Source organism: Centruroides sculpturatus, unplaced genomic scaffold (genome assembly GCF_000671375.1).
Source record: "Centruroides sculpturatus isolate CEXI.00-Female unplaced genomic scaffold, Cexi_2.0 scaffold1860, whole genome shotgun sequence".
In the NCBI taxonomy this organism is placed as follows: domain Eukaryota; kingdom Metazoa; phylum Arthropoda; class Arachnida; order Scorpiones; family Buthidae; genus Centruroides; species Centruroides sculpturatus.
This window is the reverse complement of record NW_019385954.1, coordinates 1-112,121: the sequence shown is the minus strand read 5'-3', so window position 1 is coordinate 112,121 and position 112,121 is coordinate 1. Positions and strand designations below refer to the sequence as shown.

General features: G+C 30.6%; 4 protein-coding genes across 5 annotated transcripts; 2 read left to right on the top strand and 2 right to left on the bottom strand.

The window, feature by feature from the left end:
- The first annotated feature begins 598 nt into the window (after positions 1 to 598).
- Positions 599 to 23,522, top strand: LOC111612789 (acetyl-CoA acetyltransferase, mitochondrial-like). Its single transcript, XM_023354047.1, has 13 exons — positions 599 to 733; positions 1,083 to 1,119; positions 1,223 to 1,340; positions 6,662 to 6,757; positions 6,924 to 7,024; positions 10,639 to 10,731; positions 13,864 to 13,914; positions 14,691 to 14,792; positions 19,052 to 19,199; positions 21,564 to 21,677; positions 22,797 to 22,861; positions 22,945 to 23,102; positions 23,183 to 23,522. The coding sequence occupies exons 2-13, from the start codon at positions 1,108 to 1,110 to the stop codon at positions 23,301 to 23,303; spliced, it is 1,179 nt and encodes a 392-aa protein (XP_023209815.1). The 5' UTR covers positions 599 to 733; positions 1,083 to 1,107; the 3' UTR covers positions 23,304 to 23,522.
- Positions 23,523 to 29,625: 6,103 nt separating this feature from the next.
- Positions 29,626 to 38,847, top strand: LOC111612790 (acetyl-CoA acetyltransferase, mitochondrial-like). The gene is made up of 6 exons (XM_023354048.1): positions 29,626 to 29,881; positions 31,162 to 31,226; positions 31,310 to 31,467; positions 31,548 to 31,664; positions 37,056 to 37,304; positions 38,715 to 38,847. The coding sequence occupies exons 1-5, from the start codon at positions 29,827 to 29,829 to the stop codon at positions 37,297 to 37,299; spliced, it is 639 nt and encodes a 212-aa protein (XP_023209816.1). The 5' UTR covers positions 29,626 to 29,826; the 3' UTR covers positions 37,300 to 37,304; positions 38,715 to 38,847.
- LOC111612788 (ankyrin repeat domain-containing protein 6-like) lies at positions 37,360 to 91,003 on the bottom strand. 2 transcript variants are annotated; one of them, XM_023354046.1, is made up of 12 exons: positions 90,323 to 91,003; positions 83,703 to 83,792; positions 52,305 to 52,478; positions 50,748 to 50,846; positions 41,131 to 41,232; positions 39,905 to 40,003; positions 39,554 to 39,652; positions 39,383 to 39,481; positions 39,213 to 39,311; positions 38,928 to 39,134; positions 38,662 to 38,859; positions 37,360 to 38,592 (listed from the first exon to the last, which is right to left on the bottom strand). In XM_023354046.1, the coding sequence occupies exons 3-12, from the start codon at positions 52,413 to 52,415 to the stop codon at positions 37,441 to 37,443; spliced, it is 2,265 nt and encodes a 754-aa protein (XP_023209814.1). In that variant the 5' UTR covers positions 52,416 to 52,478; positions 83,703 to 83,792; positions 90,323 to 91,003; the 3' UTR covers positions 37,360 to 37,440. The 2 variants fall into 2 exon arrangements, with proteins under 2 accessions (XP_023209814.1, XP_023209812.1); XM_023354044.1 differs by lacking the exons at positions 83,703 to 83,792; positions 90,323 to 91,003 and adding an exon at positions 82,923 to 83,324.
- Positions 91,004 to 91,293: 290 nt separating this feature from the next.
- LOC111612787 (histone-binding protein RBBP7) lies at positions 91,294 to 111,014 on the bottom strand (the record flags this gene model as incomplete). The annotated part of the gene is made up of 8 exons (XM_023354043.1): positions 91,294 to 92,272; positions 101,590 to 101,700; positions 103,486 to 103,698; positions 103,776 to 103,902; positions 104,368 to 104,435; positions 104,762 to 104,854; positions 107,120 to 107,180; positions 110,950 to 111,014. Coding segments are annotated over 8 exons (804 nt in total), but the record flags the coding sequence as incomplete, so codon positions are not given.
- Positions 111,015 to 112,121: the final 1,107 nt, after the last annotated feature.

Genomic DNA, 112,121 nt, shown 5'->3' with positions numbered 1-112,121 from the left:
ATGCGTGTTAGAGTCCGTTTCAGACTAGTATTCTGACGTCATGTTACAATATGACTGTCTTTGGCGGGATTTTTCGCGCAACTGTCATGGCGTTGATGTACAATAGTTGTTTGAAACGAACTCTACCATTTTTGTACTAGGTGGCAAAGGGCCACACAAGAACCTCGCGGAGGCCGCAGGTTCCCCACCTAGACTCTAGACAGTTTTTGGAATAGAGTACAGTACTTCAACCTAATCTAGTAATCGCGACTATGAGGCCGGTTAACCGAATGGTCTAGTTGACAGCTTTCCACTCTGATATGAAAAATTCATAATTTTTTCACATCATTTGTCAATAAACAGAAGAATTTCAACGAAAAATAACGAGTAATTATATATTTTTTCACCACCAGATGGTGGGAATATAGAATCATTCAGTTGTTGCCAATTCATAATTATTTAGAAACATGAACTAACTTAAAATTTATCAAACAGAAGAACTATTATTACTTAAAATTTAATATCAATTATTTTCATATATGTAAGTTTTAATTAATTAAAATTTTAAAAAGCTCTTGTTGTCATTTTTGAATTTTATTTTTCATACATTACACACGTGGTACGAGTCTTTTAATGTCACGTGGTTGCCGCCAGTGATGATACTTTTTTTTAGATGTAACTTGTAACTTGTTCCTCTTCCGGATGACCTTTACGAATCACGCCACGATTGACACTTCAGTTTTTCCTTAAAGGAGTAAGTACATTCAATTCAATGTCTAGGTATTTTCCTTTTCTTGACTGACATTAAAGTTCCATTTGTTTGTAGAAGCTGTTTTGTAGTATTGTTTATTGACTGTGATTAATAGGTCATTAAAAATAATAAATGAAAAAATCTTATGACCTTAACCGCAGATATTTTCAAGTTCAAGTACCTTGCATAATTTTAAAATAATTTAAGAATTTTGCAAGCAAAATATTTTTATGTATTTATATATATAATGAATATATAAAGGAATTAATTTTAATTGCTAATTAAATTATTTTTTACACTTTAAAATTGTGTATTCAACAGAATTAATTATAATAATTAATTTTTTTTTCAGCTGAGTATTTTTATCAGACATAAAAATGGTTATAAATGTAGGTCATTTTTAATTTATTCTCTTATAAACTGTAAAAATAATTATAATGCTTAATCTTGCATTTTCTGTAAACTTTATATTTAATTTATGAAATTCTATAGGAAGTTGTGTTAGTTTCTGCTGCTAGAACACCTATTGGTGGTTATAGAGGTTGTATCTCATCAATTCCAGCAGTGAAATTGGGATCTATTGCTATTCAAGCAGCAGTTGAAAGGGCAGGTAAGCAAATTAAATGGATATTTTTGTATACTATGTACTATTTATATTTTTAATGTGTTGTTAATAATAATTTTTTCAATTTTATGTTAATAAACCATTATTCTTACAGTTCATAAACTTAATGACTTGGATAAATGCTAAATGCTGACAAATGTTATTGAGTTAATTTTCTATATTTTTAGCTGTTAGTAACATTTAACGGTAAATGTTCAATAAAATTTGATGTATACTTCCCTCGTGAAGTAGAGGATTTTCAGGGAAAATGTTTAATTCTAAAAATAGATTCAAAAAGAAAAAACAGATCTGTCAGATGACGTTGGCACTTTTTGCTAGAATTATAAACCGTAAGAAGATAAACTAGAAGAAATCATTAGTCTGGAACGATCCTTTGTGATGCTCCATTCTAATATTTACTATGAAATCAATTTTTAAATCAATTTGATCAAAATATGCCATACGTATTTAAAAAGTGATCCTATTTCAAAGGTTGTTTTTGACTGCCAGCTAGGAAAAATTTTATAATCTGCATTTTCTATTTAGTAAGCAGTTTACTACTATTCTACAGAATACAATGCTGCATCACTCATATAACTTATATATCAATGAATAACATCATATAGATTATAAACATTGCTACACAAGTAATTTATATGCCTCTATGTCCTTATTTTCTATTTGTTTATTTCTGATAGTATTACTACCTCAACTACAAATCATTATATTCCAACAATTTTTATTTTTAAAATTGCTTGAAAGACAGTATCTGTTCCAACAATTTTCCATGAAATATAATAAAGCACAGTGCATATGACATATGTGAATAACAGAATGCATTACTTCACAGTTTAAATTTCTACTTTAAAGAAATGATCATCTCATTTGTTAATAATTATGATTAATAGCACCAGTTTATCTCGTGATGAATACTTTAAACATTAAAAATTACGTTTTTTGAGTTCAATAGTAGACTAAAGATAATTCAAGAAAGCAGTTTTGTTTTTACAAATAATAAGAAAATGGCAACATGTTTTGTTTGAATATTGTTGCATAAGCAAAAATATACTAGAATTAATAATTAAGTAAAATTAAACTGATATTGTTAGCCAACTTTTTTCCACATTCATTTGTAAAACAATAGTTCTATGAAGATTGCTTGACAAGCATTCATTAATGCATTTTTCCTGGTGAGTGGCCTTTTAGAAGTAAGTTTTCCTGCAAAATTTTTTCTATTTTTTCTGAGAAGTACCTTTCCCATTCATATTCTAAATATCTATGAATAAAGATACATACATAGTACTTGATTGCTCGCTGTTCTCTCAATTAGTTATGTCCTTCAGAAGTTAGCATAAAGTTGTTGTTGAGAACAAATCACAAGGGAGCACTCCTTTTGATGGAAAAAGTAATTTATTTTCAATAATTTAGAACAGCTATGCATTTTGGGCTCTATGCCCCGCTTCAGGTCTTATTTTATTATGTATATCAGTAAAAACTATGAAAGAAATTACAGAATGTATCAAAATTATATTTAACATGCACGTACAAAAGTTCTTTAAATGTAATTACCTTAAAATAATTATAGTAACAGCTGGAATAAGTAATTATTAAACCTTTGGGATAAAATAAGTAAAACTGAAATAAATTAAAAAGTAAGTAAATAAATAAATAGAATAAAATGATGATAAAAAATAATAACAGGATATCACTGTAGAAATAAAACTATTTTGGTTAAAATTTATAAAAAATTAGGTAAAATTATTAAAATCTTTATTATAAAACTAATAAAGGTAAAAAAATCTTTAAAACTAGTAAAAACTAGTTGAAAATAAGGTGTAAAAGCTTTCACTGTATGTTTATCAAGAAGTCTGATACTTTGTTTGATACAGTGGGTTAAAAGGGGAGGGGAAGAAAGGAAGAACATCTTAAAATGCACTCTTCTCATTTTGATACTAATGGTTGCCAGATCTCACTGTTGACAATGCCAGTGTTTAAATTTATTTTATGAATTTTGTTTATTTTAATAATTTCAATATGTTCAAAACATTTTCTTTCAATAATAATTTTTTTTTTTTTTTTTAAAGAAATTTGATGCTGTCAAGTGAGATCTCGCAACCAGCATGACTGCAGTTCGCGGTGACTGCTGAGTTCGTGTAATCATACTTCACAGCCCTTATATGCTCTCTTATTCTAATTTTTAACATTCTACCCAACTCACCTATATAATATTATTTTGGTTGACAAGTACAAGTGAAGCTGTAAACTAAATTATTATTTAATAATACAGTTATTTTACTATTAATTGATTTTTTGATTTTTAAGAAATTTCTCATTTTGTTGTTTTATTATGTGTGAGGGGTAAGAATAACATTACTGTATATGGTGTTAACATTTTTTGGATGTTTTCAAAAATTATCAGGATATAATATAGTTTTCTATAAATTATTTGTGTTTTAAGCATCAGTTGTTTTATAGTGTGATTATATAGCCATCTATACTAATATTATAAAGAGGTAATGTTTGTATGTATGTGTGTAAGTTTCTTTGCAGCAGGTAATCTCCGAAACTACTCATCCGATTTCAAAAATTCTTTCACCAATATTTAGAATGGAACCTCAGGGTGGATATAGGCTGTATATTATTCCGATAAACATTCATATAAATTAAAAAATATAATCTAGGTTAAGGCTTTTATGCCCAATAGATGGCACTACAAGTACGACGCCCTAAGTTTGCTTTTCTGTGAGGCATTATGCTTTTCTGTGAAAATGAATTAAAGCAGATCATCTTCTATCTATCTATATAAATAAAGATGTAATGTTCGTTTGTTCCTACCAACTCCTTTGAAATTTTCACACAATGCTGCATTCTAATACGCACGTCTTTTTATATATTATACGTGTCGAAATTTCCTCCACTGAAGTGAGATGGTTAGGATTAAGGCTTACCATAAAGAACTCTGCTTCTATTTATACTATTTTAGATGCATTTTTTTTTTTGCGTTTTTCATTGCGTTTTAATAGGGTATGTCAACAGAATGTACACTAAGAAGGGATTTTTCGATATTCCCCCGCAGGGGAGAGGGACAGAATTAAGGCTTACTGTGAAAAACTTGGCTTCTATTATATTATTTTAGATGTGGGTTTTTGCGTTTTTGATTGTGTTTTAATAGGGTACGTCAAGAGAATGTACACGAAGAAGAAATTTTTCGAAAAATTTCCTCCCCAGGGGGAAGTGTTATACATTCATAATAGATACATTTTGAGCCACAACGCGTGGCGGGGTCTGCTAGTTTGTTAATAATTTTGTTGGGATAGTTATTTAATTAAAAAATGCGATATATATTTTTATTCCTGTGGTTTGGTCTGCAATATCACTTGTAAGTAATTTAATTTTGTTTATATACATATTGAATATGTCCTTTTTATATATATATATACATAGGTGTGCTGGAATAGAAACTGATGACTTTTCTNTATCACTTGTAAGTAATTTAATTTTGTTTATATACATATTGAATATGTCCTTTTTATATATATATATATACATAGGTGTGCTGGAATAGAAACTGATGACTTTTCTGACCTTACATGATTTAATGTATTTTTTTAAAAGTAATAAAATTATGATATCTTGAAACTATGATATCTAAAAAGTTTAACCTACTATTGTTTTCATTTCTATTTCAAAGTATATATTTTGGATATTATTGGTGTATTGAAGCATAATTTGTGAGTCGTTAATTTCATGTTATAAACAGCAAAGCAGTCATCAAAATAATGATTGTGAAAATTATGCCATGAAGGTTTTTGATAATGTCATCAACTTTTATCATGCAAAGTTCAGCAAGTTTTGGACTAGTGGCCCTTAAAGAAGGTCCATAAAGATGCCTTCTAATTGTCTAAAAGAATTACCATTACAAATAAAATAATTATTAACTAAAACAAATTTGATAACTTGAGTTATCCAGTTTCACATTTTTATTTCTACAGGTATACCATCTTATTTTTAACATTTTATTACATTTATTTATTTTTTAATTTATTTCAGTTTTACTTATTTATCCCATGGTTTTAATGATTAGTTATTCCAGCTGTCACTATGATTATTTTTAGGAAATTATATTTTTAAAATTTTTGTATGCATGTGTTAAATTTAATTTAATACATTCTGTAATTTCAATAAAATAAGGACTGAAAAGACTGAAGAGGGGCATAGAGCCCAAAGTGCATATCCATTCTAAATTATAGAAAATAAATCTACTTTTTCCATCAAAGAAAGTGTTCCCGTGTGATATGCTCTCAATAGCAACTTTATGCTAAGTTCCAAAGATACATACAATTATAATTACATTAACATGGTAAATTAACATAACAATGCTAAGTAACATTTGAAAATTTTATATATTTACAATGATTACATATGTATAATTTAATTCAAGTGGCTGTAAGCCCACCTGATTTATTTGGCAGTGCTCATGTACAATATATTTATGCTTTCATTTTCATCACATAAACTGATGCTACTGCTATGTTTTCACACTGACTGTAGCTAATAGGCATACTGCTTTTTGAAAAAAGAATATCATTCAGAATTTCTTCAGCTTATCTCTGTAGCCCACTTTGATTTATTTATACCTTGTTGTGGAAATTGTTTAATATCAGTCTGCTTCAAATATTTTGATTGTGTTATAAATTTTAAGTTTCCATTATCAAAAACCAAGAAAAATGATGTCATTACTTAGTAAAATAATTTTAATGTGTTAAAATTTGTGTTAATCTGTACTGTGATTTCTATTGTATTTTATTGTTAGAGCAATTGATAGGAATTAACAATGTAATTTACAGTTGCTAACTTAGAAATTACACAGATGAACTAGCTACTGTGGTCATTCAGTTAAATTAACCAATGCATCTTTAAAAATGGGTGAAGTTTAAAGAATAACGTTTATAATATGATAGTGTGCCATCTTCACACATGGACAGTTGAAAATGGAATTATTCTACATTCAACTGTTAACTGGATTGAAAATATTAGCATTCTACTTTATTCATTGTTAAAGGTACATTGATAAATTCAGCAGGAACTATGTCATAATGTGTAAACTGATAAATTCATATAGATTTTAATTTGTGTAAAAGATTTTATATGTATTAGTATTAGCAAAAAGAATAGCAGCAAAGAAAAAATATACAATTTAAATACAGGATAAAAATGTTTTTATAATTCTATTCTTAGACAATGTTCATTCATAATTTGTATACTGATTAGGTAAAGTTTATATACTTTATTTACTAAGAAATAAAAACACTTTTGTATTATTATAGGAATTTCTAAAGATCTGATTCAAGAAGTGTTTATGGGAAATGTTTTACAGGCTTCTTGTGGTCAAGCACCTGCTCGTCAAGCTGCTTTGGGTGCAGGTATTATGAATTTCTATATTTTATTTACACAAGATTAAAAATTTTGATTTGATAATTGAAATGTTTGTTATTATTTAAAACTTCACTTGAAATATTTGTATATATTAATATTAGTTAACTCTACTTTTTTTATGATTAAAATTTTATACTATTCTCTCTAAAATAGGCCTTTCTCATTCAACATGCTGCACCACTGTGAACAAAGTATGTGCCTCTGGATTGAAAGCAATAAGTATTGGGTGTCAAACTTTAATGTTGAATCAACAGGTATTTCTGGTCTTAATTTTTTTAATATTACAATTAAATTTTTGAGTTATCTAGGTGACAATATAATTTTTTTTAATAGATAAAAATTAAGAAACTTTGTGCATTCACTTCTCTTTGTGATTATGTTTTAGTGATTAATCATGTATTTGTAATAAATACAATCAACCTAAAAATTACTTCAAATCAAGCCATTTGACAATCACATAATGCAGAATACAAAATTACACCATAGTTTTAAAATGGAGAACATTTAAGTTTTAAAATTCACAAAAATTTCAAAAAAAAGACAATATACAGTATTTAAAAACTGTCTTTACAATTTGTCCTTTCTTTACATGGAGGTACTCACCTGTCTGAATATGTAAAATGTTAAAAATCTTTCCTCTACAAAGGCAGTTAAAAAATATATACTTATCATTTTGACAATTTTTCAATTAAAAATTTATTCTTCATCATACAGAGAAGAAAAGAATTCATTCATCTTGTAACATTGTTTACAAAATCATTTATTAACTTGATTATTTCATATTAGTTTTATGAAATGATAAAAATTTGTTGTTAAATATTTTTTTGTTTGTATCATTTGGAAGAAAAGCCTAGCTTTTGTAATTCTGTACTTATCGTTGCATGTTTTACAATATTGATTTTCACAGAAAGATGATCATAAAAGAAACAATTTTAAAAAAGTTTACTACATAAAACATTATTTTTAAAATTAGTACCACTTTCCTAATATCAGAAAATTATATTTTAAATTGAACATATGATTGTTGAAAAGTAGATTGGTTTCTGACTGATTTACTTTGCTTATAATCATCTTCCCAACACTAGATTTAACTTGAACCCTTTCTATACTGATATATATTAAGAACAAACTACAAATAGGATGAAATAAAAACTCTAATAAGAATTAATAATGTTTTTTCTATTAAGCATAAATTCTAAATTCTAAATTGTGTGTTTTGCTGTACTGAAATTAAAGATACATCAGTTATTATTATTTATATCTTTAAATACAGTAGAACCTCTATTATCCGGACTAATTCGGGATGAAGGTAGTCCGGATAAGGAAAAATTTGGATAATTGAAACAAATACTTTAATTTGTCTTTTAATGATAATATGGCACATTTTCTTTTAGATGACATATCGGCAATATTAAAAATAAATACTGTATTTAAATTGTGATCAAATTTTCAAGAAACAAATGTTTGTATTGAGTTTTGACTACTACTGACCAGCGCTAACTACCTATTGTTTAAAAGGCCCTCTGGTGGTGCAAGAAGACGGATTTTATAAAATAAAAAGCAGTTGAAACTGCATTTTTATGAATAAAAATTTGATAAAACTATTTATCGTTTTATGATGAGTAAAATTTTTTCGTCGCATTTGCGGCTTTTAAGTAATGCATAAACCTTCGAGGTGAGAGGCCCTTCGGATTGCGAGGCATAGGTGGTGACCCATGTCGCCCATGCCTTACGCCGACCTTGGTCATAGAAATGATGTAATTTGAATATAAATTATTTATAAATAAGTATGTCAAGTTATATTTTACATCCACTGTGCTGGGTGAGACGTTGTTGAAACAAAAAAAGTTATGCATTCTATCACGTATATAAACAGTGTCGTAATTCGCAAAGTGCAAATCAGCAAATTCATAAAATTTTTGTTTATTTTGAACAATCCAGATAATCGAAAATCCAGATAATAGAGGTCCAGATAATAGAGGTTCTACTGTATAATAAAAATAAGTTTATTTACCAACCATGAAATTACCCAAAGTAATTTATCAACTCTTACATGAATCCAGTGGCCCATCCTGTGTTACTAGTGACTAGTGTGGGAACCCTTGATTTATCTGAAGAATTACTTAAATTGATTGTCAATCATGTTAAAAAACTGATATTTACCTTTTCTTTTGCATAAATAAGTCAAAATTGTTAAAATGTGATTTTTCTGAAATTTAAATTTACATGGTGGCATAACTTTCTAATTTCAAACTATTTTCCATGCTATAATAAATTTACAAAGAATGTTAAGATTATGACCTCACAATATTACAAATAATCTTAGTGTTGCATATATTTTGAAACAACAGTAATTGGCCTAATAGGACAATGCTCAAACAGTTCTTGAGGTTAAATGACAGAGGCTTCCATAAGCCATTCAAAATCAAAATTGTGACATTGCAGAAAAGGCATATAGTGTGCTGTGGCTGTCTCAGATGAAATCAATGATTACTGTACAGAGATTGATCAGTGATTACTGTACTGATTAGATATGTGCGAGAATACAGAAAGAATCCTATACACATTAACTCTATTAAGAGGTGGATGCAAAATTATAAGATGAAATCAGTTTGCCAACTAGCTTCACAGTAGGTGACCATCTTTGTCATCTAATACTGTACAGCAAATGCATGAAACCTACCAGTGAATCTCTGAAAAATCAAGTCAAAGTGCATTATTAGAATTGCATATTACAAACACAACTGCATTGAAAATTCTACAAAAACAACTGAAATATGCTTACAGATACAAATTGACCAAGCCATTGAACTGAATGAAAAATCCCAATGAAGTAAATTTACATTGTTCATGCTTTCATATAATCAATCAATACTTAACTAAAGTGTTTCTCTGATTAAGGAACCGTTTTTAAGTGGCAAAGTCAACTGACACTGCATTCACATATGGGGATCTGAAAATTTTCATGGTATGTGAATACATTTGTGATAGTGCATGGGGTAAGTTGTTTCATAACAAAATCATGCATCCCTTTTTTGTTGCAGAAAACAGTTACAAATAAGCATATTTAATATTTATTGGGCTTATTTGTCTTTTTCAACTTCAGGAGTTGCATCCTCATTTAATATTCCAGCATGAATAATTCATTGAGTCAAAACCTTTTCATTAAGGTTTGGACATTCATGCCAAGTTTAATGAAGCTTTCCTAGAGAGATGAATAGGCAGAGAATGATGTATCCCATGGCCTCCCTGATCACTGGACATTACACTTCTGGAGTTTTTTCTTGTGGGCTACATTAAAAATCACATCAAACTCAAGACATTACTAAGTTAGTTTAGATTAGTTCTTCAGAAAAAGTCATTACAGACATGGTGAAAATTGAATATCAGTCAGCTATGTTGCAACCTACTAATGGTGCTCATGTAGAAGTGTAATGGAGTTTGAAAGTCTTAGAAACTGTTTGAGTTATTCTTCAATTACTGCAAACTGACCATATACTACTTTTTATTTCAATATAGCATTATTTGATATAAATCAAAGAAATCTGAATATAATTAGGCTTAAACAACTCTGAAATAGTTATATAATATATAATATATTTAAATCATTTTTTCTGTTTAAATTGTTTATACAGAATAAATCATGAAATTCTTTATTCAGTTTAATACATTCAAGAAATTTTCATATATTCTTCTGCACTTACTGGATAAACACTTTGATTCAAAATCTGATTTAGTTAATTTTTATAGTGAGAAGTGAACCAAAGAGAATACTTGTTAAAAACTATTTTTTATAAATTTGTTTGTAAATTTAAGAAATAACATGAAATAAAAATTTTTCATTTACATTTTGATCTTTTAACTATAGGAAATAGTTGTAGCAGGAGGTATGGAAAGTATGTCAAATGCACCATATTATCTGCCTCGTGGAGATACTCCATTTGGTAGTATAATGTTGAAGGTATGATACTATTTATTTGAAATATTTACCAGTTTTTAATTATACTACTGAAGCAACACACTCCAGAAAATATATTAATAACAACTATATATTTATAAGACTTATTATATTGGTGTAGTTTCTAATTAGCAAAGAGAAAAAATCTTAGTCAAAAGTCAAAACAAAATATCTTTATTTTTATCTGTACACTCTGTGTGTTTCAGACCTTAAGACTCCTCTTCAGCACGTTTACAACATTCTATAACAATTGCATAAAAACTTTTTAAAACAATGATATTACACTCAACAATAATAATTAAAATAAGATAAAATTACATTTTCTTTATTGTCTAATATTAATACAATGCTAATACCAATATAAAGTATCCAAAAAACAGTATGTAACATACCTATCTTAACATTTAATTCTCAGCTATTGCTGAATTTATATAATTTCCTTTCATTGCTCTGATATGTTCCTTTATATGTATTTTAAATTTTCTTTTCGTTTCACCTATGTACATTTTTTTCTTGTCCATAACTATATTGAAAAGAATATACTACTACTTTTTCTTCTATTATTTCAGGTTTTTTATTATTTCTATAATATAAATGTATTTTAAGTAATTTTTTTTTCAGGTATTAAATTTATTTTATTATATATAATAGTTTTTTTACTCTCAAATAATTTAAGAATAATTTAATTTAATTTCACACATTTTTCATCATCATTAAAATGTATATTTCTGTTTTCTAAATAGAAAATCAGGAAAAAGAAATACAACAAATAGTAAAAATATTTGTTTAATGATTACCCTAAAACAGTGTTCCGCAACCTTTTTCTACTCGCAGCATGCCTATGACTCGACATGACTCAGCACGGCACACCAAAATGTTATTCCCCTCAAAAAGTATGATATGATACTATTAATAGAATTTCGTAATGCCATACTTTTATTATTATTATGTTGAGTTTTGTGAGTTACACTCAGTTGACACCGATGGCTGTGTACTATGCCGGACCAGATTCAAGGCATAGTAACTTCAAAACAAGACAAAAATTAAATAAGTGTACAGTCTGTGTCTGTATTCAGGAATTTCTTAACAATGTGGCATGTATTCAATATAGTGGCCTTTTGTAGTGTGATGTATGTGTTTCTATTCAATTTTAATGTTCCAAGTTTTGTGTATCATGTGTGGTATGACACCTGTAGAGAAGGGAACAACAGGTACAATAAGCGCCCTATCCATCCTTCACAGATGCCTTATTTCCTGGACGAGTTCTGTGTACTTGCTGATTTTTTCACTGCATGTATTTTGTACATTGTGAGTGTTTGGGATGGATATGTCTATAATGTATGTGATTTTATTGTGTTTGTCAATAAGTGTGATGTCTGGTCTGTTGTGGTAAATTGTTTTATCTGTGATTATGGCTGTTGTAATACATTTTGTGTGTTTTTGTTTTTCAATACTGTCTGTTGAATGTATTTGTAGTATGGTTCATGGATGTCTAATAATTTGTGTTTATTTGCAAGCTCTTGATGTATTTGCTACTTGATTATGTCTATGTAAATTATTTGTTTGTGCCAAGAGGTTGCAATCAGAAGTGATGTGTTGTATGGTTTCTGGAATGATGTGATATTTTCTGCATGTGTCATTTGTGATTATTGTATCTTTGAGTATGTGTTTTCTGTAGTTTTTAGTATTTATGACCTGTATGGCAATCATGAATTCTTCCATCTCCCAAAAGAGGCATCCCCAAGCTAACCAGCTGTTTGATGCAGTTTTGTCAACAAAATCCTGAGCCAGGTCATAGGGATGTCTGCCATGGAGTGCCTTTTGCACTCACGATTGCTTAATGGTGTCTATTCTATTTATATGTTGTCATGTCCGTATGTTGTGAATGTAAATTTAATTAATGGTGTATTATTTGAGTCTGCTAGAGTTAATGCTTTATGTAACTGTGATGTTTCTTGTTTTTTGTAGAAAAACTCTTGCAATGTCTGTATTTGTTTGTAGTGGAGTTAACTGTGTCGATCAGGTGAAGTCCACCATCTTTATGTTGAAGGGTTAATCTTTCTATAGCAGATTTAGGATGATGATGATTATGCGTAGTAAGTGTTCTTGTTTTTAATTGGAGTTGCTCAAGATCTGTGTGAGTCCAATGTATAACTCCAAAAGAATAAGTGAGTACTGGGACGACATATGTGTTTATTGCTTTAACATCATCTTATTTCATCAGTGAATGAAATACAAGCATAAGAAACACAACAACTGTGATAAAAATATATAAATAAAACTTGAAATTAATAAGAATATGTAAAAGTTCATGTCACCCCTTTCACCTTGTGACAGCACACAAGTTGCAGAACACTGCCCTAAAAAATTATAAGATGAAATGGATAAATAAAGTAATGAAAAACGAAAATAGAAATTAAATTAAACTAAGTATGCACATGGGTTCAAAAAGTTTAACCATACCTGTCCTATGTTATATTATGAAACCTACAAGTAATAAGCTGTACTGACTGTCTACACTTAGGCTCATTTTCCAGATTTCTTCCTCAATCCCCAGTTTTCCTGGGAGCTTTTGTGTATTTTGCTAAGAGCCCAAGAAGCAGAGAAACACAAATACAATAAATCTGAGGATTTAAGGAATACACATCTATTAATATTGGATGCCTGGATTCAATGGATTTTAACCATTATTAGAGGGTGAGAGGCAAGCACACTACCTCTATACTACTGAAGCTAAGACCTCTCCTTTAGACAAAGCTCACTTTATATATGATGTTTCTGAGAGAGTGAAAACCATGTATTATGTTATCCACAGTAACTAAGTTTGTAAGCAAATTTGTATCTCATGATCAATCAGAGGTTAGTTTTTCCATCATAACACACCTTGGTTATGTTGCGTGACATATGCTGTAACCCAGTAGATTTAAAAAACAGATTCTATCCAGTGTTTTTGTAATATTTCTAAGAATTATTCTTTAGAAGTTAGGATTTAGAAATAAATTCAAAGTGAATAATATACTGTAATTCCTGATTTTACAGCTTTTTAAAATAGTTTCTATATTTTTATTTTTATCATAGAAAAAAACTTTTATTTTTGTAATTGTTTTTAAAAGAATTTTCATTACATTATTCTAGGATGGAATGGAAAGTGATGGTTTGACTGATGCTTATGGTGCTGGCTCAATGGTATGTTTTTAATATTTTAAATAAATAAAAGACAAAAGGAATAACAGCTAAGTTAATTAAATTTACAGTGAAGAATAAAAATTATTTTCATCCCCTAATGATTTAACTTTTCTCTCATTTAAAATTTGTAAGTTATTTAGTACAGAATAATAGTGATCTATAGTAAAGATCAAACTTAGAATTAAAATATATTTTCATCAAGAACATTGTTATTTTCAACATGTTCATACATATGAAACTATATTAGAGATGCTTACTGACACTGATATATCAGCATATCAGAATGTTCCTGATATTAAAATCAATTCATTTTACAAATTTGTGTTTCAATCTTTCATTTTTTGATAGTGACTGCAAAAAAAAAAAAAAATATTGTGTTGGTTTGTCAATGTTACCAATATACCATGAACATTCCAATATGCTGATATAGCATATGGTCTTGATCTTTAGAATATCGAAAAAAGGAAAAGAAAGATCGGACATCAGTTTGTAAAACAAACAGACTTCAATACAGATAATTCTGATATACTGTTACCAATATTAAATAGGTATCAGTTCAATGTTGGTTACATCTCCAACATTGACATATATTAAATTAAAGATGAATAAATATTGTTTTGCAGTTTAATTATAATCATAAAATAATTCAGAGATTTAATAATAATAAATAATTATCTAATGATGAAAGTTTTGTATTGTAAATATTAAATATTTTTAATAATATGATGTTAAATTCCTCATAACATATTTCTTAATAGAATAAAATGTATTTTTAGGGAAACTGTGCAGAAGCCATTGCAAAGAAATATAACATATCTCGACAAGAGCAAGATGAATATACTATATCCAGTTACAAAAGAAGTGCTCAAGCAATTGAAGTAAGAACAGTTTAATAGTTTTAAAATTTATTTACTTTTCAGTAATAAAAATTAAATATAAATACTTAATATTTAAAATATAATATGATCTCATTATGCCATTCAAATTAAATATTGTTATGAGGTCATATTAAATTTTAATTTTATATTGTACCTACAATGTTGTAATAAACCTCATTACAATTTTCCTTCTAAATTGTGAATTACATAATCATTGAATTCATTTAGTTGAATGAATTCAATGATTATGATTCAGTTGAATGAATTCATGCAATTCATGATACATTTATCCTTCTGTTAATAAAAGTATGCTTAGATTAAAATATATGCATAAGAGTTTCTGCTATTTTTTCTATTTTGTTTTAGTTGAAGCATAGAAGCTATTGAGTTTTGAAAAATAATTTCACATTCAGTACGAACTTATTTTTCAAGGAGAATTTTTAAAAAATTACTACTAGTAAATAGTGAATTTTTGTATGGGCTGAAAATAATTTTTGGATTCAATTAAAAATCATAGTTTATATCAATTATTCATAGTCTTTAAACAGGCAGCAATTATTCTTAACCATTTTAACCATATCTATCAGAACAGTGTTCAGCCATAAGTGTGCTGAAGCTTGTAACTTGAACTGAACTCCTATCATTTATATATAAAAATTGACACTGACATACAAGAAAACATCTTTATGTAGATACTCCAGTAATATTTGATAGAAATTATAAATGACCTTTTTGGAACATTTCTCCATAGAATGACTTTACCTGAGGAAGCTCTCTCAATGCAGCTGAAAACATTCATAATTTCTATAAAATGTTGCTGGAGTAAATACATAAGGTGTTTTTTGTTTGTCAGTGTCAACTGTGAACTGTTCCAGTGTATTAGTTAATTATTAATAAATAAATCTAAATATATAAAATTGCTTGTCCTGACTGACTGAATGACTCACTCACTCACTGATTCATCATCACCCAGAGCAGACCGCTTAACCTAAAGAGGTGAAATTTGGTAGACAGTTAGGGTACATCATGGAAACACACACTAAGAAGGGATTTTTCGAAATTCCTCCGTGGGAGAGGGAGAGGATTAAGGCTTAACCGGAAGAACGGCTTCTACTATACTATTTTAGATGCGATTTTTTGTTTTTATCTGCGTTTTAGTAGGGTATGCCATGAGAATGCACACTAAGAAGGGATTTTTCGAAATTTCCTCGCGGGCAAGAGAGGGAGATGATTTAGTCTTCATCGAGTACTTAGGTGTATTAAATTAATAACATTTCAGACATTGTTATAAATATTTTTTATCTATTTCAATTTTAAAAATGTTTGAACCATTTTAAATTCGAATTTGTTATTGCATATTGGTTCGATTATAGAACGATTGTAAACGTTCCAGAAAATTGATCACATTGAAAATAGTTTGTTTGATTCTCGGCAATTCTCATCATATTCAGCGGTAGGTGTTATATAACAATTACTATGGTTGTTGAAATACTGAATATAAGTGGGGTTTGCTTGCAAAATCCACGCGGGCAAAGCCAGGGGTAACAGCTAGTAAATATATATAATAATAATAATAATATCTCAAGTAACTTATAACATTTAATGTAAACTTCTATTCTAATATAAACAAAAATAAACTTATATTCCAAAATAACTGTAAAAAACGATGGAGTCAGACTATTTTTCCTATTCATCTTCCATAAATGTAAATTACACAAAAAAATTATATTTTTCTTTTACTTCTGACTTATGGATATTATATAACTTCAAAAGGTTTTCAAAACATTAAACCAACAATAATTAAAAAAGATTAAAGCTAAAAAGGTATAAAAAGAAATCAGTTTGCAGAGAAAAATACTTTTTATTTACATTACTAACAAGCTTCCCAAATGCATTTCGCCTATGAAAGTGGGGCTAATCATACACAGTTCATGCTCCGACAATCAACTTATTAAAAAAGAACCACTTATATAGTTTACAAAAACTTCCCAGCATTCCACTGTTAACATTCCTGTATTTAAATTTACATTATTGTTCTGCATACTTATAGCAATGTGTTCTTTTACCTTCCGTTTTACATTGGTTTTTTTTCTCTAAAAATAATGTTTAATTTATTAGTATTAATCTGTCAATTATTACTATTACAGTGTTGGAAGACAGGAGAATTACTAATTTTTAACCTTACAGAAGCCAGATGTTCTGACAGTCTAATCTTCAATCTTCTCTTCGTTTCACCAATGTAAAAACTAGGGTTATTTATTATATGTGCATTCTATTTGATAAACAACACCTTCTTCCTCTAATAAATCCTTTTTGGCTTCTTATAATCATCATATTTGATAACCTGTTGTTTAAAGATGGAGCCAATCTAATTAATTTTTGATTAAAAAACTTATATTTTTCATAAATACCTTGTATATACAGAAATGGTACATACTGTATTATTTCTTGACGATGTTTAACTTTAAATCTATTTCTTAAAAATCTGTGGTACCAATCATTTAATAATCTTTTTGGGTATCCATTTAGAATATATTTCTTATGTGTATCTCCAATTTCTTTCTCTCTTTTATCTATATTTCTTTTTCTAGAACAAAAAATATAGATAAAAGAGAGAAAAAAATTGGAAACCTGGTGGTGTTCTTGATAACATAATGTTCTTCTTAAAAGCTACTTCTTTTTGTTTGGCACTATCCTGACTTACATAATCTTTTGATTTAACAAACTTATCCATAATAAAGACCAATTTCCAAAACTTGGCCACAACAAGCGCAACTCTGCAACAAAACACACCAACAGCCACAGTGATAGCTGCGCGCCCACATATATATATTTGTATGTAATTAATTCAATTAACTTAGTGCTTAATATATTAAAAATAAATCATTGAAGTTAGTTTATTATATTTAAAACTTATCCAATGATACATATAATTGGCAAGTTTATGTGAAAATTTTCACCATTTAAAAAGTCATAAGACAGGAAATATTGAAAAGGCCTTGAAGTTTATTTATTCCATTCCAATAAAGGATTATATTAATGTCTACAGTAGTAAAAATGTCTGATTTTGTCATCAGTTATAAGATTTTATTAAAAAGTAATTTTTATATTATTAATTATTATAAAAAGACAAAAGGTGCATTTTTTGGGCAAGACTGTTTTAATGAAATTGCATATGTTAATAACAAGTAAACTTTTCATTATCTGACTAAATTCAAGATATGACACATGACCCACTTCTCTCCCTACTTTCTTAACTCTCTAAGTACTAAAATTTACTAGAATCAGTGCCCCATATATAGAAATAACTCTGCCAAGTTTCAAAATTAATGGCATCCAGTAAGATAAAATAAAAATAGTTGCCTGTTGACACACACAAAATTTTGTAGGTGGTTTCTTTAAAATTTTTGGGCTCTGTGAGTATCAAGTCTTCAAAATGCAAAAAATAAGGGATGCAAAAAACATTCTATAATAGCTGAGAAATTAAAATTCATGTAACAGAAAGAAAACAAATAAATATTTTTTTGTATGAATCTATATAGATTCTAACTGGCTGAGTGGTATCAGTCTACCACTATGGGAGACCTGCATTTGAATCCAGACAAATAACTCCAGAAATTTCCTATGGCTGGTCTGTCCCAGATGTTTTGGCCATCATCCCTCACCATCCAGTGACTTATAGGTTATTTAAATATATTAATTATTAAAATCGAATATTTTTTATCTTAATTTTCTTAATGATTTTTGAATGGAGTTTTGATTTTATTACTTGAGACAGGACAGAACTGCTTTCTACAGTATTTTTATGACCTATCATAAGCTTATACACATTTCTAATGATTCTGTTGCAAAGGATTTTCTGTAGTTTACTTTGCATTCTTATTAATACTATTATTTTCTTTTTATTATTAGAGAAAAACGGGTATCAGGCTCAAATCAACCATATTGGTATGACGTGCAAGGAGCTGCCATACCAATACGGCAGTTCCTCACACAATGTGATTATGGGCTGTTGTGTTTTTACAGTAGCCTATCCACCTATGTGTCTTTGAAAACCATTAACCAGGCAGGTGACTTACACTCTGAAATTTCTGACTACATCCCTGCATAACAAGAGTTTGATACTTGCCTGGATGCAGAGATATTAAAATATAAAAGAGATATTTAAGTAAAAAATATATGTTTAACTGTCATGCTCCAAAATAATAATATTTTTCTTAGGTTTCTTAATGTAAATATTTTATTTTATCTTAAAACAGTCAGGTGAAATGAAACAAGAAATTGTATCAGTTACAGTTCCTGGAAAGAAAGGGAAACCTGACGTGATCATAAGTGAGGACGAAGAGTACAAACGTGTGGATTATGAAAAATTAAAAAGGCTACCTCCTGTTTTTGATAAAAATAATGGTAATTATGATGATAAAATATTTTTTGTTTAAAATTTTTTAAAAGCTTCAAAAATAAAATTAAAATAAATACAAGGTGTGTCACAAAAGTAAGTGTACCAAAATTATTGTTTGGCTATACAGTGTAGCACATTGTTTTTGCACATCCCTATGTAGATGTTATTATCTAACTGGAAATACATGTCCTAGTGTGATCAGTTGAGTTACTGCAGAGTTATATATTTTTGCATCACATTTTCAATAGAGGAAAGTATTAAATTTTGTTAAACTCAATAAATCTCCAAGTATTTAAAAATTTGATGGTTGCTTATGGAGATGCAAAGTGGAACAAGCTTTCAAAAAGAGAGACAACACTGTTGAAGACAAATGTCATTCTGGAAGGCCAACCATTTTAAAGAATGACAAAAACATAGACACTAAGTGAAATGTGATTTTAAAAGACCATCAAATGCACATGAGGATGATTGTAGAACAGATGCACTTAGATAAAAATTCAGAATTTTAACATGTGTTTTGCAAATGCAAAAGAAAAATTTGTATGAAATCATCCCAAGGAAATACTGTATATCTGAGGAACAAAAATAATGTAGACAATTAGCCAGAATTTCCTGGAAAGGCTTGAAATAAAGCCATATTTCTTAGTCATAGTAGGAGTATGATCTTCAGTCAAGGTAAAAATGGCCTATCTCACAGTTTCTTTGAAGTAAGCAAGAACCAAATCAAAGATGCTTTTCTGTTTTGAAATCTTTGGAATTATCCATTAAGAAGTTTTTCTTCTGGGCAGACAGTGAATCAAACTTTTTATCAGAATGTCTTGCAACACCTTCAAGTCTAGCAAGTTCAAAATGACATTGAGTTGTGGATGAGTAGGTGGCACACCCTGATAATGCATATGCTCATGCTGCATTGTTGGTTTGAGAGTTTTTAGCCAAAAAAAATTCCAGCACGCACAATCTCCTCTAAAGCCCAGTCTTGACTCTGTGTTACTTTTATCACTTCCCCAAGGTGAAAGGTCATCATTATGGAACTACAGACATCATTTAAAAACATTGTGCCAAGATGATTTCTAGCACCACTATGATTAGTGGAAAAAAGTAATGGCAGTACTGTGTAACTTCCTGAGGGTCATATATGAAATTACAAATTATCCCCTTCAATGTAAGTCTAATAAATTTTTTAAATCACTTACCTTTGGAACATGCCTTCTTATATATTTTTATGTTTAAGCTAGAAATAATAAATTATTTTTAAATATTTCATTTACATATTTAATCAGATTATATTTTTATTCATCCTATTATATACAAATATAATAATGTAAACAATTGAACTCTGCTTCTTATCAAACTTTAATTACAAGTTATCTTGAGTATATCATTTAGAAAATTCTTTTTCATCTTACAATAATTTTTAATAATAAAAGATCTTATCAAGTATTCATCTAAATATTTCTAAATTATTAAGAACAAATTATGGAATATTAAAGCTAATTGCAACCTCTTTGGTTATGCACATAATCCCAGCAGATGGCATTAAAAGTTTAATCCTTTTTCTATGGGAAAATCCTTTTACAAAAATTCTCGGATAGAAGTAGATAGATCCAAACAATTTATTATTATTTCCTTTAAAACCCTATTTAATTCTTCTATTAACCACTCAACAATGAGGGACAGATATATTCATCCAGGGCGATCGTGTGGCACTGGTGAGGGATGGATATATCTGTTGAATTCTCTTGGGGGTATCGCTAAAAACTATTGCGAAAAAAACTTCAGATAAAAAATAAATTATGTAACAATAAAAAAAAGACTTTTCTTTACTAGACATAACTGTTTACAAAATCTTTTTCCAAAATGGTAATGAGAAAAAAAATGCATGGAAAAATACTTTAAAAATTTCCACGTTTATTCTTCACGACTTTGGGATATATCTGACTATCCCACTGTTGAAAGGTTAATGTATGGTTTGGAATTCAGAAAATTAATGAAATTGCCTTTAAAAATTTTGAACTGTGCATTAATAGAAGAATTAAATAGACCAAAAACTTTTTTGCATTAGAATTCTATCTGCTTACATTTTTGAGAATTTTTATAAAAGGATTTTCCCATAGAAAAGGCATTAAATTTTTCATGTCATTTGTTGAGATTGTGTGCATAACCAAAGAGGTTGCAATTAACCTTAACTCCAAAAACTCTACAGCGTATAACATTTACCCAAATGTTCAAAACTGGTGTTTTGTTTTTCAAGTTCCATTCAGAAATGCTGGCCCTTGCCACCTACTCCTTCCACCTTTGAGACTGTTTTTCACATTCCATATTTTATACAAAATATCATAGTTGATATGTTTATTTAAAATTTCTCCTAGGTACCGTAACTGCAGCTAATTCTAGTTCGATAGCAGATGGTGCAGCCGCTTGTGTCCTAATGACAAGAAATGCAGCTGATAAGTTAAATATCAAACCTTTGGCAAAAATTATTGGTAAGTTACTGAAATTCAAAATATTATAGTTTAATTTATTTCAAATTTTAAAATTAAAACTGGAATAATTCACTTCTTTAATAAGATTTATGGAATGAGAGTAGTCTTTAAAAGTATAGTTACGATATTTTCTCTTTTCATTTGTAAAATGTAATTCTGATTTGATAAAATCTTTGCTGAAGAATAATCTAAGCTATATACAAGTATATCTACACTGTAGTAACTGAATTCACTTATAAATTATACACAGTCACATCAGTCTAGAACTATAGAACAGGTAAAGTGTAGTGTTGAATAGGAGGAATAAATTGAAATTATTTCGATGGTGGAGACTTGTGGTCAACAAGAAGTTGCCAGAGTTTAAAAGGCTGCCCATCAATCACATATGGTGGTCAGCATACAGCCCATTAAACTGTCTGGCAACTTCTTGCTTACTGCAAGTCTCCACTATCAAAATAACTTGAACTCATTCCTCCTTACTCAACACTATGCTTTACCTGTAAAAGAATAAACAAAGTCAACCTAACTGCAATGGTTCCAGACTTACAGGACACCTTGTATATTGTTTATTTGAGCAATATACTAAATATTTACTGTTTCTTACGTAATTAACATTAACTGTTAGTGATTCAAATTTATATTAACTGAAAATAGCAAATAAATTATGAATATTTGTTAGTTTTCCACATAAATTCTAATTGTTTTTAAATTTAACTCATATTGCTAATATTTCAATTTAAGTGTAAACAAGACAATTGGTTACAGTATTATAATAAAAAATAAACTTTTAAACTAGAAGATTTTTAAAAAACTAACACTTTAGACCACTTTAGTCAGTCACCATCTAAATAATGTATAAAAGGCAAAAACAGTGTTTCTTTTATGTGTAGAAGAAACACAAAATTAAGTGTCTGTCTTTTGTCCTTCTTCATGTTTTCAGGATCCAGCAATAGTCTAATTACTCAAATATCAGCACAACAGTTAATTATATTTATATTTGTAATATATGTTTTAAATTTTACAGTAATCAGAATGAATTTATAATCTCTCTCTGCGTGTTGAGGTATTAAGTTTAAAAATTTTAATAAATTTATTATAGTTAATCATTTTTATATTCAGGTTTTACAGATGCTGCAATTGAACCAATAAATTTTCCTATTGCTCCTTCTTTTGCAATAACCAAGGTAATTTTTAATTTTCATTAAACTTGTTTAATTTATTTAAACTTAATCTAAAAAGTTATCGATATTGATTCTCCCCCATAAAGTTGTTGGAAATGACTGGAATCAAAAAGAGTGAAATTGCATTGTGGGAAATTAATGAAGCTTTCAGTGTTGTGACTTTATCAAATGTGAAAATACTCGATTTAGAATTGGAAAAAGTGAATACCTGGGGAGGTGCCGTCAGTCTAGGACATCCTTTAGGGTATATTTCATATAAAATTTATCAAATTTTAATATTTTATTGTTTAGAAATGTTTAATATAAATATTTTATTAATATTAGAATGTCGGGTGCCAGAGTACTGAACCATTTAGCTTTTTCCTTAAAACCTGGCGAATACGGAATGGCTGGCGTATGCAACGGAGGAGGCGGTGCATCTGCCATGTTGATACAGAAGATGTAAGTTAGATGCACGTTATGCTTTTAGGCATAATATAAAAAAAGTTAATCATGGGTTAAATTGTTATTTTATATATATAAATATATATTTACACTTTATCTTGTCCAAGTGGCAATGTTTAAAATGGTATCTAATACTTGCAACGCTAATGTTTTATCTGTGATGACAAACTAAAACATAATCAAAAATGTATTAATCAATTATGTTGCATATAATATTAATTGAAATAAATATTTATTTAAATACTTTTATAAAAGAAAAAGAGTAGATTTATTTAATTAACAATATGAGCATAGAATAAAGAATATGCTAACATCCACTAAATATTAATGCTGTAAAATAATATAATAAAGATGAAACTATTTTGGATAACCAAAATGCTCTATAAAATATAAAATGACTTTGTTACATCTTTAATTATCTTTCAGTTTGATGAAGTAGTTTAGTAACAAGGAAAATTATATACTGGACGGGGAGGATGAAACTCTATCTCCAACAAATGCCCGAGAGGAAAGATCTGTTTCAAACGTGCAATTTTCGTCAAATTGAAAGACATGTTTCGAAATCTTTTAATTAAGATATGACGAAGCCATTTTATGTTTTGCCAATACATAAACTTCTGTCATAACTGCTTTAGTAGTATTTATCAACAAGGAGGGGTAAAATTGCCATTTCTGGCAAATGCTTTCAAGGAAAGATCTGTCATGCATATATAATTTTGATTTTTATGGAACTGTTTTGTGAAATTGAAAGACTTGTTTCTTTGCACTTTTTCTGAGACATTGTTTTTTAAATCTTCTAGCTAGAAATATTTTTGCTTTTAACTTTAAATTACATGAAAATTGAATGTTTGAGAACAAATGTTTGTTCTGCATTTAAGAACAGAAGTTAATAAAAAATAGAATAATTATGTATATAATGTTTATAAACATAGAGTATTGACTTTAGTATATAGGCAGCTTATGTGCAAACATTTTTTAAAAATTTAATAATTAAAAGAGGAATAATTTAGTTAAAGTGGGTGTCAAAAGTGAAAAAACTACGAGGAAATAAATTGTTTTATTGTTTCATTTTATTCAATAATTGTTAATGATAAGCTATATATATAACAGAAATCAAGAAAACTTTTTAAGATAATTTATGGAATAAAGAGAATTAGCCAAATTCAACAACTTAATCTATGCATCTTTTTCATTAATAACAGAAATTTTTTGGCTTTAAATATGTAGGTACAGTTGTTCTAGGAACAAAATATTGCATCTTCAAAATAAAAATAGACCATAGAACCATCAGTTTTAATGTCTAATACTTGCTGCGATAAACTTTAGAGGTTAGATTTGAAGGGTAATCAACAAATATTAAAGTGGAAATGCTCTTTAATTTTGTAATATAATGTTTAGAAAATAAAATCCACATCATTAAATACAGATATCTTCATCTAATATTTCCTGGTAGAATACCCTTTGATTTTTAATACCCAAACTTTGTACAATGTATCTTTCAATACAATATTTATATAAGAAACATATTTACATCCTAAAAATACAACATGTCTTTAACAAAACAATAAGTGGGAAAATCTCAAGTTACATTTCAGATATAGTTGACTAGCTCAGTGAAAAACAAGAAATTGAATGTGTCTTGAATGTAGTTGGTACTTGAAGGGGCATCACATTATAATATCATATTAACATCTCTAACAGTCTCAACATGTTTTTATGATGTATCTAGAATAGTGTCAATTACATAATTTGCTGAATTGTCAGACATTTCTAAACATATATTGCAGTTCATTTTATTGCAAATTTTGTCAGCATTTTTTTGATAAATTTCTTTACTGCTGTTTTGTATCATAAACTTCTTACAACACAGCAAATAACACTCACATTATTACATTGTAGTACATTTGTTTGTACAAAGTAATTGCTTGGCAATCAGGAAATGATGCTTTAAGGTAAGCATTTACATCTAAACACAATACTTTGTTACTTATATAGGTATTTTATTCAGTACTGACATTAAGTGGGAAAATGCCTGTATTTTAATAATTTGTATTCACTATATAAACTCTCACTTTATCCATATATTTCTAGTTTTTGATTAAGTAGATCAATGATTTTTTTTTTTTCATATTTGTTCATTGGTGCCAAGTTTTGTATATTTCCTTAAAACATAGTGTTTTCATTATGTTAAACTTATAAGCAATAGTTTGTTCAATATTTTAAAACAATTTTCATTAGTAAAAAGAAAAGACCCAGATATGAAGGGGATCATGGATACCCTGTGTGTGTGGGGGGGGTAGTGTGTTCAATTGATCCGTCTTTGCTTATTCTTTTATAAATAGGCATGGCACCAACTGGAATGAAATTAATATATTTTGATGGTAGAGACTTGCAGTTAGCAAGAACTTGAAGTGTTTAACAGGCTGCATCCCAACCACTTCGTTTCCCCACTATCATCAAAATAACTTGAATTCATTCCTCCTTACTTGGTGTCATGCTTTACCTGAAAGAGTACACAAAGATCAACTTAACTTTTGTGGCTTCGTACTTATGGGACATCATTTGGATGTACAGTACATGTACCATACTTTTACACAAAACTTGTTAACACATTTTGAAATAAACAAGAAGCAATTTTTGAAATTTTTAACATATATATAAATGAAGAAATAGCAAAAATACAGTAAGTTGAAAGTATTTCTAACTTAAATGTATAAATACATACAGTTGAATGTGTGGTATGATTATTAAAATGCCGTTGATAACGAAGTGTAAAATTCTTCTTTGACATGTCATGATAGAATTATTGATAAATACGACAAATAAAATGAAGTATTATTCATATAAAGATATAAGGATAAAAAATAAAAAACTGCATACAATATTTCTATATTTTTTAAAAGTAAAAGTTATATCTTATGAATATTTAATCAGATATTAATCTGAAACTAAGTGATTAAAAAATAATGCTACAGGCAACAGTAAACAGGTGTGCAGACAAAGTTTATCTGATTTTATTTAAGGAAACAGTTTTTAATTATGATTTTAAACAAAATCCTGATCAAATTTATACAAATTAAGTACATTTGGTTAGACAGATAAGAGCTCAAAGTTTAAAGAATGAATTAATTATAAGCAGTGAATGTCGATTTATTAGAATTTCTTTTGGTATTTTATAAAAATACAATAATAAATCATCATAAAGTGTTTGATAGGAAAAATTGAGTTCTGTAGATCAGATTTCTATGGTAATTTCATCAGATAAAAAAAAATATAAATAAATATTATTCATATATTCATTAATGATTATNCCTGTGTGGTTGGGGGGGGTAGTGTGTTCAATTGATCCGTCTTTGCTTATTCTTTTATAAATAGGCATGGCACCAACTGGAATGAAATTAATATATTTTGATGGTAGAGACTTGCAGTTAGCAAGAACTTGAAGTGTTTAACAGGCTGCATCCCAACCACTTCGTTTCCCCACTATCATCAAAATAACTTGAATTCATTCCTCCTTACTTGGTGTCATGCTTTACCTGAAAGAGTACACAAAGATCAACTTAACTTTTGTGGCTTTGTACTTATGGGACATCATTTGGATGTACAGTACATGTACCATACTTTTACACAAAACTTGTTAACACATTTTGAAATAAACAAGAAGCAATTTTTGAAATTTTTAACATATATATAAATGAAGAAATAGCAAAAATACAGTAAGTTGAAAGTATTTCTAACTTAAATGTATAAATACATACAGTTGAATGTGTGGTATGATTATTAAAATGCCGTTGATAACGAAGTGTAAAATTCTTCTTTGACATGTCATGATAGAATTATTGATAAATACGACAAATAAAATGAAGTATTATTCATATAAAGATATAAGGATAAAAAATAAAAAACTGCATACAATATTTCTATATTTTTTAAAAGTAAAAGTTATATCTTATGAATATTTAATCAGATATTAATCTGAAACTAAGTGATTAAAAAATAATGCTACAGGCAACAGTAAACAGGTGTGCAGACAAAGTTTATCTGATTTTATTTAAGGAAACAGTTTTTAATTATGATTTTAAACAAAATCCTGATCAAATTTATACAAATTAAGTACATTTGGTTAGACAGATAAGAGCTCAAAGTTTAAAGAATGAATTAATTATAAGCAGTGAATTCTAATTCTAATATAAGCAGTGAATTCAAAAGAAATTCTAATAAAAGAAATTTATTCGAATTTCTTTTGGTATTTTATAAAAATACAATAATAAATCATCATAAAGTGTTTGATAGGAAAAATTGAGTTCTGTAGATCAGATTTCTATGGTAATTTCATCAGATAAAAAAAAATATAAATAAATATTATTCATATATTCATTAATGATTATGGTTTGTAATTATATATTTCAAATCACTTATCTCGATTTCAAACTCTGAATACATAATTTAAGAATTAAATTAAAGGAATCATTAAAAGTCAGTTAAAATGTTCCTTGACTTATTTTATTATTTATTTTCTTTACGATTTGAAGAAACAGCAACGGTTATGTCAGCCAGTAAAGCGATTTTAATGTGGCCAGAAAAACAAACCAATGACAGTCTGTTTCAAACGAAATGGGCTTTTATCTGGCCTGGCCATATTAAAGCCACTTTACTAGGCAATGTACCCCGCATCTTGAAGTTAAATTAATAGATAAAAAACGGCATAAGAAGTCCAGGATCATTACAAATTGGAGTGAATTAGCATTATCTGTTCAGAATTATATGAAGAATTATATTTCTTCAATGCAATTCTACATGAATTGCATTGAAGAAATATAATTCTTCATCTACAAAGATGCTTAAAAAGAAAGAATTTGCATATATTCTTCAAGAATGCGTTATAATAAGAAATTTATTTTTAAACACCAATCAATTAAAAATATTTTTAATTTCTTGATGATTCTACATTGATTAAATTGTTAAATGTAAATAAAATATCAAAAATTTACTGCTTTAAAATAATGAATGCTTTAGTGTCTGATGTCATAAGTATGCATAAATTGATAGCTAATTTGCTAAATATAAAATCTTGTAAAGGTTACAGAGCATTTGCCATAATGTAGTATTGCATCAATTGAAATTGAAAATTGAAACATGCTTGGTAGTGCACATGGAATCTACAACACATGTAGGTTATGAACCTACTCCCTCCAAAACGTCAATAAATGCTTGTATGGACTTGAGCACTGGTGACATAAACACTTTTTCCTTTCCCACTTCCTCTGGCTCATCAGTTTTGTTATAGAAACTTGTTACAACTCAAGACCAGAAAAAGGTGGCTATAACCAGACATAATACCAAACCAAATAGTGGTCTGCTCAAGAGCAAATAACACTCACATTATTACATTGTAGTACATTTGTTTGTACAAAGTAATTGCTTGGCAATCAGGAAATGATGCTTTAAGGTAAGCATTTACATCTAAACACAATACTTTGTTACTTATATAGGTATTTTATTCAGTACTGACATTAAGTGGGANTCTTATCAAGTATTCATCTAAATATTTCTAAATTATTAAGAACAAATTATGGAATATTAAAGCTAATTGCAACCTCTTTGGTTATGCACATAATCCCAGCAGATGGCATTAAAAGTTTAATCCTTTTTCTATGGGAAAATCCTTTTACAAAAATTCTCGGATAGAAGTAGATAGATCCAAACAATTTATTATTATTTCCTTTAAAACCCTATTTAATTCTTCTATTAACCACTCAACAATGAGGGACAGATATATTCATCCAGGGCGATCGTGTGGCACTGGTGAGGGATGTATATATCTGTTGAATTCTCTTGGGGGTATCGCTAAAAACTATTGCGAAAAAAACTTCAGATAAAAAATAAATTATATAACAATAAAAAAAAGACTTTTCTTTACTAGACATAACTGTTTACAAAATCTTTTTCCAAAATGGTAATGAGAAAAAAAATGCATGGAAAAATACTTTAAAAATTTCCACGTTTATTCTTCACGACTTTGGGATATATCTGACTATCCCACTGTTGAAAGGTTAATGTATGGTTTGGAATTCAGAAAATTAATGAAATTGCCTTTAAAAATTTTGAACTGTGCATTAATAGAAGAATTAAATAGACCAAAAACTATTTTGCATTAGAATTCTATCTGCTTACATTTTTGAGAATTTTTATAAAAGGATTTTCCCATAGAAAAGGCATTAAATTTTTCATGTCATTTGTTGAGATTGTGTGCATAACCAAAGAGGTTGCAATTAACCTTAACTCCAAAAACTCTACAGCGTATAACATTTACCCAAATGTTCAAAACTGGTGTTTTGTTTTTCAAGTTCCATTCAGAAATGCTGGCCCTTGCCACCTACTCCTTCCACCTTTGAGACTGTTTTTCACATTCCATATTTTATACAAAATATCATAGTTGATATGTTTATTTAAAATTTCTCCTAGGTACCGTAACTGCAGCTAATTCTAGTTCGATAGCAGATGGTGCAGCCGCTTGTGTCCTAATGACAAGAAATGCAGCTGATAAGTTAAATATCAAACCTTTGGCAAAAATTATTGGTAAGTTACTGAAGTTCAAAATATTATAGTTTAATTTATTTCAAATTTTAAAATTAAAACTGGAATAATTCACTTCTTTAATAAGATTTATGGAATGAGAGTAGTCTTTAAAAGTATAGTTACGATATTTTCTCTTTTCATTTGTAAAATGTAATTCTGATTTGATAAAATCTTTGCTGAAGAATAATCTAAGCTATATACAAGTATATCTACACTGTAGTAACTGAATTCACTTATAAATTATACACAGTCACATCAGTCTAGAACTATAGAACAGGTAAAGTGTAGTGTTGAATAGGAGGAATAAATTGAAATTATTTCGATGGTGGAGACTTGTGGTCAACAAGAAGTTGCCAGAGTTTAAAAGGCTGCCCATCAATCACATATGGTGGTCAGCATACAGCCCATTAAACTGTCTGGCAACTTCTTGCTTACTGCAAGTCTCCACTATCAAAATAACTTGAACTCATTCCTCCTTACTCAACACTATGCTTTACCTGTAAAAGAATAAACAAAGTCAACCTAACTGCAATGGTTCCAGACTTACAGGACACCTTGTATATTGTTTATTTGAGCAATATACTAAATATTTACTGTTTCTTACGTAATTAACATTAACTGTTAGTGATTCAAATTTATATTAACTGAAAATAGCAAATAAATTATGAATATTTGTTAGTTTTCCACATAAATTCTAATTGTTTTTAAATTTAACTCATATTGCTAATATTTCAATTTAAGTGTAAACAAGACAATTGGTTACAGTATTATAATAAAAAATAAACTTTTAAACTAGAAGATTTTTAAAAAACTAACACTTTAGACCACTTTAGTCAGTCACCATCTAAATAATGTATAAAAGGCAAAAACAGTGTTTCTTTTATGTGTAGAAGAAACACAAAATTAAGTGTCTGTCTTTTGTCCTTCTTCATGTTTTCAGGATCCAGCAATAGTCTAATTACTCAAATATCAGCACAACAGTTAATTATATTTATATTAGTTGCTTATGAGTGCTGTGTGTTTTCACCCATTCTTTTTATCTGACCAGGTCATCCCTGTGCTTCCTTATTGCTTTAATCTGTCTTTTGTCCTTCTTCCTTCTCTTCCCTTCCAGCCTGAACCTCTGAGTAGGCTTTTGTCTTTCTTCAATATCAATATCAACAAGTAAAAGGAAAACGAGTGCCAGGCATTTTTCCAATTCTATCTACGAAACGATGAAAAGAATATAGAATGTAATTATANTTAATAAATTTATTATAGTTAATCATTTTTATATTCAGGTTTTACAGATGCTGCAATTGAACCAATAAATTTTCCTATTGCTCCTTCTTTTGCAATAACCAAGGTAATTTTTAATTTTCATTAAACTTGTTTAATTTATTTAAACTTAATCTAAAAAGTTATCGATATTGATTCTCCCCCATAAAGTTGTTGGAAATGACTGGAATCAAAAAGAGTGAAATTGCATTGTGGGAAATTAATGAAGCTTTCAGTGTTGTGACTTTATCAAATGTGAAAATACTCGATTTAGAATTGGAAAAAGTGAATACCTGGGGAGGTGCCGTCAGTCTAGGACATCCTTTAGGGTATATTTCATATAAAATTTATCAAATTTTAATATTTTATTGTTTAGAAATGTTTAATATAAATATTTTATTAATATTAGAATGTCGGGTGCCAGAGTACTGAACCATTTAGCTTTTTCCTTAAAACCTGGCGAATACGGAATGGCTGGCGTATGCAACGGAGGAGGCGGTGCATCTGCCATGTTGATACAGAAGATGTAAGTTAGATGCACGTTATGCTTTTAGGCATAATATAAAAAAAGTTAATCATGGGTTAAATTGTTATTTTATATATATAAATATATATTTACACTTTATCTTGTCCAAGTGGCAATGTTTAAAATGGTATCTAATAATTGCAACGCTAATGTTTTATCTGTGATGACAAACTAAAACATAATCAAAAATGTATTAATCAATTATGTTGCATATAATATTAATTGAAATAAATATTTATTTAAATACTTTTATAAAAGAAAAAGAGTAGATTTATTTAATTAACAATAGGAGCATAGAATAAAGAATATGCTAACATCCACTAAATATTAATGCTGTAAAAAAATATAATAAAGATGAACCGTTTCGGATAACCAAAATGCTCTATAAAATATAAAATGACTTTGTTACATCTTTAATTATCTTTCAGTTTGATGAAGTAGTTTAGTAACAAGGAAAATTATATACTGGACGAGGAGGATGAAACTCTATCTCCAACAAATGCCCGAGAGGAAAGATCTGTTTCAAACGTGCAATTTTCGTCAAATTGAAAGACATGTTTCGAAATCTTTTAATTAAGATATGACGAAGCCATTTTATATTTTGCCAATACATAAACTTCTGTCATAACTGCTTTAGTAGTATTTATCAACAAGGAGGGGTAAAATTGCCATTTCTGGCAAATGCTTTCAAGGAAAGATCTGTCATGCATATATAATTTTGATTTTTATGGAACTGTTTTGTGAAATTGAAAGACTTGTTTCTTTGCACTTTTTCTGAGACATTGTTTTTTAAATCTTCTAGCTAGAAATATTTTTGCTTTTAACTTTAAATTACATGAAAATTGAATGTTTGAGAACAAATGTTTGTTCTGCATTTAAGAACAGAAGTTAATAAAAAATAGAATAATTATGTATATAATGTTTATAAACATAGAGTATTGACTTTAGTATATAGGCAGCTTATGTGCAAACAGTTTTTAAAAATTTAATAATTAAAAGAGGAATAACTTAGTTAAAGTGGGTGTCAAAAGGGCAAGGTCAAAAGTGAAAAAACTACGAGGAAATAAATTGTTTTATTGTTTCATTTTATTCAATAATTGTTAATGATAAGCTATATATATAACAGAAATCAAGAAAACTTTTTAAGATAATTTATGGAATAAAGAGAATTAGCCAAATTCAACAACTTAATCTATGCATCTTTTTCATTAATAACAGAAATTTTTTGGCTTTAAATATGTAGGTACAGTTGTTCTAGGAACAAAATATTGCATCTTCAAAATAAAAATAGACCATAGAACCATCAGTTTTAATGTCTAATACTTGCTGCGATAAACTTTAGAGGTTAGATTTGAAGGGTAATCAACAAATATTAAAGTGAAATGCTCTTTAATTTTGTAATATAATGTTTAGAAAATAAAATCCACATCATTAAATACAGATATCTTCATCTAATATTTCCTGGTAGAATACCCTTTGATTTTTAATACCCAAACTTTGTACAATGTATCTTTCAATACAATATTTATATAAGAAACATATTTACATCCTAAAAATACAACATGTCTTTAACAAAACAATAAGTGGGAAAATCTCAAGTTACATTTCAGATATAGTTGACTAGCTCAGTGAAAAACAAGAAATTGAATGTGTCTTGAATGTAGTTGGTACTTGAAGGGGCATCACATTATAATATCATATTAACATCTCTAACAGTCTCAACATGTTTTTATGATGTATCTAGAATAGTGTCAATTACATAATTTGCTGAATTGTCAGACATTTCTAAACATATATTGCAGTTCATTTTATTGCAAATTTTGTCAGCATTTTTTTGATAAATTTCTTTACTGCTGTTTTGTATCATAAACTTCTTACAACACAGCAAATAACACTCACATTATTACATTGTAGTACATTTGTTTGTACAAAGTAATTGCTTGGCAATCAGGAAATGATGCTTTAAGGTAAGCATTTACATCTAAACACAATAGTTTGTTACTTATATAGGTATTTTATTCAGTACTGACATTAAGTGGGAAAATGCCTGTATTTTAATAATTTGTATTCACTATATAAACTCTCACTTTATCCATATATTTCTAGTTTTTGATTAAGTAGATCAATGATTTTTTTTTTTTCATATTTGTTCATTGGTGCCAAGTTTTGTATATTTCCTTAAAACATAGTGTTTTCATTATGTTAAACTTATAAGCAATAGTTTGTTCAATATTTTAAAACAATTTTCATTAGTAAAAAGAAAAGACCCAGATATGAAGGGGATCATGGATACCCTGTGTGTGTGTGGGGGGGTAGTGTGTTCAATTGATCCGTCTTTGCTTATTCTTTTATAAATAGGCATGGCACCAACTGGAATGAAATTAATATATTTTGATGGTAGAGACTTGCAGTTAGCAAGAACTTGAAGTGTTTAACAGGCTGCATCCCAACCACTTCGTTTCCCCACTATCATCAAAATAACTTGAATTCATTCCTCCTTACTTGGTGTCATGCTTTACCTGAAAGAGTACACAAAGATCAACTTAACTTTTGTGGCTTTGTACTTATGGGACATCATTTGGATGTACAGTACATGTACCATACTTTTACACAAAACTTGTTAACACATTTTGAAATAAACAAGAAGCAATTTTTGAAATTTTTAACATATATATAAATGAAGAAATAGCAAAAATACAGTAAGTTGAAAGTATTTCTAACTTAAATGTATAAATACATACAGTTGAATGTGTGGTATGATTATTAAAATGCCGTTGATAACGAAGTGTAAAATTCTTCTTTGACATGTCATGATAGAATTATTGATAAATACGACAAATAAAATGAAGTATTATTCATATAAAGATATAAGGATAAAAAATAAAAAACTGCATACAATATTTCTATATTTTTTAAAAGTAAAAGTTATATCTTATGAATATTTAATCAGATATTAATCTGAAACTAAGTGATTAAAAAATAATGCTACAGGCAACAGTAAACAGGTGTGCAGACAAAGTTTATCTGATTTTATTTAAGGAAACAGTTTTTAATTATGATTTTAAACAAAATCCTGATCAAATTTATACAAATTAAGTACATTTGGTTAGACAGATAAGAGCTCAAAGTTTAAAGAATGAATTAATTATAAGCAGTGAATTCTAATTCTAATATAAGCAGTGAATTCAAAAGAAATTCTAATAAAAGAAATTTATTCGAATTTCTTTTGGTATTTTATAAAAATACAATAATAAATCATCATAAAGTGTTTGATAGGAAAAATTGAGTTCTGTAGATCAGATTTCTATGGTAATTTCATCAGATAAAAAAAAATATAAATAAATATTATTCATATATTCATTAATGATTATGGTTTGTAATTATATATTTCAAATCACTTATCTCGATTTCAAACTCTGAATACATAATTTAAGAATTAAATTAAAGGAATCATTAAAAGTCAGTTAAAATGTTCCTTGACTTATTTTATTATTTATTTTCTTTACGATTTGAAGAAACAGCAACGGTTATGTCAGCCAGTAAAGCGATTTTAATGTGGCCAGAAAAACAAACCAATGACAGTCTGTTTCAAACGAAATGGGCTTTTATCTGGCCTGGCCATATTAAAGCCACTTTACTAGGCAATGTACCCCGCATCTTGAAGTTAAATTAATAGATAAAAAACGGCATAAGAAGTCCAGGATCATTACAAATTGGAGTGAATTAGCATTATCTGTTCAGAATTATATGAAGAATTATATTTCTTCAATGCAATTCTACATGAATTGCATTGAAGAAATATAATTCTTCATCTACAAAGATGCTTAAAAAGAAAGAATTTGCATATATTCTTCAAGAATGCGTTATAATAAGAAATTTATTTTTAAACACCAATCAATTAAAAATATTTTTAATTTCTTGATGATTCTACATTGATTAAATTGTTAAATGTAAATAAAATATCAAAAATTTACTGCTTTAAAATAATGAATGCTTTAGTGTCTGATGTCATAAGTATGCATAAATTGATAGCTAATTTGCTAAATATAAAATCTTGTAAAGGTTACAGAGCATTTGCCATAATGTAGTATTGCATCAATTGAAATTGAAAATTGAAACATGCTTGGTAGTGCACATGGAATCTACAACACATGTAGGTTATGAACCTACTCCCTCCAAAACGTCAATAAATACTTGTATGGACTTGAGCACTGGTGACATAAACACTTTTTCCTTTCCCACTTCCTCTGGCTCATCAGTTTTGTTATAGAAACTTGTTACAACTCAAGACCAGAAAAAGGTGGCTATAACCAGACATAACACCAAACCAAATAGTGGTCTGCTCAAGATGCTATTAGGTTACAGAAAACTTGTCTTTAATCTGTATGATGCTTAAAATTGCACAAAGCCAAACCTTTAAATGTACAATAAAGATTGTAAAAGTTTATTATTTTACATAAAACTTACAGAATTTCTTAAAATATTTCTTAAATGTTACTTGCATTGCAACTCAATCAGAGCCTTAATAAGTTTGCATTAGTTACAAAATGATAATACATTTAAGAGGATTCTATAATATCAAATTCACTTAGCTGTATCAATTCCATATTATCATCAAAAATATTTTAATTAACATTTGGAAATAATTTTGTTGTTTTTTCTGATTTAAAAACAATTTATTTCAAATTAACTGTATGTTAGCATCTATGTATGTTTTATAATTTTTTTATTACAAACTGTATTCATTCCCTTTGTGTAATACAGAAGACCTGTAGTTTCAGAATCATAATCCTTGTGAAAGATCCCTTATTGTAGAATATATTGAAATGTTTGTTTATTAGGAATTAACAAAAGAAATTATTTCTTTTAATACATCAAATACTTTAGTCAGAGAGACTGATCAATTGTAAACAAAAATTTACATAAAACTGGTAAAAATTACTGTACAAACAGCAGTTAGCTTTCTATGTCATTTTTCTAGATTAAAAGTAGCATGCTCCTAAATTTGAAGGTGTTATAAATTCAAAATGATTTGGCAACGTATTGTATTAATCTGATAAGTTTTACAATACTTTGTCATTTTAAAACTCAAAATTCAGTCAACTGATACATAGAACTAAAGTATAATAATTTAATTGATACACACCATATATATTTCCTTCTTTAGCATGCCTTTTGTTGTGTAATGGTTTAGTTATTGCTTTGGCATCCAGTGAAGAAAAATAGCAGGTAAGCTTTGTAAATGCCATTTCACTGCAGTGAAATTAATGATGGAAATAAAAATTTTGTGTTACCCCTTTGCAGCATCCCATATTTTTAAGATAAAATCTTCAAAGCATTTTTAATGTCTAGGTTTTGATAAAATACATGAATTATTATTTTTACAAATAGAGAGTTACCAGTCTTAACACTCTACACAAAACATCCATGCCCATTATGCGAGGAAGCAAAGGAAGTAATAAGACCATTGTTGCATAGGGTACGACTCGTAGAAATCGATATAACACAGCCAGAAAATAAGCACTTATACGGGAAATATCGTTACGAAATTCCAGTATTTCATCTCAACGGGAAATTCCTAATGAAAAACAGAGCATATTATGCCTTGCTGGAAAGTAAACTAAACGAAACTTAAGTGTGGTAAGTTTGATTACATTTTTCTGTTAGTGTAATAATCGATATTAAAAAATAAACGTAGAGATGCGAAGCATTTTATTATGTTAATACTGTACAATGACGCCGTGTGTAAATAATATTTACATTAGAAATACAATAATTACACTAAACTTGATCCATCACCGGACAAATTGAGTCCTTCGTTAAGTTTACACAGATGATCGACGCAGGTAAAGTGAACGTGACTGGAATTATTCGCGCGGTGCGTACCGTTTAGCGACCTTCTCTCTTCGTTATAAATATACTGAGAAGCTGGGGGGAGTCCATTATGGTTAACGGAATTATGACCATTATGGCAATGCGAATACAACTGACTAGGAATACCAGAGTGATACGATTGAGGAGGCAACTGCGAACTGGATAAAGGTTGGCAATACGGTGATCCACTGCTTTCACTAATTCTCGGTGACATCTTGGTGTGGTATCCGGAATCAGGTGTGGATTCTTTGGGATGTTCCCCCACGTAAATTTCTAAAGGTTGGGGACACGTTTCGCCCGCCCTGAGATCACTATTTATGGATTCACTCTCGGCCTTAGAATCAGTTTTTGAATCTTTATTGTCGTTTATATTGGATCCGCTATTGGGGCACTGGTACGACGTAGGAACAAAATATTTTGGTCTTGCGCCTAACTTTTCGAAATCGGTCCGTAGCCTTTGCACTTGTCCCACAGGTGGATGATCGTCTCTGTCGTTACACCCGTTAGCCGCTTCACTTTTATTATTATTATTATTATTGTTGTTATTCTGATAAGACAGAATTGGGTTATTTGCTGTAGTCCCTTGCAAGGATTCGCTGTCGTCCGATTCGGATTCCGACTTAGTCCTCATTATACCCTCCAATGACTGCTGCAAATGAGTCCTCTCGTTGTGATTATGGTGAATATTTTCGTCGTGTTTCTTTCTATCTTCGATATCTGAGAATTTATTATGAACCCACGACTTCATTTCCTTCCTAATACAATCCGCACTTTGCTGTTGAACTTTCTCTAACTCTAACTTCTCTCTCATGGAACGTCTTTCTATTCTTTCGATACATTCCGCCCGTTCGGTTGCTAATTTTTCTTTCATAGTCTGATTCATATTTAATATTTGAGTCCTTGTCCTCCTTTCTAAACTGGCAATTTTATCGTTTAAATCGTCGTGAGCGTGATCTATATGATCCATGATCTCTTGCTTATCCACCTCCATCTTCTTTTCTACGTGTTGGAAAAATGGAGCGCAGTAGCAACTGTACCCAACGCCAACGGGACCCTAAATTAATTAAGTTTTCTTAACGAAAAGATAAATTATTTAGTAATTAATAATTAGAATATGATATACTTTTTTAATATTTCCTTCGAGATCTATGTAATATTGTTCTCCCTTCTTTAAAGGTTCTGGTGGAAGCGAATCTAGTTTCGGAGAAGGGAAATCCGCCATATTGGGAAACATGGGACATCCGTAAGGACTCCAATGACCGTTCCAAAGGACATTTTTCTTGCCTTCGTCCATAAAGTGAACTTTATGGCCGTGTTTGCTCTGTATGAATAATGTTAAATACAATTATATTTTGTATGAGTACCGTTTTTATTGATACTAACACACACCTTTTTATGTTTATCTCTTCTCTGCTTATTAGTGCTGTCTTTACTGCCCTGTGACGTTCCACTTCCTTTATCCCTTTTCTTATTTTGTTTCTTTTCGTCCTTACTCTTTTGCTGCACGTGAATAACTTTAGCGGGTGGATTTAAAAGTATATTTTGAACTTCCGTAAATTCTTTCCTTTCTGCAATATCAATGGCTCTCTCACCCTGCTACAGAAAATCATATGCAAAACACAATTATTAGCCATGCATAATTAATTATATTAAGAATAATATTTAATCAATTACTTTATTCCTTATCATTTGATCACATCCTGCCTCTAAGAGGATTCTTGTTAGTTTCCTTCTCCCCATAGCCGCTGCTATATGTAGAGCAGTGTCGCCATTCTAAAGTAAGTTTTAAATTACTAAACCTAGAAAAATCTACTAAATTTATAATTAAAGCTATGATACGATACTTTGTTCAGCTCGGATGTATGACAGAAAGCACTTATCAGTATCCTAAGTACTCCGGCATGTCCATACCTGGAAGCTGTATGAAGTGGTGTGTCTCCATACTATAAATATTTAATTTAATATTTCTATTTGTAAACTAAAAGAAGAATAAAAATATTAATCGTCACACTTACATTATTTTTTATGTCCGGTTTGCATCCCGATAAGAGTATGACCCTACAGCTTTGATTATGACCATTTTGACACGCAAGATGAAGTGCCGAGAAACCACCCTAAAAAATAAGAATAACTTAATTTTCATTTACAATTTTAACAAATTTCTTGTTAAATTATTATTAATTAATTAGTTTTTTGTATTCAGTAGCCGTTTTTAGATGAATAGTAATTAAGTCCAACACCCTAATCGTGTGAAACAGTCACAGAATTAAAGAATTCAAGGTTGTGGTCGTATCCTGAGCATAAATTTGCATTAATAATAAGCAGTAAGTAAATCTGTAATAAATATTTAAGTGTATACTACAAACCTTATTCAGTATATACACGTTAGCCTTATGTTTACAAAGAACTTCCAGAGTCTGGCTGTACCCCTTCCAGGCAGCTTCGTGTAGAGCTGTGTTTCCATGCTGTAAAAAGTAAATTGTTATTAACAATGGCACTCGACATAGTGTTATTGCTTAAGAAGTACAAGTACGTACATACAATGCTTTTTATAGAACATGTGCGTGATCAGAGAGGGGGAAATGAATAGGAGTGGACTCTTGTCAATCCGTATCAAGTGATTGTGGCCTATAATCACAATACTAAATGATATTTATTTAAGTTAATTCGAATAAGCGGATTGAAGACATGTTGCTGACAGCTATCTTTGATCTTCGAATTAATGATTGGGATGGTTTGAGGAAGGGACCACACATCGCAGAACTTACCAAATCAATAGAAACAAGTTGTTACACTACAGGTAAGAGCCCTCTTCTGGTAAAGTGATCTTGTATTGTGTCAACATTCATGACTTGTTCTTTCAGTCGTGTAGCGCATGTAAGTCGTTTCGGCTCTTAAAATTCGGGAATTCCCTCGCTTAAAAATCTCTCCACCCTTTATCTTTGATTGCACTCCTGTATTTTACGAGTAATTTGGTAGAGGAGGAAATTTAAAGGAAGGGCATTCTCCAGAAAATTTCAAAAATATCGCTAGTAGCTACTGCCTGGTGTGGCGTTAAAATCTTATTTATGATTAGTGACTTCACTAATTTTAAAACGTGTCTAAGAAAGTCGGAATGTATGGGGAGTCTATGGGCATACAGTAAATGATTTCTTGATTAAGTTATCTTGATAGCCGAACCGAAAGTTACGCCCTGTTATGAAATTACCACGCCTTTTATGAACGATGATGAATAATGTCACTGGTCCGCGATAGGCTCCATAACTTACAAACTGTTGCATTGGCGCACAGATTAAAATCTCACCCCCGTGAATTTATTCTATCAAAAAATAATTGTTGAAATATATTATTCATTTTATTAGTCGATACAGTGTTTGGCGTTGCTCTACAGGGGCATAAAACAGATTGAATGCACGATGCTATCGTAGGTAAGGAAGATAAGATGGTAGCTTTTTAACAATAGGGTGATTTTTTTTGCGTGTGCCACAAGCGCACCTGCACAAGCTAGAGGCGCATTGTTAAAATTCTAACCTTCTTTTTTAAAGTATTTTTCTTTATTTTTACATTTTAATAATATCGAAATTATGCTTACGTGTTCGTCCTGTGCGTCAACATGACTTCCATTCTTTAACAGCAGCCTGACAACTTCGACATGACCTTCGGTGGATGCTTGGTGGAGGGGAGTGTATCCAGCCTATATACATACACACACACAGAAACATAACAAAACAGGTTTTATAATCTGGTTTTGTACAATTCATTTTATTCTTAATAACAGTTTCATTACTTAAGGCAAATGAACATGTTCATAATTTATATATTGATTGATAGTTCGTTATCTTAATGAAATTGTCAACTCGTGTAAGGTTATCTTCCCCATTGTTGCAACTCGGTTTCGTATTCATTTACGCGCCGAAGAACAAAAAGAAAAAAACACTAAAAAAATAAACTTTCCTAAGAGCGAAACGTCACAATTATTTCTGATATATCTTAGATACGGTGAAATATAATTAAATTACATGAAGAACTCGTTTCCCTGGGGGAGTGTTATCTGTAAACAGTAGCATGTATAAATTATTATTACATATATATGTAAATGAATCGGCTCGTATGTAAATTAAACTCGGATTTGAAAATATTTACTCATCACAGAACGTCAATCAATTACTTTTATGTTTATTTTTATAGCATGCAGCATACAGCTGGTGGCATTATTGTATTCGTAAACCCTTAGGGAATTGTATAAATTTTCAGTGACGAGTTAAAGAAATTTCATTATTTCTACAGGTTTGGTATTAATAACATGATTCTAGTCACCTAGGACACGAAGATTAAACAATACAGCCGCAAATTTGTATGCTTAAACTTCCTGTTATAGCTTTCAGCTCATTCATTAGTGTGCAAATGTAGCTGATGGTCATCTACTCGATCCTTTTATCTTCACGTCTTGCGAATATAAGAGGAGAGATTTTGTTAAACAGGGTGAAGCAGGAAGTTTCAAACACTTTTTACTCCACTCGACGAGTTTAATGATTTGTAAATGATGCATTGTTTCATTGTTGATATTAATAATATAATAAACACGATTAACACGCGAATTACTTGAATGAAAGATGGAAACTTCGATCGTTGCTGGGTGTTAGATGTCTTAATAAACTTTCGAGTACCCTGACAAAAGAAAGGTGGCTCCAGGCCAAATATTTGGTAGAGTGGGGGAAAAAATGTGTTATCAATCTTCGTTACCATTTTTAATCTCAATTAGCTATTGTTGCAAGACAGGATAACAAAGATTAAAGCATCCACGTTCGTGAAAGGAAGTGATCCTTTTCACATTCATCTTGCTAAACTGAATGTGCACATTTAAAACAGGATCTCGCCCATATTTATTGATCTTGTCACTTTCCATACCATGGAAACTTGGAGCTAGTGCTTGCAAGAAACGATAAAGGTAGAAAAATTGCACAGCTTCACAGATTCTTGGAAAGATAACGTTGATCAACACGAAGGAGAGGGCATTGCCAGATTGATACTTAAGACACAAAGACATATTTACATGGATGCAGACTGAAAGGAATCCAAAACGATTAAAAAAAATCCCTGTGAATCCCAGCAGTAAACTGTGACTGATGAGTACAACATTTAACAAATGTCCATTAAAGTCTATTCAATGCTCCAGAGATATACTGGTGTGTCACAGGGTGGTATAATAAATGTTGACAGAGGTCAAGAGGTTTCTTTCTCTAACAAAATATCCTGCTTTACCTCATACCTGTTTATAATTTGCTGTATATGGTAATCTATTCAAATATTTGAGAATTTTAATTATCCCAGTGGTTTACGAGCAATCTTTTGGGAGGTTCAATCTTTTTGCTTTTGTTACGGTGTTGATGTATCGAGAGATCGTGAACGTATGCCATTCGCTATGTAAGACTAATGAAAGTCGTAAAGGGTAACGATGCCAAATGAAGTAGATATGTTACGATCGAAATTACCATAAAGACATAGCCAATGGGCGATTATATGTAATAATTGTTTAAAAAGTTCATTTCTTGGAAGAGAGGAAGATGTGGTGTTTCCATGGATTTCTATCCCTGCATCTCGTGTTTTCGGGGAATTTGATGGATCCAGAGCTATCAAACCCACCCCTACATCAATATAGTCGAAGAAAAATAGACTTTAAACCGTATATTTACGAAACTTAACATTATAACCATATAAAAATCTCGTATATCCGTGGGTGAAGAACGTATCCGGAGCTTTGAAGTACGGCGATAAGTGAATGAGTTTCAATTCAACCTACATTTAATTCTCTCTGTTATTAAGTGCACAATCATTTTTCACCAGTTTTGTTATCTTATAAAACAAACAAAATCTTTTGCTACAATTTCCGCCCTTGCTAAGAAGTTTGGAGTCTCGATTCCGGTGTGAACGACCCCATCTCACGTTTTTAAGGTCATTGAATTTAATCTTAGTTCTTTAAAACATACTCAACCGTCATTTAAACAATAGATCGGATGCGTGATTGTGTAGAAAATACGGAAATTTGTTGTAATGAATTTGCTATTAACTCGACTCCCGTGCGCTGTAAGCGGGTATCTTTCTTTCTTTCCCCCCCTTACTCTGTATAAGTAGGACCTAGTTTGTTAAACCTGTGTTTAGACATGCAACTATTTACTTAACTGCATCATCGCCCCTATAAATTGATTCTTTTTTCCGCTCTTAACGTGATCTCGACCCTATACTTTTTTGGCAGTTGAAAAAGTGCGCTGGAACAATGAACACTTCACCTACGTGTGATTGAAAGATGTTACATAAATTACTATTCGACCTTCGCAGCATCTTAATCTCGGAATGGCGTGTTTCTCGAGATAATAAACAGAGAAAAAAACAGAAAATCTGCATTCCCTCCCTGCTTCACGTCTGAACTAACAAACATTTTTGCAGGGGGTGCTCCAAGCTGTTGCGGCTGTGGCCATGATTGAAAGGTATTTTCTTTTTGTAGTTTTAAGCACTCATTATAACAATCTTTTGCTTTTAATAACCAGTTAATGGGTTTACTTCAAACGTGGAGCTGCAACCAATTCTGTACAGTATGTGAAGGCACAGAGTTCGGTCGAGTAGAGAGACGAACAGTCATTTCTTCAGTTGACACCATGCTGTGATGTTTACGAGCAGAGAACGAATGATAAGTATGTACAGAACCGGTATTAGCCTTATGTCTTTTTTTTTTAGTGTTTTTCCTGCCATTTTTCTTGGTGCCATCTCGCTTCTAGACACATTTACAATTCATACTTTCGTAATCTGTACAAACATGGCTTAAGTTTTTCTCTTTAAATTTATTCTTTAGGAGTTTAGTTTACTATTCACGTAATCTCTCAGTAAAAATATTAAGTTTTCTCGCTCGGAATGTGCCCATTTCTCTATAAAAAGCGAGAGTTTTGAGTCTCCCAAACAGGCTAGAGAGGCATTAATCGAAAGTTTGTCTTTCCCAAACAGGTTAGTCAGTGAAATTTATATAATAATCGGCCTTATTTTTAACTAACTCAATTAAAAAAACAGAAAAATTAGCGAAAAATTACGAAGTGGAACCATGAACTTTGGCAAAAAGTTGTTTCCGTAAAAACATTTATGTAAATGGAAAAGTAAAATACGGCTCATTCTGTACACATCCGGTCATTTTTCGGGACAGACAAAAGTCGAATGTGTAAATTATTAATTAGCAAAAAGAAAAAGAAAAAGGTAGCAATACGTAAACCGGATAATGGATCCTGAGAAACATCGAAACGAAGATGAGAAAAATTAGCATAAGGAAATTTAATATAGCCGTCAAGTAGACACGATAATTTGTCATTCGTAGAATTCTCTTCTTTTGCAGGTGACAGATTTTTCCAGCGGTTTAATAAATATTCATCGACTGTCATTTGCAAGTAAACAACACGCAAATTATACAAGTTGTAGCAGTAATTATACACAATCTTTTTTTTCTTTTATCTGATGTATCCAGACAAATTCCTTTTCGTCCTGATCGATTATTGACGCTAATCGTTTACGTTTATTCCTACGTAGAATACAGAAATTCTTCGTGTTTTCTGGCGTAAAATAATCGAAAATACTCTGTTTTTCTTTCAATTTACTCAAGAATACTTTATTTAAAAAAATAATAACCAGCAACGAGTTGCGTAACTTTCCTGGCAAGAGTTAAAATAGTGTGTGGCACCATCTGTTAAGCGATTTTATTTTTAAAGAACTGTTTATATTATAATAAAATAGCAAAACGCTTAGTTTTGAGTTTAGATGTGACTTTTATAAAGTATTGTAAATACTAATAAAAAATAATATCATTAAGTCCGACCTTACTCAAGATACTCGACACGTGAACCCCCTCTATCTCCTCAACCTCTTGATCTTTAACCACCAAAATTTAATAACATCAACGCCCCTAATACACAAACCTCTCTACAAAATTTCAGAAATTTTCCACAAAGGACACAGGAGTTATTAAGCTTCAAAGGGGTGAAGAAAATCGTGCCCCCGCATACACATCCATACATAGAGAAAGAAACCACAGAATATGTAAATAAAATTAAATTAAGTCTAAAAAACTTTTAAAAATATAAAAATAGCAAATTATTTCTCGAATTTTTAATGATAAATCGTTAAATTGGATCATTGAATTACTACTTTTGATTCATATCATTAAGATAAATTACTTGAAGGTGATAATTAATACTAAAAACTATTTTATTTAATACTGGACCTCATACTTTTAAAGTACAGTAATAATTAAAAAAAATCAGATTTAAAAAATAAACATGGCGGTAATTTGTAACCGAACACGTTTCTCTGGTATAGAAGCACTCGATGTGTACTTAATCTATAAAGTCATTTAGTCAGAAATTATGGCAAAACTTAAATACGTTCACAATTTATATGATAAACGACCGTTTAGGCCGTACATCATTATTATTTAGTGGCAAAAAAAACCCAAATAAGTAGATGCGAATTAACGCTTATTGCGTACAGACGAAGATGGGCATTGAATAAATCGTTGAATTTACATAAAATTTCCCTTAAAAATCTATTATTTAATTGTTTAATCGGTTAATTCGTGGCGTCACTTAATTACGAATTAAATCCCATTAATTATTACGTCGTCGGAGAGTAGTGACGACAAGTCTGACGTAATCTAAAAAGTGATTAGTTAATGGATCCAAAACTGGAGCGGGTTTAATTTTCGTGACAAATTTAAATTTCACGTATTACGCGTATCGATATTATCTGTTAATGTAATAATACCAGAAGTCCCCCAAAAAAATAGAAGGACCATTATGCAAATGAAGAGCCGGGAAGCGTGGCTCGTCCACGAATTTCGACTTTGCTGCCAGATATTTGATTAATTTTGGTCAGATACCTCAAGAGGCAGGTATTACCACTCCCGTTTATTATATATAATTTCCTGCCGGAGACGAAATAAAAAATTGCAACTCGAGGAATACGTTCTTATCTACATCCTCCTACTTCAATTAACGCTTTTTCTTCCTTGGATTCTTCATGCGCGACCCGTGTGATTGACCTCGAATTGCTTTTTTTTTATTTTTTCTTCTTTTTCCTAAGTTGCTCCAACGAATCGTTGGCAAAATGTAGCCACGCGTTGGATCCACTAGAGAATCATTCATCCTTGAAGCACGCAAATCTCGCCATGTTGCCATGCGCAACTATCGTTGATGTCATCTGCTCGCACACGATCGACACTATTTTCTCGTGGCGATTAATAGAAAATTTTATTAATTAAATTCCAAATTTTCGTGTGAAATCGAAGTTTGCACTGGTGAATTTTTGTTCTTTCTGGATTCCGAAAGGAAAATCTTCCATAATCCTGTATTGATTGATGCACTATTAATTGAAGAATATCTCGTAACGTTTATTGGAATATTCTGTGAAGTTCTTTAATGGTATAAGGGTATCGTCATAGCATGCAAAAGACATTAAACAATTATGGTGAAAAGATAAATGGTGCAGTTTTGCGAGTTCTGGAGCACGCCAACAGCCGCGACCTCCACAGCAAACCGAGCAGTTATCGTCTAGAACACGTTACAGATTTTATTATTGTTAATATATACAATTAATGACATTTTTTCTGCGACTAGCACCACCTAATTAGAAATTTTTCTTCATCCGGATGATTCAGCAACAGCCTGATTTTGGACCACACGCTAGAAACCCTCTCCATTCGTCAGAATTCAAATAAAATCTACAAGTACCATAAAAACAAAAATAGACTCGGAATAAATCAATTTTATAGTTAGCATAAATTGCCCATAGCGTAACGTTCAAGCAGAGAATTTCGATATCCGAAAACTCGTACGAAACGCGCCGGTGCCTATAGAGTGCAATGTCACGACCAGGAAACATTCTTGTATGGTGGAGGGACGTCACGTGTTGGCTTTATGGACTGTCAGTTACGTGGCGTGCATCGTAACAGTCGGTGGCCATCTGCAGACGCCATTACATTATTCCAACCCCACCTCTTGCCTCTCCATTCATGGCCGTCTGGGTGCCGCACGCACTACTCGCTAATAAATAATTTCTACACACACCTCATCTCTTATACAATTTATGACTTTGTACTTTCGATACGTTATAGCTCGGGAGGTGTTATCGAATGTTTTTGATGAAGTAAATGAGGCGAAGAAAGTTTCTAAAAAAAAAAAAAAACACTATACATACGTGTGTCTTACTGCCCACGTATGGGCGTACATCGTGTGTGTCTGAACATCCAGAATTTCGTGTGTGTCTGAACATCCAGAATTTCGGGGGAACATTTGAAAAATTGTTTTTCTTCTGCATACAGCTTACTCTTTTGGTGTAAAGTATGCGAAATTTATCGAATTTAACCAAATTATCTTCCATTTTTTGAAATTTTGGATATTCTCCAGGGTCTAGGAATTTCTCCTTTATCCATAAATTTAAAGTTAATTTGACATTTTGACCATATATTCTGTTTGGAAGTTTGTGCGCGTGTCTATATTCAAAAGGCTCCTAACCAGTTTTCTGTGATGACATTCGTATGTACAATGTAGTTACGTTTGATACGTATACTAAACTCTCATTACCTCTACGTGATTTGGAATATATATTTAACTAAATATCTTGATTCTTCGTGTTTGAAAAGTATATATCTTGATTATTCACCTGGTGAATAATTCAGAGATATATTCTAGTGAATATCTACTAGTAAATAATATAAATATAGTTATATATCCGACCCTGAAAATTGAATTTTAGTTAAAATTTTAATTGTAAGACTGTGAATTTAGTCAAATTTTTACGTAAAATTCCTCAAGTTTGAGCCTTTTTTACATAATTTATAATTTACATAAACATTTTTAATGTATCTAGTAGAAGTTGGGCCGGTGTTACACAGAAGCTATTAACTTAGGGCCTCACCCTATTCTCAAACACAATATACATTACATACATATGTAATGTCGTGGTGACCATTATTATTTGGTGGAAAGGGACGGGCCTCCAATAGCTTAGGGACACAACGAATCTAAATCCGGACCTGTAAAAGGTTAACAAAAGCTAGAAGTCCATTAGTTCTTCTCCTCCATAAAAATCGAAGGTCGACTTGTCCTTAACTTATCAAGAGCAAAATTTGTTTAGAAACCTCAACCAAACTCTGTTACAATAGTAATGAGCACTCAAAATTTTAAGTCCTTCCACTTCCAATGACACTTGCTATAATATTTTACCAAAAAACCAGTTTGGATGCTAAATCTTTTTGTAGCAAAGAGTCAACCTGTGAGAAGCCATGCCAATATTAATTGAAAATTTAATTAGTGCGTTCCTCCTCCCTAATTATTAACGGATACGGTCGATCTGCTTCATATACAATGACTATTATTGTCCATCGTTCATTGATAAATTCTTTTTGGTTAAAGAAAAACACGGTGTCGAGATAGCAAAACCGATCAGATCACCGGTTACAGGTGGGGCATAATAAGAACGTATCCAGGGTGACGACATTCCTGATAAGATTTTTGAACTTTATGTAGGAATGCGGAAATTTTTCAGATTAAAATTCCGAATAATTCGATATTTTTAATGCTCGGAACCATTATAAATTATCAAATACGAGTTACATTCGATACAGGAGAGAAACGTCGAAGAGGGGTCGCAGTCGAGTGCCACTCGTAAAAAAGGTGTGTTTGTTTAAAGACCTACTCCCAAAATACTTCCTTATACCGAAGAACGCCTACAGAGGGAGAGAATTGCCACGCTGAAGTACGTCTTCCTCTCGAGAGTACCTCTTTTTTTTTTCTTAAATGGTTTCTCAAGTGGGCCCTCGAGAGGGGAAATCGCCAAAGATAAGTAGTTTCGAGTGTCAGTCACGCAGTTATGCATTGCGTGTCGGATCGAACTGATTCATATTCGGGTAATTTATCCTATATACTTGTCAATGAGAGATAAAGTGAAGTAAATTTACGATTAGTCTGATTGACTTTTTGATATTTTGTAAAGTACTAATGAGCTGAAAGCTGTAACAAGTCAGTTATTGTAACGATGTTATCTCGAATTTCTTCTCGGTGTTTGTTTAAAAGGCGTTCGAGTGTTTAAAAAACTACAAAAAAGTTTATGATTTCTACAACGTCTAATGACAGAAAATTCAACAGTATCTTCCACATTAATCATAAAGGAACCATTAAAGTATAATTTAATGATTTTAAGTATAGAGTCGTGGAATATATCTGGCAAGTATTACAATTTATCGTTCGTATAAACGCGTCAATGTGGATGAAGTTATCAACACCAAACCTTTAATTAGACAATTGACTTGTGGAGCAGGATTTAGTCCCAATGTTTTGTTTCTAATTCACCCATTAACACTTTACATATTTATGAGACCGAACCTGTTCAACTCCGATACAAAAATCCTAAAGGCAAATGAGAAAGTATTTAACACTCTGTGAGTACTTTTTTATTTTACCTGTGTTCTGAGTGAACATTATTCTCTCCCCCCATTTTTTTATCTCCCATTCTATCTTTCCATCTGACATAAGCCTTGGCTTTATGTTCTGTGGCACGCCAAGTTTAACTAACAGATCACGTTCTTGTCTATCTTAACCACTCGTTTAACACAAATCTATGTCATTACGACTTTAATAAAATTTTTAATTTTTATTATCTTCGTTATTAAGAGGTTTATAATGATATTTTACTCGATTTTACGTCGTGTTTTTAACCTATAAAAATTGCCTGACGTAACGATTGACCGTTACAAAATACTGCGTGGGTGGGGTGGTCATGCATGTAATTTACAAACCGTTACAAATTTAAAAACTGATCGGATCCTTGAACCATTTTCTTTTTTTTTACCTCGATTTCTAACGTTCTCCACCCCTTTACAACATCAGCTTCGATATATTGCTTTGTAAATCTCAAATTTTACAAGGGCATTCTCATGTGAATCCCTATACTGTATACTAAAATGAATAAGTGTCCTCTTTATAAATGAATGGGAGTAATCTGACGGGATACTTTTGACTGAACTTTGACTCTTGACCCCTACTTAGAATAGGCCTCTATAAAAGACCATGAAAACATTTAGACTCTAGACGAGGCACACCTAACAACACCTTTGATTAACCTATACACTTTTGACCCCCCTCGAAGGGTCGAATCATTGAATTATGTTAAGTTACTTACCACATCGGCCGTATTGACTTTGGCACCATAATGCAATAATATTTTAACGATGTCTACGTGTCCGTTAGCAGCAGCGAGGTGTAACGCCGTCCTACCTTCCTAAAAACAGAGGGGAGAAAAAAAATATATATATATACAAATTTCAGTTAAAATAAACTGAAAATTATATTTAAAGAGACTATTTTAAAATATAAGAATTTATAGCCCATACCAAGCGAAAGGTGTGGTTGTACGACCAGTCAGCAAGATCGCTTTACCTGATGAGTGCCTCATCCCCCTTCTGATCGTTTGCCCAAACCTGCAACTTGGATTCTTCTCGAAGGAATTTTACCAGCCTCTGGGTGTGTTTTTCTCGATTATACTAATTTACTTATCGTTCCTCCTTTTTTTTTCTTGAGTAAAAAAGAAATGACACGACCGACACGTGTTAAAGATCCCAGGGGTCAAATTTTCGGACATCAAATTTATAGCCATCGGCACGATATACAGTGCCAAAGTAAACAAAAGTCGATGCTTTATCTATCTCTAAAGCACTCTAATTCCTCGTAGGACGTGTCGTACATTCCAGTCTTCTATAATTCACCGAAAGGGGCCCTACAAATAGTAAAATTACCGCTATCTCGACACGTAGGAGAGAAGAGCCTGTAGCTTATCAGTTACACAATTTTTGGAATCTACGTGAATCGAGAACCAACAAATCCTGTGCAATTTCTACGTTTTAGGAATGGATCCTGCTCTGCTTTCAGAGAAACAAAGATAAGATTGTAATGACGTCTGCACCTTCCATCAAACGAGTTTGAAAATTGCAAACTATTTTTTTTTTCCAAGCCTATACAATGAGTTCTGTTGATAGAGTAACTTCGAAATTACTGTATTGGAAGCTGATGAGGGTCGAGACGTTGATAAAGAGGAGGAATTAGAAAGTAGTTTATTCGTTGAGATGATTTATGATCTATTATAATCGAATTGGTGTATGAATTAACACCATAAAATATACTAAGACGTACGGCTTTAAGCTTACGAAAATCGATTTTTAATTTGTAGATTTTAATCGATTTGTGAGGATCGCAGGCGTTATTGCTTCGGAACGATTGCGATCTAGAATCTTGCTACAAGTTATTAACTATTGACTTAATACATTCAGATATTTCTTGATGTAAAAAACAGCATCTGAATGTCGGAGTCATTTATGCGAGTCGTCACTTTACATCAAGAAATATCGCAATCGCTACTGGATTTGATCGATTGAGCGGGTGTTCGATAGATAAATATCAATTAAGCCATCAAATAAATCGATCGGTGCGACGATTAATCGATTATTTGATCGATCGAACGCGTTGCTAGCAATCGCGATGGACAGTTTGGCCAGATAAAACGGTTTTTTCGAATTACGTCATGGCAACATCCTCCGGGATCCGCGGGCAATTTCAAAAATGACCAAAGCACACGAAGGATTTTGCACGGTGAGTGTAAAAAGAGCGTTTTGGTCATTTGTATGGGGAAAGTGTCGCCGTTTAATGGAGGCGAATGATAAGTGAATACAAATCCAACACCCACCTCATCAGGTTCTATGGCAACTCCTAGTCTGCAATATTCCTTGACTCGGTCCGGCTGGCCCGCTATAGCAGCTTGCCTCAATCTTTCCCTGAGTGTTGGGACAGGTATCATGGCTGGACCGGTCGATGACCCCCTCCAGCACGCTCATCTACTTCGTCTCGTCGCTTTCATTGTCTGCAAATGTCCAACATACCAATTATAGGTGTGCAACCTTGAATAATAATTCACCTCAAACAACCTGAAATTTTAGTTTATCAAAATGAGAAATGTTCTTACTTATAATAAATAATATAAATGCACATTTACTTTTCATTCATTTTTGTTTTAATTTAATTTATGAATCATTTTCAGATTTATACTTATATTATTTCTATATATTCCCAGTGAAAGGTACAGTACGTGTGTTCGGAATAATGAATGGACACCATTGGAATGTATAAATAGGGAAGAAATTCATTTCAATGCATTTACGGGTGTGTAGAAAACTGAAACGTCTTATTTCAGCACCTTTATAAACGTGTAGAACTCTAAACGAGCAGTTGTAACACTTCAAAAATGTGTCAAAAACTGAACAATTCGATGCAACATCCCTCATAAATGTGTAAATACATGAAAAACACACATTGTAACATCTGTATGAAGCAAGGTACACACGTACTGTACCGGTATACCTACCTGAACGTGCGGATGAAATATGTCTGTCTGTTTTATTTCATCCACATGTTCATGTATACCGGTACGTTTATATCCAGCTGAAGTATGCAAATATCTGAAACAACTCGTTGCAATACCTCTACAAACATGTAAAAATCTGACAGACGAGAAATTCGACATCACATTGGCTCCGTGTTGTAAAAAGAGACTTGAGACAAAGGAAGAAAGTTTTTGGATAATGACGTAATATGGGTCCTAGCTGAACCCACGCAGGATGCTGCCAGGAACCACGAAGATGGTTGACTAACCCTGGATCCGGGCCCCTCGGGGTATCGGCCACTAAAGCAACCGCCTCGTCTGCTTATATTGTTGTTACGTCATAGTTCTTAGTCTCTGTCATTATACACTTTTTTTCTATTATGGAAACTTAAATAGAAGAATTTGACTTGTCCCTAGATTTATTTTTATAGTTTGGGGCGTTAAATTAATCTCTCCATTTTGTATGTTTTTTTTTTTTTTTGTTTCGTTGTCCTCTTCGTCGTGGCCATCTTTTTTCAATACATACTTGTTAAAACTTCGAAATATTTATCAAAACTTTTATAATACACAGCTTTTATATATTTAACAAAATCAAATCTTTAAAGTTTCCTTCCTCTGTTAAATATTCCCTAGATTTCCTCTGTCTTGGCATTTCTATGGCTCCAGAAAAGATACTTTTTATGGAACAACGAAAAAATGCCAAGGCATTCTTATTTTTTTCATTAAATTTAAAAGCATAATAAATACTTTTCGTGTTTCTACTCATTTGACTTTTCTAAAAACAAACCCTTATCTAAAGATTTTAATCTCAATTTTCCAGAGAAAAAACCTTCCAACTCCTCTACACTCGAACTTTTTAAGATCCTATGCGCTTCGATAAGTGTATTTTAAGAAAATACTTTAAATATTCTAACATATTTATAACATATAAATTTTAAAAAATAGCTTTAAAATTGAATTTAAATAATAAAATCCTACTTTTATGCGTCAAGAAGATATATAATCTTCAACAATCTTTGAAAGGAGGAGGAAGAAAAATTAGAGCATTAAAACGAATTAAATCCCCCAAAAAATTATAAAAATTACAATAATTATCGATATTAAAAATATTATTTTTTTTAGTAAATATCCATTATTTTTTCCAGTAAGAAAATGCTTAATATCAAAATTTCATTGCCTAATTGATGGTAGGAAACTTTTGCCATAGGAAACAATTGACTAGTTCTAATTGTCTGTTGTCACGAAACTGTCAAAATACACCTCCCTTCATCTGACTTTTTCTATAATTTACTTTAACAAAAAAATAAAAAAATATATATATGTATCAGTAAATTATAACTGATTTTTTCTTTACATTTTTAATAAATGATTCGACTCGTTCATTGTTTAGCGTGCAAAATACAAAACACGTCTGTTAGTCTGTACGTTCGAAAAATTTATTTATCATCGTGTAGCCGACGTTTTCGTATTATTAAAATAAATGATACAAGTTAAATAAAGTTGTAAAATTCGTTTAAGTGGAGAAAAATGGGTATGTATGTATATATATATATTTCTTTTTAAATGCCCCCAAAACAAGTCCCTTTTTTTATATGTTGCCCATTCTAACTTTATCGTACGATCATGATTTACGTATATTTTCAACAGAGAAGATCATCTATAGTACAGGAGATGATCATAAATAGTTCAGGGGATTAGGAAAGTCCTCGCAGGTAGTTTACAGTGTAGAATTTTTATATGGTGTTAGAGCCCTATATAAAAACCCTTTAGTATAACAAATCATCGTCGAGTATTAATTTATTGACTGCTAAAGTTTCTACTTTCTATTCTGTCCTCTGGGTAAATGCTATAAATCAAACGAGTATGGAAGGTTATCGTTTACGTCCTGTCTTATAACCATTCGTAGGTATCTCTCTCTCTCTCTCTCTCTCTCCACCTGTCTACCTAATAGCCATAATTTAATTGCTGCATCCTACGAACCAATTAATTTGGAATGTTTCGGAGCGTTCGCGCACATATTTGGCTGTAGAAACCTTGTGTTTCATCTAAAAATTTATCTAAAAAACATCTCAAAATAATATGCCATTTCTTTAAAGTCTTCGGCTTCTTGTAAGGCATCACACTTTGCTTCTTTATATGTTAATTTTCACTTCTTAATTACTGATTTTTTTATATTTTAGCGTATAAATATTAATATAAACATACGAGAATGCTTAAAAATCCATCTTGTTTTTGTATAAATCCTTAGTTAGTATCTCAAGAATCCACCTTGATCCCGTTTAAACCCCTAATAATACCTCAAAAATGTTCTGTTTACAGAAAGGATTATACTTTTCAAGTTATTTTTATTCAATATTTTATGGGCCTCTTAAATTCTATGACATAAATAAGCTTTAAAAATACATATAAAAGAATAAATCAGTTAAGATAAAATCAGAATAACGTCAGAAAGAAGAGCAATAGCTTAGATTTTAACACAGTGATTGAATACCTAAAATCGAGGTTCACAGTCCAAAATAATATACAAAAATTTCTATTTTACGAAGGAAATTTTAGATATTTCTTTCTTTTAATTTTACATCTTTATATCACCTGATAGAAACCACCTGCAGAGATAAGTCGGATTAGATTCCATATAAAAAATGAAGCAGCTCTTTTTGATTAATAGTACTAGTTTAGAGTAATGCCCAGTTTTGACAATGATTAAACGAGTTTGATATTCACTAAACAGATTTAACTCTAGGAAGAAAGAAAGTCCTTAATTTTATCGAAAAAATCCTACACTACACAGATATATATTCAAGAAAACGTGCTGTATATGATTAATTGAGGTAAATTTTCTCTCAAGTGAGTTTGAAAATGAAGATAAATGTAGTGTGGTGCGAGTTATAAAAAGCAATTCTTTCACTTAACGCTATCTACCAGGGTATGTTTGATGTGAGAGGATAATAATATCCCTTCTTAATAAAACTCGACGCTAACTAAACATTTAATAAGGTGATGCTTATAGGTTCTGTGCTCTACACAATGACGAGAGACACGTCCTTCCGACGACCCACGCCAAGAAACAATGTGGAACAAGGTCTTTCAAGGTTGTCAACACACAAACATTTCCAACAAAGTTTTCTTGTCATTCATACAAAACCGGATCTGGTATAACCAATCCTCGGCATAATCGACGGAGGATGCCGCCATTTTTGGTCTAGAGACGAGAAACAATTCAATTTGTAATTCGAAACGAGATCGAATTAATCGCTAAAAACCAGCTCTTAACCATCGGTAAATTTACAGGACGGTTAATTGGTGCGAATCTTCGTCCATTATCCTGCTAATTGTAAGGCTCTTCACGCATGTAAAATAAAAAAATGGCAAATTTCCATGGTATAAATCTACCGATCATTAACATTTGCAACGTCGTTTTCATGCCAGCGCTCGTTTAATACTGTACCAAAGCAACCTACAAATTTGCAATTTTTAAGGCCCATTAGCGTTGATGGCCTTTATTGCATTCCGAAATTTCTTCGAAGGATAGAAAGGAAGGGGGGAAAATACAGGAAAGGAAACCGACTTCGATGATTTATAACCTGTTCCTCTTCGGTTCGTCTATAGCCTACAATCCGTGCATTAAATTATGAAAGAGGCTGTAAAGTAGAATGTGAAAGCTACCGTACAATTAACAGGCAGTTAGATATAGGATTAGACCTTAGACGTCTCGGATCATAAAATACGTTATAGTGTTTCTTAGGGGCAATCGATTAAGAAGAGCCGCTCGAGATTTTTAAAGAGATAAAAATAAGAACAATGTTTGTTTGTGTAGCTAAATATCCTTTGCTTTCCCTCACGGACCACCCTAATGGCAGCCAGTCGGAAACCAGATGACTGATGGCAACTTGTTTTTATGGATGGTTGATAGAGAATATATCACCCAGGTATTCTCTCTTTTTTTTCCTCTTTGATCAAATGAGATTTTAAAGCAACCATCCGGAAAAGAATCCTACGTCGAGGATTTACAAGATTTATTAAGGATTGTCGACATTCCTTCCATCACAGCTCACAATTGCGCTTCTTTAGCTAACTGTGATGTATTTCTTTCGCGTTTTAATTACGTTGTAACGCCGGTTTAAATCATGCTTTCTACGAAATACCTCGGCTCGTTCATGTGTCTGTTCGCTCGAATTTTAAATTAGCAAATCGTACATGCCAGCTTAACCCCGCGCTTAATTATTTTAAGCGTTATTCCTTAACTAAGTACAGAAATCCATTCGCTTTTAAGGCTTCCTGAGATCTTAACATTTCAACAAGAAATATCTTTGTAGCTTTTAGATTTTTGCATAATTAAAGTTATGCTCTTCGGGTAATTGGGCATTAACCCGATTTTAAGTTGGTAAAATGCATAAATATGTAACAGACAGACGGCTCGGTGTGGCGTAACTATATGCAATTCAGTACAAGATCCAATAATATCAAGGTTACTCGAGAACAAGAGCGATTGCAAATTTCGATATCCGGTTCTATATTATAAATGTTGAGATTAAAGGAAACTTTGCACATTTCTGCAAACTTTAAATGAGATTAAACTTATCAAACTTCTTTTTTTGATGGCCAACGATTGATTAAATCCTGTTTTCAATAAATTTAGGGTCATTCTTACGATGTCTTAGCTCTTATCTGACTTATGTTTTGCTTCAAGTAACAAGTGTGATTTTTTAGAATTTTGCTTTAATTATCAGGAGGAAAATTGAATAAAAAATCGTATAAATCTGATAAGAAGCGCAAATTCCGTTTCTAGTTTTTTTACAGCTTACTTTTTGCTTTAATTTAGACTAGTTTTTTTTGTGATAAAGGTAAAAGTTTTCTTGCTTTTGAATGCAATTCGCGTACACATTCTGCAGCGTAGAGCAAAGTTCAGCCAATTTCAGGATAAAAAACACTTTAAAGATCATTTCCAATGCGTACAGAAGGTGTAATTAATACAAATCCTTTGTATCTCGGCTAATTTCAGCGTTAATTCTTTGCAAAATAGTGATTTAATTAGCGAAGAGGGTACAAAACACTAGAAAAACGCGTGTTTTAACATCTACAAACATTTAATTTTAATAAATCGAGCCCACGTCGTTAAGGTATGACACAATATTCACACTATAAACCCTCCCCCGCATCGATCGAAGGCGGTTTACAGAAGAAAGGGGGATTTATTTTTTTTGGGCGTGGAGCCAATTCTTCTGTATAGCTGCCTGAATAAATGGTACAGTTCCTTCCACGCAGGATACTCCAGAGATTTCGCCTACACTTCTTCCTCCTCACAAACTTTACTTTGTCAGCCCCTACAGAAGGTCCTAAACGGGGCAGCTACTTAATCTTTCAACAGATTCTTATCTGTAAGCGAGAGGGAGCGATAATTTATCCGCGGCCATTATAATTGAAAAGTGTACATTCCTTAAGGGGGTATTGTGTAGTTTGATACAGGGATCGATGCCATAGATTTCCTTTGTTCGAAACGGGTTTAACGCGTGTTGCAGGAGAGAAGCGTGTCCAAACGGTTGTGTGCCTAACTGTGTTTAATTCGTATCCAGGATAACATGTCTTCATTGCTTTTCAACCTGTTCTGTAACCATGTAAATATTCATAAAAGGTTACATGGTTGAGTGGTATACTCACGCGAGTCGTGTCGCTAACGTGAGCGAAGCGACACACGTAAACTGTACTTACAAAAGAAACACACTTTACTCACAAAAATCTTCATATAAACTCGCTACCGTATATATAAGCGAGAATATAGATTGAAATCAGAACATGGATAAATATATAATGCAAAATTTTAATACAGACGAAGATTTATCGCGCCGTTTTCTCGCAGCGATGGACTGGAAAACGCATAAAATATTTTAGATATAATTTTTTCCCCTAGGAAAAATAAGAGCAGAATGGCGCCCAATTCTATAAAAATTTTAATATTGGAGTATATTTATTGGTATATAAATCAAGAGCTAGATAAATTGGAAAATAAATTTGTCGCGTCGCGACGTCGTTAGCGAGACGTAGAGGAATGTTAGTTGTTTATCTTCATGCCCAACTGACTTTAAAAATACACATTTTTTTTAAACTGTTAAAATTTAAAATAAATTACGAGAAGATATTTTTAAAATAAATTTTAAAATTTGAGGGTCACGTTAAAGTATTCGAGTCGCGTCGCTACTTATCGCGATGTAGAAAACGTATAAAATTAGAAACGTTACGACTCTATCCAAGAGAGGAAAATTACACAAAGGAACAATGGAATATTTATGAGAAGACTTTTGAGAAACGAAGCGAGACACGCGACGAGATTTAAAAATATCGCCACGCTAGAAAATAAGGAAAAGGGTTGAACACGTTCAACACTCCTTCCTGTTAACTAATTACTGTTTAATCCCTTCTCCCTTTTAGAATTAAGTAAATTTAAAGTAGAACATCGTGTCGTCACGTTCTGCCAGAACGTGAGACGAAAGGCAAAATTAGAAAGTTCAAGAGTTTTCTATAAATCGCAAAATCGCATGCAAACGACCCCTTCGTTTATATGCGATTTTGCGATTTATAGAAAACTCTCGCCGCCCCCCCGCGAGATAAAGCATCGCTTTTATGAAATTTGCCACCGGAGAGTAATTCAAAAAGCGCTAAATTCTTATCGCTTATAGAATGTTTCACGACAAGGAGCATTGGATGTGGGTGTGACGGGTCAGATTCGTATGGCGATAGCGAGAATAAGCAACGTGGAAAATATTTTATGACTCGAACCTTAATCAGATGGTGAGAAAGTGATAAAATGCCGACTAATACATCAGTCGGGAGGAGTGTAATGACGTAATGACAGATCGAATGGCCTCCCGGATCGACATACGCACGCACCTTTAACTTTTTCGTCTTCCATCTGCCGATACTTCTCGTATCGCTTGTGTTAGAATTCGATAGGGTGGTTGAATTGTTTCGGTTGTGGAAGTCGTTTTAATGGATTTCTCGCTCGAAGTTTTTGCAGGAAATTGCTTGAAACAAAAGTTTTGGAAGAAGGAAACAATGAGGAAAAAAATCTTTTGCAGTTTTTCTTTCCTAATTTAGCACTTAAAATGTATTTTTACTTTCCCGGCTGTTATATATAAAACGGGAAAAGTATGGCGGTCAAAAAATAACCCCCCAAGATTTTTACATTTTTGGATTTGGGGGTTTTTCTTTATATATATATGTTAGTGAGTGTAGGGGAAGCGATTTTGTTCACTCAATTTAAAGCTTAATAACTCCTGTGCCTTTTGTCGAAAATTTCTGAAATTTTGCAGGGAGATTTGTATATTATAGGAATTGATGCTGTTAAATTTTGGTAATTAAATGTCAAAGCGGCGGGGAAATATGGGGGATCACGTGTCATAACTCGGGTGGTAGCGAGAACTTAAGACTTTACTCGTTATTAGCATTTGCAGTTGTTTATAAAACTGGTCTAAACAGTCAAAATTAAATTTTTTGGTCTTTTATAATAATTAACGATATAAAACTTAACTTGAAATGAGAATGTTTTCGTTTAAAATTTATTAAAATAAACGAAATTTCATTGTGAGATCGTTCAATCTGCGAAGAAATTCTTAATGTTTGGGAAGAAAATATTTTATTTTATTTTATTGATTAATTTTATGCAAAATTAACTGATTTACACGAAAAATAAATAGTTTAAATTGTAAAAATCGTGTTTAGAAAGGAAAAAATCTTCAATTCGTATCAAGAAATGCGATATTTAAATAGTAAAATTAACGAATTTTTTGCTCTTCGATATCAATTTAGATGCAATTTTATGCAATTATGTGCGATAACAATTACATAATTTCTTCTTAAATTGTAAATTTTTTTCGTATTTAATTAAAATTTAAACGGACTAATTCAATTACTTTAGAAGCATTAATGAGCTTCTGGTATTACTTTACATGCGATTTACTGACAAAGCTTTCGAAATACTTCCAAATAAATAAAACTTTTTAATTTTTTCTTCATTAGAAATTAATCTTTAAATATTTTTAATTACATAAAATTAAGTAAGAACAATTATTTTTATAAATTCAATCCCAAAAACCTAAAACGAGAATGCAAAAAATAAGTGGAACATCTGCAAAAATTCCCTACGAATACTCGCATTTACGCCACTTAAAAATACAATTTTTTAATTAAAAAAGATGTTAATATTTAATTATAAAACAAGTACATTTACCTCTTTACAACGTAACTGGTTTGTACTGGTTTGACACAGATATTAAAATAAAAACATTTCCTTATCCCCGCTTATAACGCTCCCCCCCAAAAAAACGGGGACGTGACAGCGATAGTTCACGCGTCACGAACGTAATTATTACATTAAGTCCAGCCGATCCTTCATACAAGCTTTCAACCCTGCAGTAAAGCCTTATTTTAAGGACCCAGTCGCTTTAAACAAGTCGGCAATAGTTGCCTATCCTTAAAGAGAGGGAGAAGAGAGAGCGAAATTGAAGTGTGAGGCTTTCGGCGATGAAATTCTGTCGTCTAGACTGTTATATTGAGGTTGTTCTCGTTATAAAGTATAGCAGAAAGGTTTCCCTGTCACCTAAATTTAAGCAGAAACGTAGAGATCATGACTAGTAATCTGAATTCTTGCACGACATTGTTAAGTTCGGTAATGGAGTTAGTAGTCACGTACAAATAACTGATAATATCTTCTCTTATTCGCATTCTGGTTAACTTGTCTGATCTAATTTTTATTCATTCTTCGATTTTTCTGTTTCGTTTACTTAATTTCCGTTCGATTGACGTGCTGTACGATGAACAGATCGAAATCGATGATTATAGTGTAGATATTAAGGAGAATGAAACCATTTATAAACGCATCCGGGTTCGATTTCTAATTAGAACTTCTCCCTCTTCCTCCTTTCGTGTAAAAGAATACGAAGAGGAAATCTGTCTAATAGGAAATCAAACCCGGACGCTTGTGTAGACGTTCCAATAGAAAGGAAGACGGATATATTTAATGAACCTCGTATTTTACACGATTTTTAAAATCTAAAATAATATACTGGGGTGCAAGGAAGCAACTGCTACTAATACTCATTTTTTTTAATAATTGAAATTTATTTATATTTTAGTGTAAAAGTAAAATGAAATCAGTCACCGGCAACTTATAGTTTTCGAATATTTCGTAATGCGATAAAATATGATTTTTTTCCTTTAACTTTCATATGAACTAACGAGTCAAACCAGTGTGATGTGTGTGATTTGTTCAGTGATTTCATATGATTATTATTTATAGGCCTATAATTATACTTGATTTGGCTGCTATAAATTAATCATATATAATAATATATAAAATACATAATTTGTGTATGTTTGCATCGCAGTTTTACTCAAACGACTTTGATACTTTCTAATTTTTCTACTTGTACTCCATCTACTAAATTTCTGAATGTACTTCTGCAGCTTGTTATATTTATACATCTTAATTATTCAGCCGTATACGTTACAGTTCTATTAATTTCTGGTTTCATAGTTTCGGTTGTTTTAATGTGTTATAATATCAGATGTGAGTACAAGTTCTGTACTTATTCTATTGTACTTACTATATTCAGGGCGTGAGAGGGGCAAGAGGAGCGTATACTAGTCACAAATATGGAGCACAGATCTCTCCGAAAGCTGAATTTAGATGATTTTCCTATCGTGTTTTATACATTAAAAAAAACTAAATTTTAACAGCCCGGAGCTTATAAATATTTTACTTTTATTGTTAAATGAACAAGCTAATAATCAAACTCGAATTCGACGTTTTACACCTTAAAGGTGGGCGATTAAACACCTAAGATCAGTAACAACAGAGTTTTAAAAAACTATTAAAAGTAATTGATATTAAATGAGAAATTACAAGATTTAATTTTCTCCGTGTACAAGTATATTCAATGATGTATTGAACAATGGAGGAGGCACTTGGATATGAGATAGAGCAGGTTTACTGGATACATGAACTTGGCTTGATATCTAAACGGTCCATAAATAACATATTCTACCTTTAATGGATATCTTCCAGCTTCTATACGCCTGGTTACTCGCTGAACTCTGCTTTTATATACTGTTCTATTTCTACCACCTCTCAGCAAAATATCGATTTAACATTGCTTCTAGCAGACTACCCTTCAGATAAATGTGTTACACTAACTTTCAACGGATAAATTTTAGTTTTTTTAAGTGATTTCGTAGGTCCTAATGCACCATTAAATTACTTTCTGTGTGTAGTTTAGTTTCATCCACAATCATGTTTAGTTAATCTATTGATAGTTCTTTGAAGTGTGCACATGACAATGGAAAGAGAAGCGCTATGCGCAACAAATTAAACATGTTCAAGTGTTCATTAGCATATCCCAGAAAATAAGACGTATAAAGCTATCATAAGTTACTTTTTTAAAGAAAGATTACTTGTATAATGAAAAATATAACGTAAATAATGGGTTTAATAGTAAAAAAAGAAGCTGAGGGGGATGAAATTTGGCACGTGCAGCGCTCTATTCCCTCTGAAAACCATCAAAGTGTATGAATTAAATAAACAGAAGCAAATTTTTTCACAACTTATCAAAAAACTTTTATTTAAAATCACTTTTTTTAATCATTTTTTAAATAATTTTTGGCTGTTCTCGCTGTATCTGGGTCAGGAACAAACTATTACATTCATTATAAACAAACAAAATGAATTCACTGTCAGGTTCTCGAGCTGCTTCTAGTATTCATTTATGGTTAAAAAAAACAAAATATAATTAATAATTTTATCATTATTATGCTACTGGCATTTTATACGATAAAATCTTAAGGAAATTCGAAGCTATAAACACAAAATTCTTGAGGAAAGTAAGACATAATTATACGGATGTTTACACATAATTACACCTGACTATATTTATTTTAATTGTCATAAATGAAAAATGTCTAAATCATATATTCTTTTGGAAAATTTAAATTTTAAACTGGTAACGTCACTAAATTTTAAACCAGTCACTTTACTACACTCGTATTGAAACTGAAATCAAAGTTTTGGGCCTGGAAATGCATACAACCTCACAATTTTAAGGCCTACAGCACTCATACATACCTACAGATACCCTGTTTTAGTTCAGTATTCGGAATCTAGTATTAGCTAGAATCTTATATTTTATACAATATTGCGTGATACAGGTTTTATATGATATACAAGAGGTCATACAGTCCACGCTTCTCTAGGACATCGCACTTTTAAGGGCCTCATACACACGTAGATCTTGATTCAACACATGAAATCTTGTATTAGGATCCTAGACCTTGTATAAAATCGCTTAATACGGCCTTCACATTATAGAAATTCAAATAAAAGAGCTTAAAAGTTCACATCTCTGTAGGGCCTTGCACAATATAAAAATATTGGGCAAGTCCCTAGAGAGGTAAAAACTATATTGAGGTGGAATAAATCTGCCATTTCGTATAATAAATCCTAGTAGAAAATTTATATCAAGTCGTAAAATCGGGGGTTATGCGGTGCGTAAATTTTACATTTTGGAATGAAAGAAAATACGAATAAATAAAGTTTCAATTCCTAATTTTCGAATTTAATACGCATAAATCGACTTGGAAATTCAAAAAGTAAATAGAGATGAAACTTTCTTCATTAATTATCAATTATTATTAATAATTAGGGAAGAAAATCCTGATTTATTTTCCGGATAATTTAAATTTAATAATAAATTTTTCTTTACTAATCTGTAAGAAAACTTTGATGATGATAAAAATTACAGGATAATTAATTAATTAATCATGATACGTATTAATTAGGATACTTAGTTTACTTTCTGCCTTAATATCAAAAATTATTAAGCTTGGTGTAGCAAATTAATTAAATAAGCTGATTAATTTCTAGCATCTTCAGTCTTCCACACTAAAGCTTTGCAGTTTAGTATAGAAACTTTAATAATTAATTTCAAATAATTTCTAAACTTAAAAAAACAACCTCATTTCTTAAGGATTTTCCTAACATTTCAAGAGCCATTTTGATTAAATGACAGAACACTTTAAGGTGCGTATAATACCAGAATATTAGGAATTTTTTGACTCTGAAAGCCGAAATAAGAACATAATAAAAAGTGATTTTCTTTTACATTATTTTCAAGGAAAATTTTTAATTTTGAAACATTTATTTGAAGCCCTTCCGAACTGGATTATCAAGTGAAAATTGGTAAAGATAGAAATAAAGATAGATGGTTCTGATAGGTGATGACGTGCACCTTCAAGAAGGGAGTTAAAAACTAGAGTATGAAGAGTTCTAGAAGGTCCTAGATGATTTTGGGATGATATTGAGTTTAAAGTTGATGATAAATGAAAGAAATCTGTATATTTAATGCTTCCTAAATTGATATTTTTTAATATTAAGGCTAGAGAAATGTCTGAAAATGAATTTTTGTAATTTCTCAATAATATATTTCTAGTAAAAATCAATCGATGTTAATCCAATTTTCAATATTGAACTCACCTTGTCCTCTTGAATGCGCAAGTCCTCGCCAATTTACTAATTGTCTTTATTTCATTAACCAAATTTCATTTCATTATCTGGGTTGGAAGGAGTTCAGATTATTGTTTGAAAATTTAACTCACTCCACCTTGTGGGTACTAAGAGGGCCCCATTATGGATTCGGAAAGGCCCGCAATGGTGCGGTCGAGTGGTGAGGGACGGAAAATATCCGGAAAGATCTCCCCTCCCAGAAAAGTATAGATATATGCTAAAGAAAATCAACTTTTTACTAAATTTCTGCCGAGTCAAAACAAAACAAAAAACTAGTATTATGCGCACCTCAAAGTGTTCTATCATTTACAACGATTTAGTAAAAATCGTTATGAAGTGATGTCCTTTATCAGAAAGATAAATCAGTACAATTAATTTACAAAACTAACTTAGCCTTCTAGTAGAATCTTATTCCTATACTTCACTTCTAGTGTAGAAAACATGTACAAAATCCTTTTTTCAATCGCTATAAACTTAACAAATCACCATAAAACTCTCCGAAAAGGCACTACTTTCATAAAATCTTCCATAAACTACCAAAGTTTCTAGTTTTTTCTATGATTTTCCAGTTTCTAGAGCTGTATAAACTCTACACCCAAGTTTCTTTATGAGGCAGGAAGAGGCCCCTTATAAATAAAAGAAAAGAAAGTAAAAGAAGGAAAAAAACTGGAAGACACGAAAAGTTTCACTCGCATGCGGTGAAAGATAATCAGACATTCTGGTGTATTAACAGAATTACAGTGTGTAAGAGAAAAGGTGTATTGAAACCGTGATGCTGCTATAGTAATAAAGATATCTGAGTCCATTTGTATTAAAAAATATAAGGTATATATTCTACCCCATTATAAAAATTACATACTTTCTTCTAAATCATTCGTAGAAACTGAAGGTGAGAGGGAGATAACACGCTGACGTCCTTGCTGAAAATTAGATAATTGGAAAAGTCACGTGACGGGCACTCCATAAATTTTGCACATTCGCTCAATAATCTTGTTTTTTTCTGATTTCCACTTTACGATGCATTTAAATTGTTTGTTAAGATAAAGGGGTGAAGAAGATGACGATCTTATCGATTTTAGTGTGTATTTTTTTTTTTTAATTATCTGCAGGTGAACGCCTCGAATCAAACCAGACAAGTGGTAGTAATCATCCTCTGACTGCGCCTGTTCTACCTCTACTCGAGTTCTTTGCCCCCCTGCTTCTGCTTCTTCTACCCCGAGGTATTTTTTAACGTCTGCACAAGTAACTACATCCGGTGAAACTAAGAAAATTGTTCCCTGTAAATGTGGCCAAATAGTAAATAATGTAGGTTTAGTTGAAACTTTGGGTGACGGGCCGTGAAATCACGTGCGTTTTGCACCCTCATTTATCATTCCGTGACTACTGCGAGAAGCAGTTTTCTACTTTGATGACTTTAGCTACGAAATTAGAAGGTTGGGGACGGTTTTAAGAGGTATCGTTATCAGTTTGACTTTCTTAAAAGCTATAAAATTTGGTCGCAAAAAAAAAAAATTATTAGAATATGTCCTCGAGCTTCGCTTGTGGCAGGAGCAAAGACTAGATTCTAATTACAAGATATATTACACCTTCAATCCATAAACAAAGCTATAAGATCTCTAAAATTGAATGACCTTTAGATACAATCTTGATGCAGGCTTCGGTTATAAATGTAGTTCTAGTAATGATGTTGGGATGATAGAATGCAAGATGCTAGTTAATGCCAGTTCGTGCAAGATTGTATGGAATGCTAGGATGCAAGATTGTGTAAGATGTTAGAATGCAAGATTGTATGAGATGTTACAATGCAAGATTATATGAGATGCTAGAATGCAAGATGCAAGTCCAACAAAGATTGTATGAGATGCTAGAATGCAAGATTGTATAAGGTGTTACAATGCAAGGTTATATGAGATGCTAGAATGCAAGATTGTATAAGGTGTTAGAATGCAAGATTATATGAGATGCTAGAATGCAAGACTGTATAAAGTGTTACAGTGCAAGATTATATGAGATGCTAGAATGCAAGATGCAAGTCCAAGAAAGATTGTATGAGATGCTAGAATGCAATATTGTACGAAAGGTCAGAATGCAAGATGTTATTAGTTAATGGGAGTTTAAGTAAGATGCTAATTTATGCAAGGTTATAAGTTTCTAAACTCAAAAATCAAATTGTTTATGAAATTTCATCTGATAAAAAACCAAGCATTTTGTATACAATAAATATTTCGAAGCAGAAGAGGAGTTTATATTAAGTTTACACATAAGTGAAAGCAAAGAAAAGTATTCCTTTCTTAATATCATCAGTAAATCATAATAAAAAAAGTTTCAAAAATGGTTTCTGAAAGTATTTTAGATACCAAAAGCTATTATTGAAGAGTCATTTTTGAAACTTGATACATAATGAAGGCTTTAAGGCAAAAATATAAAGGAAAGATAAGTATGAGGATACTTATCTTTATATTCCTGCTTTAATGCTTTCATTATGTATCGAGTTTCAAAAAATTTCAAAATGACTTCTGTGAATATTGGCACTTTAATAATGTAGACATGGATCTACATTATTCATGTGCCGATATCCATAAGTCATTTTATAATTTTTTTTAAAAGATCGTCCTGCAATAAAGGTACAAAAGATGTAAGAAAAGGCAAGTATATCTAAAGAATTTTTTAAAATTCCTTTTCTAAATGAGAAAACATAACGAAAATTTAAGTACTAAAGTCCTACAAGATAAAGGAATATTCATAAAACTGTCATAATTCATAAAATATTTTATCATTGGTGGCACGCAACAAACTAAAGACAAGTTCTTAATGCTTCTAGAAATCCTGAAGTCACTTTCTTGATGGTACATTCTGTAAACAGGGTTCTTGCATGGCCTTAACTTTGCACAAAAGTACAGTATAAATGGCATGTAAATGTTTAATTCGTAAAATTTTACGGATGTTATGGGCTTCAATTCGACGAGCCATAGCATACAATTAGCCTTTTCTTCCACTATCGCCATTTTTCCATCGGTAGCAGAATCTTAAATTAATAAAATGTTGGCTGTATCAATGCGTAAAACTTTAAGAATTGTGCTTCTGTATGCAGTTTACGTTTAAGAACACTTTTTAATAACTCTAAACTGGAAAATGACGGCTTATAAGGGAAAAATGGAAGAGTTAATACCAGTAATGTCTCGTACTTCGAACGTTCCATAGTTTGAACGCTAGATTCGAGAGGAATTCGAACGATTCCAGAGAAATCGACCCGCAGTTCGAACGATGCTTTTACCTTCGAACTTCGTTTGCAGTATCTGTTCTTAAACGGCATAATCCACAAGAAGAGTCTTCTAAATTGTTTATTTTAAAGCTTAAAAAAAAACATGTTTCTGAACTCAAGATCGTGTTTAAGATCAATTAAAACTAGAATAAATAATCACCTCTCTCATAGTTCACGTTTAGAACTGTCAAATCGTATAAGAATCGATGTTATTTCTGTGATTCTCCATGAAACGAGACGGATTTTATGCACCGCAAAGAACTAAACAAAAATCATTTTTCCTGAAATCTAATATATAATAAGAGGTTAGAAGTCAGATGCGAGAAAATTGTAAATTCAAGTAATCAAAGTTTAAGAATAAAGACATGAATTTCTTACAAGAGACTTCACTTGATAGTTTGTCAATTAGCGCATGATGTATACAGTACAATGAAGCAACTGACTGACAAGGATTCATACAAAATTAATTTTGTAGAGGTTCTATCTTTTTTAAAGAATGTGCTTCAGGCGCTAAGTGATGGATGATACTTTTCTTTCTATCCCTTCAATTAATATTTTGACAGAGTATACTCAACTCTAATCAATAATTTCTTATGTATAACCTACCTTCATATACCCGAATCACCATGGAAAAAAGATATGGACTATGTTTTGCTTATTCTGTTAATTATTTTGGAGAATTTTCCTCGTTATTGGACTATAAAGTGAAGCCGAAATCCGCAACTAATAAAGCGAACACTTATTGTAACTTTCAATTTCTGTGGATTGATGTATCGAAACCGGATGGCACTACATCAAAAAAATCCATGGAAATCCATACACGTGTATCCGTTTCATCTTAAACTAGAGGAGTTTACAACCAGAAAGAGGATCCTTCAGGAATTGATGTTTGTAATCTTGACATGAACACCTGTTTGGATGATGGATGACAGAAAAATCATTCGGTGCAGCCTGGTTCGCTAAGAAGCAGCATTATTTAAGTGTAATGTGAAAACCTACAGAAAAACCTTTCTTAAGAGGACAAATTTATACAATTTAAAGGGTATCTTGGCTCCTTAATTCATTCGAGAGAAGTAGAAGGACAGAATAAAAAAGCGGGTGCAATAAAAGGAGAAGAAAGCCCAGTTGTCCTTCCTCATCCATCTTCGTCACTTAAGTTACTGGTAGGAGTTCATGTAGAAAATAAGCAGTCTAGAGAGCTCGTACTCTTCTCTCAAATGCTCAGGGCAAACCATTTAACAGATCTTTAATAAAGTTACTTTCGGTACTAGAAGTCCTTATCTACGATATGACATGTACCAAAAAATTAAATCACGTAACTACTCGTATCGGGATATAATTAGAGAAGAATCATCTTAGAAGTTAACATTCTACAAGATTTTATACAAAAATATCAGTTTATGAAGTGTTTTCTCTCCTTTTTTTCGAAAGTGTAAAATTTTAATCGTATTTTTGTAAAAACTTCACCTTACAAACTAGGAAGCCTCTCTCAGAAGTATATGGAAATACGATGATTATTATAAATAATGCATAATGTGTACAAGTACAGTAAACCTAAGAAGAAAGTTATTTTATAACAACAGGTTATCATCGGTAGAATGATGATAAACATACGTTCATACCTCCTTGTATTATTTCCTTTCTCTTAAGAAGATTAATCTAAAGTAGTATACTCGTACATGAATGTCATATAACAAAAATACGAAAAAGTAGCAAAAAGTTAAGCGCAGAACAAGGAAAAAAGTGTAGAAATAACAAAGGCATGACGAGTAGAAACACAGATAAGTGTGAAAAATAAGCTGAATTATACAATAAATCATGTTAATATATACAGAATTTAAAAACAACGCTAAAAGTAATGCAAAAAATGATTTTCTCATGATAAAATCTGATTTTTAAGCTAATATTTGCACATATTTTTTATACCCTTCACGGTTAAAATGGAGAAAAACAATCAACAAACCTGTAAAGTAACGTAAATTTCTTTACAGCTCTAGGGCACATGTAAAAGAAGAAGAAGCAAAACTCCATTTTCCCATCTTACACCTAACTTCTATAATAATAAGACACCTTTTTTTTAAAATGTATCTCATCAATTTAAACATTCGAGATTTCCGTTTAGCACGTTTAATTGAAGAGTGTTTTTACGTGAGAACCGAATTGATTCACACACAACATAAATTCTTCCATCCCTCTTCTTGTAAGGATTCCTTTACCTTTACAAACAAAATTTCGAAAACAATGGATGTTTCGGTTAGATAACTGCAATCAACTCTACTTTAGACATTTCCTGTTTCAAAAAAGGATCAGCATCACACTTCGTTAGTTACACTTCCAGGAACCTTACAAGAAATCCTTCGCTCCTGAAGATCTTTAACTAATAGAAACCAAAAGTAAAAAAACAAAAATAAAAATTTAAAAAAAATATATGTTAATAATGGGAACAAATATAAAAGTTATTTATAATTATAAAGAGTTTACACTATGAGCAATTAGTGAGAATGAAGAAGTCTTGTTTGTTTTGGCGTCAGGAGGCCTGCCTCTTGGCGACGTTGGGACTAACTTTACTGACTTTGATCAATGAGTAAGAGAAAACAAGTGCTTTGCCTTAGGAAAATCGTCCCACAAACATAGATGAAGTCTTATACTTTACTTACTACTGTAATTTTTTAGGTAAAGTATTATTATTCATTATGTATTAACGTATAATGCGCACGCTTACTTTAAACTTTGTTTCTCCTGCTCTTACAATGGCAAGATGTAACCGTTCTTACTTAGTTTAAGCATCTAAATTTTAAAATAAAACATTAATTTTCATTTAAAATAGTTAAATTACTCGAAAGATGGTTTCTACAGTCAATTCCCTTATAAAACTTCACAGAAAAAAAAAATGCCTAAAGGCCTCAAAATTCCCGCATGCCAAGATAACTTTAGAATTGAAGCAACGAACAGTAATTGTAAGAGGATGATAAAAATCGGTTTTTAATCGATTAGAAATTTATTTCCATGGAGATTTAGAGGGTGGATCATCTGGTTAATAAGAATATCACGTTTCTCATATGCAATTAAATAAGTACAAATTGTGGATGTTACAATCGCAATGACTGATATTGATGAGATTAAAATATATACATCATCATTAACGTCATTCTGTTGGATGCCCAATATGCTATTGAGGAACGTAATCGATTGGCCATCGTATGAATAAGTATTAAGATGAGTTATGATTAATTCGTTGTAAATTGGATTATCCGTCTAATATATATATATGTGAGTCCGGGTTCAATTTCTTATTAAATCCTATTTGAAATTAATATTTGATACAACAATAAACGGCTCATTTGCATGTCTTGTAATTTGATATTTTGCGACACATAAATGAATAAATAGACTTCATAATTGTGTTAAGTGCGACAACACTCGAAATTACATAATTGTAACTGTTACATTTGCATATTAAGTGTGTTGTGTGTAATGAAAATGCGATTATAGTAACAAGTGGGGCAGTTTTTCTATTGTTAATCCACGTACTACATTTTCTTAATCTACAAACTTTCAAAATTGATATTCTTAGGCACTTCTCGAATATTTTCTGGTATTTCAACATTGATTAAACATCACTCAACTGAATATATCTTGTGATTTAACACAGTATAACGGTGTTTAGCTGCTCCTAACCAACTTTCCGAGCATTACTTCACCAAAAAAAACTGAGTTTATCTAAAAAATTTACAGTATCTTCATACAGGAAATACTAAATATTTTAATACTTTAAACATTCAAGATGTGTGCTTCTTTTAACGATTCATCATATCATTTTTATGACACGTATCTCTGGATGTACAGTAAGCGTAAAGTCGTGTTTCGTTTGATATTCATATTTAATGGACGGGAGTAGCAATAAAAATTATCTGCGAATGTAAGAAACGTTCTTATCTAATATTCTAAATGGGTGGATATGTTATTTGAAAAGATATTTCGAAGGAAAAGCGAAATATATATATATATATATANTATATTTTAAATATATAAAGACTTTTATTTAAAAAAAAACGTCCGTTTTTTCACAAATTTAGGCTTTTGTCTTTTAAATGCAGCAAAATCAATGATGTATTTAACAATTTATTCTTCCTTAAAGTCACTTACATTTACTAAATCCATTTTAATTCAGGAGAGAGCCTAAAGTGTCATCTATAAAATCGATACAACGACGGGATTACTAAAGAAATTCTTCTATTCTCATGGAGAATGGCAAAATTCGGAACTCTTCCTTTCATTTTCTGGTGCATTGTCATTATTTAGAGTAGGAAATCAAACGATATTTTACCATAAACATGCAATTTCTTAAAGTTCTTTTTTAGGTTTAGATATACAGTATATACAATTAACGGCAACCCTTTAACATAAGAGAAGTTTCAGAATAATCTACAAAATGTTCATTTACTGGAAGGCATGGTTACACCTACAGATATTGTGGTAAATCCATAGTTGTGTGTCATAAATAAATCCCTTGAGGAAGATCGTTCTAAATTAAATTTGGACTTTCATACACATTTTAGGCTCTTTTTCATTTTGGACTCTTCATTCGAGGATGCTGAGAGCCTTTTTAATCACACTCGTTACAAGCTCACTCATGTCCGCAATACTGACGAGGGACGGCACTAATCGCCTACTGTGGGCCATAGCGCTCAATAATCCGGCAGTCACAATTTAAATTTAAAATGCTCGTTTTTTCTAATTTTTTCAGGTGTACACAGGCATTTCGAGTGTTCAGGACACCTCACCATTGTCGATGAGAATGTTAAGATGCTCGAATTAATTAATTAAAATACAGGAATGAGGAGCAAAAATGTACAAAAAAGTAGATAAATAAAGTGTAATTCAAGCTGATTTCTGTATAAAATTCTAAACTCAAACGTAATTCCTGCTTTAACGAATTTCTTCGAAAAGTACGAAGTGTTTTGCGTGACTTAATTCGTTAATTCATCAATAAATAAACATAAAAAACTGATGTATTTCTGACAGATTTAACATAAAAGGCAACATGTAGCTACATATTAACATTACTAATTTTCTACACCCTAAATAAGAAAAAAATATATATAAAAATGACGTAGCTCGAGATATACACAGAACAGCATTCCCTGCACGTTCCAATCGTCCGGAACTAGATAGTAGCTACGAATAATAATGAATACCGAACAGCAGTAGCTAGTTATCAAGCGAAGAACCCAAGACACCAATTAAAGTGTTCGAGGCAGTAGCGGGATGGAAATGTCAAAATTACAGTTTCTTCACTCCCGTTTCATTAGCATATCGAAGTTGCCAGTTCGATAGACATCTCGATATTAGCAGCTCCGCTTTTTATGTTCAGTTAGGCTCTTACATTGAACAGGATACGTTAATTACGGGTTCGAATCCCGAACTGTATATGATTAATATATATTTATATAGAGAGAAAAAGTTAATCATTCAATCTGGTTGTGTGTTGTTAATCAAGGAAGCAATTTTAATTCACGCCTTGTCACGCGATCCTTTACTTCTAATTTTGAATCAATGACGAGGCCCAACCTTTGTGACTAGATAGGACCCGCTTGTCTCTCTATATAGCCCACATAGAAGGGTATACGGGGCCTTATCATATATGTAGAATTTATTACTTAATGGGCTCCTCAACTGTGTTCGAGATCTTCTTATTCTAATTTTCTATCTTTTACACTAGGAAAATGGCCTGTATACACTATATAATTAATTCATCTAGTATTAATTTCCTACTCAGCAGAGGTTTATACTCAATTAAGTACAGTATTTGATTACAGTATAAATGTATAGGGGCTTAAAAAAGGGGGGAAACGAATACAGTGACAAGTATCAGGACCATCAAAAAATCTTTAATCGTTCCATTATTATAACTTGCAGCAAGATGAGAGCATGAAGTACCGTAAAAATCAACTAAATGCTATTCTGCTACGATTTTTTCGAGGTTCAGCGCCTTCATTTTAGTGCTTTTTTCTATGGCCTACACTTTGAACTATCCGCATGACGTGACTATATGTTTATATAAAGAAATGCTGCGCTGCTAGTTTCTACTCCACTATCTTTATAGCTCTGTTATTTCGCATTTCAACCGTACAATTCGAAGAAGTTTTGTTTCTTTAATTATAATTTGGGCAAACTTGAAGATTTCGAAGTATCAAAACAAAAAAAAAACAAAAAACACGTCCCCGACACAGCTGCCAATTTTCCTAACTACACAAACAACACCTGCAAGGGGTCATAAATAGCTGACAACTTTATGTTCTATTGACTGTCCATACTCTAAAAGAAGTGCAAACACAAGTGAACCTCCAACCATGTGATTTAGGCCTAATGTTAGAATTTTTATCGTGCGTACAGAACTTCACGATTAAACTTTACTAATCACGTAATTAACTTGAAGAACTTCAGAACAATCATACGGCATTTAAACAGAATTGTGTAGGTGAGTAAATCGGTTTACCTGATCAGGAACGTGTTTCATTATTAGGAATTTTTCAAGTAATTTCCTAAGTCTATATAAATCACTGGAAGTAATTATTGTACATATTAAAAAAAAAAAAAAACGTGCAGGATTCTACATAAATTTGCAAGGTAGCTATTAAAAAAGGTACCACCTATGTTGATCGTTTATCTTAAGGATATTTTTTGAGGAAATACAGCATTAATCTACCTGAAAAACCCATTTAAAGTGTGCTTTGAAGAGATTACCTGCCATTAATTATCGTGCTACTTTAAGCAATATACGCGGATACTTAAAAGTATTTTGCATCTCAATACGAAGACCGTGCCCTTTACCGTCATTAAATTTTATAAAAATGTACACAGTTCAATTTTTTTAAAGTGGATTTTAATGAAAGTAGGCATTATAGACACGAGAATAGTCCTTAATTCTAATATGAAGACATTACTGAAGAGTTCCCATAAGAAACACAACAGAAGCCATCCCTAGATAAAGTTGTCTCCACAACACGTGGGGAATTTAAATATAAAAGAAGCATTTGTGTGAATATAAACAGAAGAGCAAACAAGTAAAATAAACGTTAAAAAAACCAAGGAAATTTATAGCCATTGTTCGACTTTAGTAGCCAGATAGGAGCTGTCTACTGACTTTGCAACGGGTCAAAAATCTGCAGGACACCACTTTACTTTTGCTACTTCCTGTGCAAACTCGAGCTACCATTTTCAAACAAAGAATGATCATTATTTAAGACATTTCTTCGTTTTTTTTTTTTTCTTTTTCCTCTTCTTACTTTCGTCAAGAGTCATATATTTTATAAGCACCAGACAAAGAAAATGAGAAGACACCGTCTAGCCTGTAATTAGATCGTGCAGTGGAGAGGGTACTTTAATGAACTATAAATAGTTTATGGCTAATATAATTAAGAAATGCTTTCTACTAACTTGTAATTTCTAACCGTTTTTACTTTTAAAAAAAAATATTCATGTCAACGCTTTCCATCTCCCGAATTATATTGTCGTCCGCTGTGTTATTTCGGGGGAGAGATTTATAAATAATTTTGACCCGTGTATAATTTCTATATTAAAAGTAATCTGGCTTAAAAGTGAATCGTCTAGAGTACATGTTAATTATTTAAACAAGATTCTTCGATAAAGGAGCATTAAAAAAATTATCTGTAAGCAATGAATCTCCTCTTTAAAAAAAAGAGGGGAAAATACAGGACATGAAAAGGACATATAATTATTAAGTGGAGATATTATAACCCCCTTTTTACGTAGAAAAAAAAAATGTTCACAGACTAAAGTAAGGCTATCTATATGCATTATTATACAGTAACAAACCAGAAATTAATTATAATAAAGGCTGTCTATACGTATTAGGTACACTATTCTAATTAATTTCTCATGGGAAATGTGGGAAGTCTATACATTCTACATCCTTTATGCATTATATATAGGCCTATACTAATACAATAAATTTCTCCTAAGAAGTAACGAAAGACTACTTACATCTATTATTTCCTAGGAGAAATTAATTATATTTGCTCTAGGAAACTAGTGAACCTTTCTAGTGAACCTGTATATATTCCATACGTTATAAACCACCGAGATAGATAGGATCCAATTTCAACATTCTGGCTACCTCCCCTCCTATCACAGATATTGTTTTATATGTAAATAACAGAAAATTCTATTTATTTTATTTAATACTTTTGTCGAAATTATAAAATTTGAAGAGGTACGACGGGCCTTCTATATCTCTTCGGGCTGGTAATTTATCTGTTACATTCTAGAACATAAGAACCGCTACCGAGGAGTAACATGTAAGGTAGGGGGCCCCTACCTTACATGTTCATTGCTAGAATAATCTTTTCTTGGAAAAAATTGGAGTTGGTCAAAATAATAGACCAAACTTAAAGGGCCTTAATGAGGAACCTACCTTAATTTCGCTTCTGGGCAAATCAAATGTACAGAAATGTTCTATTTTATGTTCGCATTCATACAAACAACTTGAAATAAAATATAATTACACAAAAAAACCTGTTTAAAAAAGAAGGTAAGGATATTTTCTGTTGTATATAGGGTTATGTTTTTATTAACTCTTCTAGAGACTGGTGTATTATTATGGCTACTTTCCAGACAACAAAAGCACTACCTTACCAAAGGTAAAATATGATAGATTGCACCTGTCTTCATCGAGAATTCGACAATGATTCGAGCCCAAAATTATAAAATTTATCTTCAGTTATGCCGAAAAATTCCGTTTTACTCAGGATGTTATGCATTCGGTTTCCACGTTAGACGAGTTTCCTCTTATAATAGCATTTTACGTAGCAAATGGTTTCTGTTTTGTAAATGGTCCATTTTAGGCAGGTTTTAGGCCAAATTTATTAATATTCGCTTTGTATATTCACGAAAAAGGAAGATTATTCGAATTTATTTAATAAGAGTAATCTTTCTAACAACTGAATTAGTGCATAATGCTTGATTTTGTGGATTTTGACTATTTTAAAATATATTTATATATATATATATGTTTAATAATTAAAATCTTATTTTAAGCTCGAGAATTGTTTTAAAAGTGTAACCAGTTTCTGTCATGGAAAACTGCTTTTTTAGTGTTCTATGATAAAAATTTCACAAGAGTCGACTTGTATGAAATTTAAGTGGAAGGAAGAAAGGAGCAAAAATTATTTCGGTTAAAGTAAATGGTTTAAAAAACAAATACAAGCGATTATCATTCTAATAACGTTGAAGATTTTACGCATGGTTTCGATTTTTCACTCGATTTCATGAAAGAACAATAGCTTATTAAGTAGACGGATGTCGATTGCTTTAAAAAAAAAAAAAAACAATTTATACTCCAAACGTTTACTAATTCATCTCTAAGGTCTGATGATCACTTTAATCATTTTTAACACCATTGGTTTACAATGCAATTTTAAAAATTCGCGCGTTTTTTTTTCGCATCTGTCAGACATCCCCAAAAGTCAGTTAACCAACTTCTGGTCTACCACCCCGTACCTTCAACGCACTCATTTGCTTAATTCATTTAACTGGATAAGTGGGGACCACTGCGAGAATTTTCTAAGAAGAATCCCTTCACCCTCGTTTATTGGAGTCGACAATCAGCAAAAACTATTGCGTGACCTCGAATGGGTCGACGACACTTCAATATGTTTTGCTAGGAACCGCACTTAATCCATAAATCATTACTTTTCTCGAATACAATGAGTAAACATCCAACTTCAATACACTTCATTGTCACTACTTCTAACTTCGATCGTTCGATTTATTAACTGCGGTGGTTCTTCTGCGAATTCTTTAATGTATAATCCGCGGAATGCCGGAATGTTTTCAGTAATGGAATGTTAGAACGGATAGGGAAAGAAAAATCGATGGTTGCTATAGAGACGAGTGTTCACTCATCCCCGAGTAGTATATTCATTTCCCTAGTGGCAATTCTACGTTAGGTTCTGTTGCTTCCTACCACGACCTATAGTAAACTCGGGCAGAGAATATCTTCCTGTACAAACAGGCATTGTACTAGTTTGCATGGAAACTATGCAAACATTGTTTTTTTTTTCTAGATACTAAGATTATTCTAGGGAAACAAACGGTGCTCGGGATCGAGTAATTATAGGTACAACTTACGATAAAGATCTAATGGTTCTAAAGCGAAGATAAATGTTTCTATATGACACAAATAGTGGCAACTTCGTGTGGTTTCGTGTATAGATCCAGTTCGAAATACGTGTAAATGTGTAATGAAGTAATTAGCCTAGTAATTCTACAAGTTACTTGTGGCTAGTATGGGCTAAAATGGCTGTAGGCCCCGTTCGAAAACAGCTTACTAACGAAAAAAACTCAATTTATATATATATAATCGTTGCCCTATATCTGGTCAAGTTATGTGCTTCTACTTTTAGCCAATGTTAAAGATACGTATCTTGAAAAAATTCGCGTAAGTTTAACGAATATTAAAGGCCCCTACTAGGAGGATTTGTGTGTATAATCTAAGCACGTTACGTTGGAGTTACGTTTATGCACACTTACCATACAAAATGTGTGGATTTTTATTACTACTTTCCCATGTGGAAGATAACCAAAACGTTTCAATTGTATCTGTTTTCAGTCATTCTTCCATAAAACTCTAAATAACAATCATTTGATGCCAAGTAATGGAAAAACCGTGACTATTGGCCTCCCCTTTTATTTTTCTTCGTAGAGAAACACTGTATAGGCCTATACCCGTAGAGGAACACTCCTTGGTTTTATGTTATTTTAAACGCAGACGGAATTTCTTTCCCCTCTCATAAATTATAGGAATTATAAAGGTTCAGTTAGTATTGTAATATACGGATGATTCAATATATTATACATTCATTGAAGGTATAACAATGTGAAAGAGTGTTGTAGTATGAGTGGAGGAGCCTTATAATGATGGTGGAGTAGAGAAATGGTAATTAAAAAACTAATAAAAACTCCTAGATGATATTTTTGAGAAAATAATATGTTTTCTGTAGGTAAGATGTAGAAACAATGGAAAATTAGTATAAAATTATTACACGAACTTTTGCTAGCTACAACTTACTGTATACATGATGTCAAAGCTTAATTGGTGTGTAATATATTGAATTTATTCTTATAACTTTTTAAATTATACGTAAAAAAAACGAGTAAATTTAATCATCTCTTAAGATTAGACTGAATCTCTAAGTATGCAAAAAAAAAAAATTTTAATTAAAAAGATTAGAAATTTGAGATTAAAAATAGAAAGTTCTTCTGAATAGAAAAAAAAATCAGCAATGTCGATGCAATTTCATTAAAGAAACTAAAACTAGCATTTTGTGTATTTTCAATTTAATTTATTTAAAATTATAGTCGAGTTTTTCAGAAAATTTTTTCACAAGATTCCTTCGCTTCTAAGTCCTGCTTTAATTAAATTTCATGCCAGTAATATATTAAATTCATGAAAAAAAAATTCACTTTCGTCAACTATAATTGAAATGGGATCAAAAAGTACAAGAATCTCTCAAAAAATTCTGCGAAAATTTAAAATTTGGCGTTTTTCAAGTGGAGATTTTTTTTCATCATATAAGGACAGACAGCAAACGAGAAAAAGTAATATAATCTTTTTAATCGATAAAATCCATAAAATTAACATTAAAAACGAATATTTAAAGCTAAATTACCGTCAGAATATGAGGAAATTACAATTTTTAATATTAAATTATTGTTATTTAGGCAATTTTTGAACATAATTAATGTTTCATTAAAATCCATAAAATTAACATTAAAAACGAATATTTAAAGCTAAATTACCGTCAGAATATGAGGAAATTACAATTTATTATATTAAATTATTGTTATTTAGTATTATAATAATTTATTACACAATATTTAATGTGGTAATTATAGTTCATGCATAAACACTATTCACAATAGACATTAAATCTTGCGGTTTACTGTATCATAGTCTACATTTCGTGAATTATATAGGATAATTATGGTTATTTTAAATAAAATTAAAGACGTTTTAAAAGTTTCCCATTAAAATAAAAAATAGACTGATGTAACTGACATAAGATTGAAAGTTACGATCATCGCAATTGTGAAATTATGATTAATGTTGATTGCATGATGTTTATTATTATGTTACTACATTAATAATACAGTACACAGCTGAACACTATTTTTTTTTTATTAATTAAATCAAAGTTTTCTAACTAATGGATTGTGATTCACATAGCGGAATAACGTCACGGTTTTTTAGTTTACTAAATGGAATTTACCAAGTAAAAACCACTTCTAAACACAAAAGTGGATCAATATTATCAAATTATCTTCCATATATCTCTAGCTGTACGATGCAAAAACAAATTACGCTTTTTTTTAGTACTATTGAATTAAATTTATGCGCTTTTAGGGTCTCAGAGAGGCATAAATATATGTTTATCGACATTCAGACTGCGGTACTAATTAGATTATACTAGACCTTATATGATGTCTATATAATGACCTAATATGGGTTTTAAATTGTGTAAATTTATACAGTATAAAAGGATCTTGCAAGGGGGCCATGCTTGTCTAGGGCTATTATAGGGCCGAATTTACACATAAGCTAAACAAACTGCAGCTTATTGCCTCATGCTATGAGTCTATAGTTTTGGTCTCTATATTTTTACATATATTGTTATTTGGTGGAGGGAAGGACGTGTAAAACATTATAACTTAGTGTAGGGTGACCATACATCCCGGTTTGTCCAGAAAAATCCCGGATTTCTCTGTTTTTAATCCTCGAAAGTAGAATAAAATTATAAATAGTACTATTTATAGATCTTCGAATGCAACATAACCAATTTGTAGGTTAATATGTAAATAATTTTTAAAAACATAGTCTGAATTTAGTCAGTTTTAAAGCCTTTTTTCACCCAGTCTTCAAAATTGTCTCTGTTTTGTATGGTAAACAATGTTTACTCCAGCTTAGGGCCATAACAAGTCTAAGTCTACTGGTCACACACCAGTAGATAAAAACACTGAACATTGTCAGTTAGTCGCGAGTTTGTCTCACCAATAGGCTGACTGCGTGAAGTTTTATGTTTTCTTCCTGTATCTAATACTTAAATAAGGGGTCATTGTCCTATAGAAACTTCGCGAGTATGCTATAGAAATGTCACGTGGACAGCTAAATAGGGGCGAGTTGTCTACAGAAACTTACCCCTATTTAGAAACTTTTTCTATAACACTTAAATAGGAANCAATTCAATTATATTATTCAAGCATAATTTACCTATTTTTTCCTCATGAAATAATAAATAGATTATGAAATTAAAAATTTCATAATCTATGTATGAAATATCGACGAAAGCTAAGTAAATTTTAAAGCATAGAGCAATAAACTATACAATAAAAGTTGCAGAAAGGTAGATTTTTGAATGATACTTAAGTATTCTTGTATATAAAGTGCACGAGACCAAGTAAAAAGTACAAGTAATTTTAATTTTTACACGATCTCACGCATGTGTAGGCTCAAAATAGACGATAAGTGTAACAATTAAAGTGTATGAGTGGGTTACAAAACAGATTTAAGTACAAATTGTACTTCTACGGGTTTATTTATTACAGAATTTAAATAAAATTTCGTATGTAAAATAGTTAATGAAAATTTCTAGTTACGTAATGTACCTAGTTACCAACCCAACAAACCGAAAAGTTACGTAAAAAAAATGGCGGAGAACGGCTCTAACTACATAATAAGCAACAATTTCCTGACAAGACGGCGCCTGTATCGGGCGACCCAGTTGTCTGCGATGTTTAGAAATCGTCATAGCTACTTTGTTTCCCGTCTGTGATCCGTTTCGTGCCGATTTCTACGCATTCGTATCTAATTAAAGTCCAAGAATCGACACAGCAGTCGGCCGGTCTCGCTAAGATGCAGATAATAATGATAGTCACGTGTCAGTGAACAAGGCTCAACTGAAAGTATGAAGGGGTCTTCCTGGAAACGGTTTCAATTAATTTCCACGTAAACACGGATCTAATTCCATAAATCCGATTCGTTATACAAATATAAAATGCACGTGATGTCTAGTAAACACGCATTTATTTTTACCTGATTAGTGGTAATCCTTCGAAAGGGTATCATCGGCCGCGTATCCACTCGCTGATTTTTAACTGGAGGAACACATTAAAATAAATCCTAAGTCATTTTTTTCGACGAGCAGACACACACACTTGCACACACAACATAAACGAAGCACGGACTGGCGTGGCAACTCGACGCACCTGGCAAACAACACTAGACAAAAGCAACCAACCAAGCTTCAAGCTCCTAACCAATCAACAGGTGGCTGACTTTATAATATGGATACTCTAAGAGAAACGCAACCGAACGGGCATTTAAAGGCTTTCTAACAAGGAAACCGCACACTAAAGCTTAATTTCTCACAAATAAAAGCAACTTTTCCCCAAAAAAACTCGCCCTAAACTCGTACGAAAAAGTGCATAATTCCTCTAACACACTAACGGCTTTAGATCGCGTGTATGCTAAGTTTAACACGAGAAAAATCAGTCACTGGACCTTAAAAAAATGTAATTTTAGTAAAATTAGAAGGAAAAAAGTTATAGAATTTTTCCCTAATTCGGTTCGACTCGATTATGTTTGATCGCAATCGATCGAACCGGTTTTTGGTCGAGCGCTTCAGGCAGCTTTACTACTCGATTTTTATACACAGTCTAAGAAAATTAAAGAGTTATACTTTAATATAACCCCTGACAAAGTTATACACGATTAAATCACTTATTTGGATGATTCACTATAATTATGCAGTCGATAAACAGTGAAAACGTTATTAGATTTACTGAAAAATCAACTAGAATGTCTACTACTTACCTTTTTTTCAGAGCCATGTCTACTCTATATCGATCGTACCAGTCGAAGGAATTCTCCTGTTCGTTTTTTTTTTCTTTTTTACGCTTCATCCTGTAAAAATAAAAATAATGTAAAAAAATAAAATAAGCAATCTTCGGATTAATTTCCTGCGATTTCTAAGCGATTTTTAATGAGTAAAAGTGTAGTAAAGACGTAAAAATGACGAGAAAAAAAAAAGACAAAGGTCAAAGGTTCGTATGCCTTGAGGGTTAGTTTCCTGCTTTCAACGTTAAGAGAAGACAAGGTCGTGCTTAAAAATAAAAATAATCACTTGTACAATTTGCTTTGACTTCATTTCAAATGTATTTTGCAAGATCTTGTGAAAAAATAAACAAACAAACAAAAAAAGGTCATATCAAATCTTCAATTTTGTAACTTTCCTTTTACTTTTTATTTATTTATTTATTTAATTTTTGGGGATTTGTGAGGCTTTAAAATTGCGTATTTTATACCCTTTTTATTCCTACACTTTAATAATAAAAAAATTTTTTCAGTGTAAATTTACATTAATTTACACAGTGTAACGTTCTGTTTATGTCGCCATCTAGTGATAAGGTGCGATACTGTATCTGTACATAAATTTCTAAATTTTATTCTCTTCCCTTAAGTTTAGGGATTTTTCGTGAAAATTTTAACTTTTTTTGTTTTACTTTGAAGTAATTTTTAAAAAATGATAACAATTTAATTATTAATTGTTTCAATGCAAAGATAATTATTTAATTACAAGTTTCATTTTGTAATCTTATAAAATAATTACATTTTTAAATTAATAAAAGCAGAATAATAATTTTAAAATTAAAAATAGCAAAATATAAACCCAAATATCTATTCGTTATAAGCTAAAGTTTAGGGAATTTTTTTGCTTTAATTCTGTTTTTAGAGAAATTTCTTTTTAAGGTATAATACAATGTTTGATTAATGGTCTACATTTCTAACTTTTTAATTAAAATTTTAATTAACTTTTTAAAAAATGTAAATTTAATGATTAATTAATTAATCGGTAATAGTTTTAATTTAAAAATCGAAATATAGACCATAACCAATCAATATATGATAAATTAATGAAGAATTCTCTAATAAAATATACCATACGCAAATTTATAAAATTAAGGAATTTTCTAACAGAGTAAGCTAGGTAGAAAATTCCCCAATATAAATATTTCCCTAGCACAAACTACATATTAGGGAATTTTCTGACATTTTCCTGGAATAAAACTGGAGCCGATGTGCTAGATCTATAATGCGTATCACTACGCCACCGTGTATAAGCAACGAAAATGCTTCGAACGTAAATGTTCAGATTTTTCTGAGGAAAAAAACTGCTAAAATTTAAAGTTTTTTACTTTGTTTTTGTGTTGTTTATTCTCAAATTTCTTTCAAAAATAACCATAAAACTTTGAGTTTTATGACAAACTGTTACAATTCCACGTACAGTACAGTGGAACCTCCAACAACGTCCACTTTCTTCAGTAACGTTTCTTTTTAAAATGCATACAAAACAACCTCCAAATAACGACCACTCGTGTTCACATCACTGACCGTTCTTCAGAAGTTTGACTGTTTTATGTTCTACTTCGGCACAATATTAGGGACAGAAAGGACATGTCTCCTACAATAGTAGCGGCAAATTGCTCCCTCCCAAGTTATACTCGTATATTTTTTTTATTTTATACCATATTATAAAAATTAGGAGTAGAAACGAGTGCACTGTACACAACAGGTACACATTATTTTTATGTTCAATCAAAACCCGATAATAAGAAAGTGTCTGTCCTGATAAACCTCCTGACCCTCCAAATAAACTATACATAGATCGACGTCGATTTATTTTGGAACTATGAACGTAGAATTATTTTCCTTCGCGTATGTAGATTAACGAACATTAACTTCACTCTTATTTTAGCAAAGATTGTTGTAAAATTACTCAAAAAAACTATAAAAGGGGCAGAAAAATTCCCCAACAAACTATAAAACGGGTAGAAAAATTTCCCTAAACTATAAAATATACAGGAAATTCTCCAATTATAAAATAGAAAATTCCCCAAGTTAAAGTTTTCCTAAAATACTAGTGCATTGTATTTTATATTTAAAAAATACCCCAAAAAAATTAAACCTTTCGCGTATATTTACATAACTAAACAGCTTTTAGACCAAACTAATAATTAAGTATCGAACGAGATAATCATTTTAGGGAATTTTTTTAGTGGAAAAACAGGAAAAGATCCCGTTTTATAACTGAAGACAATGTATTTATCTCGACGAAATCAAGTAATTGTTTCTAAACTTTAAAACTCGAGCCATATTATTATGAATTTTTTTAATAATAAAATTTACCAAAACAGAAATTTTATCAATTATCTCTACCTGTCAAATCTTTTAAAAATTGTATTTTAATAGATGCCAACACCTTACAAGCTTCTAGGGTGGATGGTGATTTATGAGGGTAATTTGTGTAAGAAAAAAAATATATATATTTTTTCCCTTCTTCTGGCTCCCACTTCTGATTAAACCTGTACTTATCCGGTTCTTTATCGGAATTTTGATCGATTTAATAAATATTAACATCAACAATTACATAAAATTCGTTTTTGTTTTTCTATCCCGGGGTAATTTAAGCATGGGTGCATTTTTTTAAATAGCAAAACACAAGCGAGATAGCCTCATAAGTGTAAAAATATCGTAAAAACATGAATCTGCAGTGTTCTGGGATCATTGTCTGCATTGAATTCCTTTGATAGTAATATCCGGTTTCCCGAAACAGGGAAGAGGATTGAATCAAACAATGCTCGGATCCTTTTGCAGGTTTCATTAGTCACCCCTGTAACAACCTAATGAAAGGGAGACACATAAAGGTGCATTGTTTGAACTTGACAGAATCCGTTGTGCAGGTTAATGTGCTGAATTTTTGCACGCTACTTCTATGCATTAAAGTCATTTCTCTCCCTCTCTTACCTTAAATAGCATCTTTAATGTCAAAGTTAAAAGACATTTTAAATTGAGGTAGTGAAGAATGTAATGTTATTGTGCCTTTATAAAAAGTTAAAATCTTATTTAAAATCTAGTTAATTTCGCTGTTAGTTAATAAATTATTGAGGAAAATAACAGCTGTAAATAAAGTTTCTACGCATAATTGAGTAAAAAAGGGGGTTCAATATTGCCTATTACCTGAAGTAGAAAATTAAATAATCTATTTATGTAAAGGAACTTGTGAGTAAACTATTGAGTTGTACTTTTAAGAAAACAAAATCAGATTAATTAATATTTTTTAAAAATTTAATCAAGCGAAAAATGAAGTCTAACTAATAAATTATAATAAATTTTCAGACTTATTTAATCGAATAGAATCTTTTTTCCATTCCAGCGTTTAATTAAGAATTCAGTTTCTAAAGTAAGAAAAACAATTGTTCTGCGGCTCCACCAACAAGAATTATGTAAACACGCAATGAAAATCAATAAATTCCGTTTCTGGTTTTGGACCAGCTATAGAAAATAATAGCTGACATCAGATAATCATAAATTGAGTTTATACACACAAATTAATTAGGTAAAATTGTAAATGCAACCTCCACTCCAAAGTTTCGGTTTCAATATATATTATCACTTTTCGTACTAAAAAACCCATTACAAATGCGTTAAAATTAGAAAATTGATAGTTGTGTTACTAAACTGTTACATTATATTCAACATTCATTAGGATCACACTTGCTGAGAACAGAATTTAATTTAATGAGCTTACACGTTAAATCCCGCAACGGGATCTACCGTAGTAGCTACTATTACACAATTGTTGCCAATTTAATAGCCAAACTCCTCCCTTAAGAGAAACTCCACCCCTAAGCAACGTACTTTTCAGCAATAACCCTTTTATTACTCCAAACGGGAATTACTTACACGACAAACTAATAGTTATGAGATGAAAAAAATGCATGGAGAACAATGAAAAACTTTTTCACCATTGGGATTCTTTCACACAAAGGATCTAGAACAAATTTATTACAATATACCTTTCTTTCTGGAATTTTTTTCTTTAAAAAATTACAGACCACTTCGCCGTCTTACAAACTTCATGACAACTTTACCGCACCCGTTACACCTAAGACAGGAACTGAAATTAAAAGCAGTCTACAAGGGAAAAAAACGCGGAGGAGTTGGAGGAAGAGCAACGTGGATAATTATTCATTTTGCAAATGTCTTCACGTTTTTTCCCTCCATAATCCTCTTCTGAGCTATGCAATTCAAGCGAATTATTTGTTGTTTGGTTTGTTATTCAATGGAATAAAAAAAATTGCAGCTTTGTTCAATACAATTTGTACTACTAAAAAAATAATTGTGATTATTATTATTATTTTGCACATGAGTCATTAAAGTTTTTGTTCAGATATTCTATTCTGCAGATGTGCGAGAGAGTAGCACGTATTGCAAAAATTAAATTAGTACTGTATACGTCGTTATCCTCTAAACACAAATCACTGGGTCATTAACTTTTTCTCTTCTCTTCGCAAGTGTCTAAACCACTTTACAAACTTTATCAGTGGGTTGGGGATTTAGTTTAATGCTAATGGAAGTCACATTTACGATCATTTCAAAATGTATATTCTTCCACACTCTTGCATATTATATAGTAGAAAGAGCGCTTTCGAATTTGTTAGACGACTACCATGTGTGTTAATTTTTCGATTTTTCAGCTTCGTTATCAGTTTTACACTGAAATTTTCAGAAAGTTTCAGATTTAAAAGTGAAAAATTTTAATGTTTTTAGGAATTTTAATGATTATAATAGTTTTGGAAAAGTTTACTTGATAATATATTGATTTAATAGATAAAAAAACAAAACTAGTTTCGATTTAAAATTTATTACGATAGCATCTTTTTCGCGACATTAAAAATGAAACTTCTGCAATTAGTATAAACTTTTATGTAACTTTTAAATAGTAAAAAAATCTTTAATAAGTTTAAAATAAAAATTTTAATTATTTTTATAGTCTAATTATTAACAAGAGGTTTAATAAGTTTAAAATAATTCAGTCTTTATTAAGATATCACTTTGTAATCTTAAATCTCGGCCAATATAATGTTTGCCTACATACGAATGAACAAACCTTTAAATTAGTTATTAACAATTTTCTATAATAACCAATTATTCAATTAATTAATTAATTAATTTTTAAAAAATTCACGTTAATTAATTTTGATCTAACTTTTAAGTGACCAAAAAAAGACATTTCTTAAATGTCTTTAGATGTAAAAAAAACACTTTTCTGTAATTTAAGTAAATAAAGATTACACACGAAAAATTTTATGAAGTTTCAATAATTAAAATTTTGTTCTAAACTTATCGAAATTAGAAATCCAAGGCATTTATTGTTATACTTGGCTATAATTAATTGTTTGGGAGGATGGCTCAAATACTAAACTGAAGTAACATTTGACAACTTTCAAGGTAGAAGAAAATATCAATTTGCAAGGTTAGGTATCGCCCACCCGAGTGCTGTCAGGAAGGAAAAAGTATTAAGATTTCTGCGGAGTATAAATCATGCCTTTGCAAACAATGACCTCTCAAAAAAAGAAATTGCTTGAGAATATTTCGATAAGCTGTAAATGGTTAAATTAAGTCATTCGATGCCGGACACAGGGCGTAGTACTATCAAATAGATATCCGGTATTAAGACAGCATTTTCTTTGTTTCGAAGATAACAAGAGTTTAAGTTACATTTCTGATCTGCAACGACTGTTGAGAGAATTCTTATAAGATAATTAACTCACATGTATATATATAGATACATACATATTAAAAAAAACAGCCATCTTGTTTGTCTCGATTTTTAACAGAAGGGTGTGCCCCCCGATGTCATCGTGGTGTGTTGATTAATGAAGATTTTTTTTACACGAATGTCATCGACACTAAATTGGCGACGGGGAATTTTTATCGAAATTAACGAATGATGCGTTTTTTAATTAATTAAATTGGGAAAAGTCGACTCTGATGAAAAGTAATTCGGTAGCCACGTTTTTTTTCCCGGAGCATTCTGCTCTTAATTGATTTTCACTTCCTCTAACAGCAAATTGCTGCCTTAAAATGCATGGCAACTCTTGTTATAATTTCTCTGACCAAAAAAAAAACAAATTATATTTTACTAAAAAATAGTTTTAAACTGAGTAAAAAACTTAAATCTTACTAAAAATGCGGGACTAGTTTACAGCAGCTCTATAGAATTGATAGTAAATTCTTATCATGCATAAAATAAATTATTTTTTTAAATAACTATGCATTTCCTGTTTATAGCAGCTGATATCGCTCGCTCTCAAATAATGTTTTCTGCATTTCCGGACTCATCTTCATCCATTATTCAGTATAATTTCATGCCAGAATACAAAATAAACTGAAGAAATCTTTCATATTTTATTCTGCCATCTATCAAATTACTAAGCTACAAATTTAAATCATATTTATGTAGTTTATTCCAAAGAATAAAGTACATAAATATGTTAAACTAAAAAGGGTGATCCAAAACTGAATCAAAAATAATTAAAAGAAGAAAAACAGTGAAATTTTAATTAAGATAATTAACAGAATATAAGAACCTGATAGACTGAGAATTCTGTATGAACCACCATTTATACAGCAAAATTCTAGGTTATTATATGATGATGATGGATTCAGTAACCTGCATTAAAGATAAGAATTTAAGATTTAGAAAAATAGAGAGAAAAATAGAAATATTTTAAAAACGTGCTTTTTAAATTTTATCAGGTATATTAAAAAAATAATTATATCTCAATATTAACCGAATCATCAATATTCATACTAGATACATACTTACCCCTTAAAAAAATTACAAATTCCATAATATTTATCAAATAATTCAATTAATATTTTTTATGTGATTTTTCTAATAAAAATGTAAAAAAATAAAATTAAACAACATTGTAATACTTAAAACTTATCTGCTCTAGAACAGGTTGATCCATAATTCTGGACAGATAGGTTCACGCCTTCGCTTAACCCTTTCCAAAGAAACTGATAGGAATCATGTGTTTTTTTCTTTATGTATTTGATGAATTGTTTTTGTCCAAAAAAACTAGTAGTCAGAGATAGAGCAGGTGATATTTCTATAAAAACATAAAACCACTACTAATTTACTTCTAAATTGAAGTGGAGGTTTCAAATACATTCATTCTGATAAGAATAAACTGAAGATTATTTTCATCTCTTAAAAAGGTTAAGAGTTGTTTCTACATAACCTGTTGCATATTTTTTAATGAAAAATAAATTTTCAAAACATTAAATTAACCAATAATAAGAAATATATATATATATATAATTTTTAATTGTTGTTTTAAAATTTTTTAAAAATCCACTTATAAATAATGATTAACAAATTAAACAATTATTATACAAAAACTTACAAAATGAGAAGGAAAAATTTTCAGGTATATACTGCAAGTTTTTTTTTTATACTAGAAAATTTTATATGACAAATGACAGAATGTAGCTGCACAAAATACAGAATTTGACATGTAACAATTAATCCAAATTGAAATAATAAATTCTGATTTGGCACAGAAGACCACTTTGTTTAAAGATCTGAACGATATCTTCAGATGTCTAACTGATATGTTTAATTTTTTTTTTTGTATTTAACCTGTTTGCTGCATGTAGCACATTTACACATATCAAACACAAAAGAAATATTTTAATTATCACTTCACATATGACATTATTACATACATAATGCTCAAATAGTTCTTACTAAAAAATAAAAATCGGTGCAACCTAAATAAAATAATCTCAGCATTTTAAATCCGATAATTATGCAGCAAACTTGTTAAATGTTAAGAGTGCGTACTTGGAAACATTTTTTGATCCATCAAATACTTGATAAATTACATCCTGATATCGTAAAAATCCTATTCTCTTTAAATTTCAACAAATATGAAAACATTTATTGACTCGTTTTGTTAAGTCAAATCATTTACAAATAATGCTATACACATTTGTTGTATTTCAAAAACTTTTGATGGAACAAGTTTCATAGCATTTATTACAGAGATAGGTCTCGAGCGTTGGAAATATACAAGAAAATTTTGATTTGATTTTGGGATTGAAAGACGTTTTCATAATAAAGCCAATTTTCTCAATGTTAAAACATCAGTAGAAAAAAAACTGAATTTTGAATCATAAAAATTTGTATTTATAAACGATTTAACATTTCGACAGATAATAGTTAACATTTTATAAGATTTAAATAAATTTTAAAAAACTGATCATCTTTAAAAAACAAATTCTTATTCAAACAATATATCTCTTAGACAAAAATCTTTGATAACAACAACAGAAAGACAATATGCTATGTTTCAAATTCTGTTATTGTAATGAAATAGACTAGGTATATACTGTGCCACAGAAAGACATGTCCCAGATAAATGCAAGATGTAATCGCATTACAGTTCTGCTTAGCACATTCTTCATGAAGTTGTCTCTAGTTCAGATGCTGGAGTTTCTGGTTCTTCATCATTGTAGATATTCTCCGCCTAAAAAAATACTTTTTTAAATTAATTACTAAATAAATTTCATAAAAAAATACAACACAGTCTTGATTATCTGATCTTTAATTATCCACAGATTTAATATAATTCAAATTGTTTGTCTTCATCTTTTTTTTTATGCCACTAAGTTATTAAACCTAAGAATAAATTAGAATTTAGTTTCTTCAAAATTGTATTTAATCTTTTTTATAAGATAATTCTGGTTTAACTTCAAAATTTAATAATAGCAGTTAATGCATAAAACTGAAAATGAATAAAATGATGAAATGATGATTTTTCTACATTTTTTTATTTCATTACTGAGCATATTAAACAAATATTTCCAAATACAGCTTGTATCAGGTAACATTCTATTTTATCCATTTAGATCAGATAATCAAGACTAAAGTAAATCGCTCATAAAACTTAAATTTTCACATAATTAATAAACTAACTACAATCAAATAATATTCCATATTATGTAAAAAAAAACAAGGATTAATATGAAGGGAATTTGAAGAATCCTTGAACAATAAACACATTTCACTGAACTTTACATCATTTCAGTACATTATTAATTTGGTCTTTTCTGATAATAAAATTTTATTAAGTTCCAAGACTTTGTTCGTTATCCAATTATCAATTTACCATAGGTTTTTATGGGAATTTGATTAATTTGTTCCGGAGACTCCAAAAAATATAAAATATATACTTTTTTTCATTTTTTGGAGTACTTTTATTTTTTTGGATATTTTATTTATATATTTTTTATTTATTACGTTTATTTATATGTAATAGTAAAAATACATATGTATGCAGTCTTGCATTACAGTCCGTTTCAAAATTATAAACACACCCAACTTTTTTCAATAACAAAAACATTAACAATAGTAATGTACTTATTATATTAGTATGTTGTTTACAACAGGGGCCTTCAACCTTTTACACTTTCGGGAACCCTTTGAGCTCAGGGTTTTCTTGAAGGAACCTCGTGTTTAAGTAGCAGATAAAATAGTTTATCAAAGCTTTTTTCTACTCAAATTTGCAAAATTATTCTTGTATCTTTATTTAATATTAATACAACATCTTAATAAAACAATGAATAGTGAGGTAGCGAATCGGGTTTTATTTTATTTATTTTCTAGAATACATTTTATGAATAATTAACAAAAGGAACAATATTTTATATTATAACAAATTAATAAAAAGAAAATTCTTTTAATGACTCGACTGCACTTATTTTTTTATCGCAAAGCATTTTTACATCGGGAATAATTGTTGAAATCTGCAACCTAACGTCATCTTCGGCATCCAATCTGTTTCTGTATTTTGTTTTTGTGGCAGCATACAAAGAGAAAGATTTTTTACATATATAGGTCAATACAAACGACATTAAATGTTTCGCAGCTCTTTTGGCAATTTCAGGATATTCGTTCCTAATGTCGATCCAAAAATGCATAATATCAATTTGATTAAATTTTAGTTTCAATCAACTGTCGGTCGACATACCAATTTGTCGTTCTCTTTCTTTTATTGGGAGTTCGGAGGTATCGCAGTCTTGAAAAGGATTTTGAATTCAAGATAATTTTTCTTTTTGAACAGGAAAGCATTCGCGAAATGTTTTTTGCAGATCTTATAAATGTTGGACCAAATTATGTTTTACATTTTTATCAAGATTGGCGTTACCGTCTACTAAAATATTGTGCAAATTAGGAAAGCATTCAATATTTCCTTTCAAAATGCAAACTGCCCAAAATTTCAATTTTAAAAGAGTAGCATCAATTTTACTTTGTACCCTGAAAATATTGATATTTGTTCCTCGGAGCGATGCGTTGAGCTCATTTAAATAGGTAAAAATATCTGCTAGATATACCATTTTCTGAATCCAAACTGCATCATTTAGTTTTTGAGATAATTGAGGCACGTGTTCAGATAAGAAAATTCTTATTTCATCTTTTAATTCGCAAAACCTTGCTAACACTTTTCCATGAGATAACCAACGGATGTCTGCACGCAACAGTAGTGTTTTATATAAACTTCCCATATTTTCACACAACAAATTGAAAACTATTCAATTTAACGGCCTTGATTTGATAAAATTTATCACTTTAACACAACCATTAAGTACGTCTTTTAGCTCTTCTGGCATTTTCGTCACTGCGAGAGCCCATCGACAAAGACAACAATGAGTACTTCTCGTGTGAGGATTTTTTTGTTTCACGCGTGCAACTACGCCGTTCAATTTACCAAGCATTGCCTTGGCTCCATCGGTACCTACTCGATGACATAAATCCCGAGATATATCTTGCTTTTTTAAATTTAAATTTATCAAATTAAAAATTTCTTACACAGTTGTTCTGGTTGGCAAACTTTTGCAAATTAGCATATCTTCTCGAGTAGCCATTCCATGGATTTATCTCGCAATAACGAGCGAGATCGCTAATCCAGCTATATCTGTAGTTACGTCAAGTTGAATAGTAAATCCGTGTTCGGAAGCTCGCAAATGTCTTACGAGCTCATTTTCACAAAAATAGACATATCTTTAACACGCCTTTAAACTGTAGTATCCGAAAGGGGGATACAGTCAACTAATTTAGCATGTTCTTTCCCAATCGTGGTAGTAACTACATCTTTTACGCATGGCTTAATTAATTTTTCTGCGATGGTATAAGCTTCACCCTGTTGAGTAATACGATAACTAACACGATACGATACTTCCAAAGCATTATCACAATTGTTTTTAACAAAGTTCATAAAGGTCTTTTTTGTCTTTTTTCTATTCTTCGACTCATTACATTTTCTTTTAAAATACTCAACAATTTTATTTTGTAAAGTTAGATTATTTGTTTCAAATGTCTTTTCAATTTTGCGGGATTTAAACCGCTATTGTGACTCACACGTTCGGATTCAACGTGTAACCTTTTTGGTTCATTTTTATCACCAATCCGTGTATAACCAAATTTTAAGTATTCTTCATTATACTTCCGCTTTTTACAAATGGGTAACTCCGAATTACCAGACAACTTTTTGGTACTAACATCTGGTTCATTGTCAACAGTAGTAGCGAAACTAGTTCTCGCATCCGTGGAATGAAGCTTACCAGTTTTCAACCACATATCCATTATTGCTACGGTAGTCTAATTAAATTGTAAATAAATAATGAGTTATCAATTATGATATAAAAACAAAATAAATACTCGCTTGTATGCTTGTATGTGATTGTATTTAACAGACAGAATGAGATTAACAGAACTAATATGCGACATTGTGCGTCTCGATTGGTGTATTTGAAGCACGTGACTTTTACCAAATTTCAAGATTTTATTTTATCCATAAAATATTTATTTACTGCCACTTTATATCCAATTTATATTAATATTGTAATTTTTATCTAATTATATTAATCTAATATTTTAATAAGACAGTCCACTACCCCGTTCCTACATGAAAAATTCCTTGTATAGATGATTTCCATTTTACGTGTGTTTTGGCCGAGCAAATAGTGATCACTCGCGGAACCCGTCAACGTTCCAGGGAACCCTAGGGTTCCGCAGAACCCAGGTTGAAGATCCCTGGTTTACAACATCATTTTATACATTTTCTGAAATTTTTAGAACTATCTGACAATTACAAAAAAATTATCAAAGATTTTCAATTTTTGATTGATTCAAAAGTATAAACACAGGTGCATAAAATTAGCATGATAAGTTTTTAATTAATTATTGGTTTAATTAGTTGTCACCAGAGGATAGTATCATTTATTATTACAAATGTGGGGCCAATTTTAAATGGTTTTTTATGATTTAAAACAATGCCTCGTGGAAAAACACTGAGTTGAAAATACGTGAAATTTACCAACTAAAAGGAGCAGGACAATCTCCAAGACAAATTTCAGCAACTGTAAATTGATCTGTGTGTGCTGTGAGAAATGTATTAACTCTGGATGAAAATTATGACAGAAATAAGCGATGTGAAATGCCTAAACTCCTTACACCTAGAAATGAAAGGTTTTTCGACTACTGACAGCCAACAAGTTGACTGTCAGAGAATCAGCATCAATATTGCCAATTGCAGTTTCATCAGAAACTGTATGGCGATGTATGCATAATCATAAAAATGCCAAATTTACAAAAATGGCTGCCAAACTGAAATTAACACAATTGCACAAAATAGCTAGATTAAAGTGGACCATAGACAAGATGACACAGAAAGAGAAGTGGACCAAAATAGTCTTTTCAGATTAAAAAAATGGAATTTGTATGGACCTGACAGTTACTGCCACTACTGGCATGATTTGAGGAAGAATGAAGAAGTCAGAATGAGCAGACAACAAGGTGGGAATCTCTGTGATGGTGTGAGTAGGATTTGGAAGGAGGAGTAAACAAACATTGTATATATAGAAAGTAGAATGAATTCAGAAAAATATCAAGAATTGTTGTATCAAAATTTAATAACTTTTGGATCACTTATTGGGTGAAAAAACTGGCAATTCCAACAGGATAATGCTGCCATTCATGCATCAAAGTCAACTAAACATTGGTTTACTGAAAAAAAATTAATGTAATTGATTGGCCATCATGGAGCCCTGATATGAATCCAATAGAGAATGTTTGGGGCATTATAAGTCATCTTGTTTATGGCCAAAACAGACAATACAACATTGTAAATGAACTGAAATTAGCTATCATGGATTATTGTGGAAATATTAAACAACTTCTTCAAAAACTAGTAAAATGTATGTCTGATATAGTATTTGAATTAATTAAATCAAATGGTAGACCTACAAAATATTGAGACATCACAATTAATTTTTTTAAGCATCTGTGTTTATACTTTTGAAACAATCAAAAATTGAAAATCTTTGATAATTCTTTTTGTAATTGTCAGATAGCTCTAAAAATTTCAGAAAATGTTTAAGTTGATGTTGTAAACAACATACTAATATAATAAATACTGAAATTGTTATTAATTGTTAATGTTTTTGTTACTGAAAAAAGTTGGGTGTGTTTATAATTTTGAAATGGACTGTATTATTAGTCATGTTTTTTTCCGTTTGTGGGGTTAAAGAATCTGTACAATGTTGATTGCTTTTCTCTCTTCAAGATTTTTCAGAAGTAATTAATAGCATTGTAATTGTAGATATCCCTAACCCTATTAACTTCAACCTGGTTTGGATGCCATTCTAAGACTGTCATTCTGACATCATTCCACTTCTTCAAAAAAAATATTTAATAGCAGATATCAACATTAATTCTCTTTTTCAGAAGAAAACATATCTTGCCAAGTTTCTTGGTGTTCTTCTGTCATCAGATCAGTTTCAGGTTTCATTATGAGCTCTTCAATGTTCTTTATTTCTCAGATATGATTTTTGTTACTCCTTAAGCTGCTTGAGTCTTCTTGATAACACAGTATCTTTCTTAGATAAGATTGAACTCTGGCTTACTGTAGACCTGTTCAAGCCTTGCTGCCCAGCAACAACAGACATCTGCCCACTCTCTACGTGTGATATTACTCTCTCACCTTTCGAAAATAAAAACCAATGCAAAACTTAACGAGTGCTAGCCCGACAGTCTCACAAATACTATAAAAGAATTGTTTCTGTCAGAAAAATAAAAGTCTGGAATTACAAGGGAGAGTTTCAAAGTTCAGAGGAATACTATCAGATCAGTATATACAGGGTTGAGCGTCAATGTTGACGTCTTCCGCGCTCCAAAAAGTTTTGAACTGTTGTCTGAAGATGAGGGAAGACCAATCAGTATTCATTATTTTATGTCACTTCTTCTTGTGTTTGTTCTGTGAGATGTTTGTTATCCAAACAAAAATATTTCGCGAAAGTGTTCATTATCCGATTTGTTCGTTAACTGATCACTCACTGTATTAAGAAAAAACATTATAGATGCATCTTATTGAATTTTGATGATCTCACTTCAATAGCTCAAAACCAAATATAATCAACCTGTTTTAAATTTATAAGTAGAATAACAAGACTATGAAACAATAAAACAAATTACTCCTTTCCAAGTAACTAAATCAACAACAGGTGTACTAGTCAGGAAATGCTCTCTAACAAATTAAATATGTTTTGTTTAATTAATTTAGATATTATTTGTAAGTAAATATTTCAACAAAATATTGAAAAAAAATTCCAGAAATATTGTAATTTGAAACTAGAATGAAATCATAGATGGCTGAAGTCTTAGCACGCTGACAAGCAGTGTTAAAATTCATTCTTATCAAATTATATAACAAGACACTAAAATCTGTTTTGTTAATTATTGCATCTACATATTACTGGCTATTACACTTAATATTGTGTGTGTGTCCAGGAAGTTCTATCCTCAAACTGCAAAAGTTTCATTCATATTTGTGTTTTCCATCATGCACACAGACACTGTTAGGTGTGTGCATCAAGAACCTGTACGTCTTTATAGAATGATATTGCCGTTTTCTGTAGTAATTAACCGTCTTACTTCAAAATGACTTTTAACCCTAAATTATATCTTTCAACTAAAAAAATAAATAAATAAATAAATAAAATACTTGGAAGAAGAAAAGTCTAAATTTGGACTGTAAGGTAGATGAGGCAGGACAATCCACTGAAATTCTGTGAAGATTACAGGTATGAAGACTTGGTGAACTGTACCTTGCATTATTGTAGTCAAACCTGTTTTGGTTACTTTTTGTCACTTCATTGTTATGTACATACTCTTTTCTAATGTTTTTTTTCAATTTCTTTTAAACTGTTTAGAACTCATCACTCACAGATATCATTTGTAAAAATCACTAGGCCACTAATATCTAGTTAAAAACTTTGCAACTACAAACATAAACATATAACATTCAAAAGCTAGAATGCACAAAACATTAAATATTACTTTATAATAGTGAATGCACTTTAAAGCAAACACTGATAAAGTTAATTTTTCTGTTGCAGTGGCAAAACACCATTGTCACAATGTTAATTTACATTTATTTACAATCACCAAGATAAAGCAAACAAATTTTACCAGAATTCATCAAACTGAATTGTAAATTAACTCCACAACCCTCAAGAAATAACCCCACTTCCACAGATATATGACAACAGGGTGACAAAACCTTAAAAAATTTTTGTATGCTTAGCAAGCATACAATTGGGGACTATTATCTATTTATTTTTTGTAAATATTGGTAAAATATATATACATAAATATGGTTAAGACTTGTGAGGTATGAGTTATGAGGAAAAGGAAATGTTTTGGAATAACATACCGTACCACCATTAATACATTTTAACAGAATGGTTAACATCACGTCAAATAAAAGCTGCCTTCAAAAACAAATTCTTTGGAAAAACTTACACTTTTTTTGATTTTAATTCATATTATATTTAATTTATAATGTGATATATTTTTATTTTTATGTAATTGTTGTCTTTGTTTTCACAAAAATACATTTGTTAATTTTGAGTATATCTATCAACATTCTTCTAGACTTTTCTATTTACTTGTAAAAATAAATACCATATTTTACTGACTATAAGACACACTTTTTTCTTCGAAAAATTGCCTCCAAAATTCAGGTGCATCTTATACTCAAAATTAATATAAAAATGTCCAGAGTTTGATTTAAAATTCCCGTCAGTCTTAAAAATGGCCATATATTTGATGCCGCAGGAAACCTCTCTCTATCTGGCAACAGTGAATCCAACTGGCAGCAGCAGTGCACCGATGTGACAAACATGAGTGCATTCTTTTATTCGTCTGCGTAACTCCACGCAAACGACATCCATTTAAAAATTTCTGCGCAACGCGTTCCTAAATTCCAGTCGGAGTGTGTGCCGTCGAATGGCAAAAATGGCCACTTGTAGCAGTAGTTTGTGGTGGAAAGCAACATGGCATCCTCCATGACTAAGATAGTTTTGTGTCATAGTATTACTGTATGTGGTTTTATGAATGAAAATTTAGAAATTGTGAAAGCACAAGTTAGTGCATGCACATGCAGTGATGTACAGTAAGTGTCTTTTCGAATTTTTTTTGGATGATAGCCAGCATTTAATTTTTTTCGTGGCTATTTTGAATGCTCTTCCAACAAATAATCCATTTTATGGTTAAATTTTACAATTGGGACTCTTCTTTTGCCTTTATAAGCTCATATTTTAGAATTACAATATTTTTGTTAGTAGCTAACAAAAATAACGGTAAAAATGTTATTTTTTTAAAAAATTGCTTAAAAATTAAGGTGTGTCTTATAGTCCGTAGCATCTTGTAGTCCGTAAAATACGATAAATACAGTATGTTATCTGTATAAACATTTGTTAATTACAAAATCATTCTTTTAACTCGTAAATTTAAATACTTTTTTAAGAAATGAGTTAATTGTTTCTTAAATATTATTTAAATTTACCTGGTGATAAATCAATAGAAAAGAATGATAATTTTGTAAAAAAAACAAACAAACAAATTTGTATTTTGTCCATTGTTTATCGCTTATTTTGTCACCTAGTTAGTGGTAGCCCCACTTCCAGTTATGGTTGCTTTTTACAGTTTTTGACATGAATAGGAATTAGTACTGTAATGTTCTATTTGGATTTTTTCCTCATAATAAACAAAGATTAGCTCAACCTCTGACTGTAAAGGAATTCAAATAATTTTAGTGACCATTTTACTGTACTCAGAAAATATGGGTTAATGTTTAAGAACAACCACCCCTTTAAATGGATGCAATCCCATGCAAACATGTGCTACTTTGCATATCAAGGAATGCATATGAGAATGCAAGATTTGGCTGCTTTTTGCCAAATTTGGCTCATTTTTACTCTTTTGGCACAAAAAATATATAAAAAATATATTTAAAAAAAATAATCTTTAACAGAAAAAACTACTACAAATTTCTTTTAACTTTGTTTCTTTATTTTATTTAATCATATAATCATTCTGATATATTACTGCACACTTAAATGGCAAATTTTGTCTCCTCATTTTGTTTGATTTGAAAAATCATTTAGAATTTGTTTCTGTTAATAAATTTATTTTATTTACTTTATTTATTAAATTAATCCAAAATACTGTATTATATTTTAGAGATTTCGATCATTTGTTAAGCCTTAACTACCCAAATTATATGACCTTGGTTTGACCTTGAATATAATTCATATGAACTTTTGGCAAAACAAACTAACTACTATTTCCCTAGCTATTCGTATTAACACAAACTGACTGTACTTCCTGGGCATCCCTCAAATTACTTCTTTCATTAATTCTACTCAAATATTTAATTTTTAATATTTTCAACTCATATAAGCAAATCAAATACACTCAAATTGTGCAATGGTGAGCACTTACCATTTCCCAAACTTGCATGATATTATCTTCAGATACAGAACATATCACCCAAGGTTCATTTGGATTCCAAGAAAAATCAGATATCTTTGCAGTGTGACCACCATGAATAAACTAGTAAAACATAAAAGCACTATCAGTATTATGGTTTTAAAAATTTTAGTTTCAACAATCATTTGTTAACAGTTTATAAATTTAAAAAATATAAAAATAAAAATGATAAACATGCAAATTTAAAAGTTACCTATAAAAATTACTGAATATTAAAGCAGTTTCATCATTTAATACTAAATTTTATGAAATTTAGTATTAAATGATGAAACTATTAATACTAAATTTCATAAAATTTAGTATTAATAGATAAAATACTGATCTCAATTGATATTGTATCTTATGTCAATCTACAACAATATATAATAATCATATTGAACATGTCATATTGTTAGGAAGTTGCTAGATGTTGGCACACATACAAATAACACAGCTTAATGTTACTCTTGTTTGGGTAGCTATGCTTTGACTTTAGTCTGGCGTAACTCTAAGTGTTTTATAGTTTCAGTATTTTCCACTTATTGCCTAAAATGAAATGTTCTACTAACCTAAGAAAGTTTATCAAAAAAAGACAAAAAACTAGTATACATGGACTGTTTCATATAAAGTAATATTGTTCATGAAAAAATAGGTAAATATGCATAAATCTTATATTGTCAAAACAATATTCTCTTTTTTGCTGGCTTGGTGCCAAAAACAAATAACAAAATTGAAGAATTTTATTTTTTGTCAAAGTAAAGTAATAAATTATGACCTAAATTTTTGATGTTATTAAACATTTTTTTAAAGTAATTTTTACTTGTAATGATTACACACTATTGTGCCAAAAACTACATAAAAAAATAAATATACATGATTTTTTTTTGTATCTCTGAGATAAAAATTCAATTTTTGGTAAATTTTTAAAATAAAATACATAGAGTGACCTTAAGTGACTGCAGTTTGGATTGATGTTTTGAAGAGTAAAGTACAACTGATCACGTTGTAGTAAGAGTTAATTACCAAATATTATCTATCTATAGCTTTTCTTTCAAATAAATTAATTTGTGTATTCTTATTTAAGCGTTTCCAATAAAATCTATTCCTGTAATCATTGCATTCAATGCAACATGTAGCTGATTTCTGTGATGTAATACATTGGTTATTTGAGGTAGAATTGATGCTAACAAGTATCCAAATTGTCATTTAACAGAAAGGTGTAAAGAAACATAACTTAATACAGCATATACCATATTATATGCTTTTATATTTTACCTTCTGGTCTTTATAATTTTTCTTATGAAACAACAACATTGAACACTTGTTTATAGAAAGTTATCAATTTCCTTTTTACTATAATCACTAGATTAATTAAAATTAATCTGAAACTATAATTATTCCAAATATAAAACAATTTTATCACCACTATACTGTATTCAGAAATAAAAAAAGCAATAAAACTTAGGGATTTGAATGATTTTCACAAATTTTCTTGAAGTTTTCTAAAGCAGTCATTTTATCAGATATATTACAGATTTAACCACACCCACTGAATTGTAACTACATGGTAAGATAAAATCTAATATACCTAGACTACACCAATGTTTGTTTAAAATCTTACATAATGTACAAAATAACAGAATGGCAACTCCAAAAACTTAAAATTTTGAATTAATTGAAAGCTGCTGTTATTTTTATTTCTCAATCATTGTTTCCCCTTTTTACAATACTAGTATCTTCAAAATAAATCATTTAGTGGATTAAATAATTCAAATCTAAATAAAAAGTAACAATAAAAAAGAAAAACTGTAATTTGTAAAATTAAATTATAATCAGCTATACAATTCAGTTCCAAATAATTTTGCTTACCAAGAGTTCAGGAGGACCATCCTCAGCATCTTCAGCAGACTGTTCTTCTCCAATTTTACTTAAATCCCACACATGTAACCTCCTATCTGTACCACTTGAAGCAAGAATTGTTTCATTGTGAGGCGACCATTGTACTTGAAATATTTCATCTTTATGAGATTCAAATGAATGAAGTTTCAATTTTAAATTTCTGAGATCCCAAAGTGCAACTGTCTAATATATACAGAATATATGATTTTATAATTTAATCTTTATTTTTAATAATTATTTTATAAAAATTACTATCTTACTTTGTCCGCAGAACCAGTGGCTAAAATAAATTCACTGTATGGATTAAAAGAAAGGCAATTTACTTCAGCAACATGAGCATCTACTGTATGGCTTGGTTTATTTGTGTTGTTTGAACGTGTATCCCAACTAAAGAAAAGAAAAAATGATAATTTCAATTGCTTTTACATTAAAAACTTTTTACATAAACTAGTTGATAAATAATTTACTGATGAAAAATAATTAACAATGAAACAACATTACAATTAAGGCAAATTACATGGATATACTTTAAGATAACTGAGTTTCTGTAATCTTTCAGTTCTTTCTTGGATACAATGAATAACGGTGATTTCAATAAATTATTTACACAATAATTTTCTCATTAATAAAAAACAGTAATAATAAATTTAAAAACAACATATAGCGCACACTTCTTTTCTCTATAATTTCCCTTCAATATTATAATTAAATACATCAATTCAAATAAAAATATAAAGCTAAAAAAACCATTAGCTAAAATTATATAAAATGTACAAAAATAGACTTATAACATTTCAGAATTTACAAAGTAACATAAACACACATCTAAATATTATTATTTACTAAACATACATCATTAATTTTTGATCATCAGCTACAGAACCAAACAGACTTTCATGAAGTAGATGCCAGGCAACATCCTAAAAATCAAAAAATTAGAAATATATCATTTAAAATCATAAATATGTAATCAGAAAATTATTTTATTTGTATACATTTTTAATTTTTTGAGACAGTATATTTTTATATATACCATGGAAATTAATATTTGAAACAAAAAATTTATTAAATTGATATAGTTCAAAGTATTTTTGAAAGGTTTTTTCATGACACTCAAAAAAAATATTTTAAAAATTTACACAGCTATAGTAAAATGAGATGATAGTGTTAACAGTAAAAATGATGCATTTGCTAATAATTAAAAATTGCATTATATTTAATTAAAAAAGAAAAAATTATTATTTACCTCAACTACAGCTGTATGACCAGTAAAAATTGTTTTAGCATCAACGATTTTGTTTTCTCGAGGAAGAGCATTTATATCCCAAAGACAAATTGTCTAATTTATAAAAAAAATAGTTTTATAAAATTTACAATTACAACAGCTTTAATAATCAAAGTTCAATACATCTTTAAAGAAAGAATTACCTAAATTCTCATACCCCTTAAATAAAAACTATTATTTTCATAATACAGTGCAAGAGTATATTTTTAAAAATTCAAGAAACGCAGGCCGCAAAAACATTAAGAATCACTGTTATAGGTGCTCATTTAAATATAGATAAGGAATTTTTTGTATATCAATAAATTTTTGTTTTATTTTTCAAATTTCCTATAAAAATAGTTATTATTAAACTTTAAAAAAAAAAAAATCACTAAAATATTCAATTTTTAATGAGAAATTATCAGTGGAATTATGTAACTATGCAAATTTTTCTTCACAAATGTAGCTGCACCAAATAACATTTCTCATATATATAAACATTCATATTTTAATACACATTATAAGTACAGTAAGACCTTGTTTAGTGCTTAGGATGCGTTCCTAGATGACAAAGCACTAAATAAAATGACCTCATTTAATGCTAGTTTCAACACAGTAAATAGGAAAAGGGAAACATTAACCAAAAATGAACAAATTTTAAGTTATTTTTATATTAATTTGCATAATAATATGTTACATAACACAAACATATGCACACAAAAATATAAAGTTCATTTTGTGATGAAGGTCCTGGCACTTCTGAAATTCTTGATTTTTTGCAATGAACTTGTCTAGAATCATTTGTCACTTTCTTTATCTTTCATTAAGCAAATGTCAGTAGCAGGAGATCACATCCAAAATGCCTTGTCTTGCTTTTACATTCCTTTCAAAATCTGGATCACTTGCTACAATTTGATCAACAATTTCAGTTATCATTGCTACAGATTTCCTTAGTAAAAGTTTTGTAAATTCTTTGGGTTCTTCGTTTTCAGAATCACTATTTTCCAGTTCTACATAAATTCCTTGTTCTTCCAATTCTTGAAGGTTGTTGTTGGTAAGGTTTTCAACCAGAAACCTGCAGTAACTCTGCAATATCTTGCACTTCTACATCTCCTAGTCCTGCTGTATCAATTAGGTTGACAATTTGGTCAACAATAGGCCCTTCTTGTTGTGCATGAACATAGTGTGGAAGAATGTATGACTGGATACCTCCAGCCATATATTCTTCCCCACACTGCTCATGCATTTATCTGTTGAAGTCAATATTTGCATTTACCAAGTGAAGTCAATATTGCCTATGGCATCCACGATATCATATTTTTTCCAAAATTGCAAACAAACATAGATTTAGGAGTACAGCTTTATGATGAATTGTCACCTTTAGCTGATTGGTTCATGTTCAAGAATAATCGTATTATATATGAATCAATGAAATGCTACAATAATTTGAATCAGTGTGAACTTTGAGTTATTTTTTTATGCTTCGAGCAGACAGGATTACATCAAATCAGCATTAATCAAGAAAGCAAAAAATAAGGTCTTACTGTTACAATAATGAACACAAATTAGTACAAATCAACCTTATATTGTAACAAAAAATAAAATGTTAAAAAAAATATGTTCTTTTTTGTAGTCTTTCCATGTTATTTCCTCCCCAAAAGAAATGATTATTAGATAAATAATATATCTATATAGTTATATAATTTAATTACTTTAAATAAAATACTACAATTAATGGAAAAATTTAATAATTCAAAACAAATTAATATTAAATATCTTTAAAATTAAACAGATTGTATTTAAATTAATGGCATTTGAGTAGTCAGTTATATTCTACAAAATAAACGGCAAAGTCATTTTTGGGACGAGACTATGTCTCGGAGAGCGCAAGCAATGCATGAGTGTGCAAATCTCACACTCATGCCTGTTTGTAGAAACAGTCTCGGCATTTTGTATTTTCTTTTGACCCAGTTCTCAGTCCTGACTACCTACAAGTCTGGTTTATTTTACGTGCACATGATTTGGGCACCACTGTGCCAAATTGTAACTTCTGACACGTACTCCTTCATACCGCTAAGGTGTGCAGCCATTGACAGTAATGCAATTTTAAAGATGAGACAGTCTCATCAAAAATTGAACATTAAACCCATTGCATAAAATGCTTTATTTTTTCTAGATTTCAAATTTTTCTAGTGACACATAAACATCTCTTTTCAATTGGACTATTTTATTTTTATTTAAGGTAATTTTACTGAAAACATTTTATGTCAATAAGTGATGCCAATATATTTTCTAATATACATAGAAGCTTCAAAAAATCATTAACAGAAGTAAACTTACATGATCATCAGATGCACTTAATAAATTTCCATTAAGGTTAGGATTCCATGACAATCCATATCTGTTTTAAAAATTTTATTATATTAAAAATATTATAATTTTAATAATTTAATCTATTCATAAATTTATTTTTAATAGGTATTTAATAATTATTTATTGAATTATCAACTAGTAAGTAATACTTTATTATTTATCAAGACTAACAGTCAGAACAATCTCATCATGTGTTTCTAGTGCATAAATTTATTTTATATACAGTGGTGCCTCGTATAACTTACTTAATCCGTTCCAGGTGCACGTCCATTAAGTGAAAAGTCCGTTATGCAAAACGCATTTTTCCATAGAAATACATGTTAAAACATATAATTCATTCTGCAGCATAAAATAACTGTACTGCACCACTAAAAAAAAAAATGAAAATGGAACAGGCACCAATTATGCCAGGTAGTCAGATGTTGTGAGGAGGAGGTGGAGGAACACCTATTTCACACATTCATACAGATACAGACTTTTACACATTGCAGCAGGTCTCTTTTTATTGTTTTTTAATCAGAGTCAGATTCAGGAGAGTCTACCGGAGCTTGCAGGGTCATCTCCTCTTGTTCCATCCTTTGGTTTTTGGCAGCTGGCTTCTTGAAAAAATGTCCAAGGTGGTATGTTTCTCTCTCTTCTTCAACACTTGTCGGAAATGATGGGCAAGGGTGCCATTGTAGAGATCATTGATCGTGTTGGCCTCAGCTCTGTTTGGATAATAAGTGTTGGTAAACTCCTGAACCTCTCCCCATTTGACAAGGAAGTTTTTTGTAACCATATGCAAATAATGTAGATACTCGTAACTACCACTAGAGGGCCAGAAGCAGTTTAAAAAGGGGATAAAAATGAAAAGGGTGAAGAATTTCTGTGTGTTTTTAATTGTAAAAGTGTCAGAAACCTACAAGAAAAGGCTGACACTTGATCTTTTTTAACCTTGTGAAGTTTTTTTTTACCAATTTTTACCTGTGTTTAAGAAGAGTTCTTCAAAGCAAAAATTTTTTAAGACTGCTACTTCTGTGGTAGTGTATAAAGGATAAAGATGGACTCAAAAGTTATTTTGACTTTTTGTAAATAGTCTAAACTTCAAATTATAAGGAAGTTTTTGTCAACTTTCACTCCTTCTGATGATTTCTTGCTTTGTATCAATTGAAATCACCTTTCTGTTTTTTTCAGAAGCCATGATTTGCACAACACTCTGCACTGAGGTGATGTATGTAATAAACAAGGGATTAAGCCGAATCCCAATGGGAGCTCTATTTCAGATATACTAATAATATATTCTAATAATACTGTATTAATATATTACAAAAATAGTAGATTGTCATTGGCAATGGCAAAAGAGTGGAAACATCATTTGCACTTGTTCACAGAAAGTCCGTTGTTCGCCTCACATAACTGCCGAACGGAAAGTCCGTTGTTTGCAGCCAGTCCGTTACTCGAGTCACTTAACGGCCAAACAGAAAGTCCGTTATTTGAGGCGTACATTATACAAGGCACCACTGTATATATATTATTAGGCTCAAAGAACAAAAACACTCATTGAACAACGCGTTGTGGTCTCTTTAAATCAGTGTTTTTCAACCTTCTTGAATACGTGACCTCTTTACAAGTTAAAAAATTCTGGCAACCCCCAGGGCCATATTAAAACTATGTCAGTGATTTTAAAAACTACCTATTGAATTTTCTTTCTGTTGAGATTTAAATATCGATCAAAAAATCAATTGTACTGTAAAATAAACAGGCACAGACTTCTCACTGAAATTGTAGTTTTTTTATTGTAGGGCAGGACCTACCAAAAATATGTCTTATTTTACCAGCGACCCCCCGTGTGTGGCTTTGCAACCCCACTGGGGGGGGGTCATGACCCACAGGTTGAAAAACACTGCTTTAAGTCATCCACAATGTGATATTCGTGTTGTGGCACTTTTAAAAACAGCCAAACGCGTTGTGACTAACTCAAAAAGATCACAAAACGAAATTTGCGTCGTGGTTTTCATGATATTCGACCACTATGCGTTGTGGATGTTTTTTTCCCCCTGCTCAATGAGCCTAACATATATAAAAAACACACATATTTGTAATCTGTATTTTATTGTGTAATGTACTACAATGTCAATATGCAGAACTTGAATACACAAATGATTTAATAAAAAGTATCAAACACCATTTTTTCCCCGCACGAAAAAATTNTTGGGGGAGTTGGAAATCGCAATAAAAATTATAATTTTTTAAAAATATTTAAAAATATAGGTTTAGTTTCTAGTCACCCTACTTTAAACCCTTCTCCTCCCGAGAAGTCTGAATGTCCGGGAAGTATGACACCAGCTGTTCTCAAGGTCATCCAGATGTGTAAACAATGATTCATTGGTGTTAAATTTCACAGGAAGACGAGACAAAGGAAACTAAATGATGAAGCTTTTTAACCAAAATTAATGCATTTCTTTCGTTTTTTCAGTTTTAAGTATTTTTTATGCTTAATTAAAATTTTTTTTTAAAAAGTGGACAAGAAGGGATTAAATAAAACAGTGCTTATATCACTGCCAACCTAAACTTAACTGCACATTCAATCAATTTTGCATTGCATTTGTGTTATGCAGTTCTGCACTGCTATCTCGTTTGTTGTGAAGCATTCAACTTTTGTATTTGACATCCTATTCCAGGATCACTTGATATTTTAAAATGCACTAAAACATAGTGAATACATGTGCTACAACTTTGAACTGACAGTGTCGCCTTAGTTGCCATTAGAGGGCCAAGATTACAACAGTCCTCTCCAATAGAAGAGTTCAAAGGAAATTTATCATACACCCAATATAGTAAGCATTTTCAAAAGTTTTACAGTGATTGGCCTATTCATTTTTGAAATAATTGGCCAAGGAGAGATTTTTGTTAGCACCCAATATTTATTTGAACATTCTAAACTCAAGTTTTATTTGTCAAATTCTAATTATTTTTTATGTATTAAGTTATGATTTTTGAAAGCCAAATAATTTTTTAAAAATGACTTAAACCGTAGATATAAAAATCACCTCAATCTTATTAAAACTATTAGAATTTTTATGTTAAATAGAGCTTAACCATATACAGGATGTTTACTTAAATATTTATCCGGGTACAAAAAAGATCTTTCCAATATTGCACAAATACATGCAGATGATAATTTAGTTTTATTGTTAAGTTTATAGTAAAATAAACTCATTTATTCAAGAAAGGGATGTGTAAATTGCATGGCAGTTCTCCAACAATAAATTTACCAATCATAACAAGATTGAAATTAAAAATGCAATCTTTACAATCATATAACAACATGCAATGCTGATCACCTTAAAAAGAGCTATCATGCATTCTGCCAATTGTTTAACATGTCTACTACAACAACTTAAATTCATGAACATTACTGTGAAGTGATTATACTTTCACAACTGCATAAGCAGAACACATTCATGCAATGCTGGAATGCTCTCTCTTCCACCTGGATAAAATTAATACCCTGTAAAATTATAAAATTGTACAATTATAAAATATAGAAATTGTTAGATTTAAACAAAACATGTTTAAATCTAAAATATATATCAATAAATCAGTTATTGATTTATAATCAATAACTGATTATAAATCAAACCAAATCATAACTTTTATAATCACTAAATTTAAACAAAGTTTCAGTTATATAGTTAAAACACCAAACTTGTTGATAAAATTACTTAAAGATAATTAATAAATAATCAATCATACACTAATTTTAAATACTATTTTCAGTAATAAAAATTACACTGATGGAAAAAAAAAACATTTACCCTTCTTTCTGATGTCCTCTTAATCTTAAATCTGGACTACATTCTCCATTAGGATCTATAACATTAAATATTTAAAAATTTTACACTAAAGAAACTTTTACAAAGAAAATTCTGGTTTTTAAAATTACATAAATTGAAGCCATACACAATTAATTTAAAAATTCGTAAAGTACATTTCAACTTATTAAAAAGAAAATTAAAATCAAACTAAAAATAAAATCTGATCTCTTGTCACAGAAAATCCAATTATTCCAGCAGTGCTGTTTCCATTAATGAAGTTCTCAAGTTATTGCAGTTTTTTTGTACCAAAATTTTCATTTGTCTTTTTTGGATCAAAATTTGAAATGTTGGGTGATTGCTTTTAACAATTTCACAGTACAATTCAATTTTACATTTAGTCAAATTTGTTTTTTTTTCAATTAACACATACAAAATTTAAATAATCATTTTTGGCAATCATTCCAAGACAAAGGGTTCAACAATGCTTTTTTGCAATATGTTTGAGATCCTGAGTAGCAATTTGATGGTTTTGTTTTCTTTATCTAGCCCAGTAGTTTTCATATATATATATATATAAATTGTCCAATTTCTTTATTACTTGTTTCTTGCATAAGGGCTAAAATATAAATTATTTAAAATACGTATAAGACATGTATCTCATTGACAAAGATCAAAGAGAGATTATAAAGCTGGGGTTTGTTCAGAGAATCTTATACCATCAGTGTCATGTCAGTTGACAGTGACTTTCAGAATGTTTTTTCCTTTCTTTTTTTATTAGTGAAAAATATAAGGTTTTTTTTTCTGTGCAATGTCTATGGAGTCCACAAAAAAATTAAAAAAGGGTCCATGGGTAAAAAAAGGTTGAGAACCACTGATCTAGCCTATAACATTTCAACAACAACTGTTCGTTAAAACTTACTGGGTGAGCACCTGTACATTTTCAATAACTTAGATTTAAAAAAAAAAAATCACTGATGTTTGTAAATACAAAGAGGAAATACACAAGATGCAATCATATGAATCAAGTAAACTAAAATTATTGACAATAACTGTTAGAGAAATTCATCAATTCATAAAATTATTAGAGAAATTTGGAAGTTGCTTGTAAAACTGTCACTGACTTTCAACTGACTGTCTTTCAAGTAGAAAACCAAACTTTGTGATATTTTGAT

Coding starts and splice junctions, on each gene's coding strand:
- LOC111612789 (XM_023354047.1), top strand. Junction 19,200..21,563: donor TGTTTTTGATAAAAATAATG/GTAATTATGATG, acceptor AATTTCTCCTAG/GTACCGTAACTGCAGCTAAT. Junction 23,103..23,182: donor AGTCTAGGACATCCTTTAGG/GTATATTTCATA, acceptor TATTAATATTAG/AATGTCGGGTGCCAGAGTAC.
- LOC111612790 (XM_023354048.1), top strand. CDS start 29,827: ATGACAAGAAATGCAGCTGATAAGTTAAATATCAAACCTTTGGCAAAA. Junction 31,227..31,309: donor CTTCTTTTGCAATAACCAAG/GTAATTTTTAAT, acceptor TCCCCCATAAAG/TTGTTGGAAATGACTGGAAT. Junction 31,665..37,055: donor GCCATGTTGATACAGAAGAT/GTAAGTTAGATG, acceptor TTTTACAAATAG/AGAGTTACCAGTCTTAACAC.
- LOC111612788 (XM_023354046.1), bottom strand. CDS start 52,415: ATGATACCTGTCCCAACACTCAGGGAAAGATTGAGGCAAGCTGCTATA. Junction 50,847..52,304: donor TTGCCATAGAACCTGATGAG/GTGGGTGTTGGA, acceptor CTCTGTTTTTAG/GAAGGTAGGACGGCGTTACA. Junction 40,004..41,130: donor TTGACGCACAGGACGAACAC/GTAAGCATAATT, acceptor TACTTTTTACAG/CATGGAAACACAGCTCTACA.